The sequence below is a fragment of the Adiantum capillus-veneris genome, chromosome 18, assembly GCF_014529385.1.
Source record: "Adiantum capillus-veneris isolate H3 chromosome 18, ASM1452938v2, whole genome shotgun sequence".
NCBI lineage: Eukaryota > Viridiplantae > Streptophyta > Polypodiopsida > Polypodiales > Pteridaceae > Adiantum > Adiantum capillus-veneris.
The window spans coordinates 23,323,294-23,467,472 of NC_140948.1; positions in this window are offsets into that span (position 1 = coordinate 23,323,294).

Here is a 144,179-nt window from a genome sequence, read left to right on the forward strand (position 1 = left end):
TGGCAGTGTGAAGAGATTCCCTTCAATGACTTTTGAAAGGAACTTGGTTTGAAGAGTTGAAATGAAAGGGATGAGGGCAGGTTTGCCAGTTGTCTGCATATGCTTTTTTTTTTTTGGATAGAAGCAATGTGGTGGAGAGAGACGAAGGAAGAGAGAGAGTTGTAGCGTGTCTGTAGGGATATGGGCTCATGGTATTCTCTCTCTTTGTCTTGTTTGTGTGCAAGCTAGGCCATGGGTAGAGTGGCATCATCTCCATCTTTCTTTGGCTTTTGTGTAGGAAATAGACTGCATTGAGCAGGACTCTCTCTCTCTCTCTCTCTCTCTACACCGGCTGCATGTTGAGGGATTTTGGAGAGTGGAGAGACGAGAGGATGCACATAGACCGGGAAGCAATGGTGATGACAACTAGCAAGGTGGGAGGCCTTATGTAGGGACTTTAGGTAGGGGAGAGAGACCTTAGACTGGGGTGCATGCTTTAAAACCTATACTACTTTAAAACAAAAAATCCCTCTCAAAGGATCTGCGTCGATGCAGATCGTTAGAGGAAGGGTTTTTTTTTAGTTAAAAAAGTTAGAACTAAAGTGAAATTACCTTTCTTTGAGTAAAAAAAGAAAAGAGAGACCTTTCTTTGAGTAAAACGAAAAAAAGAGAGACCTTGAAAGAAAAGATAGAGAGTTTTAAAAGGAAAAAAACCCTCCCTCAAAGGATCCGCGTCCTTTGAGGGAGGTTTTTTTTCTTTTAAAACTCTCTATCTTTTCTTTCTACTCAAAGAAAGATTATTCACTTTTGTTTAAAGTTTTTTGACCTACTCGACCATCATGTGACCTTGCATGCACCCTCCTTGCCTACTTGCTCCATCAACACCTCTCATCCACATGACTATTGTGATCAGCATCAAGGCGTCGGACAAGTGTCCAAGCAAAAAGAAGGCCCCTCCTTGAGGAAGCACCATCCCCAATTGGTCTAGATCCAAACGAGACACAAAGAAGGAACTCAAACCTGCCGTCCACCCCCTCCCATGTCCCGTTGTGCACCCCCTCTAAGCCCCTTGCTTTTGCCTTTCTCTACATAATTTTTCATCCACCATTGCCATTGCCAATAGCAGGATTACGCAAGGTGGAGAGAGAGAGAGAGAGAGAGACCGAAGGCGCATTTGTCTACAACATGCGACTGTCTTGCCTGCGTGCACACACACGCACAGATATAGACACAGGCTATAGCTCTATTCTGCAATACATATGCAAAAAAAAACTCTCTCTCCTATGGCACGTCCTCATGCATGGAAATACTCTCTCTCTCTCTCTCTCTCTCTCTCACCTGGCAATTTTTCCTTTTCAAACCCATGCGTGCATCTTCGTTGATTCCCCTTAATCAGTTTGTTCAATAAAAAATGTTTGTCCAAGCTTTTCCTTTTACATTACTCAAAGTCTCTAGAGATGCCATTCAAGGTGTCACGCATTGGCAATGATTTTCAAAAATGTGAAGATAGACCTTGAACTCGGGCACCGCGAAAGAGCTTATTGCAAGCAACTGCCCTATCCACTCGGGCAAGTAGCCTTTCATGTGCGTAACATTTCCACTGTGCAAATAAATAAATAAATTATGTCATCTTCCCCTCAGTCCACATGGCCCTATCTGCTTCTCCTATCTGGCTGCCCCGCACCCAAGCAAAGGTCTTCCCTGCTACGTACCTTACCCTCTTGCATTTCCCTTTCTTTGCTACTCCTTTTCCCCTCCAAGGCATGAAGGAATTTTCCTTAGATTGTCTCGACCTGCTATTGGTGTTGCCAAAGCCTCATGAATCTCATGAGTGTAGTTTATTTAACAAGTCTAGCAACTTATTTATGTTCTAACTTAGGTAGCTACCAAGAAACAACGAATATTCTTGTGAGCATTTGAGAAGAATCAATTTCATAAACATACAAAACTCTAGTTAGGATATATTTAAAGAGGAATTTTTTTAAAATGACCGGCATATTTTCCCAAATTTTTCAAGTGGATTTTCTCCTTCCCCCCCTCACTTCAACCAGTTTTTTTGAATTTTCAATCGGCTCAAGGGTTAGCTAAGGTACACTTTTCTCGAACACTAGTTCTTATGACTAAACTTTGGGGAAGCATTTGTGTGAATTTTTTTTAAAGAAAAATGCTCCATACAAATAGTGAGTGGAGAAGGTATTGGTAATCCAAAAAATTACAAGAGCAACCCTGCTCGACCCAATCTAGGGTAGCTGTAGATCCACATCATGAGAGACCCTAACTGAGAAAAGACTGGTTGATATGGTACACAACAAAAAGAAAAGCTGAGCAAACGATGCTATTGAGCTAAGAATGTTGCCACCCCACCCTAGAATGTTCGTTGATTGGCAGCAACAGGCAGCAACAGATAATGCCGAGAACATCATAAGTCACCAAAAGGGACAAAAAGAAAACTGACACACATCCTTACACCTATCTAGAAGACACACATGAGGGCTATTAGTAGATCCAAAACCCTCCATAAAATACCATGTGTGAGAAACTAGCCATAGGGGCCTTCTACCGGATTTCTCAGGCCCTACACCCTGTGGAGAACTTCGCCCATGGCCGATGTGTAGATGCACATTGAAGATGATTCTCATTTGAGAGGGTTGGGGTGTGGCTAGACAAATTCCCCCTTGTAATAAGCTCCCCATGGAAATTGCTTGCACCATTCCATCTCTTCCACCCATGCACTAGAGCATGCCTAGCTCTCTGCACATTAGCTCACCACAAGACGTGTAAGGTTTTCCTCCCAAGCAACCTTGGTTCCCAATAAAAAGGATCTACCAATGAAGAGGCACAATGGACATTATATTGAAAATAGTTTTTATTTTGAAACCCATGAAAACACTATATTGAAAACATTCTTGGCTCTAGAATTCATGAAAATATAATATTGAAAATATTCTTGGTCCCCTTTTTAATTTTCTTTCCTTTTGGCTTTCACCCACTAAGCTTTCAAAAGAATCTTTGTAGATTTTGGCTCAAATTGAACGGGTTCAACCCTACTCACTTTTTACATCTACTACAAAAAGTGAATAGAACTTTCTTGAGTAAAGAGAGAGAGAGAGAGAGAGAGAGAGAGAGAGAGAGCTCCAAGTGACAAACAGGGTTTTCTCTTGCAGACTCATCCTTGGTGTTGATGAGGATAGGACCCTTATGATGCTGATTAGAGAAGTTGCTCAACTCAAACTTCTACATACAGGACAACATGGACTCATGCTGTATAAAATATTTGCTCGAATTTTGATTCGCTCTGAAAAATGTCGCTCGATGTATGATAAAACTATTAGTGTTTTAATGTGTGCATATTGTTAGTACATGGATGTTATACATATTTTAAATATAATATGATAAGTGTGTGTGTGTTTTGGTTTAATTATATTACTTATACCAAAAAAAAAAAACTTTTACATGTTCAAAAGATAGATGACTCTCAACCTCAAGATAATGAGTACCAAAAGTCTTTTGTATTTCAAGATTTTGTAGTTCAAACTAAGAACGGAGGTGCATCTCAACTTTCCTATATAGTAAGAACTTAAACGGAGGTGCATCTCAACTTTCCTATATAGTAAGAACTTAAAATTAGATGTCATTGATCTTCATGTCAGACACATGTTACCATAAGTGCATTAAAAAAATGATAAAACTCTAGCCTGCATGGCATGTAAACAAAACAATCAAGCAACAACTAGTTTTGAATACGTGCACATGTGTCACTAACATATTAGCTATTATCCATGTCAAACTTTAAAACACCTAAACTAACTACTATTCTAAGTGGTATAATTTTTTTTGATATTAAGTATTAGGTATAGAGAATAAGATTTTTATTATAAGCCATCAAGAGGTAGTGACTCCCTGCTAATGGACATGTTGAGATTCCAATTTTTTTTTTTAAATTGGCATTGTATCCTTTGTTTTGTCATATAGAACCCCAAAAATTTATTGTCATAGTAAGAAGCTAAACATATTTTCTTGTGAAAACCTACAACACTTATATTCTTGTTTAAGAAAAACATAGTCTTTTTGTCAAAACCTTTTAATTTAGAATTCTTCAAGTCAAATGATACGTATGTATGTATGTATGCAATTATGTTTGCGTGTGTTTTGGTGTGTACTCCATGGGTGCTACACGAATGTTATACATATCTATGACAATGTGTGTGTGTGTGTGTGTGTGCATGCATGCGCACATGCGAGTGCATGCACATGCTTGCATGTGCATGCGTACACATGTGCCCATCCTTTTTCAAGCACCATACTCAATGAAATAATAAGCCTATTGAGTATGGAACCACTACCTCATCAAATATGATGAGTATCTTGATGTCAATGCTTATTTCTCATTAGGGTTGCTATTTCTAATAACAACCCTAATGAGAATGCTACTTTGTTTCTTGTAATACATACTTAAAAACAAAAAAATTATGTGAACATTGTTCTCCATTTTGAGTAATGACAAACTCACAAAAACATATTGCAACAATAAGAAAGCTAGACTTATCCGCTTGTCAAAATCCACAACATTCATATTCTTATCTTTAAAAGAACATAATTCTTTTTTTCAAAATGTTTTAGTTCAAAATTCTTCAAGTTCAATGATACACATGTATGTATGACATTATGTTTTGCATGTGTTTTTGTGTGTTCATGCCATTACTCTATGGGTGTTGCATTAATGTTAAAGGTGTGTGTGTGTCACCCATGCACATTTTTATGTGTTTTTGTGTATTCATGTCATTACTCCATGGGTGTTGCATTAATGTTAAATGTGTATGTGTGTGTGTGGGTGTGTTCCCACGCATGCACACTTGCACATGCATGTCCACTCTTTTCTTAGCACCATACACAGTGAGATAGTAGGACCATTGAGTATAGCGAGTATATGCTCAAAGAGAGAAAGAGACCTAATGTACACTCAAAATGATAACTAGATTATGCATGAATCTCATCAATATCATGAGTATGTTAGCAAAGCTTAATGTCAAGTTAGTGGTTATCTCTAATAATAACTTTGGTGAGAGTGTTGCTTAGTTTCTCTTGAAAGCTGTATAAGAACAAACAATGGTTCTGCTAACATTGTACTCCAATAAGAGTTTCAAGGCTTTGTGATCTAGTGCCAGACAATGTTCTTGTGAACATTATACTCCAGTAGTATTTTTAAGTCTTTGTGATCCAATATTAGGCAACGTTTCTATGAACATTGTACTCCAATAGAAGTTTTAAGGCTTTGTGAGCCACTATTCTAGTACATGTTGTGTTATTAATGTTTTCAATTAGGAAAAAAACTTCTTGAGTGAAAGGAAAACTGGTAAATCCTACACCTTAGAACTAGTCATGTCAAAAGATAATAATAATCATGTGTAGGAATCCCAACACAAACAGATTCCATACTACCTACCTCCTCAGAGGTTTTACTAACAGTGGGGGATATCTCTCTATGATAAAGTGTACCTTCATGAGTCATTTTTTTGGCTAACTCAAGAAATGTAAGCTATCTATGTGTCTATATGTGTGTGTTTTTAATATAGTTATATTACTATTAGATCAAGGTGGGTACATGCGTGTAGCATTCATGGTGTATGTCCATATGCTCAAAGAGAGAAAGAGACTCAATGTACACTCAAAATGATAAATAGATTATGCATGAACTTGAAAATGTGTACAATGCCTTTTATATAGGCATACAATAGATGACCTTATGGGTGACATCATCAGATAATACTTCATCCATTGTGTCAATAGTCCTAGATGGATATGCTACCACGTGGGATACACATGCCCAATTCCACGTAGGCATCCTAGTAGACTAGAGAAGATTCACACAAAGAAGCAAAAATGTAGGCCAAAGCCCATAAATCCCAGTAACCCTCCCCTTGGGTTTTGGGCTATGATAGATGGCACAATACAACTCGTAACACTCCAATTTAGGAGCACAATAATCTAAGGTTCTTACTCCAAGAGATACACTCCAATCCAAGAGACCATCCCCAATCCAGGAGACAAATTGTCTCTCATCCAAGAACATTGCCAACCTCCCCTTGAACAGATGTATAAAGACGAAGACAAAGCTAATCCAAGTTATCTCAAAATAAAATACACTGAGAGGTAAATGCAAAAAAGATCTACAAATACACCACTTACAAAAAGTCTTCTCAACGTAGCCTAAATTCCAAGGGCAGAAGAAGCAGGGATGATGCTGTCTGGCATGATTATACTTCTTCATTAAAAATCTCTTTCCCAGTGTTCAAAGGAGGAAAGAAAGATGACCCAGATGTTCATATTCAAGCTTTTGAACAGTATACTGAGTTGAAGAATATTGATGAAGATGACTGAGGGGAATATTTTCCTCAGACACTCAAAGATGCAAGAAGAAAATGGTACTACCATTACCCAACCTGCCAAATCAGATCATACAACAAATTAATCAAAGCTTTCAGATTGGAGTATTCAAATAATAGGGGTGTAACATTTGATGGCCTAGTAACTTGTGTGTAGCGGAAAATAGCATGAACAGAGTGATCATTTCAATAGAATAGATTCCTAATGAGATTAACAAGAGTGATTGGATAGAGAGAGCAACAAAAATCATAACTGTTAAAGAATATGATGTTAAAGAATATGTCCATTGTGCTATGGGTGGCCGGACACTGACTATACTATGTTGTAAATATACTTTGGATAATAGTTAAAAAGAGAAGAAGAGAAGAGGAGCTCGTTGAATGGCTGCTGCAGGGTAATGATTGTGTGTGTGTGTCTCGATGTGTGTTGGTGTGTATGCGTAGTCTTCTTTTCTACCTTCTCCATCACCTGCGCACTCTACGAAGTGGTATCAGAGCTCAGTTTGAGGAGCTACAGTCAATACACAGGTTTCCGCAGCTCTGGAAAATAGTAAAAAAGAGAGGTTTTTTGGTCATAACTCCCTCACCCGAACTCGGAATACAATGATCCAGGAGTCTATCTTTATGTTTTTGGGCGTTTCGGACGCATTGGCATACTCAGATTTGCCAAAATCTATAATTTTCTGCAGCAAACAGCCAGTTCACACAAGCATAGGAGATGTCCAGTTTTGCACTCGGCAGTAGATTTACAGGTTACAGGTGAAGAATTCAGCATTTACACAGGTTTTGGAGAGCGACCTAGAGCTTTTGCATCATGATATTGTGTTATCGAAGATTATGTTTGGTTGTTGTGGGTCCGTTATGGACAACCGCCTATGTAAGAAAGGTTGTGGGAAGAAGTTGAGGCGGTTATATTGTCAGATTGAGAACTTTGTGGTTATGTATGGATATGCGGTCAATGTATTTTGGAAAACTACAGCCTTTGTGAGGGTCGAGTGAGGTTTTTTGAAGCCTTGCCTTGGGAGCTTTGGTACCTTGGCAAGGTGGATTAGGTACTGGAGCGAACCCCCGACTAGCCCCGCGAAAGACCTCATATGTCGTTTACGACTATGGGAAGAAGGTGGATGTATGGATATGTGGTACAGGACAACGTATGGATTGCATTTGCATACAGGTCCATGTGGACATTGTTTTAGAGTATTTATGCATAGTACAGAGTCATTCTGTGGCAAAGTGAGTCAGTGGATTTTTCCTTGGCAATGAGAGATTTTTTGTCAGTGTTTATGAGCACTTTGGTTGAGATTGTCACTTGAGATATTGTCCAAATACAAACGAAACTCTGCCGAAATTTTATCAAAATCCTTTGGAAGAAATTGAGAGAGTGAAGATGACAGAAAGTTCAACTCAAGTCACACAGATTGTTGGAGAGAAGCTGACCAGAGAGAACTACAACATATGGTCTTACAGGATGGAGAACTTTATCATGGGCAAAGGTTTATGGGATTATATTACAGGTGAACAAGAGTGTCCCGAGGTTGGTTTGGAACCAAATAGAGAGAATGTTGAAGCACATAAAACATGGCAAGCAAGAGTAGAAGCTTATAAGAAGTGGATTGAGAATTCAAGGAAAGTGATGCATTGGATTTCACTATGCATTACTGACTTCTTTATACCACATGTGAAGAAGGCTCAATCTCCAAAGGAAGCATGGGAGATACTAGCAAGAATGAACAGCTCCAATACAGAACCACGAAAATTTTACTTGAAGCAAAGGTTGCATTGTGTATGGCGAGGAAATAGATCCATATCAGATTATGTGATAGAGATAAAGCAAATATAGGAAGATCTTGCGAGCATTAATGTTGAAGTTCCAGATGATGACTTAGTTTCAGTGACATTGAATAGTTTGGGACCAGAATACAAGTCATTGGATACATCTATATCTGTTCGAGGACACATGCCTGATTTTGAAGAGTTAGTAAACCTTTGTTTGCAAGAAGAGGTGAAGTTAGGCAAGTCAGGTCCTTCTACATCAAATAACAATTCCAGAGATCAGGTTTTTTACTCTAGAGGTTGTGGAAACAATAGAGGTGGAAGAGGAAACTATGGTCGTGGAAACAATGTTGGAAGAGGTCAATGGCAAAACCAACAAAGTCAAAGTTACAACGATTATAGCCAAAGAGGCAGGGGGAGAGCCCGAACTCGTGGACGTGGAGGTGGACGATTTGTACATCCTCAAAGAGATGGATATTGTAACAGATGTGGCATTTATGGTCACTTTGAAAGAGAATGTTACACAAGGCTAAATCAAAATCGTGATCGTGGTGGAAGAGGCCGAGGTTATGGCAGACATGGAGGAAACTTTGTTGGATACAATCCTCATGATCAAAATATATATGACAATAGGTCGAGTGGACATTTATTTCCTATGGAGCATGTTGTTGGAAGCATGGTGGAGCCACATCATACAGATGATTGGTATTTAGATAGTGGTGCCACAAATCATATGACATATCATGGTGAATGGTTTGACAGAAAAGAGAAATTAGAAGAGGATGAGTTTGTCACTACAGGTGATGATACTATGCATCGGATTACACATGTTGGTTCAGTTCCATTGCTAGAAAAAGACGGGACATACAACACATTGGGAGATGTTCTATATGTACCTTCGATCACAAAGAATTTAGCATCAATTGGACAAATGACAGATCAAGGGTTGCAAGTTTGTTTTAATCGTTATGGCTGCTTCATAGAGGAGTTTCACAAAGGCAGACCAGGCAAGATATTGGCACGTGGAAGAAAGAAAGGTCGCTTGTTCTCATTGGAAGCTGGAGATCCATGTTTACACAGTGGTATGTATGCAAACAAATCAGGCACTCAAGATGATTGGGCAAATTTATGGCATAAGAGAATTGGTCATGTCAATTTTAGAAGACTAAAGCATATGCAATCAAATCAAATTGTACGTGGATTACCAAAGTTTGGCAGATTGAATTTTGATCATGTTTGTGAAGCTTGTCAATTTGGAAAGCAATCTCGTTTACCATTTCCAAAGAGGGGGAGAATTAGCCAAAGTCCTTTGGAAATTGTTCATTCAGATATTTGGGGACCTTGTGATCATGCTACGCCAAATGGTTGTCGATATTTTATCACATTTACGGATGATTACAGCAGAATGACATGGGTTAAACTTTCTAAAGGCAAAGTCAGAGGCATTTGAGGTATTTTTGGAGTTCAAAGTTATGGTTGAGAAAGAGAATGGTTGTCAAATTAAATGCCTATGTACAGATGGAGGGGGAGAGTACATGTCACACAGTTTTGATGATTACTTACGTGAACAAGGCATAAGAAGACAGATTACTTGCAGATACACACCACAACAAAATGGAGTTGCTGAGAGAAAGAATAGAGTCATAGCAGAGATTGCAAGAGCCATGATGAATGAGATGAATATGCCATTAACATATTGGGCTAAAGCAGTTCATACAGCAGTACACATTATGAATCGAACACCAACAGCTGCCATTCATGAAATTTCACCTTATGAGAGACTTTATGGGATCAAGCCAACAGTTTCCTACATGAAAGTTTTTGGATGTGTTTGCTATGTTCATGTGCCAAATGAATCAAGAAAGAAGATGGAGCCAAAGGCAGTGAAGTGTATATTCTTGGGCTACCCAGTTGAAAGAAAGGTTACAAGTGCTATGATCCTACGACAAGACAAGTTTATGTTAGTAGAGATGTCAGATTTTGTGAGCATGAACCATGGTATAAACCAAAGCCAGTGATGATAGAAGATGAGTATGAAGAGCAAGAGAATGTGCATCATGTTGTTGATAAGCCAGGACCATCAACAAGAACTATTTCAGGACCACATATGGCAGAGGAGAGTACAGGAAGTGTCAACCCATGGAGCAGTCGTTTGCGAGATAAGAAGCAAAACGAGAAAGGCAAGAAGAAAGTGGTTGAAGAGAGTTCTGGAGATGAAAGCCTCGATGAAGAGCCAGGTTTACCACATTTGAGGACACCTGGCAGTAAGCATATTGAGAAATATGTACCCCCATATGCAAGAGTTGAAGAGAAGAGTGCACCACAGTTGACAAGATCAGAAAGGGTGCGTTATTCAGTTGATAGATTGACATACAACGGTTACATGCGTACACATTATGCATACATGGTTTCACGTGTGCGACATAAAGAGCCTACATGTTTTCAAGAGGCAATTGGAAAATCAGAATGGGAGTCAGCTATGGATGATGAGATGGATGCTCTTGTGAAGAATGACACTTGGGATTTGGTTCGCTTGCCAAGTGGAAAGAAAGAAATTGGTTCAAAATGGGTATACAAAGTCAAGTGCAAGTCAGAGGGTAGTGTGGAAAGATACAAAGTGAGGCTTGTTGCTAAGTAAAACACTTATCAAATACAACATCAATTCCCTCATGGTCTCAGACCCAAGACCTCACACACCTTCGAAGATGGTGAGAGCTAGCGGGGTATGAGACTAGATTGAGAGGAAGAAGGAGTATTCTTACGAGAAAGATGTACATCTCCTCACATAATCACCCATATTAGCATAGCTTATCTTAGTAATTATCATGGTAGAGAAGATGAGCATGCATTGAAGCTTGGCTCTTGGTTGGATTTGCATCACAAAGCCAAGAGTTGTTGGTGTAGGCCTCCCTTCTCACAAGATTGGAGTAGGTGCTAAGCTTTCCATTAAAGCTTGAGAAGGAGAGAGAGTATTCTTTGCTTCACACATGAGATTTTGTGAGTGTGTGTGTGTTAATGCCTTGCAAAAGTCAACCCCCTCTCTCTCTTGGTCGACCTCCCTTGCTAATTACTCATGCTACAGCCCTATTGTACCTCCCCAGCCTCAGCCAATGGAAATTAAGCAGCATAAGTGATAGCCTTCTGACATGTGTCCTCCTTTCCCCTTTTGTGAGAGCTTTAGGTAATTAATAAATGCAACTAAACTCTCATTGGACCCCTTTGCCTCCTGGACAATAAGAATCAGGCAAGACATTGGGCTGCTGAATGCTCATTGGTCCCCTTGGGAGACTGTCCAATAGTCTTCTAGAGAGTTTAATTCTTATTGGTTCTTTTATTAAGTGTTTTTAAATTAATTAAACTAGATTTACTCTAGCATAATTCTTATTGGTCCACCTCCATGGCCATACAATAGGATTTGAGTACACCTTGTGGGCATCTGGCCTAGGGAGCTGACATGTGTCCCTCTTTCCCCTTGTGTACAAATGAAGCTTGTGAGTGTGTGTGGGTGTTTCTCTCTCATCCCCTACTTCTTGGGCTCTCCCCCTCCTATGTAGGTCTTGACAAAGACTTTTTGGGACACACTCAAAGCATCCAATTCCCCTAATCTTTGACCTTTGGACACAACCTTTGAATTTTGGAACCTTAGCATTTTGGAAGTCTTAATGGGCTGAACCTTAGGGTCTTTTGAGCCCATTGTTGCACATAGATCTTTTGCAGATGGCCCCCCCTTTGGATCCCTACTATGGCCGGTCTGCTAGCTTAACCAATATTCTAGATTTTTCTCCCCTGGAACTTCCCCATATTAAATGATCAGTTTAACATGAGAAAATCATTTAGGAGAATTAGATATTGATTATTATGACAAGGGGTGATGAGGACATCCTCTGTGAGCTAGATAAGATTAGACAAGGGAAGCTGTCAGTGAAGAGTGATGTAGAAAAGATCAAGGAGTTAACCAGGCAGTTGCAGGAGCCACCATCAGAAAAGAGGCTACACGCATGGTTTCTAAATGGGTTTTGTAGTAAGAAGCTCAGAGAACAAGGGGTACTTGCACCAAAAAATAAATTCAATGATTTGGTGGAGAGAGCTTTAAACCTTGAGCAACAAGCTGAAAAGAAGAGAAGCCACAAGAAGAGGAGGTCCAGTAGCAACAGTTCTTCTTCTGAGAATTTTGATTCTAGTGCAAATTCCTATAGCTCTGATAGCAGCTCAGATGAGAAAAGTAAGGACAAGTTTGAGAAGGGGTCTTGGTCCAGAAAAATTGATGAAATGGCTCGGCAAATTGCCAAAATTAGCCAAACCAGACAACCAGTTAGGAGAATGGAAACTTGGTGCTCAAGGTGAAAATCTAAAGAATATGTTTCCAATGAATGTCCACAATGTACCTATTGAAAAGCATATGGTCATTTATGGAACAATTGTGGCATTCGCATTCATCACTTCAAGAAGGGAAAGGATTTGTCAGTAGTAGCATTTACCAATGCTGAACCAGTCAGAGTAGAGACAACCAGTGTGCCCCAAGAAGAGAAACCAGGTACCAGTGGTACAAGTACTGGGCATGACAAGTACCAAGGAGATACTGGCCGGGGATGGGGTTGTGGTAGCTTTCAAAACCAAAGTATGAATTGTTACACTTGTGGCATGTATGGGCACTTTGCGACTCAATGTCCAGAGGCACCCACTAGTGCTGCTACTGAGGTGAAAGTCCCATAGCCAGTTCCAGTGAGAGCAGTCACATGCAGTAAAGGGGTAGTCATTGAGGAAATCCTAGATGAGTAGGTAAAACCAGTCAGTACTAAAACTAGCAAATGGACTTAGCAAAGAGAGGTATGGAAGGCAAAGGGCAAAGAGAAGGTAGTCGACAAATGGCAGGAGTAAAGAGAACTAGCAGCTAAGATAACAGAAGATCTAGCCAAGAAGCTACCAGAGCAACCAAAAAGTTCTGAGGCTCGAGTCATTCAGAAGATACCACCCAGTCTGCTAAGAATAGACAGTCATATCAATTAGGATCTCGACTTTATGAGACCATGCTGGCTGCAGTTCAGGGACTGGTGGAGGATCTAGAGAATGTAAAATCAGATCTAACTGGAATAAGAAACAATGTAGAAGATAAAGATGAGACCAGAACAGAGGATTCGCACTGTGCAGATGGTTCAGTTTCCTCAAGTTTTGAGGATAACTCTGATAGAGAGAGAGAGAGGAAATATATGTAAAAATATGTGAGAGAATTCAGAAACTGACAGTTGAATTAGAAGACATAAGAAAAACTTTACCTAAAGCAGCAAAATTCATCAAACAGCGAAGGAAAGCTAAAGATGATGCTAGAGCAGTTGACCTTGCGGTTGTCAAGGATGATGAAGTGTCGGTGATCCAGGTAGACTACAAAGTCAAAAAATAATGGGAATCACTATCCGATGTCATACTAGATGGAGGGGCAACTGTCAACATCTTGGGGGCACATCTTCAACAAAGAATATAAATCACAAACTTGAAACCAACACCATTCAAGATTCAGATGGCCGATCACAGAGTTGTGCAAGCAATGGGAATGATAAAAAATATGCAGATAAAAGTGGGAAAAGAAAAGTTCAAGACCAATTTCTTAGTTTTGGATGTGCAAGGCGCATATGGGATGCTACTGGGATGTCCATGGCTATGAACGACACAGGCTGTCCATGATTACGCCAATCAAAATCTGACAATTCATGGTTCTAGTAGAAGAATTCAGGTCCAAACAAACAACACCAGAAGCTAGAGGAAGGCATTGCGACCAAAAGAGCTTTGTCAAAAATATGGGGTAAAGAAAATTGAGAGAATGATGGTGGTAATGAATATTGTTTCATTGGCAAAATAGATATGAATGCAATATTATTTGACAAGGACCAGGCTGAAAAGCAGAGGAAGCAATTTCTAGATCAGTTCACTGAACTAAATCCTAGAGAAAGACCAGTTCAGCTAACTCGGCGGCCAGAGAACCTAGTCAAATCCAAATAAGAATTGACATATTACAGTACACCAGCGGCCACTGAAGAAATGCACTCTGAAGAAGTTTTTGAAGCTCGGAATGACAGTTCAAAACAAGGACCGTCTTGGAATTATGGTGAGGAGTCAACCAAAACGAAGGAAGGAGGGCCTAAGTGGTGCTTCCAAATGATCAAGAAATCGAAGAGTGGAATCTGGGTTCTGATGAAAATCCTCGACTGATCAAGGTAAACAAGCATCTGAACCCAGGAATGAAAGAAAAAGCTCGACACATGTTCCAAAAGTATAAAGACGTATTTGCATGGGAACATACTGATTTAAAAGGTGTAGATCCAGAGGTCTGTCAACATAGAATACCGCTGAAGCCAGGTGCCAGACCAGTGCGTCTGCAATAGTATAGAATGAATCCAAATTACACCAAAAAGGTCAACGAAGAAATTGACAACCTTCTGAAGGCGGGATTCATCATAGAGATAGCCGGTTGTGGCTGGTTGTTTCCTATTGTGGTTGTGCCCAAGAAGAATTGAAAGCTAAGGGTTTGTGTGGATTATCAAAATTTGAATGCTCAAACAATCAAGGATCCTTTTCCATTACCTTTTACAGATATGCTTCTTGACGAAATTGCAGGCCATGAGATGTATAGCTTCATGGATGGCTATAGTGGTTATAATCAGCTAAAGATTGCTCTTGAAGATCGGAGTAGAACCACTTTTATTACTGAATGGGGTGAATTCATGTATTTGGTCATGCCATTCGGTCTTTGCAATGCTCCACCAACGTTCCAATGGTGTATGATGGAAATATTCAGTGAATTATTGCACCGATTTCTAGCCATACTTATGGATGATTTAATTGTATTTTCAACAGAGGAGAAGCATTTATTATTTTTGAAAATGGTCTTTAAAAGATGTAAGGAAAAGAGAATCTATTTGAACCCATTCAAATCTGTTTTTATGGTATGGAAGGGACAGCTAATGGGACATATAGTGTCTAGGAATGGCATAGAGATGGCCAATGATAAGATCCAGAGTGTCCAACAGGCCAAGGCACCCCATAGAGCATCAAAGTTAAGTTAATTCTTGGGATATATCAATTTCTATAGAAGACTTATTCATATGTTTTCTTCTAAGGCATTACCCTTGTATGAGCTCACAAAGAAAACCAACAAGTTCATTTGGACTACTAAATGTGATGAGAGTTTTCAATGAAGAATGCCATTATCAATAAGCCAATAGTCCGACAACCTGATTGGAAAGTGATTTCCATGTGCATGTTGATGCATCAGGACTGGCAATGGGAGCAGTCTCGACTCAGCTAAAAGGGAGGATTGACTATCCAGTGTATTTTGCCAGTCGGAGATTCAGTCAGGCTGAACAAGGATACACTACTATAGAGAGAGAAGCTTTAGTAATGGTTTTCTGTGCCACTAAGTTTTGACATTATTTGCTGGGAAAGCTATTTCATTTTTATGTGGATTATCACGCATTATTATTTTTTATCAACAAAGTTATTATTCAAGGCCGATTGATTAGATGGATGATGTTCCTGATGGAATTTGAATTCCGAATATCTCATAAGCTCAGTAAATCCCATTGTGGAGCTGATTTCCTGTGCAGAAGCACTGATGGTTATTTCAGAAGTATCCTTGAGAGATGAGCCAGTGGTAGTTGTTCCAGATAACAGCTGAGGAAAACACAGATCCAAAATGATCTGATGTATATCAGTTCCTTTCCAAAGGAGGAATCCCAGAAGATTAGACTCAAAATCAGAAGAAGGCTTTGATTATTAAGAGTCTGAAGTTCACCATCATTGGAGGTTTGCTCTATAGACTAGGAATAGATGGGGTTCTTTGAAGGTGTGTGCCGATGGAAGGAAGGATGCAAGTTATTTTTGAAGCACACGATGGGGATTCTGGAGGACATTTCTCCATTGATATCACTTACAAGAAGGTTTTACGGGCTGGATTGTGGTGGCAAACTCTGATATATAATGCTAGAAGTTTTTGTAAAACATTCGATATATGTCAGAGGATGGGCAGACCAACAACAATAGATATGACTCCACTTACTCCAGCTCAACTACTGGGAGTATTTATGAAATGGGGTCTGGAATTCATGGGTCCATTTAAGAAGATTACTTCAAGGAAGAACCGGTATATATTGATGGCCACTTGTTATGTTACCAAATGGGTAGAGGCCAAGGCTCTTCCAGATAACACCACAAGGTCCACTGATGTATTCTAATTTGAAAATATTATCTGTCGTTATGGATGCCCTGTGGATATTGTGTCTGATCAAGGGACACACCTTATTAATGATACTATGGATATTCTGATGGAAATGCTTTCAGTGAAACACAGGAATCAACACCATATTATGCCAGGTGTAATGGGAAATTTGAAAGCAGTAACAAAACCATCAAGAACATTCTCACCAAGATTGTGCAGAAGGAGCCACACCAGTGGGATCTTAAGCTCCAGACTGCTCTCTGGGCCTACAGGACAGCTTATAAAGTCACCAACAGACTGACACCGTTCAGAAAGGTATATGGTACTGAACCTATAGTGCCTATGGAATTCATAATTCCCAGTCTCAGGATGGTGATTGAATATGGATTGGATTTTAATCACAATCTTAAACAGAGACTAGAGGAACTAACACATTTGGATGAGTTAAGACAACGAGCTATGCTAGAACAAGAGATTGTCCAACAAAGAAGGAAGCACTGCCATGATAGTAGAATCAAAGTTCCGGAGTTCCAAAAGAGCAACTTGGTTTTACTCTGTCAATCCAAACTGGGCCCAAAGAAGCCAAACTTAAAGATAGCTTGGGCTGGTCTGTATGAAGTGGATTGGGTGTTTTCCAATGGCATAGTAAGGTTGAAGGATTTATCCGGACTACTGCTGCCAGGTGTCTATAATGGGGCCAAGATCAAGCTATTTTACTCTAATGAGAAAAAAATTTCCCAAGAAGATGACACTGGCATTCTGGGTACTGATGGTCATGAATTCCCAGAACCAGCCATTCTGAACCTCTTCCATATACAACCTATACCAGAGCTAGTCAAGGTATCAGAAAAGTCTCAGCATGAAAAACAGTGCCTGTGGTAGAGTCACTAAAGTGTCAGAGTCAGTTCCAATTTTTATGGGGAAAAGGGCCAATGATAATCATTAATGAGTACATGGGAAGTATAAGCCAATGCATGTATGACATGTCATTGACGATGCACAAAACTCTAGGAACAATAAGTAGTGGAGATTTTATGGTGAAAACATGTATAATAGTAAGGAGGGTGGGTATTCTTCCTCATAAATCTCATGCACGATGTCTCCTTGCTGTTACACATTTGCCATCGCCGATCTCTGACGAGTCTTCACTGCAACCGCAAACTTCATTGTCAACAGACTCTATCGATCACTACCTATCTCTACCCGACACACCTGGCTATGGCTTTGACTATCCAAGTAAGTCTTCTTACTCTACAGACTTACCGTCCTCATAGTGCATGGGTAGGAAGAAAAATGTCGGAGAAGATGCAGGATACCATAGATGAAACCTCGGCAGTCATCACTTCTCTTAAATCTTCCCTACCAATTGTTCCACATAGCCAGATACAAAGGTATGTATTCACTGAGCAGGCTAAAGCACTGCTACGAGTATGGGACTTGCATATGGTGGTACATGACACAAGAATAGATTTTGACTCGTCTATAATCAAGTAGGTACTTGATTCCTTTAATGCCGAGGAGGGTACTGCTATTGTCAACGGTGTTAGAGTCACAAAAACTTTTGATGACATTGCATATGCTTTCAAGATGCCTAATGAGCCAAAGCCGACCACAACCTCTGCGGAACGGATAAGCATGGCACTGAAAGAGGATGAAGCAGCTAGGAAGAAATGCGAAGCCAGTGCACAAGGCGTTCCAGTAGTAGGATTGGATGCCCCTTTAGTTTACAGGTTTTTTGCTATTCCTTGCATCCATCTAGCATCTTCAAAAGGATAATGTTTGAACTTAGTAAGACACCGTCGGATAATCTTACCATAGCTTCAGGTTGTAGCACCTCTTTTTGGTCTTTGATTTCGGGAGGGTCTTCAATAATTGGTTCACTTGGTGGATCTCCTTTGTAGGGCCAATGGTTGATAATCCATCTCATTGATGGGCTTCAAGATTTGGAAAGGACCATAGTATCTTTTTGCTAGCTTAGCATAATACTTTTGATGGCCCGTAGGATTTTTTCCCATCGTTTGCCTCAATCGAGACTTGGATTTTTGCCCGTCGTTTTCTTTGAACGTTAAGGCCCTTCTATGATTGTCTGTAATAACAGCTTTTGCCTTTGTTGAGAGATGGATATAGCCTCCTTAATCTTTTGAAATGATTCGTGTAGGTCACGGCTATACTCATCGGCAGTGAAGATCTTCCCATGTACCTTAATTAATAAGGGTCATTTAGTTCTTCCCTCAATGATTTTGAAAGGTTCTTTTCTTGTAGAAGTATGTACAATATTATTTTATGCATACTCTACAAGAGGTAAGTACTTTTTCCATTGTGAACATTGATCTACTTTGGCAACATAAGTCTTTAGTAGATCAAGTATCGTAAGATTGGCTATCTCACTTTGGCCATCCGTTTGTGGATGATAGGCCGAAGATAAATTCAATCTTGTACCTAGATTTTCAAAGAGACCTTTCCAAAAATTACTGGTCATTTTAGGATCTCTATCTGACACAATGGATGTTGGCAATCCATGGTGTTTGAAAATTTGTGATATGAAGAGAGATGCCATTTGGTGTGCCTTAATAGTCTTTTTGACAGGAATAAAGTGTACTTGCTTGCTGAACCTATTGGCTATCGTCCATATTCCCATATCCCATGGATTGACTTGGGTAATCCAAAGATAAAATCCATGGATATACTCTTCCATGGTGAATTTGGGATAGGCAACGGATAGAGTAATCCATGTTGCTTCACTCTATCATACTTGGTCTTTTGGCATACTACACATTTTGAGACATACTCTTGCATGTCCACTTTCATGGTAGGCTGATAAAGTAGGTTTCTACTCCTTGAAGAGTAGGTTGAATGCCTCTATACCCCGCATAGGGAGGAGCATGGGATTCATACATGACTTTGTTACGAAGGGAGTGGGTAACACATAGCCTATTACCGTGGAGAAGATAACCATCCTACAAGATGAATGATTCCTCTTTCTTTCCCAAACCAAGGGCTGCCATTATGTCTCTATAGTCAGGGTTAGTAGCATACTCATCTATCATAGATGATACATCATTGTGAGTAGCTATAGACACCACATTAACTTTTGGTTTTCGTGAAAGTGCATTGGCCACTTGATTGTGCTTACCAACAACATGAGCAATATGGAAATTAAATTGCGAAAGAAAATTTTCCCAGCTCATTTGTTCGTCGAAAAGCTTGGTTTGTGTCATGAAGTACTTGAGAATTTGGTGGTCAGTTCGTAGGATATAAAATGGAGTCCCCAATAGATAGGGCTTCCATGTGTCTAGGGCATGTAAAACAGCTAAAATCTCTTTCTCATAAATACCTAAGACCCGTTCATCCGTATTGAGCCTTTGGCTCTCATATGCTATGATAGCCCTTCTTGAAGCAAGACTGCTCCAAAGCATTCACCACAAGCATCACATTGGACCTCAAATGGCTTTGAGAGATCCGAAAGAAGCATGAGGACTGGTTGGGAGGTAAGCTTCTTTTTAAGCTTGTCAAAAGCATTTTGCCCCTTAGCAGTTCATAAATACTTAACGGTCTTCTTAGTTAAGTCATGTAATGGTCCTGCTATTTGAGAAAATTTTGCTATGAAGCATCTATAGTATGCACACATACCAATAAAGCTTCTTAGCTCAATGTGTAGATTCCTTGAATTAGGCAATGCTTTTATTACCTCTAACTTTGATGGATCCATACGGATACCATCTTGAGAGATAATACGACCTAAGTATTGAATCTCTTGAAGGAAAAATTTTCTTTTCTTTTGGTTGAGAAAAAGCTTGCTCTCCCTCAATGCTTGAAAAATCACTTGGAGATGCTTCTTATGTTCCTTCAAGGACTTGGCGTAGATGATGATATCATCAAAGAACACTCCTGTGAATTTGCGGTGTAGTCTAAAGATTTTCTCCATTAGACAATTGAACATGGCTGGTGCATTAGTCAAGCCAAAAGGCATGACTAGATATTCATAAGGACCAAACGTTGTATGAAACGTGGTCTTTAGGATATCTTCATCCAGTATCCTTAATTGATGATAGACACTTTTAAGGTCAATCTTCTACCCAAGGCACGGGAAATCTATTTTTGATAGTGATATGATTTAGTGCTCGATAGTCCACACACATATGGTAGGTATAGCCTTGTACCTTATCAAACAGATCTTCTACCCGAGGCACGGGAAATCTGTTTTTGATAGTGATATGATTTAGTGCTTGATAGTCCACACACATACGATATGTACCATCTTTCTTTTGCACTAAGAAGACTGGAGAAAAAAAGGGAGAGGAGCTAAGCCTCACCACCCCTTTGTCTACCAACTCCTATACTTGCCTCATGATCTCCTCTTGTTGAGCTTGGGAAACTCAACAAGAAGCCTTATTAGGCGGTGAGCTTCTTGGTAGGAGCTCAATTCGATGGTCATCATCCCCTCGTTTTTTAGGTAAGTCCATAGGAATATCATCGCGATGAACACATCTTGGAATCCTTTTAGAAAATTAGACAAGTCTAACTCTTCTTGATTCCTACCATTTACATTTGATGAAACATAGGACCTTTTAGGGACTCTTTGATAAAAATTATGTAAGAAAAAACTGAGCTTTTCATTGATTTATCAAAATTAGGAGGATTTACAAGTGGTACAGTACGACCAAACTCACTAGCATCTATATACATGTTCTTTCCACTTTAGGTGGAGTAGATCCTCCCTTCAGGGAACTTCATGTTGGCAGCCATGCGGTTCAACCATGGTGCCCTTAGGATAGCATCTTCATGCTGGAGAGGAGAGATGAAAAATTCTTCTTTGTCAACATAGCTTTGGACATGAAGCCTCAACTTCCCAATCAAGGGAGTAACGGAGGCTCGTTGTCCCTTGAAAGCACTGTTGATCGTTACAGCATCTCCCATCTCAAAAGCTTGAATGCCCAACTTGGTGGCCAACTCCATTGGTATGAAGTTGTGAGTAGAGCCAGGGTCAAACAAGATGAAGGCATCATGCTCCCTTACCTTCTCCCAAGCATAGGAAATAGGGGAACCTTTGCAATGAGCATCCTCTTTTGGAGCTTCGATGGTGGAATCTCTAGGAGTCTCATTGCGAGCATTTCTCTTGGGACAAGAACAATAGCCATGTCCTTGCTCCCCACACTTAAAACACTTATGGTCCTTGCAAAAAGGTTCAAGCTCTTCAAGAGAGATTTTGTTTTTATCTTTGTAAACTCCCTTCTCCTTGGATCAATGATTGTTGTTATTGTTGCTGGAATTGCCTTGGGAAGAGTTTTGGGCATTGGTTTTCCCCTTTGCATCATTTTTGTCTTTGTTTCCAATGGGCTTGACATTTTGTCCAGCCCCTTGTTAGAAATTGATGTGCAAAGCAACCATGGTGTGGTGGATTACTTCTGTGATAGAACCAGGCCATTGAGAGTTGACATACTCGGCCATCTATTCAGGTAATCCCACACAAAACCATTGTTTTTTCTCAGCAAACTCTATCTTTTGGAAGACAGTAGCCTTGAGATGTAAGTCCCAAAACTTATCTACGTATTTGTGGATAGACTCATGAGAGAGAAGCTTCAAACTGTGACACTCGATGAGCACTTTGTCCTTCGCATCGCTTGCAAGGAATTGCTTCATGATGGAAACTTGTAGAGTTTTCCATGTCTTTGGGGCTTCACCATTGCCATGAAGGCTGGCCCACCATTGACAAGCCAATTTTTGGAAGTGCATAGCTACATGGTGTAGCTTGGAGGACTTCGTGAAGCCCTTGTCTCCAAAGGCCACATCAAATTGTTGGATGAAGGCCAATATTTGTCAGTGTGGCCCCAAAGGTGAGAAAAGAGATACTCTTTCCTCCCTCTTTGAACTTCTTGAGCTTTTGTGACCTGTGCCAAATGTAGGGTATGATTTGCGATGTCCTCCCCTCTTGTATTCTCTAGGAGAATAGCCATAGCTTTGATCACAAGAGGAGGAAGGTGAAGAAGAAGGAGAAGAGGGTGACCTCTTTCCTGCCCTTTTCTTCCTTTGTTTCCTCTCTTCCCTTTTGGAGTGATGAGGAGAAGGACTGTCGGTTGAATTTTTCCTCTTGGGAGGAGTTGGCAATCATCTAGACCGTCGTCTTCGTGGAGCCACAACTTCAGAGGAACTTAAAGTTTCATTTTCTTGCTCTTTGGATTCCTCCTCTCGTATGGGAGAGAGTCTTCTTTTGGGGGTCTCTTCAAGAGGCCTCCTAAGCTCTCTCTCCTCTAGGAGAGGAAGGGAAATCCCATAAGCGCGAAGTTGTTGAGTAACTTCGGCTTGCAAAGCAGGGTTGCCCATAGCTTGCTGCAACGTAGTAACAAGATAATTGACAAACATGGGGGCATCATCTTTAGCACCTTCATGTGCAAAATCAAAGTTATCAATGTTCATTCTACTCTCTTGGTTATTGTCAACCATGTTAACAAAATTTGTGTACTTACATAGTGTGTGCTTTGGAAATTCAAAACCTTAGTTGCTACTCCTCTTAGCCTTTGAAAATTGGCACTTAAGTATCTACACCCACGGATCGAATTGGCTAATTAGAAAGAGTAGTGGAGTGGGTCTAATATTGCAAAATTGCCAAGGGATAGCTCCTTTCGGACTTCTTATGGCTCAATAATGGTAAAGCCGTCCCAAAAATTTACTCTATATATAAAATGGGACGTCACCTGCAAGCGGACAACTTTGATAAAACCCCTTTATACGACTCATATTAGAAAATATGACCGACCCTTTCTACACTTATATGAAAATCTATAAAGAAAACTATCATACCCCTATCTTAAATATAAAATTTATGTCTCACATGATCTAACTAAGTAAAACTAGTCAAAGAGTGTCCATCATAGTGACCGGCAATATACTAAGGAACCATTTTTGTTGATAACTAGATGTACCCTCAATGTGTCTTAGTTTGAATTTCTAACTATGTACCCAATCAACCTGCACTCTCGCTACTTGTTCAATTCTGACCCATCTAAAGATGGTGTAAATCAACCCTTGACCTACTCCGAATCAGCTCTTATGTATGACTTGCTTGATGCAAAATTTAATGTGTGACCTGATTAATACTTCCCCAAAATTCATCGGAGTTTATTGCACATTGGTAACCAATCATTACGACTAATCAACCCGAGATAGTCCCCCCCCCCCCCCTCCCAAATAGGATACCCCCCTCCCTTATTTTAAAGCTTGGGAGATAGATTATTGGGGTTCTACCCCTAACTTACATGCTTATGTAACTTGTTAAGAAAACCCCTCCCCTACACTTACGTGGTGCGGTAAGTTTTCCATGGTGAATCCCCCGAGAAAGCCAAAGGCAAGTCTAAAAAGACTCCATTATTAAAACCAAAGCTCCAGAGGTGTGCACCATATGCCACAAGTGCACTCAACAAAATTGATAATAGATCCTAGTCCCACTTACCCTAATATAATTAAAAAAATCAACCATTTATAGGCTACTTAAAGACCTCTCTTCTTAAGCAAGAAAAGAGAAACCAAATGCTCTAATACCAATATAATGGAAATGGCATATTAAATTTGAGTGGAAATTAGAAGAAGCACTTTTGTGGAATTACTTTGTGAGCATAGAGGGTGAACTTAATTGATGGTAGCAAAATAACATGGCATGAACAATACTTTTGCAAGAGAGAGAGAGTTTAGAGAACATGACAACGGGAGGACCGGATTTATGTGGAGCCGGTCCTCCCTCCAATAGGCATTTGTATTATAGTTTCTCCCATCAAGAGAGACTTGGTACAATACAATCTTTTGTGTTCCTTGTGACCTAGGTGATGCAATGAAGATGGAAAGCTTCATGCATCATGAGCATAACATAAAATTTGTGGAAAGCATTAACTATCCCAAGCCTCTGTCCCAATGCCTCAAACACCTTTGAAGGCAGAGAGAGCTAGGGGCATTGAGGGTAGGGAAGAGGGAGAAGAAACATTTCATAGGAGAAGAATTAGTTCCTCACTTATCATCACTCTTCTTGATAGTATACATACTAGCATAGTAATGAAGATGGAGAAGATGGCAAGCTTAAGCATTGAAGCATGGACCTTGGTTGGATTTTCATTCCATAGCCAAGAGTGTTGGGTAGGCTCTCAACTTCTCTACTGGCTTGGAGAAGGAGATGGAGCTCTTTCACTTTGCACTTCACACAATGAGAGTGTGTGTGAGTGTGTGTGGGAGAGTATACCCTTCAAGTGACCCCCTAGCTTGCTTCGCTCAGCACCCCCTTGTAACGCATGATTGAAGATCATTGGACCTCTCCAGGCCTAGCCAATCACATGCAGGGACATATCAAGCAACAAGGGTAGCCTTGGGACAAGTGTCCCCCTTTTATCTTTGAGAGAGAGGACTTGATAAATGCTAAAAAAATTAATTAAGTTAACTAATTTTTCATTGGACTCCTTGGGAGGCTAATCAATAGGCTTTAGGCACACCATGAGGGTAGCATTAGGAGGAACTTGACAAGTTTCCTATATGATTTCTTTGAACCAAGCTTACCTTGTGTGAGGGTGTGTGTGTCCTCTCTCTATCCCCCTCTTGTAGGGCTCGCCCCCTCCTTGTAGGGATAGTTGTTGACTTTTGTACACCTTACCTTGTTTGATGGACACAACGGGCTGACACGTAAAAGGCGGGACCAAACCTTGTTGTACTCGCTCATTTTTCCAAAAGAAGCGATGTAATTCTACTAATGAGGATTCTCAATTGTGATATATTTTGTCATGCCCTCTTAGCCTCTCTGATTCTACACACCTTGTAAATGGATGAATGACTGTGGGAAAGTCCCCTTAGCTCTTAAGTCAAAACCCTTAGTTTTGAAAGAACACATAATCATTAGCTTGAAGAAGTATTGGACATCGACTGTGAGAGATTTTTGCTGCTACAACTTGTAATCCACTTTTTTCCTTCTCTGGTAATCAGAATTCAATTCCGAATAGCACATTGTGTTCCTTGTCTCTGGCTCTACAATCTAAGTGTAATCATTCTAATTTTGTTGTGGTTCATGATGTCTTGTTTGTGAGCTAAATGCATTGACTTGAGGTCTTAAATGGTTGTTTTTTGATGTTTTGACCTTGGATAAGTGTTTCTTTGCCTAAGGAGGACCTTTCAGTGTAGTTCTGTTTCAATTTTTTTGCACATTTTTTGTGATGGATCGTGATTTATGTACCTTCCCAGATGATTGCATAAGTTGATAGGATTGTACCCTTAGGTGTTGTAATACCTCTCCTTAACTTTTGTTGCATTCCAAATTTGTTTGGATGCCGAAAAGGCGTGATAACCTAGAGCGGTGAGATCCGACATAGATTGATTTTTTGACTAGGAATTGGTTGATTTGCTTTTGTTGTAGTATGAATAGTCCTCCGAGTTCACTTTGGTGATATTGACACTCTCATTAAGTCTTTGTGCCCCTTCCCGAGTCGCTTCCTTGCATATTGACATTATGTTAGTACAAAAAGCTATGTTACAGACGTTCGTCGCCGACCTGCTAACATTGGCGCTGTTGCCAAGAAATCAATCCTTAGGTGGTGAGTGAATCAGTTGTACAAAAGATCCCATCCAAAGCTTTTGACACCCATTTTGTTTACACATAGACAGTAAAGCAACTAGACGTGGTTTAGTGCTTAGTAGAGACTGGAGTCCAAGAGTAGCCAGTGCTACTCCTTATGAGCAAAGAAAGCAGTGAGTGAAGTACAAAAGAGTGTTTCATTCTTTGATTTTCCAATGCTTGAAAATTACTATTTCACCATACACTTTGTTGTCATTTTTATATTGTTAAATTCATTTATGTTTGTGCATCTATTTCAGTTCATAGGAGTAGGTTAAGTAACAATTTCCACCATCAATTGGGGACAAAAGGATTACGGTAAAAACTGTCGAAAACCTTATTTTGGTGCCAAAGACCATAACTCTGAAAAGTTGAAATTGATGGTCAGAGTTTCAAAGTTGGACTAAACCCAACAAAAGTTGCAAAAAGGGGATATACAAGCTTGCTAGAGACAGACTGTGTAGAATTCTTCTAGCTTGCCTATCCAACATGGATCGTGATCCATGTACCTTTCAGGCCAAGTAAGCCAAAATTATTTCCTTTTCTTAGAACAGACTCTCAGACATCAGAATCTCGAGTTTGGCAAAAAATAGAGTGCTAAAAGAATATCCAAATCAAGAAACTGGGTTAAATAGAGCAAAACCTTGAAAGTTGTGAAAATCTAGGGAAAACTCAAACTTATTTGTCCAAATTCAAAAAGGGGTGAGAATTAGGTTCAACTAAAAGCAGGGAACCACTAGGACAAAAAATCATGACCAGATGCTGCCAAACATGGATTGCGATCCATGTTCCTGGTAGGCATTTATAAGGGACATTTGACCAGTGCACTCCTGAGAACTAAGGAAAGAACTTTTCCGAAAGAGCCACAACAAAAAAGTGAAAAAAAACCCTAATCAAAATACCAAAAAAAGAGTTGTTTGCAAAAAACCGCAAGCAGACACAAAATCTTGCTTTTGACCTGGGAAAAGTGGGTGAAATCCAAAAAGATTTGGGGAAAAGCATCTTCACAACCTCTGTCACAAGCTCACCAAAGGTCATGCCAAAATCTTGCCAAACATGGATCACGATCCATGTACCTTTATGGAATTTTGAGCTGACAATTGACAGTTTGAAAAGTGATAACGTTTTGAAGTACTTTCTCCTAAACCACTTTATCAAAAAATGTCAAAAGGTGGGACAAAAGTGAATAAAATAGATTAAGAGGGGAACCACTAAAACAGACCCTAAAATTGACTTTTGGTCAAGTTTTAGTACATTCTGGCACTGAGGTACATGGATCACGATCCATGTTCCTCTGACACAATTTGATACAAAACTTACACCATTTCTAGAGGATATTACAAGGAGTCTAGTGGTCTTTTTAAAATTGAATTTGGAGACCAAAAACCAAACCAAAAGCTCAAAACTGCCAAGTACTCTGGTAAAGGGTCAGAATTGACTTAATTTTCAATCGAGAGGTCCATTTCCAAAACTTTTGATACCATAGGACCTACTAACCATGCTGAATGTGATGGTACCAAGAAAAGTCAATTTGGCCTCCCAACATGGATCGCGATCCATGTTCCTCTGAGTCAGCATAAGAGCACAATTTGACCATAAAGAGATAGGTAGTCCCCAGGGATCTGGTGACCTTTTTAAAATTGAAATTGGACCTGAATTGTTGATGTTGTGAGTAAAATTGTGTGCTATTGAAAAACCTAGTTAAATTTTGTTGATTAAAAACTAGAACTAACAGGAATGGCTATAAACTCACAGCTATCAAGCTTGACAGGTTGCAAGTGCTAGAGAATACTACCCAATAAGTAAGATCAAAATGTGGAATTCAAGTTAGCTAATGAAGTAGCCTGGGTTGGATTTTGCAATATCAATTCTTCATGTATTTACAATTAGGAAGATTGTACAAGAATAGGAATCCCAGCATCATAGACCAAGTGAGCAATCATTCAACTCAAGGTAGTGTGAATCAAAGACCGCTGCATCCTTTAGAAGCCATTGTAGAGGAAAGCTTTTCTGACACATTGTCAAAAAGATCATACACCCTAATGACTGAGGAGTCCAACAAGTTGAACCCGAAGGAAACAACTTGCATGGGGGCAGGTCCATCTCAACCTGCATCTGACGTGAAATTGTTGTATTTAAAGTTTCAATTTGAAAATGTGCTTAAGGCCAAAATCTATAAGGATGGAATGAACCGCTACTGTGTTAAGTTGGAAAATAAGCCAAGCAAGTTCAAGGACCTTGTAGATGTGGTTTATGACGGAGATAGATACTTTAATAGAGAGGGAATGATGTACCTAGAGGTTCACAATTCCTTTATTGTGAAAAATGGGGGATGACTGGCACCAAGGACAAGGTAGATGAAGAGCTAGCACATGAACCACCCAAAATGGATAAGCAAAACATGGTGCTCAAATGCACCAATGAGACAAAGTGTCTTAATACATACAACACTTACGTGCGGCTATATAAATTTAATAATGGAGAAAAAACACTCTATTATAGATGTGATGAACCCCACATCAAGGAACTGACTGACCACAAAAAATCTATATGTTTTTACTTACACAGAGGAGAGAAGTATTTAGGTGGTCATAATGGATCAGTATGGTAAAAAATACTCTCCTATGGACCATAGAAGCTAGAACAATATACATATTTTGGGGGACCACTCCACCAACACTATTTAAATTCAAAAGAAGTGAAAACCATGACTACCTCCAGGAACAAGACAAACCAATGGGGTCTCCACAAGCTTCTCTACCACCTGTAGGACCATGCTATGAATGCGGCGGCGATCATTGGGCAAGGAGTTGTCCACACAAAGGAGAACGAATCAAACTTTTTGTGTTCTATGGGGGGTGTACAAATGACCATCTCATTCCACATTGTCCAAAAAACCTTGATAACAAAGGGAAAGCAACTATGAACAAAATTGGAATCGTGCCAAGCTCAAGTGGATCAAAAATAGAACCAACCATTCCAATAAACGCAGTAATGAGAGCCCAAGCACATGAGACTTCCAGGAACACCCCAGCCAGCTAAACCAAGATAGAAAATTTGTCTGTCAGAATCCCTAGGAAATCTTGGAAGACAAAACAAGAGAAGATAAAATCCAAAAGAGAGAAAGAAAAAAGGGCTTTGGAGACCAAATAACTGCAAACAAAGGAACATTTAAGGATGGAAAGAGACCTTAAGAAAAAAAGCGATATAGAAAAACCATGAGCAATACCGTCGGGAGGATTTGTCTTGGTGGACAAGGTCTTTGAACCCTTGGACACGATCTTAAAAGCTTACGATGTTAGGTTAAAGCCTAACCCAACCCAGGAGGATAGGTGGCTAACGTACCCTCACCCAGGTATGAAAAAGAGAGGTTAAAGATGTGCAAGGAGCTCATCCAAGCCGCTCAAGCACTTATGGAACCACCAGTTTTGACTGCTCCAAAAATTGATGTGTTAATCCACAAAAAAATTCAAAGAGTTAAAGGAGAGAGGGATTGAAGACGGTTGGAAACACCCTTGGATACGAGGGTGGTAGCCAATACAAGAAATGGAATGTATTTGCAAGCACCTATGCCAATTCCTGAGGTGGAAGAACAATGGCCACAGGAATTGTGGGAACATATCCAAAACAAAAAAGATGGAAGTGAAACACTTTAGTCAGCACCTATCATGGAGATTCACCTCGAGCATGAGCTCCACCCAAATGATATCCGATCACTGTATAGTGATGCAGGTATGGAGATAGCGGGAGACATCAAACCTCAGTCGTTGAATATGTTACCTTCATTTATTGGCAACCATGAAACCAGCTCAGAGGTAAAGAATGTACCATCTCAATGGAAGGCTAATCCTAAGATGATGGATACCAAAATTCTTCATGAACTGATGCCATCCCCTATCCGCTATACGCTAAATCTATTAGAGTCACTACATATAAGACCTCATCTTTTGGGAGAGGTGAATTTTCTTTTGGAGAAAATAGGGCTAGTGATTCCACCACCAAATGCTTCTCCAAAAACACTGAATACCCAAACCTCAAAACAAACTAAACATGAGCCAGTACTAGTGAACAAGGTAGGAGACTATTGTGAAGGTGAGGAAGGAGATACAACCTTGCCTGTGGAGTACAAAGACGTAAAATTGATAGAAATATTGGATAGTGGAGCCGGGCTTGCCATAGCCACCAAAGCAATGTGGGAAAATGTGGGAAGCCTGTTCTCCGAAAAACTAGAATGAAACTAGCGGATGGGTACCTAGAGAGACCTATTGGCATTTTGGAGCAGATCATAGTAACCTCTTTCAAAATTGCATATGAACACACATTTGCTATTATGAATTTCGATGAGAGAAAAAATTGTGATATCATATTGGGTAGACCATTTATGTGTTAGCTCAAAATGGTACAAGATTGGGGTTACGACTATATCTACCTAAGAAACAAGGATGTCACTATAAAACTTAGTGTCGTTGACCATAGTTATAGAGATGTGGAACAAACCCCAGGGGAGGAACTAAACTCCACAACTGACCAAGAATGAGAAATACTAGCTTGGCTACCAAACAAAGCTCACAATTGGACAGGTGAAGCTTCTGAGGGTGGTAGTTTGAAAAAAGAGGAATGCATTCATGATAGGTCAATACAAGAGGAGGCATATGTACCAGAGCCATTTCTAGAAGAGAGGTTTGAAACTTTTGGATGGCAGCAGATACTGGCCACTCTTGATGTCTGCGTGAATGAGTTGACCCTGACCAAATTCTCTAATGAGGAGGGATATGATATGATTCCATTCCAGATGATGAGTGTCAACCTAAATTCAAAATCAAAATTGGAAGTCCCTGATAGGGAAGGGTTTGCACATTGCCGACGCATAGTGGATGAGATCTTAGTATAGGACCTTGACCAAAATTGATGAGGAAACATTCCAGGACTCCACGGATAAGCTTCTAGAGGACAACTTAGACGATGATCTTTCTAGTAGTTCATATCAGGACATCAAACGGAATGATCGACAAGTAATCTACTATGATTTTTCAAACCAAAATCCTCGAAGACAACGTAGATATCGGAATAAACGCATGAACAAATGAAACAAAATGAAAGAATATTCAGTACCTCTGTTAATCGACAAGACGCAGTACTTAAGGTTGGTTGAAGCAACTGATTGCCTTAAAGATGGAATATTGAAGGGTACATGAAACCCGACTCAATCAAAAAAAAATTAAAAAAGATGAACAAACAAAAACCATAGACGGGAAGTATTTCTAAAAAAGCAACGAAGTTGTCCAAAACCAAGGGCAAAAACAAGTACAATGATTTGAAACTAGCTTTGAAAGAGATTTGGCCAACAGAGTTGGAAACTGATGATGAATCAAATGATGATAAGTTTGATGCACCATCCCACTACAAAAAGTACACTATTCAAGATAGAAAAATTGTGGTGCAAAAACCCAAACAAAACCCAAAAGAGCTTGGAACTTCATATGATGGGCCTAAAAAATCCAAATGCATAAACTTAGCAGAACCAGGTGAGGAACCTAAACTGGCATACATTGCCACAAACCTCAAGAAAGAAGAAGAGTGACTTTTGATCACAGTATAAAGATGTGTTTGCTTAGTCATGCAAAGAACTGAAGGGGATAGAACTCGAGATCTGTCTGCACATGATACCCCCTTAAAAGTGATGCCACACTACGCAGATAGCGTCCTTATACATACAATGAGACTTTTGCAAAGAAAATCAAGGAGGAGATAGAAAAATTGAAGGATGCTAAGTTTATCTACGATATTGAACACACCAATTGGGTGTCCCCGATTGTGGTAGTACCCAAAAAGAATGGCAAATTGCATTTTTGTGTGAACTTGAGACAGGTAAATTCTGCCACCATCATAGATAACTATCTACTACCAATAACATATCATGTTATTGAGAGAGTTGCGGAGAAGGAGGCCTATACTTTTATAGATGGGTTCTTAGGCTACAACCAGTTAACCATCAAAGAAGAAGATCAGCATAAGACAGCTTTTGCAACATAGTGGGGCATATTTGCATATAGGGTAAAGCCTCTCAGCCTGACCAATGCACCTGCCACTTTTTAAAGACTAATGAGTCATGCATTCAAGGAATATCTCAGACAATTTTTGAAGATATACATGGATGATCTTTGTGTTCATTCTCACTTGAGAAGTGATCACATAATGCATCTAGAGAAAGTCTTTGAAAAGTGAAGAACTTATTGTATTTTCTTAAACCCTGAAAAATGTGTCTTCATGGTAAGACAAGGTAAAATTTTGGGCCACATTGTGTCCAAAAATGGGATTTTCATTGATCAAGAAAAGATACAAGTAATTGCCGCACTACCGAGACCAATTAAAAGGAAAGAAGTGTAGGTATTTACGGGACATTGTGGGTACTACAGCCGCTTCATATACATGTATGCTGTAATAGCTAAGCCGTTGTATGCCTCATTGCTAAATTTGAATGAATAGAAGAATGCGAGCAGGCTTTTCACAAATTGAAGCAGCAATTAATTTTTGCTCCAATTTTGCAAGCCCCTAACTAGAGCAAGATCTTTCACGTTCATGTTGATGCATCATTCTATGCCATAGGATGCATATTAGCCCAGCCAAGAGAGAAGAAAATTGATTTTCCCATTTGCTACTCTAGTCGGCGGTTGAACAACGCGGAGAAAAATTATACCACCACGGAAAGAGAAGGTCCAGGAATGAAATATGCAGTCAAAAAATTTAGAGACTACCTTCTTGCAGACAAGTTTGTTTTCTTCGTAGATCACCAAGCACTGTTATATCTGGTAAACAAACCTTGCAACACTGGAAGGATTGTTTGCTCGTTTATACTATTGGTTGAGTTTGACTTCAAAGTAGTCATAAAAAAGGGAACTACACACACACAAGCAGATCATCTTTTGAGATTGTTCCATGGGGAAGCACCTGAAGGTATTGATGATGCTCTTCCAAATTTGTACTTGTTTAACTTTGAAATGGTTCCGACGTGGAGTGAAGAGGTCATCCCTATACTCACAATTGGATCATTACAGGAGGAAAGACAACCATCAGTAATACATTGAACAAGAAATCTCCAGCTTTCAGTAGGACGAATGTATAAGCACGAAAAGGATGGGATTTTGAGACTATGTGTACAACCGGATGAATATGAATACTACCTCAAACATGCTCATATACAAAATATGGGGTTTCAAAATGGAGAAATGCAAATCTACCAAAGACTAAAGAGACTAGGATTCTACTGACAAAACATGGAAAACAATGTCCATACTTATGTAAAATCATGTGGTATCTGTACAAAGAAGCCTCCACTGGAACACGCCACCTTGTTTTGGGTAGTACCAGCACCCAAATGAAGTAGTCACATAACTAAGTACTTAAAAAATATTGCAAACCGATTGTATAGGCGGGGAAAGGATGAACAACTACGGTTGTATGCTACGAAAAGAGATTATTTTTTTATCCTAGAACAAGTGCACTCGGGCCAACCAGGGGGACATTTTTCTACTAATAAAACAACAAAGCTAGTACTTCACTCAGGCATATGGTGGCCAACCTTGATTATAGATGCAGAGGCCTATGTCAAATGATGTGATGAATGCCAACCCACAAAACCCCCCCACGGAGAGATGAAATGCCATTAAGGCCCATGATGGCATTATCCCTACCAGAACATTTGTGTATGCTCCACACTGCACCAACATTACTAAAACAACATATCAAAGCAGATCAAAGTCACAAAATTTGCAAGTTGTCAAGGCCAATGGGGGAGTTCAAAACTTACCCAAACCCAAACCTTTTCATCTCAGCAGACCCCTGGTAACAGGCAGAGTCAGTGGGTACAAAAACAATCGCAAAAAGTGGTGGAACATGTATCACGATCCATGTTTCTCAAACCCTAAAATTAGAGAAGTTTACACAGTAGCATCCCCATATGCCCAGGAACAACCTCCACTAGTTGGAATTTCAAAATGCTTCCCAACATGGATCGCTATCCATGTACCTTGATGACAAAATCAGAGTAGGAGTTGTTCACTAGCTGGGGGATGCAAAAGTATCACAAAAAGAGGTTTTAAAATCATCAAATCCTGATGGTTTGTTACCTTCAGTCTACAAATGGTCATTTGGCAATAATCGAAGGAAAAATGGTTAGTTTCCACCAAAAACATTATGGAGTTGGGTTAGGCGAAGAATATGAAGTGACCCCACTCGCCAGAGAAGCAAATGAAACAACTTGGGGCTTTATTTCAAAGACATCTGAAACAAAAGGGAGTCCGAAAGAGGGAGAAATAGAAGCATCAAGGAGATGTAACATTAAAGGTCTAATTATGGTCAAAGAAAAGCAAAAGAGTACCTGCAAATTTGTGCAGATTGCTTGGATCAATTTCCCCCTTCAGATGGATCCAGAAACTGATGAAAGTAGGTGGGGAGATAGGCAAAGCCGCGATTAGTATCAGATGTTAGTCAAGGAAGTACCCAAAAGTGGTTCCAAAAAACGAATATGGTCAAAGATGGGAAAAACATGGCCTTAAATTGGAAAATTGAATAAACACAGGAAAAACATGCCCAAATTTGAAAATATTTCACCAGTGTGCTAGGAAGACCTATAGGAACATGTGTGCAAAAGTGTATACCAAAATCATTCCCAACATGGATAGGGATCCATGTACCTTTTTGCCCAACCAGAGAAAAATTCGTATCATCTGGCTCAAAGTATCCTAGCCATGAAGTTTCAAGTCATTTGGATTCCAAAATCCACATCAACATGCCAAATTTCTCTAAGTCTGAGGATGATTTCCTAAAATTGACCTAAGTACCAAACCAATGATCCAAATCCCAAAATGTTTGGACCAAGGCACCATCTTGATGATCCCTACGAGCAGGTATCATCAGATCTTCAATATGTTTCCCAACATGGATCGCGATCCATGTTCCTCAAATCCTAAAACCAGAGAAATTTGCACAGTAGGATCCCCATAAGCCCAAAAGCAACCTCCACTAGTTGAAATTGCAAGATGCTTTCCAACATGGATCGTGATCCATGTACCTTTTTGCTAGAATTCATTTGTTACCTTATGCCGTTGTGCCTATAGTAATCCTAGATGCACTAGTGAAATTTGGTCAAATTGGGGCAGTTTTGACAAAGTTATGCTCATTTATCATTTTATGGTCAAAGTTTGCGTTTTCTTCTACTTTTGACAGTTTTGGTCAATTGCTAAATCCTATTTTCAATCTGAAAATGACCTCAGGACGCCTCAAAGAAAAGCATAAAGGGAGTGGGGAGCAGCTCCATATGAGATCACAAATATATCCTCAAATGAGAAGGCCCATATCAGAAAACAGGTGCTCAAAGAAATACCTATCAATATCTTCATCGGAAGATTTCAAGCAGCAGACAAGGAGATAGTAAAGACCACCATTTTTCCAAGGGAATTGTGGACACTACACCAGAAGTCCGAAGTGTTGGGCCAGGTGTCTACAATTGGACATCTTTCTATGACTATCGCCATGGGGAAAAACTTTCATAAGAACTCATGAACTCATAATCTCAATTTAGTAAATGGGGAAGCCACCTTTACGGACAAGGATGGAGCGACGGTCAAAGTTAAAAGCACTGCAAAAATAATCAATGAAGCTCTCCATCTGTAGCAAGGAACACACAATCTCTTGCAAAAAACAAAAGAAATAGATAATGACAAAGCCTTTCTGAAGCAAAGAGGACACAAAATTACATATCAAGATTTGATCTACTCGGAGATAGAATTACCGTTACGCCTCATATGCAACACTTCAAAGTACAAAAGCCACCAAGATACACTAAACGACTTTGGCAACTACCTCCTCAACAACATAGTGGAAGCAAATCTTAAGGGTAGCCAAAAGAGCAAGACCTACATAAACTTTGGACCATCACTGACACGAATCTCCTACAAAGAACTGGGAATGATTGATGATCTACCACCAGCAGAAGAACAACTAGATTTGATACAAAAATCTAGAAGAGTAGTAAAGCCGGTAGCAGGACCATCCACAAGGCCAAAACCAGAGGTCAAACAAACAAGGCAGAGCTCAACAAGAGCTGAAACTGACAGTGAGAAGACTAGTCGGATGCACCAAATAGCGAGGAAGCAAGGTCAAAAGAAAGAGATACTCCTTTTGAATACCAATCTTTAGACGAGGAACATGGGAGTGAGTTTTCAATTAGATACAAAAGACTAAAGAGGAGAAAAACTCAGGCGACAGAGGCCATCCCAGTAACCCAAGCTAGAAGAACAATGAAAGAAGCACAGGTGCAAAGAGAGAAAATCCACCAATAGAAACACGAGGAAGAAAGAAGAAAGGGAATAGAAGCGGATGATGAAAAACAACAACAACAAGAAGAAGATGTACCTTTACAGTGCAAAAAATCAGTAGCCCTAGAACGGATCAAGCAACACAAAAGACAAGAAGTGGAGGAGAATCCGAACATTGCCGGCAATATGAGAGAATGGATTCAGAATGAGCTCAAACAAAAAATGAAGCAAAGAGAAAGAGAGGATGTAAAGCAGCCACGCGTCGATGATCTCAAATCATCCGACAAATCTACCAAGGCCAAGGGAAAAGATGAAAACCAAGAAGAGAAGGGTGAGCAGGACACACTTGACTATCAAGAGTATGATTTTGAATCCCCAAAAGACAAAGAGTTACCTTCAAAGGCTAGAACAAAGAAAAAAGAAGAAACTTTAGATCTTCCAAAACAAGTGGCAGACAAAGTGCTGTCACACAAAAGAAGACAGATCAAGAAAAAGAGACAACACCGCTAGAAACCACTACAGCTCCAACAGTTGTTGAAGTATTGAAAACAAAGGAAAGAACAACGGATGAGGTTGGAACCTTGGATGGGGTCTAAACAAGTTAGAAAAAACCAAGATCTCCTTGTTCGCAAGCAGTGATAGAGGAAGAGCCAAAATGATCCTGTCATTCAACATTGATACATATTTAGACCATGTTAACCCTCACGGCTCACAGACACACCATCACCTACGACGGACGTGTATTATGTATTTGGTAGAGTCAGGTACGGGGCTTGTCGGACCAATAGGAAAAGGGTAAGAGTGATCGCCGATGAGAGGCGCACTCTAACTGGGACATTCAAGGGATTAGTTGGCTAAGCATGGGCGCCCAAGTGTGAATGGGGTGAGCTCATATAAAATCCAACTAAACCTAAAATTCAATTATTCTCTCATTTGTGCAATAGAAGAGTGCTCTTGCTCCATCTCCATCTCCATCTTCTTCTTCTTCACCTCCTTGTGTGTGTGTGTGTATGTGAGAGAGAGAGAGAGAGAGAGAGAGAGAGAGAGAGAGAGAGAGAGAGAGAGAGAGAGAGAGAGAGAGAGAGAGAGAGAGAGAGAGAGAGAGAGTGCGATCAAGCATTGCGACGACGGCAGCGAAGCGGTTTAGCGCGACGAAGCGGCGGCTCCTTCTTCTTCGTGGCGAGGAATCCTCCACGAAGCAAGCGTAGAGCGGTGAGTGACACAACATCACTTTCTTTGAGCTTACTAGTTAAGCTAGTTGTGTGCTTGGAGCCGTCTGTGGCTCGCACACAGTGTTAGGCAAGTCCCTTTCTTCGACAGTGCGGCAAGGAGCACACATTTTTGGCGCCGCTGCCAAGGAAATTCCCTACACTAAGCTCGGTTAAGCACCTTACGCTTTCTTGTGATGCAATTTCAATTGAAGGATTTGTGAAGAAGGAAGGTGTGTGGTTGTGTGGAGAAGATTTTTGTTACACTGTACTGTCTTTTTTGTTTTCTGTAAAGAAGGAGTTACAATTTTTTTGCAATGTACTGTTAGAATTAAGGTATTAGCTATGGAATGTTAGTTCTGTAAGGTTCAATGTTAGTTCTGTAAGGTTAGTTTTGTAGATCTATTAGCTACTATAGTACTGTGTAAACAGTGTTAGAGTGTGTGTGGCAGTATCTCTATTAGCTGTAAGTAGATAAGTTAGGTGTAGGTTAAGTGTGTGTGTGTGTGCGCGCATGCGCGACGACTTTTTCAGGAAAAAAAAAATCTAAAAAAATAAAAATAAAAAAAGGATTGGACTAGGGATCATTCCCCAAGCCCAAGCTCAAACCCAGACCTCAGTCCTCAGTTTTAAAATATAGTTTATACACCTTTTTATATTTAAAAACTATTTTTAGGATTTCGAGGACTATAAATACTATTTTTAGGATTTCGAGGGCTTCACGTAGCCGAATAGGGAGCTGTAAAGCACGGCACGTTTTTTTTGCCAAAACGCTCATCTTGAGCTATTACACGCCATATTTTGTGGCTTGGTTACAAAAAATAACCAAGAATAACGAAAAACTTGGGTTATAAAAAAAAAAACTAAGTGAGCGGCCTTCACGGGCACTCACCAACGCGTTTAGAGTGTGGAGGTCACATGTACCTACGCTCTGGACGAGTGTTAGAGCACGAGCATATTGGTAGTGCCTCCATTTACGCGGGCACCCATTATTCCTCCACCCTAGGTTCTGGACCTTCGGCCGGGACTCAAGGTAGCGCGAACCAAGATCCTCATATCGCGTCTAGTGATTCTTCCTCTGACTACGAAGTCATGGAGGGGTATCCTACACCAAACCCTGATAGTTCAAGTCAAGACATGCATGCCATGGGCCCACGGCCCGGGTCCAGTGTGTTTAGCCGCTTAAAAGAGACCCTTAGTAGAGCTACTCGCTCCGAACATGCGGTTAATGAAATAAATGAAGGGAGTGGGGAAGTAAATTCGTCATTCATGCCTAAAATAGACCCTATGCTTCTTGAGAGTGTGCATGTGAATGTTCCATCCACTGCACCTCCTAATCCTTTAGGACTATCTCCATCTGAGGTTCTACTCAACGATGGTAGGAGTCTTGCCGAAGTGCAAGAGATCGAACGCTATATGCAAGCAACAAGGGAGAGGGAAATTGAGAACCTACGAAGGCTAGAACAAAGTCGAGCCCTGAAAGCAAAGGCTCCTATGACAACAATCATGCTAGCCGAGCAACCGAGTGCTCCCAAGGTAGCAGTCACGGAGGGGCAAGCGATGGGGAGCAATAATGCTTCCACCTTGAGGGAAACCTCCAGCACGCCAGGCCTAGATGGGATATTCCTAAACAAAAATTGGGAGTATGACCTACAAGCGGAAGCTTTAACTGATCGGTACACAGGACACACCTATCATGTGGGTTGGTTAGATGTTCTACAATCCACATTGGGTGCTACTAACATATATGAGCAACAACAGAAAGTTTGTGATGTCCTCCATAGGATTGTCGAGCTAGAAAGACAGAACACAGGGATCAACATGCCTTCAACAGGCCTAATGAGATTCTTGGATACGGGAAAGGCCAACCAAACAACCCTATCACAAATGGAGACTCCCTCAGTGAGCCCCATTGATCCTCCATATGTTGTTTCGCCAGGAGCCTCAGTACAATCTGAGCCCACAAGTGGCAGCTTTACCTTCCCAGATCTAACTCATCTTTCTCTTAATGACACTACGGCTACCATGCATATACCAGTGGTGAGCATGACAAGAAGTACACCATGGAGCTCATTTGTTAATACTGCGCCGATGCCTAGTAGCACAATGCCCCCAACTATACCTACATGTATGTATCAATCATGTGCACCTGTAGTACCTCAGCCTCATGCAGCTCCTACACCTTCGATTATTCCAAGAGCTTACAATCCACAATGGCATTATCCAAGCTCTTATACAAGTGGAGCCATGCCATTTAATAATAACATGCCATATCAGGCACCCCCTATGCCTAGGGCCACGCCTGTAAACTTTGGACCACCGTCTGGTACGCCACCATATGAAATATGGGACCCAAGAGCCGCGCGTATGCCAAGGCCAAGGCCAACTCCCATCTCACATGTGGTTCCAGGAGCACATACACCCATTATACGTGCTCAAATAGGAGATTTGGCAGCATTTGCTCAAACTATCGGTCGCTCTATTGCGGAAAACATGCGTAGTGCGCCTGATAGAGAGCCTAGGAGCAAGGCAGTTCAAGTAGCTAAGCTCACACAGAAATTCAGTGGAGACGGAGATGCTAGAAAGCATATGGAAGTCTTTGAACATGTGTACGATTCGTTGGAAGAGCACAATGAGCTACATAAGTGTAAGGCTTTGAGTTTGACCCTAAGTGGAAAGGCTAGAGATTGGTATAGAACCTTAAGAGTAGAAGAGAAAACGATCTACTCTACTCTTAGGAGATTGTTCTTGAAAGAGCACATACGAGAGGGAGTACTTTGGGGTGTAGCCTCTCAGCTCCAGAAAGCCCAACGAGAAGAAGGTGAATCTGTGAGAGACTTCATTAGTCGCCTAAAGAATTTGAATTCTCGATGCAATCCAAACGAGCGATTCAACAACAACAATTGCTTGATAGATTCATTAGGGGACTACGACATGAAAGTATCTATAATGGCCTAGTCATTAGAGGTATCACTACTTGGGAAGCAGTCACCATGAATGCAATCCAATTGGAGGATAATTTAATGATTGCAGGAGAAAGAGTTTCTGCCGAGCCGAAGTCTAGTAGCTCGCAAGCGTCAGGGCATGAGCCAATGAAGATAAAGCCAATCGTGAAAAAGAAAACGATATCTGAGATGACTTTGGCAGATATTACCAAGGCCATCCAAGAAAGCCTTAGGGGTAATCGTGCTCCACAAAACACTCATATGTATCCAAGAAGGGAGCAACAATGGTGCTCAATTTTCTTGGGCCCACATACTACGAGTGAATGCCCTACTTTCAGAGTAAAGTTTAACGGGACTGTAACGCATGTGGTAGGTATGGCCATCAAGCGAAGGATTGCCTAATGCTTAAACACATCATGGAAAATAGACCGCCTATAGCTTGGGTAGACTCACCTCGAGTTCCTGCATTGATGCCTACCCCACCCATGGAGCAACGGTTGCCATTACAACACATGGTCCCTAGAACCCAAAATGTGGTGCAAACCACACCGTTGCCACCTCCAGTGCTAGGACCGCAACCCCCTCATCCAAGAGTTACACCTATGAACCAAATAGGTTGCGAGTAATCTAGTACTTATGTAGATTGCGAAGAGGACATAGACTCTAGTATCACCTATGGAGTCGACATGCTTGAGGAGTGTCCCATGTACTATATGGAAGACCATTGGGGACAAATCAAACCGGTATATCAAGCTACTGCGCTAGCAGCAAGAGGCCAAAACATTAATAGTTTTACGCGGAGACCACCTCTTCAGTGCTACGAATGTGGTGGACCACATCGAGTAGCTGAGTGCCCCATTAGAATGCAAAAGAATGCCGCACTAATGCAAACAAGTCAAGGGAGTGCATTGGCAATGCCAATACTCACTTGTAATCGTTGTGGCATAGATCATTTGTTCGCACAGTGTCCTAACAATCCAAACGCACCAAAAATCACACCATTGAACATAATAGAGATTGTTGATGGGACACCACCAACTATAAACATAGCACCAGTGAATGCACTCACACGGTCGATGCTCCAAAAGCAAAATTACATCCTCGAAGAGAGAGATGCTGCATCCATTGGCCGAGCGAGAAAGAAGAAAACAGGAAGAAAGAAATCCCTTAATGCTTCTAGCTCAAAACCTAGTTCAAAGACTAACATAGGGACAGGAGAGGATCCCGTGTATATGAATGACCCTGAGGATGACTCAGATTCGATAGAGACCACGGAGACCAAAACTGTTACTACAAAGGAAAAAGCCAGTGAGGAGGATCACGAGAGGGAATTACGATGAACACCAAAAGAGTATTCAAAGTTAAACCACCCAGTTGCGAACCCCCAAGAGAAGCCACGAGAGACAAAAAATGAGGATTGCAAGAGAAATATTGGAACCTATCCAAACCCAACAGTGGAAATTGAACGAGTCCAACAACTGAGGGGTTTGGTGGAAGAAACTCAACGAAAATTAGAACCTGAACCCAAACATATCCAGATGTCGGACACAGTGTTTCCCACACAAGTTCAACCTCACAAGAACTACAGGCCGTTAGCTATACCCAGTATCATTCGGGAAGAGAGTGAGGGTAGGACATCTGAAAGTGGACACACACCTTTCCTACTAGAGAGAATGTTCAATGAGGGAATGCCCGACCCCCTTGAGGAAGTGGAGATTCCATCTTCACCATCTCTTGTCAAGGTCCTACGTCCCACAAGATGCCATTAAATGTTGCCAAGCTGATGGATTTCATGTCCTCAGAAACACGTACGACTATCATATCTAAGTTATATGGAGATCCAGAATTATTCCTAGCACTGCGAGCGCTTCTCAATGGAGAATTATAGGCCGGATTACCACAGTTTGCACATATGAACAAACCTGACTCGGTGATGAATGATGAGGAACATTTAGCACCACCATCTGACCTAGCGGGACATGAATCTGTAATTGAAATACCCGTTAACAAGTTGGGGCAATACTTTGAAGGTGAAGAATCTAATGCTACTCTACCAATCACTACTAAAGGATTAACTGTAAAGGGGGTCCTTGACGGTGGTGCGGGAGTCATCATGGTGACAAAGAGTTGTTGGGAGTCTATGGGGAGACCTCACCTTGAAGCCACAAGCGTAGTGGTAAAAATGGATAATGGATCTATTGTTACGCCTATTGGAATGCTAAAGGATCTCAGGATCAAGGTCTTGGGACACAAGGTAAGGCAGACTTTCATTATTATGGATTTTTCCAAGCATCCTATGTCATTTGAGATGATCTTAGGGCGTCCATTCGTGAGGGAAGCAAAAATGGTGCATGACTGGTCCAAAAACCACATCTACTTACAGTTCCAAGACTCTGTCATTCGAGTTGATCTTTTAAGTGGTCGAACGCATCCTCTAGGAAATGAATTCATCATTGATAATCGATCAGACACAACAATTCACTCAGCTCCATTACAGTATTGTTACACATGTAACGAAGACACGGATATTGGGGATAACTCTCCTTATATGGATATCCTACCCGAAATGGCTGAGTCAGACAATGTCGATTGGGTGCACCTAGCGGCAACTATAGATACATGGGGAGCTAGAGGAACAACTTGGGTAACACCAGATGGGGAAGAGATACCACACATTGCACCAGTAAACATGTTAGGTGTAGTGCATGTAACATCCGATGATAAGAAAGAGGCACACCTACCTGAGAGTGAAACTGATGATTCCTCAAAGGCTTCAGGCCAATACACATCGGAAACGGAATCTCACGAAGAAATGGATTCAGAACCTGAGGAAACATCGAGTGAACCAAGTATAGAAAATAAATACTCAAGGCCTAGTATGACCGTCTATGGTAATTTATATGAGAGTGAAGAAGATACAAGCGAAGACCTATCAGGCGAGTCGAGTTCAAACATTTACCAAAATCAAAACCTTAACAAGAAACAAAGGTCATATAAGAGACGACGATATCGAGAAAATGTGAGAGCTAGGATAAACAAGGAAAGATCTACTGCAGAATGGCTTAGCTATCTAGGGGCATGTGATGCTCATCGAAAGCTAGTAGACAATTGGGGTGAACATCTCCAAAGTGTCATGTGGTGCATCCCGCGACCCATTGACCTCGCTCAATTGGAGGTTACAGAGCCGAAGTTGAGTCGAACTATAAGAAGACGTCAAAACCGAGAGTTAGCTCAACAACAAAAGGAGGCAGAAATAAAAGAAAGGTCTTTGTCAGGACAAGAGCCTACTGACTTACATATGGCTCCTGAACATTTTAAATCTTATACCACGGGGGAGCGAAAGTTTGTGTATGCCAAAGCCCAAAGAATACCTACCAATGGAAGCAGGGGAGTCTATGATGGTCCAGCGGTAGTTAAAGAGATAGAATTAGCAGAACCAGGTGAGGAGTCTAAACCAGTCTATATTGCTCAAGACCTTACCAAAACTGAAGAGGCTGTAATTAAGGAGCTCCTCAAGGAATACAAGGATATCTTTGCTTGGACATATCATGACATGAAGGGCGTTCCACCTTCTGTGGTGCAACATACAATTCCCATGATCAACACTGCTAAACCCGTCCAGCAACGACCCTATCCAATGAATCCTAAGTACGCCAAAATTGTACAAGAGGAGATTGAAAAACTTATCCAATGTGGATTCATATACCCTATTGAGCACTCAGAATGGGTTTCTCCAATAGTCATTGTGCCAAAAAAGAATGGGAAACTAAGAGTGTGCGTGGACCTCAAGAAAGTTAATGCAGCCACTAGGAGAGATCATTATCCCTTGCCATATTCAAAACATGTGCTTGAAAGAGTTGCGTGCAAGGAAGCTTATAGCTTTTTAGATGGGTACTTTGGTTACAATCAAATCACAATTGCATTAGAGGACCAAGCTAAAACTGCTTTTATCACAGAGTTTGGAGTGTTTGCATTTCGTGTTATGGCTTTTGGCTTAACAAATGCCCCTGCTACATTCCAACGATTAATAAACACTGCGTTTAAAGAATTTCTAAGGGAGTTTTGTGAAGCTTTCCTAGACGACCTTTGTGTTTATTCTTCTTGGAAGAAGCATTTGTTATATCTACGAAAAATATTTGAAAGGTGCAGATTTTATCGCATCTCATTGAACCCTTTCAAATGCCAATTTTGGGTTAAGCATGGAGTCATTCTAGGGCATATAGTGTCCAAGAATGGGATATCCACAGATGAGAGTAAGATTTAAGCCATTGCCGATTTGCCACCACCTACGAACTATAAAGGAGTTCAAAGATTTATGGGCCATGTTGGTTATTATCGAAGGTTTATTTTAAACTTTGCCGAGATAGCGCGTCCATTGTACAAGCTTCTTATCGAGTTTCACTGGACGGAAGAATGTCATCAATCTTATGAGTTATTAAAGAAGGCCCTAACAAGTTCTCCAATCCTACGAACACCTGATTGGAATGTACCTTTTCATGTGCATATTGATGCATCAAACTTTGCTATTGGGTGTGTTCTAACTCAACCAGGAGAACATAAATTGGACTACCCTATTCGCTTTGCAAGTCGCCAATTAAATGATGCCGAGATGAACTACACTACTACAGAGCGCGAAAGTCTAGCTATGATTTACGCAGTAAAGAAATTTTGCTATTACCTTCTTGCTACCAAGTTTGTGTTTTATGTGGATCATCAAGCATTGCTATATTTGGTAAACAAGCCGTGTTCCACAGGTCGAATTACACGATGGTTGTTAATTCTTCTTGAGTTTGACTTCACCGTTGTTGTGAGGCCTGGGAGAAAACATGTAATGGAGGATCATTTATCTCGTATCCCTAATGGCGAAGCTCCTACGGGGGTTGATGATGAATTGCCTGATACTCCTTTGTTCATTGTTGAGACAATGCCTAAATGGAGTGAAAAGATTGTTAACTTCTTAGTTAATGGTTTTCCACCCAAAGAGCTGCGAAAAGATATAGCTCGAAAATTAATCAAGGAATACGAACCCTATTGCTTACTGGCGGGAACTCTCTATAAGAGAGGAAAAGATGATGTTCTTAGACACTGTGCCCGCGAGGATGAGTATTTATATATTCTACAAGAGGCACACATGGGCGTAGCTGGTGGTCACTTTTGAGGAAAGTTGACTGCCCGAAAGATCTTACAGTCAGGCTATTGGTGGCCCACTCCGTTTAAGGATGCATCACTTTTTGCAAAGGGATGTGATGAATGCCAACGCTTCAAGAAGCCACAAAGAAGTGATAGGATGCCTCTACATCCCATCAAGGTAACTCAACCATTTGAAAAGTGGGGCTTAGACTTTGTAGGACCGATTAGTCCGGCTGCACGTAACATGCAATCACGATATATCATTGTGGCTACCGACTATGTAACCAAATGGGCTGAAGCAAAAGCAACACGAAAGGCAGATGCAAAAACAATAGCTAAGTTCCTCTTTGAGAACATTTTCACACATTTTGGATGCCCCTTTGAACTTGTGAGTGTCAATGGAACTCATTTTATAAATGAAGTAATAAAAGAACTCACATCAAACTTCATGATATCTCACCACAAGTCTACACCCTATTATCCCCGAGCAAATGGCCAAGCTGAGAGTACCAACAAAACTCTCATCTCCATTTTGACAAAGACAGTTGAGGCTCATCGCACTGATTGGGACCTAAAGCTTACATCAACTTTATGGGCTTATTGTACTGCGTATAAAGTTACTATTAATTGCACACCGTTTAAGATGGTGTATGGCCAAGAAGCAGTTATGCCATGGGAGTTTGTCATTCCTAGTCTTCAAGTAGCTTCTCAAGAAGGTTGGGATGGTAACCCCTTAGTTGAGCGATTATATATCCTGGAAAGGCTAGATGAAGAGAGGCAATTAGCTGTGCGAAATGCTCTAGTGGAGAAGGATAGGAGAAAGAAGTGGTTTGATAGCCATTTAAAGGATAAAGACATCAAGGTTGGTGATAAAGTTCTTATATACGGGGTACGTAATGAAAAGAAGAAATTGAAATAAGCTGGTAAGGGACCATATCGAGTGTGTGAAATTACCCCGCAAGGTACCATTCGTGTGGAGACTCTAGATGGAGTTGAAACCATTGGATTCCTTAATGGGGGTAAATTCAAAAGATATTATGATCCTCTAAGCCAGGAAGAGTTGCAAGCTATCCATCAAAAGAAGGTTGCCAAGGAACAAGCAGAGCTTAGAAAAATCCAAGCAAGAGTTGAGTCTCGAGAACGACAACAACGTCTTAGACGCCAACGAGAGGCTAATCTGGGAATCACGCAAGCATTTTTCGAGGACACATATGACGACTCATTAGAATCTGAGCCACCGCTACGATACCCAATTGAGCTAAATAGCCCGTATGGGAAAGTACTATACAATGCCTTATTAGATACGGGAGCTAAACACAATTTGTTATCCTATGGAGTTTGGTGTCAATTAGGGAAAGCGACCCTATCCCCGAGTACGATGCAAGTCAAGGGCATTAATAAAAAGAAAATTGCCATTCTTGGAGTCCTTCAGACCCCTGTTTTCTATGACAATGGAAGCATAGTGCAGAGGTTTCTAGTCATGCCCGCAGGAGCTATGGAAGGCAACGTAAACCTGGGACGCACGTGGATGGTTGCAACCAAATGCACTATTGATTGGGATACTGGTAGTGTCACAACGCGACCACCGACTCTTACCCCTATCATTCAAGCAAAGTCACCTATGTTGCAAACTCTAGCAAAGTTGAAGGATAGCCAACATTCACAAGCCAAGGTGGTTAACTCGTCTTTGCCGGCTACCCATGAACCTAGCACTTCAACACTTGTAGTTGCAGCAAGCAGTAATATTGCAAGTACTCAACCTGCACGACCTAAGAGTACATATCAATGGGTCCCCAAGGCCTTACTTCCAACTACCTCAACCCTCCCATCCATTTCAAGAAAAAATTTCCCTGGAGAACCAAGAGCGCGCTCTAGGAGAGTCAAGACCAAATCACGATGGATTCCAAAACGACTATTAGAAGCCCAAGGCTACTATGATGAAAATGAGAAAATTTGGGTACCTAAATGTAAAATGTGTCCTTCCCTATCGACAACAAACCCATATGAGTCAAACAGTGTAACGCTAAAGCCAATGGCAGACCGTGGGAAGGAAAAGATCACAGAATGCTACACACCTAGTCCAGAGCTAGTTTGGGCTCCAAGGCAAAACCAATTTATTCCACCTAGCTCAGGAAGGGGGGAGTTCCATGAAGCTTCTAGCTCCTCATGTAATACATCCATAGAGGTAAAAGCTTCTACACAGCCTCCATCTATAGTAGTGGACCTCCATGAAGCTACAAAAGAATCCACACCTCCCAGTGTTGAGGAATCACTTGATGAACCGCTTCAAGTTCGATCCTGGGAGAGTACCTTACCACCCTTGCAACTTGACGAGGCACCTAGGGTAATAGAAAACTACTGGCAAAAATCCTCACCTATTACCAACTGGAACAATTGGTTTCAAAGGGTGACGACATCATTTCAAACGGTATGATCTACCCAAGGGAGGGGGGAGTGTTTGTTGACATCCATTATTCACTTGCTTCCCTCTCAACCTTTCTCCCTGACCTCTTAATCTCCAATCTTAGGGAATGTATATATAAAGCCTTATACTCACAAAAACAAGATAAAAAAGTAAAAGAGCAAGAGCCATAACACAAAATCATAAAAACAAATTATGCACAAGAACACGACCCTTGTAATATTTACACTCTAACCATCATCTATTTGCGTGTACAGATATGGCTAGTACACTAGAGTCATCCACTCCTGCCTTGGGTGAGAGGTACCCTCGTTACTTTTCACAAATATTTCACATGGTCTTTCCAGTGCTTGCATGTGAATGGGATTTGATAGGTACGCTAGCATGTGAGAGGAATTTTGAGGAGTTAGAATGGCTGGTACGTCTCTTGACCACGTCTGATCCATACTTAGTAGAGAGAGTTTCTCCCATTGCACAAGCCTACCCTTTTGACCAAGATGACTATAGGCGTCTAGTGACCTTCTTAGTAAACATGGGCACCTATGATGAAGAAGAAAATTTTTCAGGACTACACAGATGGCACATATGGTCTCATGGATGATGACTTTGTTTATCTCGATGACGAGGATAGGGGTTTAGCCTTAGGGTTTCCCCCCAACCTCTACAATATCCTATTCCCTTGACTCTCTAGGGGGAGTGCAACTAATTAGGTTAGGGTTCCGTATGTTTTTTGTTGTGTTCAATAAGTGTTGGTACCTTTTCCCACTAATGTGCCTCCTGGAGGTATTCCTTTTGTTTCCTAGTGTGTACAGGAGCATGTTTCTATTGATAGGATTTGGACCTTCATGGAACCTTTCTCTTGTTCACACTTCAGATCAAGCGCCACCATCAACACAAACAGGTGTTTCTTGTCCATTAGCATTGTCCCTTATCTTTTTTGCATCTATGATTGTCTGCTTTGATTGTGATTGGTAGCATAATATCCAGCACATTTGCTTAGTATCAAACATTTAATTCAATGTCTTTTTTGTCATAATCCCTTGTCTAGGTTTAAACATCAAGCAAGTCCGACTAAGCTAGTTTGACCAAGTTAGGTGTTAGAGATCTTCTCTTAATACCATGGGGAATGCCTTACTAATAATTAATGGTTACTTAGGTTCTTAATCCGATTTAGGCAGCATTGTGTGAAATGTACTAGGGCTTTCTAGTGGGCTTGACCCTATTGATCTTTAGCTTAAGTATTATAAAGGGCGTTTACTAGTGTGATGAGCATGGGGAGGTGTATCAGTGTTATATGACCCCCCAAAGTTACAAAATTAAAATGATGAAAATGAACAAACAAAAAATCAAAGTGCCACATTGTAAAATCTTAAGGTGGAAGAGAAATCTCAGCTTGATTGGGTACTTCACTCACATGTATCGCCTATGGTACTAGAGCCCTAGAGGTTCCCAGTATGGGCGCTTTTTCTTGAAAAGCAAAAAACCCAAGGCATACAAAATAAGCACACACATCAAAATTGAATCACTGTGAAAAGAATTTGGGGAGTCAAAGAAAAAGTAATCAGTCAGGCGATGATTTCATGAGAAATTCCTTTTATGGTAGCTTAACTACAAGGTCTTCTAGATATAGCCTCTAGTCAGCCCTCGAACATGAATACTTGGCTCTCGCGATTAAACAACTTAATTGACCACAGAAAATTAAGAAGCTTACCCATGGTATTAATATTCGATCTCTAGTGCCTTTCGACCGTCAAATTAGCGACCCCAGACTTGTTTAATTTTTTACCTTTACATCTGTTTATGCATTTGATTACATTGCAATTTAATGTTCATTGCTGACAAATTGTTTGAAATTCTTTGACCAATCAATTTGTCTACCTAAAACTGCATATGATTTTTAATCACTTATGAGAATGCAATTACTGTGCCAATGTTGTTTGATTTTGCAGTGACTGAAGAAGGCTAAGGACATTCATCTCAAATGCTCTTCCACCTCGACGAACGAGCTTCAACTCAATAGCTTCCGAGGACGGAATCTACCTCAGGAAGGGGGGCATGTTAACCCTCACGGCTGACGGACACCCCATCACCTACGACGGACGTGTATTATGTATTTGGTAGAGTCAGGTACCGGGCTTGTCGGACCAATAGGAAAAGGGTAAGAGTGATCGCCGATGAGAGGCGCACTCTAACTGGGACATTCAAGGGATTAGTTGGCTAAGCATGGGCGCCCAAGTGTGAATGGGGTGAGCTCATATAAAATCCAACTAAACCTAAAATTCAATTATTCTCTCATTTGTGCAATAGAAGAGTGCTCTTGCTCCATCTCCATCTCCATCTTCTTCTTCTTCACCTCCTTGTGTGTGTGTGTGTGTATGTGAGAGAGAGAGAGAGAGAGAGAGAGAGAGAGAGAGAGAGAGAGAGAGAGAGAGAGAGAGAGAGAGAGTGCGATCGAGCATTGCGACGATGGCACGGCGCGGCAAAGCGGTTGAGCGTGGCGAAGCGGCGGCTCCTTCTTCTTCACGGCGAGGAATCCTCCACGAAGCAAGCGTAGAGCGGTGAGTGACACACCATCGCTTTCTTTGAGCTTACTAGTTAAGCTAATTGTGTGCTTGGAGACGTCTGTGGCTCGCACACAGTGTTAGGCAAGTCCCTTGCTTCGACAGTGCGGCAAGGAGCGCACAGACCAAATCAAGATCTAGTTCCAATGCCAAAGATCTCTCTGCAACTTGCAAGAACTAGATATGGAGGACACTAAGAAAGAGGCAGCAAAAGCAATTGAAAACACACTACAACTACAAAACAAAATAGAGGAGTTGCAACAAGTCCAGCTGCAACGCCAATCGGAGTAACAAAGGGAACAAGAGAACGCTGCCTATTGCTACAAGGAGGTCCAATAGTTTAATGAGGCGAACACTACTCTATAGGTTGAGCAACAACAACTAGAGGAAGACCTAGTCAAGGAAAGAGAGCAGAGTGAAAAGCTGCAAGAGTCCTATGCAGTGATCAACAAGACTCTGACCCAGCTTTTAGCCTTGCGGGAGACGTCGAGCTCTTCAAGCGTGACAGCTAGACCAAGCTCGCTGAACAAAGAGGTCCAAGATCTAAAGGAGGCCCTTGCTCAAGAGAAATATGACAGACAAATCATGACAGCAGGGCATAGAGCATTGTAGAAAGCCAAAGATGAAGAGATTGAAAATTTGAAAAAGCAGCTAACCTAGGCACAGGGAGATTTGGATGCTCTAAGGTCAACACAAGCAAAGCCCAAACAAACAATCCCAGTGGAGTTTGCAAACAAGAGGAATTGAGCATTTCACTTTCAAAGCTCACCAAACGGATATGCCAGGTACAAGCACATGAAAAGCAACACAGGAATATGAAGATCTAACCACGAGATCCATTCCGGATACGGGAAATGAAGAAATTCAATGCTGGATCTAAGAAGTCAAAGACCCTTCACACAAGGAGTATCTGCAATATGAGCTCAAAGTGTTGGAGTCAGCAACTCTACTCATGATCACTCCAGATGAAGTGGTGAAGAACCTCGGACATAAGATGACCGCCCTACCACTAATGAGACAGGAGGCCCTATTATGGAAACAAAAAACCTGCCCTTGAGAAAAACAAAAGAGGGGATTATAGGGATGTTCTTGTCACTGTGCTACAAATTCAGACTATTATTGACACTCAACCCCTCTTTCAAAAGAAATGGTTTGAGCAACGACCAACAGAAGAAACATACTATAGAAATGCTCCGCAGCATCTCAGGATTGACCCAACTTAATGTCCCATCAGTAGACGGTGATCTTGGGAAATCTTTTACTCATGGCAAAGCAAAAGACCGACGGTGTTGAATTACCTGGTCATAACAAAGCAAAGCAATAACAATCCCTCATCAGAAAAGTATATGGTTCAGACGCTTAAGGGGGTCATCAACATGACGAAGGAGATACCAGATCTCGCATACCAGATGCTCGTGAAAATTGCAAAAATGCTAATCACCTGCATAACGGCATTTAATGATATAGAGGTAGCGGAGCATCCCTAGCAGGTTCTTGCAGAAGGCACAAGAGGGCTCTGCTGGAATATGGAGATAGAAATCCCAAGCAAAAATGTCATCATGGGATTATATCCGAGAGTCATGTTCCTGCCCTCCCACTAAATGTCGACCTTTGAGGAGGCATTCATGATAGGATTCTTTGAAGTATACTTCTCTATATTTAATCCCATCACCAAAGATCTGCCAGCCCGACACATAGCCTATCAGAGCACTCTCAGCAATAATCCTTTCAGAGAGCTGGTGACAAAAGTGGAGATCAAGGCAAGGGCACAAAAGTTCAGGCACCTCACTGGGATGCTACAAAAGGGACTGATCAATTACTAGAAGACAGTCAAAGACAGATTGCACAAGGATGCGCAATGAATAGGAAGGGGGGAGTGTTTGGTGGACATAGTGGACTGACACATAAAAACAGATTACAAGTTGCTGCTACAACTTGTAATCCACTTTTCTCCTTGTCTGGTAATCAAAACTCAATTTTGAATAGCACATTGTGTTCCTTGTCTCTTGCTCTACAATCTAAGTGTAATCAATCTCGATTCTGATGTGGTTTGCAACGTCTTGTTTGTGAGCTAAATGCACTAATTTGAGGTCTTAAATGTTTGTTTTTTCTATCCTTAAGGAGAACCTTTTTGTGTAGTTCTGCTTCAGTTTTCTACACATTTTTTGTGATGGATCATGATTTATGTACCTTCCTAGATGATTGCATAACTTGGTAGGATTGTACCCTTAGGTGTTGTGATACCTCTCCTTAAGTTTTGTTGCATTCCAAATTTGTTTGGATGCCAAAAATGCGTGATGACCTAGAGCGCTGAGATCAGACATAGACTGATTTTCCGACTAAGAAGTGGTTGATTTGCTTTTGCCGTAGTATGAATAGCCCTTTGAGTTCACTTTGATGAGATTGACACTCTCATTAATTTTCCATGCCCCATCCCGAGCCTCTTCCTTGCATATTGACATTATGTTAGTCTCTCTCTCTCTCTCTCTCTCTCTCTCTCTCTCTCTCTCTCTCTCTCTCTCTCTCTCTCTACTCTACTCTATAATCTCTCATGTGAAAAATTATCTCTCTCCATTAAGTAAAGTACTCTAATACCTACTTAGCTACGTCCTATTTCATAACAGTTGGTATCAAAGCAAGGTTTTCTTGTAGCTAAAGTTTCTCAAGGAAAGGATTCCTTGAATTAAGTGGGAGTAATGGCTGAGGAAGGGAAGCTCAAGATCAAGAAGTTCAACATCAAGAACTATCAACATTGGAAGATGCAGATTGAAGACTATATCTACCAGAAGGATCTCTATTTTCCACTACGCGTTCTTGCAAAGAAGCCCGCAATGATGGTTGATGAAGCATGGATTGTCCTTGACCAAAAGGCACTAGGGACAATCCGGTTAATCTTGGCATCAATGGTGGCCTTCAATGTTTCAAAGGTGAAGACCATGAAGGACTTGATGAAGTCACTTGAAAGCCTCTACGAGATACCATCATCATCCATCAATTTATTTCTTATAAAGTGCTTGTTTAATCTAAAGATGACAAAGAATGGTTCAGATGAAGAACATCTAAATGAATTTAACACGAACATAGGTCAACTTCAATCGGTGAAAGTTAATTTTGATGACAAAGTGTAAGCTGTCCTTATACTATCATCTCTATCGAATAGTTGGGACAACCTTGTGATGGCTGTAAGTAGCTCTATCTCTGGCAAAAATACTCTTAAGTTTGATGATGTTGTGGGTGTTCTCCTAAGCAAGTAAATGTGAACAAGAAGCAGAGGTGAAGCATCAAGAGCTGCACTGTATCAGTGGAAAGAAGAGGAAGGCCTAAGGAGAGGTTCAAAACCCAAAAAGATTGTGATTTTTCAAGGCGGAGCAAGTCATACACAAAGTCAATTCTTGAATGTTGGAATTGTGGCAAGAAGGGCCACGTCAAGAAGATTGCTGGTCCAAGAGGAAGAAGGAGTCAGAGTCTCAAGACAAAAGGCCAATATTAGAGGCCAATGTGGCAAGTAAAGTAGAGCAAGACGCTCTACTTCTCTCATTAGACAATATATATAATTCCTAGATAGTAGATTCCGAGGCTTCATTCCATGAGACACCGCACAAGCAGCATTTCCAAGATTACACCAAAGGTAATTTTGGGTATGTATACTTGGGAGATGATGAAGCTTGTGAAATTGTTGGCAAAGGTATAGTATATGTCAAAACTGCTAACAAAAATGAATGGAAGCTTAAAGATGTTAGGCATGTTCCTTCTCTTTGCAAAAAATTGATCTCTATAAGACAATTGGACAATGAAGGTCACAACATTGCTTTTGAAAACAAATGTTGGAAGATCTCAAAGGGATCTTTGGTGGTTTCCAAAGGAGAAAAGGTTAGTACACTTTACTTGTGTATTGTTAGCATGCAACCTTCAACTTGTGCAACAGCTATAGAAATCGATAGTAGTGTGGCAATATCGGCTTGGGCATATGCATGCCAAAGGAATGCAAATCCTTCAATCAAAAAAGCTTCTACCAGGTTTGAAAGAAGTGGACTTGGATTTTTGTGAAGTTTGTTTTTATGGTAAACAAAAGAGGGTAAAATTTCAAAAATCAAAAAATGAAAGAAAAAATATAACCTTGAATTGGTTCATTTTGATGTTTGGGGTCCTGCAAGTACACCATCACTTGGTAGCTCATTGTACTATGTAACATTCATAGACGACCCAACTAGGAAAACATGGGTTTATGTAATGAAGAATAAGTTCGATGTGTTTTCCATATTTCAAAGGTGCAAAGCCTTTGTGGAAGCAGGTACTAAGGTTAAATTCCTTAGATCCAACAATGGAGGCAAATATTACAGCCAAGCTTTTGAAAGCTTTTGTGTTAGCAATGGCATTTGGAGGCAAAGGAAAACCCCAAGGACACCTCAACAAAATGGATTTTTAAAAAGGATGAACAGAAAAATCATGGAGCGAGCATGAAGCATGCGGCTAGGTGCAGACCTACCGCTTCAGTTTTGGGCAGAAGCAGTAAGTACGTCTATGTAATTGATCAACCGGTTACCCTCAACGACATTGGATGGGGGGAGTTCTTAAAGAGGCATGGACATGTAAATCAATGAATTATGGCTTTCATGCACATAAATAGAAGCCTAAGGACAAAGCTAGATGCAAAGTCCAAAAAGTGTTTATTCATTGGCTATGGAGAGGCTGACTTTGGGTATCGCCTATGGAATCCTAAAGATGGTAATATTTAGAAGTAGGGATGTAATTTTGAACAAACAAAATATGTACAAAGATTACTTGGAAAGAAAACAACAAAAGAAATAAGTGTTGAGTGCATGGGGCTTAAGGACGGTGAAGACTTAAGGAGTGAAAATGGTGACAAACATGCAACAACGTCAACCAAATGAGGAGCCTCAACCTATTCTCCAAAAATCTACAAGAGCAAGTAAACTTACAGAATGGTTTGTTCTTTCCTTCAACTATCTCTTGATCTCAAATTCTAGAGATCCAAAATCATACAAAGAAGCTATGCAACACGAATTCGAAGAAGAATGGATGAAGCGCATGCAAGTGGAGATGGACTCATTACATCGCAACCAAACATGGGATTTGGTTGAGTTACCTAAAGGTAAGCACGCACTGCAAAACAAATGGGTATATAAGTTGAAGGAAGAAGAATGTAGGAAGAAAAGGTACAAGTCCAAGCTTGTGGTAGAAGGGTTTTTTCAAAAGAAAAGTATTGACTTCAATGATATATTTTCTCTTGTTGTAAAAATGAACTCAATTAGACTTGTCTTAAGTCTTGTGGCTACTCATGATATAAATATTGAGCAAATGGATGTAAGTACAACATTCCCTCACCGTGACTTAGAAGATAAAATTTACATGCTTCAACCAAAGGGATATGAAGGAAAAGGTAAGGAGAAAATGGTTTGCATATTAAATAAGAGCTTGTATGGTTTAAAGTAAGCATCAAGATAGTGGTACTTGAAATTCGATGGATGGATGTTGGATCACAGATTCAAAAGATGCAACTCAGATCATTGTGTCACAAAGAGTTTTGGAGATGGGAAGCTTATCATCCTATTGTTGTACGTTGATGACATGTTGATTGCAAGTACTAACATGCAAGACATCAAAGACCTAAAAGAGGAGCTGTCTAAATCATTTTCAATGAAATATTTAGGTGTTGCAAAGAGGACACTTGGTATGAAGATATCAAGGGACAGGACAAAGAAGACATTAAAGCTATCTCAAGAGGATTACATCAAGAAGGTACTAGAAAGGTTTGCAATGCAAGATACAAAATCAATTTCTACACCTTTAGCTAGTCACTTTAAACTAATCAAGGATATGTGTCCAGAGACACAAGAGGAGATAGCCTATAAGTCTAAAGTTCCATACACTACAGTGATAGGTTCTCTAATGTATGCTATGGTATAGGCAAGGCCAGACATTGCACATGGAGTGAGTGTTGTAAGTAGACTCATGGACAATCGAGGTAAAGAGATTTGACAAGCTGAGAAGTGGATACTTAGGTATCTAAAAGGGACAACAACATATGCTTTGTATTTTGGAGGCATTGATATTCTCTTGCAAGGGTATGTTACTGCAGATATGGCACGTGACAAAGATACTCGAAGGAGCACTATTGGCTACGTCTTCACGATTGGAGACACAACAATAAGTTGGGATTCAAAGCTGCAAAAAGTGGTCTCGCTTTTTAACATAGAAGAAAAATATTTAGCAACGACAGAGGCAAGCAAAGAGATTCTGTGGCTTCAAAGATTCTTGGAGGAGCTTGTATACAAGCAAGACAATTGTGTCTTGTACAGTGACAGTCAAAGTGCCATTCATCTTGCAAAGAATTCAACCTTTCACTCAAGGAAAAATAATGTTGAGGTGGGATATCACTTCATACACACTCTTTTGGAAGAGGGAGAGATAAAGCTAGGAAAGGTGCACACAAGTGAAAATCCTACCCAATTTTAAAGTAGGAAACCATGCTTCTTCTTCAAAGGTTCTTACTTTAACACTGAGTACTATGATCCCACAAAGTATCAAAATGGAAAATTCTAGCACACTACATCATGTCACCCTCTATTTCTTTCCTTGCAAAACTCTCTTTCTCTCCCACTCTATAAAGCAAGACAAACATAGTGAGTAGACAAACTCTAAGTGAGGGAAAAAAATCCCTCACCTTTAATTAGAAAGGGGTAGTAAGTCAAGTCCTCCTCTTCCTTTCACGGCCATTGTTGAGTAGGTTAGGTCACAAGGGTACTCCCATCAGCTTCCAAATGTATATGTAGTAGGCAGAGAATTAATGTTGCCAGCTAGGTATTGGTTAGTTTTGAAAGTGAAAACCACATTAAGATGGGAGGACATTGTTGAGAAAGAAAAAATCTATAGAGAACATTCATATGGAATTAGGAAAAGGGGAAAGGAGCAAAAGGTAAATACCTTTACATTCGTGCACAAGGTAATAGAAAATGATGAGAAAAGGTAGTCGGAGGACCCAAACTTCAGTTTTGCTTCAGTGAGCCAAAATAAGCGAGAGGATGTCCATGCATTAGGCTAGTAGTTCAGCTAAGCAAGAAAGCAAAAACCACCATTTGGAGACAAGAATTATCCATCGCTTCTCCATTTTGGTATGCACCTATGGCCCTTAGCTAGTGTGTTGGGGGTATTCAAGCAGAGAGACCATCAGCGGGTGATGTAAGTTTCCACCATAGGGGGAGGTGAGCATTTAACGCTACAATATACCGGTAGTGTAGAAAAAATTAGGGGGTGAAATAGGTTGTAGACCATCATCGCGAAGAGGGCAGAGCATAAGAAACTCTGTAGAAGATTCAGGACAATTCTCACCAAGATGAAAGACAAATGGGAGCCTCCCATCAATTTAGTGAGAGCTTCATTAAGGGGTTAATACCACTAGCCAAGCACCCCTAGAGGTTCAAGTGTGAAGCTAGAAGACACATTAAAAATATCATAACTAGAAGTTCCCATTGAACAAGCACCCTTCAAGGGTTAGAGTACAAAAAGCATCTAGGTGATGGGTTTTTGTAGAGGGAGGATGATACAATTCAAATTATAAATAGTATTATGCAAGTTCAATTAAGAGGAATCTGCTATGTAGTCCTATATTTGGTGGGGAGAAATTAGCAGAGCACAAGGATCATGATAATTTTAGTAAGCACAAACTATATGTGTGTGTGTGTGTTGTATTAAACTTAATACATATACACAAAAGAACATGACATTCAAAAGACAACTGGCTTTAGATAGCTAGACATAGATTTGTACAAAAATGACTCAGTCTTAGATTCATTTTTGTACAATACAATAATAATGAGGCATCATTCCAGTGATCCAATACAAAATCTATAGAGTTGTGGACCTCCACCAGGGTAGAGGAAGCCCGGTTCTTCAGTGACGCCAGCTTAGCAAAAAAAATTCCTAAGTAAAGATAGAATTCTCAGCTACATCCATAGAAACAAGACAATAGATTCATTAGCCTCAAATACATGTTAAAGGTAACAAATGCATCAGTTTTTATCCATGTCCTACTTAAAATTTTTTTAACTTAAACCTACCATCCTTTAAATAAATTAAAGTGTCACATAGTGCCAAGTATCAATACCCTACAAAAGTTAGTGGTTTAAAACCTAAAATCCATATTTTTCCAAGTGGTTTTAATTAAGATCAAAAGGCCATCACCACTTTTGATACAAGTGTTAGGAAAAAAAACTTTTGTTATCTTTATTCATTTTTTCAATTCTTATCTAAAATGTGAAGTAACCCAATAATGTGTCTTTAAAAGTAAACCTGCCATTTTTTATTTATCCTTTCAAAAGTAAGTGGTTAAGATAAATATTTCCAAATGTTTTTATTGTGATCAAAAGGCCATCATCCTCTTGATCCAAGTGTTGACCCATGCAAATGTTTTGAACATATATTTAGCATAAGTAGTCAATTTATAATTTTGTACATGCAACCCTATTAATTGAGCTAGTCAAACTCGTCATCCAACTCTGAAGCAACCACATCAGTCCACAATCCAAATTGTTTAGAGAAATTAACCAATTACCCAAATAACTATTATCTTGGGACAAGCAAAGCATTAACACTAGGTTGGTGGGCCTAATAGGACATAAAAGTGTCCTTTCAGGGTTTTGAAGAAAACCTCCAAAACCATAGTAGATCCACTCATTTTGTAAAATCCGTTCATGAGGTTATAGTTCAAGGCCTGCTACACATGGAAAAAATAAGAAACTTGTAAAATTTCTCATCTTTTGGTCACACCAAGCCTCCAAAGTTGATGGACCAGTACATTTTCATCAAAACAGTCATTTCTTACGTTTTGTTGCATAAAAATAAGATTAGGGATTTTTGTAGGACTTGAGATAAATTCCCTAGTTAACTTCAATGCATTGGTGATCAAAACATATGATTGCTTCTCACTCACTATTTTTTGTTTTGCCAAAAGAAATAGGTACAAAAAAGTTGAATTTTTACAATTCTGCAAACCTATCATCAAAGTTTCTATAGCCACGCTCAATACAAATAATATATGCATGTTTTCTTAGTTCCCTATTTTCCTTTAGGTTCATAAGGAGCCATGGAGCATGTCAAAAGAATAATAAATCTCTTACCAAGGGGAATCTTGGGGACAAAGATGAAGTGCTAAATACAACAAATATGAAAAAATTGGGTTCAACATTATGAGTTGTAGAATTCCATAGAAACTATTCAATATCTAGCCAAATTTGATCCTTATGACTATATATGGTTACTACCTACAAAATGCATGTAGTTGTCACAAGAAACTAACAATATTGAAAAAGCTATACTTGATATACTAGAATGTTTTGTTTTCTTCTATAATTGAAAAAGTCAACCATCGTTGTCTACTATGAAAAATAGGGTATTAGGTGCCCCAAAACTCAAGGAATATTAGCTTTATGTTACAATATGCGACATAGAAAATCAAAACTGCATTTGGATATCATGGAAGCCACCAAAAAAATCATAGAAGAGCTAAAATTGGCTAAAAAACAGGATTTAACAATTTTTGTAATTTGGTCATAACTTACAACTTTAACATTTATTTCTCCCTAGAAGCATCATGACATGTTGAGGACTAATACAGATAGTTCTCTAGCATTATAGACCTCACAAACATGAATTCTAGAGTGGTATAGTTACAAAAATTTGAAAAAAGCCAAAAACAGGACCCGTTTTTTCACACAGTTTAGGTTGTGAAATGTTGTGCAAGGACAAGGTTAAATATGGAATTGATATTCCAAAAAAATGTCGAGTTTTTTTCAGCTCATGAGACAACTTTCTAGACAGATAGCACCTCAAAATCCATTTTGAAACTCTTGACATAATGCAAGGAAAATGGTCACTTAACAGGACATAAAAGTGTCCCATTACCAACCTAGTGTTAAGTACCCAAACAGATGTTGGAAATTTTTATGAGTAAAATCTTAATGTTCAGTCTAACTCAAGGGACAATTCAAAGTTAGCTAAAAGTGCCACACAACCAAAAATTTAAAAAGTCTAAGAGCCCATATGATCCGACATTTTTATAAGCTACCAATATAAATTAGGATAAAGATTTATCTTAACTTGTTACAAACTTAGACTAGCCAGGGTCCCCAATATCTATCTCTAAAGTGAGCTCAAATCCCAGGTAGCAGTTAAAAGGTTTATCAGTAGGAAATCCAACCATCCAAATACTATCCCCCATGGGAGTAAGTCTCCCCACAAAGGGGGATATTTTTTGGTGAGCATTTTCAAGCCACTACTTTTCTGGGATCCGGTGAGAAAATTCCAAAAAATTTCTTTTCCTCTCTTCTCAAATTCCAAAAAGATTCGTTTCCTCTCTTTCTTGATCCTCTCTCTCTCTCTCTCTCAGATTTTTTCTCTCTCTCTCTCTCTCTGATTTTTTCCCTTGGCAAACACACCTCAATCCTACTTCATTGTCACCATCTCTTTTGCTCCTTTTTTCACTCTTGATCCTCTGTCAACCTCTCTCTCTCTCTCTCTTCATCTTCTCTCTTGATCCTCTTGATCCTTTGTCAACCTCAGCCTTAGCCTCTCTCTCTATCTCTCTCTCTCTCTCTAGCACACACTTTAGAAGATGCACAAAATCTTATGGTTGTCCTTGAGAACTTTTGTTTGCATAGTGGGCTAATTGTGAATGAATCCAAAACAAAGGTTATGCTTGTGAAAACCAACCATTAGGAGAAGCCAAGAATTGTGTACAACAATGAGACACTTCAAGTTGTTGAGAGCTGAGTTTTTGACCAATCACAAGTGGCATGAATGTGCTATGCATCATTTGGAAGCGGATAGAGAGCATACTATGCATTTGAGAACATGTGTTAATGCAAGAAACCTCAAGTGTTGGGTTCTCAAGAAGTACCTTATTGACATATTGGTGACACCGGTTCTCCTTTATGGAGTTGAAGTGTGGAGTGGGAGCATCTCAAAATCTACTTGGAAAGAGTTTGAGAATTTCCAAAAGAGTTTTCTTACAAGCTTTCTCCAAGTTAAGACACAAACACCATATATGCTCCTACTTCTTGAATCGGGATATCTTCCAATTGAGGTTATTGGCATGGAAAGGGTTGTGGAGTACATAATAAAGATGCATCAAAACGGGCCCTCACATCGACTTCCTACGATTGTCGCATAAAAACAAGATCTTGAGCACGGGATGGATGCAAGACATAAAGAAGTGGTTTGCAAAATGGGATGCATTACACTTGCTACGTGATGCCTCAATTGACTCGCAAGTGAATGAAGCTTTTCTACAACACCAATGTATTACAGCTTGGGAGGAATCTCTTTGGGTAACACTTCATACATTACACCACCCATATTGCCCCCAACTACAAAACCATGTTCTTCGCTATAGGGGAAACCATACTCACTCTTATATGCTTGAGCCTATCTGCCTCCTTCAATGGGTTCAGTCACGTCGATGACCATCCATACAAAAAACAAGTGTAATGATCCTCTTATCGATCTCTTTGGATCTGTGGTTGGTAGCCACATCCCATCAGGTTGGATTGATGTACATGTTGTGCCATACAATCACTTGTTGACTTGCATCCCCCTTTGTCGTCTTTTGGCCAACTCTGCCATTAGCATGAATGGTGATTGTGTGGTAGAAATAACAACCTCTATAGCCGAAAGAGGTTACCAACCCATGATGGCTCCCTTCCTTGTGTTGGAAGATTTTCTCGGACAAGATCTTATACCATTCGATAGGTGTGGCACTTATGGGAGAGAGTTAGTGATGTCAACCACATCTGATGACCTGATTATAGATATTCTAGATCTCTCTCACATGGAGGAGAAAATGTTCTTTGTATGGGATGGCAACCATTAACTTCATGCGTGGAAAAGCTGGGCATTACGGGAGTGGCTGGATGGATTCTCTTCACCAAAGGTTGAGTGCATGATTGTGAAGTGTGACCCTGCGAAGATGGTGGAAATTCTATTGATGCTCAGCATGATCAACAAGTCAGTTTCTTCACACTTCTATTGGTGCACTTGAGTTACTAATTGTTAATATAATGTTACATAAAAAATAGGGTGACATGAGTCCATGTGACTCACACCCCTGCGCACGACATATTTATGATGCAAAAATTAATGCTTGCCAACCCACATTCCTTACAAATTCAATGAAGAAGATAAGGTGAAAGCTAAGAGGGCACTTTGTGTGACGGCAATGAACCATTTAAAATGGCTTAGAGTACCTATGTCTTTGCTAGTGCAACTACTATGAAAAGTAATTCTAAATGTAACACATACATTAGGTAAGTACATGAAGTTTTTCTTAGAAATCACTTTGATTTGGCAATATTTATTGCAAGAAGAGTTTGATGCAATGTATCAATTGAAAACACAAAATTTGCCAGCCAAGGAGAGTAGAGAGTACCACATGCACAAAAGACACCAAGAAAGTTTTTGTGTGAAAGGGACTAGAGATGGTACTCATAGCCAATCCTGAGAATGGAAGATTTTTTCCAAAAATGCATCTCTTTTGTGGGTTAGGGATTTCCTTCAGAGTCTCCAAGGTTGCACGTGCATGCATTAGTGCTCCGGAGAAGGTACTATCTACTTTTGAAAGCATTATTTGTTCTCCTTAATTTATTAAAAATTTTATCCAATGGTAAATTTAAAAAAAATTGCTTGATCAATATATTGGAAAAGGGCCATGTGCCGTTGGTGGAGTCATCTATTTTGATGCAGCAAAATCCCTTCTCGCAATGGTTGAGAATGCACGTATATTGGTGGAAGCTTGAAAGGTGAGAGTAATAACATTAGAGTACGGGGTGTTATCTAGTATTTCCACATTACTAATACTTAAAGTGCAAGGGTGTATTGAGTGTGGTGGAGAAGATGGAGGCCAAGAACTCCACGTTGAAGAAGCTACATGCACGCGCCGCTCATGATTGTGCCATGTCTCTTGGAAAGGCACCCTAGGCTTTTCAACAAAAACACTTTGGCAAGGTTTTTGTGCGGTGGAAGCAAGCCATACAAGCCACACACAACACATAGGAGCAACCGCATTTCGCATGTACTATTCAATGCTTGCTGTACATGTATTGAACTATACAATTTTATTAGGATGTTATATTAAAATCGTGTGTTTTGAATGATGGAGTTATTCCTCTCGTTACTTGTAGATGGTGGTTGGGTGCCCTTAAGATAGGTCTCCGCAGTCCATACCCCGAGCATCCCAGCGAGGCATGGGTGGAGTCTAAGAGAGAGGAGAGCAATCTCTATCCCGATGATTGGATAGAGAAGCTCCATGGTAAGGAAACGTTGAGAGACCATCCATGGTTTTTGGACTATGTAGATGGCAAGTTTCTCAAAGACAAAGCCAAAGTACATAATGATAAGTAATTTTTTTCTTGTTCAACTAATGCAGTGTTTGGTTTTCTATTGTGTCCTCACTTTTTTTGGACCTGCAGCATTGCACAAGAAGGTTAAGGGAAATGGCAAAAGTGAAAGTGTCACCATCAATCAGCCTCCCACCGATGCCATTTCCCCTAGCACAACCAAAGGCAACATTGCTAGTGCACCCCTCTCTCAAGGTAGCCCCCCCCCCCCCCCCTTTCTAGTACAAAGGAAAACACCCTATTTGTAAAGTTTTTACTAGTGGATGGCACAATAGTCATGCCAAGCAAACCACTTGGCACTCATCAGTGAGGAGGTCCGCTTGTGCAATGTTTTCCATCTTTGCACCATTTTACTCCGGATGGTGTCACGCACATACGCTGTGATAGATGACTTCATAGATCCAGTAAGTTCTCAACCATTTTCCACCAATTTCATGGTTGGTAGGCAATGGTGTATTTTTGGCTTAAATATTAGTAACCATAATGCAGGCCGAGACATTGCTGCTGGTCATGTTCATTCGTAAAATTGAAGGCCTCCCAGTGATTCCATTATATGATTGTCAGGTAGGAGATGTGGTAGCTGACAATGATGGATTTGAGTTTGATAGTGACATGATTAAAGAGCTACTACAAGACTTGCCATGGATGCTAGATGCCCATCATTTTGGTCTCGAGTGGAGAAGAGAAAGTTCTTTGCTTGGTAAGTCAAGAAGGGCACCTCTATGATCGATTTTGGTCATTAAAAAGTCTACTAATATACCATTGAAATGTTTGCTAATGTTTGTCCTATCATGAACAGGTGGTTATTGGTCATATTATTGAGGCATAGGGGAGTGGAAATAATAACTAAATTAACCATTAAAGCATTACATCATCATCCCACAGAATCAAAATAGTTTCAATATTTAAACAGGTTCAGACCAGAATCAGGGAGTTGAAGGAAAACTGAAGACTGAATACATAGAGAATCATAGAGTGTTAATGCCCATAGCCTTGCATTCATCACCCTTCTTCCATATAACGCACTACCATCAGGTGCGAGGATAACTACTTAGGAAGAATGAAGAGGTACATAGCCCTTCCCCAATTACAAACTGAAAGTAAAACTACTAAGGTTCAAGAACACTTTACTGAAAGAATATGCAAGGCTAAGACCTGGCAGAGCCCGGTGGCAAAAAGTTTTTGAAAACCAAAAAATAACTTTTGACTAGTTTCCCATCAATCCCTTGTTAATCAAAATCTAGTGCTCACAAGATAAAGTAAAAGAAAGAGTAGTGCCTGGAACCAAATCCAAGGTACACAAATGTATTACTATATCCAATGAAACCCCACCCTTTCCCACTTAGTGTTGAAAAACACTATTGTTCATTTAAACATCAGTTTCCCCTGGTAACTCCCTATTGAGCTCCTCCAAGGTAACTCCCACTTGATTCAATTCTATAGAAACTCTTGTATCTGCAATGCCTTCTTCCACTTTTTTCTGATCATCAAGCATTGCCTCCTCTTTGTTGAGACCTGGAAATTCCTCAATGAATTCTTTTGTGCTCATGATCTCCCCCACAATTTCTGACATTACACCTGTCTCAGTTTGTTCAGATCCCAAATTCTAAAATGAATCATTTTTATCCTCAGGTACAGTATCTCCTACATCCATTGCCTCATGGGTTTCCACAGCACTAACCAAAGTGTGAAAATCAGTACTGGATTCAGGATCAACTTCATGACCTGTACCATATTTCCTTTATTGCCTTGTTTAGTTTTATATCCCTGAGTAAACCCTGAACTCTGATGCATCCTCAACTGCTCAAAATCTTCCTTCAAGTCATCAAATTGCTTTTGTAAAAGAACATAATCTTCATTCTGCTCCTCCTTTGCATAGCTTTGATAGGGAGGAACATTTTTCTTCTCAATTCTAACCACAACTGGTCACCCTGCTTTTTGACTTCATTCTTCAAAAGTTCTACATCATGTGGTAAGAGATATCAACCATTCAATTCAAGGTCCTCCTCAGACATATCCGTGATCTTTGCTTCAAGCTCTTGACAAGCCTTGACTCTACTCAAGAGTACACTATTCTCTGACTGCAGTTTAGAATAGTCTTGAGCTATGACTTTCATTTGAGTATTCAAACAAGACATACATTGCTCTTTCCAAATCTGAATCTGTTCTGAAGACTTCTCCTTTCTCTCCAACTGTGATATGTAAAAGTCAACAGAGTTTTTAGCAGTAGGTAACTCATCTCCGAGTTCATGAGTGATGCCCTCCTGTTCCTCAATCAACTTGCTGTCTTCTTCATTTCTTTTTGAAACATTTTTTAACTGAACTACCTGAGTTTGTAACTGAAATTTTTCCCTCTGCAGTACTGAACTATTCAGTTGTGATTGAGATGCAAAATTCCTCACCAGTTCAAGAGCCTTATAAACATCAGAGATTGCAATTTGTTCACCAAAATTTACCAAATTGTATTCCCTCCTGCAAATCTGTTTTGACCTCTGCTACTATGTTACTGAACTTCTCTCTTTTGAGTTTCAAAGAAGATTTAGGGGAAAACATTGTAGTAGCCTCAACTTTCAATGCAGGCTTGGGAGTTTCAATAAAAGACTCTAGATCAGTTTCAAACTGATCACCCAAATTTCTCCATAGGTCTTCCTCCTCCTGTTCTATTGGGTTAGATTTCCTGTCCTTCTCCTGAGGATCTGCTACCTTCTTTCTTCTGTTCTCTGCCTGAGAATTGCCTGCTTCATTATCTTTGTTTCTCTCAAGATGAACTCCAAAAACAAAAACTTTTGGGAAAATTGTACCTAAGGTTGTCATACTCATTGCATGGATTTGTAAAGCAATCATGAATGCTCCAATCTTGGCAGACCTATCCTGCCTCTTTTTCTTCTGAAAAATTTCTGAACTCAGCCTTTGAAAAAGTAGATTTGCCCAACCAATTGTTCTGCCACACTCTGCAACATGCAAGAGTGCAAAATTCTCCTTTGAAATATATTCCAGCTTGACAAGAACACATACCTTCTCTAAAAAGCATTTCAGTTGTTGAAATCTAAAAGGATTCTGAAGTTTGCTGATGGGATAATATCATCTTTCACCCTAAGCTGGACCAAATTCTTTGTTCATCAGGGCCTGAAGCTCTGCCAACTGAATTATCTTCCTCCAATTGAAGATAAAAAACTGCAGAGATCAGTTCAGGGCTCAGCCAGTAATTACCAAAGATATTCCCCTTTGTGTCCTTATCATGACTGAGCAAGGTCATAAGGGAATCATTGTTCCTCTAGTGTTTCCATGGAAGTCTTGCAAACTGAAGAAGGTTGATCTTCTGTTACCACTCCTGATGTGCCAACACAGACAAGTCAAGCTCTTGTCTCATCTCCAAAAAGGTGTAGGTAACTGGACCAGTCTCCACTGCCAACGGAGATGCTTCCAAAGGAGTTGAAAGTTCTTCATCAATTTCAACGTCCTCAGCCGCAATAGCCCGAGCTTTGTGTAAAGCTTTCCTTGCTAACCGCCACGTCCCTAGACCAGTGTGCTCTTCAGATTCTTGACTAGGGATAGCAAAGGGGATATCAACTGTAAGTGACTTCTTCAACATGGCTAGGAAGTTTAAGAAAATGCAGCAGAGGAGGTGCAAAAAATGCGCGTAGGAGAAAGAGTTTGTGTGTTGCCAAATGTAAACGTCTTGGTAAAGTTTAAAAGTGAATTTTGAACTCACCCGACATGACATTCCAACATCTATGTCAACAATCTCTACGAAAAATATTCCATGTGCTAAACCATGATTATTTTTATTCTCTAAGAGATGATTCACACCCACAAAGGGTTTTAGCCTAAAGCCATTAACTACCTTTGGGAAAATTCTTCCCTGCTCATCTGCCAGCAAAAATGTTGAATCTCCTATTTCTTCTGCTATCTGAAAAGGCCCCAAGTACCTTAACTTGAGTTTACCAGGTCTTTTACCAAGTCTATTTTTGTACATAAGTACCCAATCACCTTCTGCAAAGGATTTGTACTTAATGTTCCTGTCCACCCAAGCTTGTCTTCTTCTTTGAATTGCTTCAGTGATATATGTTGCCTGAATTCTGCTCCTCTAATTTCAGTAATTGTTCTTGCCTGTAAATTGAAGACTCATCTTCTGACAATTTATAGTGAAGTGCAATCTTCAAACTTGGAACAACAAATTCCATAGGGACTATGGCTTCCAAACCATACACCATCTTAAGTGGTGTCATCCCTGTGCTAACTTTAAATGCTGTTCTGAATGCCCACAATGCTGAATCTAGTTTGGTATCCCAATTCTTCTTGTTTTCTGAAACAATTCTCCTCAAGATCCTCACTAGAGTTTTGTTGGTATACTCTACCTGACCATTAGCTTGTGGATAGTAAACTGTGGACTTCTTGTGGATAATTAGGTGATATGCAGTAAGGTTCCTGATTACTTTATTAATGAAATGGCCACCCTGATCTGAAACTAATTCAACTGGACATCCAAATCTGGTCATTATATTCTTGTAGAGGAACTTGGACACACTCTCTGCCTTGTTATACTTCAGTGCCTGTGCTTCTACCCACTTGGTACAGTAATCTGTTGCCACAAGAATATACTTATTACCTGTAAATTTTGTTGTTGGCTTCACAGGGCCCACAAAGTCTAATCCCCACTTCTGAAAAGGTTCAAGTGGTAGAATAGGCTGTAAAGGCATCCTATCAGCGTTAAGAGGTCTATCATCCCTCTGACAAGTTAAATAGGACTTCACAAACTCATGGGAATCCTTAAAATCTGAAGGCCACCACAAACCTACTTGTATTTCTTTGCGATAATCTCTCTTGAAAAGTGACCACCTGCATCACCTGAATGGGCTTCATTTAAAACTACATGTTGTTCAAACTGCTCAACACATCTTCAGAGTATCTGATCAATTCCCTTCTTGTACAAGACTCCCATAATTACTGTGAAGGACCTGCTTTTCCATGCAAGTTTCTTCCTCTGGGTAACCACCATCTGTCTTGGTAAAACACCATCAAGAAGAAAGTATAACATATCTGCATACCATGAATCTTTGTCTTGAATGACCTGAACTGGAAACAGGTTTTCATCAGGTAATTTGTCAATTTCCTGAGTGGGAACTTCACATGTAGCCAATCTTCTTAGGTAATCTGCAATAACCTATTCTTGGCCTGGTTTATGAATGATTGAATAATCAAATTCTTGCATCAACAATACCCATCTTGCCAGTCTCCCTGATAAATGAGGTTTATTTACCAAGTAAACCAAAGCTTGATGATCTACATGAATTGTCACCTGATTAGCTAACAAATAATGCATGAACTTCTGTAGTCCAAAGATCATCCCAAGGCATTCCCTTTCAGTTACTGAATAGTCCTCTCTCCAGAAGATAAAACCCTTCTTGCATAATAGATTGGTTAACCAACCCTTCTCAGCTTCTTGCACCAATAGCTGAATGAGAGGCATCCACAAACAAGTGCAATGGTTTTTTCCAGTCAGGAGGAATCAAGATGGGGGCAATTACTAGCATTTTCTTCAACAATGTAAAAGCCCTTTCCTACTCTTCTTTCCATGCAAACTCCACATTCTTTTTTGTTAAGTGTGTCAAGGGTAAACACACATGAGCCAGATATCTGAGAAACCTAGTGTGCCATTTAATCTGTCCAATGAACCTCATCAGTTGTTTAACAATTTTAGGAGCATGTGCTTTTAAAATAGCTTCCACTTTCTTGGGATCAATGGCAATGCCCTCTTTACTGATGATGTGTCCCAACAAAATACCCCTTTTCACTGCAAATGCACATTTTGTAGGGTTGAGTGACATCATGGCCTCCCTGCATTTCTAAAAACATAATCTCAAATGATGCAAATGTTCATTCTTACTTCTTGACACATTGAAATCATCCAAAAAAACCTTCATAAATGTTGTCAAGTAAGGAGCAAAAAATTCCATCACCCATTTCTGAAATGTTGGTGGTGCATTTTTAAGGCCAAAGCTCATAACTGTGGAAGCATAGACTCCCCATTCTGTTATGGAATGTTGTTTTATCCCCATATTATAAAGCCATACCAACCTGATTGTATCCACTAAATCCATCCAAAAAGATGTAAATCTCTTCCCCTGCAAATGCATCCAACATTGTGTCACAGTAAGGTAATGGGAATGGATCAGTAATGGTGGCAGCATTCAGTTTCCTATAATCCACACAAATTCTGATCTTGCCATTCTTTTTTGGTACCACCACAATGGGTGACAACCAGGTTACTTTATCTACTGGATAAATGAAACCTACTTCTAGAAGTTTATCAATCTCCTCCTTCACCTGTTTTGCATAATTGGGGTTCATTCTATACCTCTGTTGCTTAACTGGAACTGCATCGGTTTTCAAATTGATACTATGCTGGCACACTACTGGGTCTGCTCCCTTCATATTAGTGTAAGACCAAGCAAAAACATCTTTAAACTCCTTTACAAGGTTTTTAATGATTCTTTGAAGCTTAGATCCAACTCAGTGGATACTTTAACTATTCTGGGATCTCTGTCCTCTCCCAGGTTCATGTCTTCCAAATCATCTTCCCTAACTCTTAAGCTCTTTATCGTTTGCTCATCAAAGATCTATTTTGCATGTTTAATTTCTTCTAATGCTTCCTACTCCTCTTGGGAATTTTTGTTGGAAGCTAAAATCCCTGAAACATTTCGTATGTTTATCAGTTTTGGATTAGGTGACTGGTCCTGATTCTGAACTGTGTCTGCAATTTTTTGAACATCAACCTCAAAAATAGGAATAACTTTCTGATTCCTTTGAAGAAACTCTTCTTCCTCATCTTCTTCAACTACCTCCCCCATATTAATACCCTCTGCATACAAAGGTCTAAAACCGGGTGGGATTGTTTTCCTGGGTATCATCTGCATCCTAACCTTTTTCTTACCCTGTTTGATCACAATGGTGTCTGCACCCCAAAGTTGCTTGACTTTAGATGCTCTTAACCATGGTCTTCCTAGAATCATTGGGTAGGAGCAGGTTGTTTCTTCAAATCTGAGAATTACAAAGTTTACCACGAAAATTAATCCTGCAACACTGATGGTTTGATTCCTAAGAATCCCCAAAGGTTGTACTCTCCTCTGATCTGCCATTTTCACTTGAAATGGTGCAGGCGCCGAATTGGTTAATTTCAGTTTCTTACACACTGATTTAGGAAGAATGTTAACCTCCATCCACTAACACATCTGACAAGTACACCTTCCCAATGGAAATGTTGATCACTGGAACTTTGTAGTCTACATCCACTGGTGCTACATCTCCATAATCAATATGTGCTAGATGCATATGTCCCATTTCTTGCTATGGTAATGTCTTTCCTTTAGTTTCATCTGTCAATTTCCTGAGGAACACATGACTGAAGTCAGGGACCAGTTTTAGGAGTTGTCCCACTTTGACTGAAATTGGGGCATCCATAAGAGCTTCAAAAAGGTCATCAGACAATCCTTTAGTAGAAGTTTGCACTAAATTGTCTGGCATCAAGGAATTTGGCAGTGATGTAGAATCTGACTGCTTACTGTCCATCTTCTCCCAGATTTTCTGGACTGAATCTGTGGGCCAAAAATTTGCTTCTTTGTCAAGTTTTTTATTATATTGGACCTCTTGTAAGACTCCTCTCCTGATCTTTTCCTGAGCTTTCCAATTAATAAGGTCCTCAACATCTTTTCCTTGCTCCTTTTCCTACAGTGGTAACTTTTCCTTGGATCGTGTGATGGCTAAAGTTTGTACTTCCTGTGGTTTGTCAAACACTTCCTCAATTTGAATACAATGAGAGCAATCACACTGAGAAGTGTGTATAGAATGAGTATATGGTTTTGGTAACTTTCCTTCCGTTTCCTCAGTAGACAGTCTGTTGTTAGGTTCTAATAATTGATTGCCCTGTTTATCATCTAAAATGTCCATCTCTTCCAAAAACACTGCATTTACCTGAGCTGGTGACTTCATTCTAGCATCATTGGAAGAACTAGCGCCAGCATTTGGAGAATTAAAATTCACAATTGGAATACCTCTCTCATTCCTATGCTTACACCACAGCTCACATGGAGGTCCTTGCATGTGTCCCATTGTACCACAATAGGTACATGGTTGCATTGGATTGGTAGTTTGCTGAAACCTTGGCCCATTTTGTCAACCCCCTTGCTGGAATTGCCTTGTTGATTTTTCTGAAATCTACCCTTGAAGGGTTGTGGTGCAACACATTAGCACCTGATTCCATCTTTTCTAAAATGTGTGATGGCCTTTTGCCTCTAAAATTGGGATTATAATAGCAATTATCATACTCATGCCCCGGTCTTTGGCATACCTGACAGAATGGTGATCTGGCAGGGCTAGAAAATGATTGTGGTTGCATCTCCTTTAATTTATCCAAAATTTGTTTACTGATATCATTGGGTTCCTTAGATTCACACTTACCATGCTTGGCTTTGCCTTTGCTTTTGTGTTTCTTGGACTTCTTCTTCTTCTTCTCGGCACTCCATGTGTCCTTTTCCTCATCCTTAGAATCTGTGTCGTGATCGGAATTTGAATCTATTTCTTCATCACCATCTGAATCTGAATCTGAATCCTCATTTTATGAATCAGAGTCCTGTTGGGACTTCTTCTTCTCACTCTTCTTTTGTTCACTGGTGCCATATCTTCTTTCAGCTCTCATTGCTGCATCCACAATGTTTCCAAAATCTTGAGATTGGGTAAGAGGACCATGACCTGCAATGGCACTCTTCAATTGTTCCCTCAAACCTCTACATAAATAGTCACCCAATTGTTCCCCAGAGGGTCTTTGATTGGCTTGCAACCTGTTCATCAAGTTCCTAAATTGTTGGGCATAATCTTCCACCAGCAAATCCTTTTGCTTTATATTTCTGATTTTTCTCAGAACATCTTCAAGGGTTTTCTCTACCCTGAACTTGGCCAGAAATATGATCTTTAAGTTATCATAATCAAGGAATGCAGCAGTACCATACTGCATGAACCAAGACATGGCTTTTCCCTATAATTTTGCTGCAAAATGCTCTTTTTTGATAGCATCATTATAAAGGACATCATACCCACTAGCAGACCATCTTGTCTCAAACTTTCCTACATGACTGTCAACATCCTAGGAGTCTTTCCCACTGAATTTGATTGTCCCTACTTTGGGGTTGAGTGGTAGTTGTGCCATAATGGGTACTTGCTGAATTGGTGGACCCCCCAAAGGGTTGAAGTTCAAAAATGGTAAAAGTGGTGGTTTAGGAAATTGCAGTTGCCTCCTTGCCCTCAAAAACTGCTAGACTGCCTGAATGCCAACTAACTGATGGATGACTCTTTCAGGAGTTGGGTTGCTTCCCAGCACTATTGGCTTAGGTGAAGATGTTTCCCCTTCCTCCTGTTGTTGGTCTCCACTTATGTTGCTGGTCTCTTCAGGTCCTATTCCTTTAGGAATTGGTGGCAAACCTGTAACTGTTCCTACTTCGGGAATTTCCTCTTCTACATGACCCCATGATCTTTGAAGTTGAGATTCCAGCCAGGATTCATATCTTCTTCTTTGGAACCTGGTGCCATAGGAGAGTTTTGGTGGTTCATCCCCTGAATCACTCATACATGTCTCCTTCTACTTGTGATTTTGAGGAAAATTCTGAGTTGTCTACTGGTGCAGTTAACCAAACTGATTGGACCATTCACCAACCCAAAAGGCAAAAACTGCAAAAACTTGGAAACAACTTGAAGCTTTAAATCACCAAGCAATTTGGGAAGATACTCTTGAAGGAAAATCAGGTTGTAATCTTCTTGTTCCTCCTCCTCTGACTTCCAGTTAGAGAATGCATGCAGGAAATTGTCAGGTTCACAACCCCATATGCCCCAAATAGACCCCATTGCCCATTAAGGCCTTGATCAAAGTTTGCTCCACAATCAACAAGATCGCCAAGTGTTATTGAGGAATAGGGAAGTGGAAATAATAACTAAATTAATCATTAAAGAATTACATCATCATCCCATGGAATCAAAACAGTTTCAGTATTTAAACAGGTTCAGAACAGAATCAGGGAATTGAAGGAAAACTGAAGACTGAATACACAGAGAAGCATAGAGTCTTAATGGCCATAGCCTTGCATTCATCACCCTTCTTCCATACAACACGCTACCATCAGGTGCAAGGATAACTACTTAGGAAGAATGAAGAGGTACATAGCCCTTCCCTAATTACAAACTGAAAGTAAAACTACTAAGGTTCAAGAAAACTTTACTGAAAGCATATGCAAGGCTAACAGGTCACAAAGGTTGGGGATGCAGGTTTGGATTGTCTTGTAGGTTGTTTTGGCTTGTCTTTGGAGTGCGAGCGTATACAACGACATTGCATCAGCATTGATCGAGATCGCAAATTTTTTTTGACACGTGTTCAATCGCAGGAGCGAATTCCTAGTGGTCTAGGATCGACTCTTCATGTGCGCAAGATATCACATCTAGCACAGCCACAACCAACTCCGTCTCCTGTATGACGTCACCAAGAGTGGAGTGTGTTATATGCTCCTCCTCTGAGTAGACCTCCATCTATACTTCCAGGTTGTCCAAGTCATGTTCAACCGCTCTATTGGCCACTATTTCTTACACTTCCCATGGGACCCCCACCTGGACACGCCCCAATAGTGTAATCGCCATAGAATTTGCGGCCATTGGGAATCTAAATCCCGATTTGCATTGATTACTCCATATGAACTTATTCTCTATGTAATGGCACACCAAAACTTATTGGCTAGTCATATTATGTTTTAATTTTCAATAGCATCATGTTCTATGTGCTTGCCACTATGTTTTGTGTTTTGTAACTATGTTTAATTTTTATAGGCAAGTCAATCGAAGGTGGTTAATCTATTAGTTAGATTTTTTTCCGCTTTATTCTATGTGAAAGTATTACGGAGGACATGGTGCGAATGATCTTTGAAGTAAAGACTCTTGGGGTTCTTATAAATAGCCAAAAAAACACTAGTTTAATTCATTCGTTCATTCACAAGTTTCTCTAAGTATTGATTTTCAAGAGTATTCCTTTAGTTTTCTCTCATTCACATATTGTCCATGCCTAGGGGAAATCACAGACAACACAATCAGCATGTCCAACCACCCCTTCGTGTTGACCCCATCAACAATGTGCATGCTAATTACATTCTCAACAATGTATATGCTATGAATGATGTATGCACAGTAAAGAGTGCACACAACTACATGGATGGTCTTCGTGTAGTCCACAAGGCCACAAGTGCCATATTTAATGTCGTGCAAGACCTTGATTTCAATGCACATCCGATGGAAGGGGATATCAAGCAAGTTGCCACTCTAGACGATAATGAAATCATGATTTGTGGGGAACATGGTTTTCACACCCCACATGAGTGTGCAGTCTTCGAACGACATGTGGAGGCTTGGGTAGAAGTGTAGATAACATACATTGTTGCACAAGGACAGGCCAATGGAGCCAACAACAATGTCATAAAATATAATATCTAACTTTACCAAATGATTTTCTCATATTAAACTGATCATTTAATGTGGGAGAATAAACAAGAACAAGAGTTAGAATAGAGACATGTGCTTCTAGACCTATCTTAACACGGGACTAAAAGGAGAGATGGTTGCATCTCAATAGGGGTCCAAAAGGAGATGGTCTATCAAAGAGCAATGTGCAATAAGTGCTTCTAGACTTATCTCAGCAGGGGACCAAGAGGAGAGATGGTTACATCTCAATAAGGGTCCAAAAGGAGGTAGTCTATCAAAGTGCAATGTGAATCTAATGGAGCTTAAAAGACCTTAATGTTTGCTTCATTAAAGACCTCCAATGGTTAGTGTTAAAAGTCATGTGACCTTAGGCAAGCTAGGGCTGAGCTTGAGGTGGGAACCCGCCCTAAACTTGCCTTTGATCTTAGGCAAGCTAGGGCTGAGCTTGAGGTGGGAACCAGACCTAAAATTGCCTTTGACCTTAGGCAAGCTAGGGCTGAGCTTGAGGTGGGAACTCCTGCTAAGGTGATTGTCATGCTTGATGACTAAGGTACTTGAGGTGCTTGTCATATGTAATGAGGAAGGTGCTTGAGAAGCTTCCTATGAATGGGGGGTAAGGTGCTTGAGTCAAAAAGAGACCCTGCAAACTTAATGAGGAAGTTGCTTGAGAAGCTTCCTATGCATGGGGGTTAAGGTGCTTGAGTCAAAAAGAGACCCTACAAACTTAATGAGGAAGGTTCTTGAGAAGCTTCCTATGCATGAAAGTCTCAAAGTTAGGGGAATCTTTGACTTAACCTTCCACTCACCCAAAGGGCACATGGGACACATGCTTAACCACATGGTGTGCTTGAATGCTATTAGTTGGGCTAAAGAGGGGTCCAATGAGCTTCTACTTCTACCCAACAAATATCTAGATATTTCCAAGAGCTCTCTCTCTCAGGGGTAAGGAGGACACTTGTCCAAAGACTACCCATGTACTTGAATGCAGGTTGCATGTGATTGGCTAGGGGGGAGAGGGGTCCAATGAGCTTGAAACATGTGTAAAAGCTACAACTCACCCCAAGCAAGGAAGGGGGGTGCTAGGGGGATATACACCACACACACACACACACACACACACACACTCATTTTGTGGATTCATTCTCACTTGGTGAAAGTAGAGGAACTCCACCTCCTTCTCCAAGTTTAGGGTAGCCACCTAGTTTCAGCTTATAGCCACTCAAACCACTTACCTCCTTTCCACTAAATGAGAAGAACAACCATAAATCAATGGTTTTTTTTTAAAGTATGGTGGTGCTTAACATTTGATTAAATTTTGTGTTTGACATAGTTTCATCTCACTTTGATTCAAAAATGATAGAAATTATAAGTGTTGGAGTACTCCCAGTACATCTCGTAGTACTTGCTAATATATAACATCTATGGAAGGATCTCATGGATCCAAAAAACTCTTATAAGTGAGTTTATGACACTATGGTATCTATTTTCAATTTTGAACTAGAGAAGCACTCGATCAATCTTCTTTTGCATGGTATTGTGTAATGCAAAAGCCTTTCTGTGATCCAACATTTGATGAGGTCTCCCTCACACTCCGAAAAGTTGGAGCATGATCAACGGCTTGGAAGGGTACGACTTGTGTGGGAAGACCTTCCCACACACTGCAATCTTAATGTCGGCATTGGTGACATACCTCAATGGAATGTATTCTCTACCAAGCTCGTTGCCAATGTGTTCACCCTAGTTGTAGAGTTTTTACTATCAAATGCCACGGTAGTCATGGCATGCCAAGGAGACCACTTGGCACTCATCACTGAGGAGGTCTGCTTGTGCAATTCTTTCCATCTTTGCACCATTTTACTCCGGATGGTGTCACACACATATGATGTGATAGATGACTTCACAGATCCAGTAAGTTCTCAACCATTTCTCCACAAATTTCATGGTTGGTAGACATTGGTTTATTTTTGTTTTAAGCAGTAATCATATTGCAGGTCGAGACATTGCTACTAGTTATGTTCGTACGTAAAATTGAAGGCCTCCCAGTGATTTCAATATATGATCGTCAGACGGGAGATGCAACAACTGACAACAATGATGGATTTGAGTTTGATAGTGACATGATTAGAGAGCCACTACTACAAGACTTGCCATGGAGGCTAGATGCCCTTGGAGCACCATTTCGGCCTAGAGTGGAGAAGACCAAGTTCTTTTCTCAGCAAGTCAAGGAGGGCACCTCTAGCTAATGGAGCCAGCAACAACAATGAAGCCAACAATGACACTAGCAATGAGGACAACTAGATTTCACCTTTCCTAGATGATGTTAGAGAAATAAGGCCTTGACACCATATTGGCATATTGTAAAGTTTTGTTTTGGTCCATAACTATCGTATTGTAGTTCTTATTTTAAGTTTTGTACTTTAAACCCTTTTAATATTAGTTTGCGGTTTTGTTATTGCAGTCTTTAAATGCTATTCAATGTTGTTCGAAATCCAATTTGATTATTATGGAGTGTTATTCATTGAATTATCTCACTATAAACATTTTTTGTGTTGTATCATTGTCCAGTTGATGGGGCTAATCTGTTACACAGTGTATATCATGATGTTTGAAAAGAGTCTATGCCCTGCTATGGGTATATTTTTTGTGATTGTATACACAGGCATGATTGTGTATGAGTTCACGCGTGTTACAAAATAGAAGGACATTTCTCATGTTGGTGTTTAACCTTGTTGCACAACATATATCACAACATTTGAGAAGACTATGTGCTTGTATGAGTGCACGTGAGAGAGAGAGAGAGAGAGAGAGAGAGAGAGAGAGAGAGAGAGAGAGAGAGAGAGAGAGAGAGAGATTTATAAATGATGAATGTTTGATTGAGGAGTGTTTTCCAATGTGTGTATGTGTGTGTGTAGCTATGTAACTTATATAATAAGACATAAATGATTCTTTTACATTCAAAAGACAGCTGACTTTAGAGAAAAGGAAATAACTAGTACAAAAAAATACACATTAGAGATGAGCATGGTAAGCCCATGGGAATGTGCTGGCTTTTATTAAAGCACTATCCTCCGAAGAGAATAGAGAAGTTATCAAGTACCCAAGATATTTTTTTAAATAGTTTTTCATCACTGAAGTGTAGGAAATGAGAAGATTGTGTTTTTTTAATCCATCTAGGTTTTTTGGAGAGAGAAATGTAGAAGAAACCATTCTTCCTAGCATTATTGAAGGCAAGCTTAATCATCTGAGATAGAACATCTTTCAGTCCTAATTCTCCTTCCAAAGGTATATTCTCATAGCAATGAGTAATATTTGTTGTGAAGAAATGGAAAATTTGTTTAGGGAGGTTAAGAGTAACCTCAGTGGAGTTGTTTACTAACCAGAAAGGGTTATAGTGTATTTGGAGAAAGCTAGAGCAGATTTTTGTTTAGAGACACAAATATATTCAAATTCTGAAAGAACAAGGTCAAGGTAGAGGGTGAGATCTTTGGTAATGTTAGAAAAAATACCATTCGAGGCATCAGATATCCATCTAAACTTATGCTTAAGTAGCTTATGAGTGGGAAAAAGTAATGAAAGTTTGGTATCTTGAAGAAAATACCCCATATTTTCTAGATGTTTTGAAATATTATTGGGGACCTCATACAGAGATGTATGAAATGGTGTGAATTCCTTCCCAGAAATCCAAGAGTGATCTGCATTCCATGCCGCGTTTTTGCATATAAGAGTGGGAAAATTGGAGCTTTTATCAAGTCCTACAACAAATCAATTGTGGGATGCATGTCTAAGCTCACCATCCTATCTTATTGCAGTATTAGCGAGAACCACGATTAATTTGTCAAACCATGGGACGAAGCTGACTCACTAGCTCATAGAGGCTACAAGAGGTTGTCAATCTTTCGGAAAACAACTAACAACTCGCATCTAACTCAAGCTGCACTCAAGTGACTGAAATCACAAAAAGCCAATTGCTCATCGGCAAACAAATCACATCCATTACAGCATCAAATGACATCCAAACGTAACGAAACTTATGGGATAATAACTAAGCACACATGCTTATGGTCTCATACCCCACATCAGGTCAAGTTCCAAAATCGCGATTATTAAGAGCAGTGGATTTTTGACCTAGTCGTTTTCGACCCAGAATGCATCTAAATGCTTAGCAATGATGCCCCAATATCCCACCTATGCTTAGTTTCTGATTTAAAAGTATAAATTCCTAGTTATGATGAAATTAATCCGTGGGTCGACGACGCCAAAAGCTACAAAATACTGTGAACTACTTACGTCAATGCGTAGAGCTCTTACCTGCGGTTGCAATGCAACAAACACGACTACAATGTGACAACCGGGGAGGGAGTAGGAAGCGAGAGAAGGAGAGGAGTGAGCACCTTTAGCTCATGCTATGTATTTCTTATCCAAAAACTTATAAAAAACTTACAAAAACTCGCTTTTATACCTTAGCCAAGGTTTTTGGGTGGTCAAAACTAATAATCTGGAGTTCTACCAAAGCTTGGAAATCACTCACTGATACAATCTGGAAGCTTGTAGCCCCAGCTCATTAATTACAGAGTTTATCAGAGAAAATAGGAGTTACAATATTCCCAATTTATCAAAATAATAAATGGTTTACAAAGAGAACTCCAAAAAATGGTGTCCGTGTTAGCTTGCTGCTAACATTCCCCCTCCTCGCATGTGTCGTCCCTTGACACAGCTTTATGGGCTGAAATAGTCTTCGGGTTGACGGCTGGCAAGGCAGACTTTAAGCGCATCCAGTGCCTTCTGGTATCTTATTTTTCTTTCTTTGTCTGGTACTTGCAGAAATTGCATGGTCACTCTATTCTTCAGCTCCACCGCTAAGTAGCCTACAAATCTGGATGTGAGGTCGCTGATCACTGGCGCAAAGATCTTCGTTCGCCAAGTGAAGAATACTATGTAGAAAGCTTCCTCAAATGCCAACATATTGCTTGATGGTAAAAACATACATCTGGCATAGAATCCATAAAGGACTTCTTCCGAAGGTTGCCCACTCAAGCCTTTGTTACCTTCTAAAAATGACATCCATGGGGCTCCTGCTTGCTCAGGCTCATTAAAAACTTGGATGCATGTGAGCAACATTCTGCGAATTTTAAATAACATTGTGCAGGAGAGATCCGATAGACTCTTGAAGAAAGACATGGCGCCCGTTAGGATTTTCACCATGTATTCCTCTATTGCTTGTCCTCTTTCTGAAGCTGGCAGTCTGGGGTAGTTCAGCCAGGTTCGCCACTTCTTTGTCAGTGCCTCATGCTCTTGCCATGTCCTTACTCTGGGTACAAGACAAAATGTGGGATCTCTTTGCAGGGCTGCAGGTGCTCTTGTGAACAGAATCAGATATCTCGGATTCTTGTTCAACCAGCTTAACCTCCACTTTGAGTGGTCTTTATCTGCACCATCTTCTTGCATGTCTTTGTAGAGCTTCTCTTTTACCTGTAGTAGTTCCACTTTGATGAGAGAGTATGGCAGGGATTGTTGATGCCATTGTGCATTGATCTGATTGGGAGTGAGTTAAGTGACGTTGACAGAGTGCGATGGACCATAGGCACTGTGTCTGCATCTATGATGTTAATCTGAAAATCCTCTTCACCACTCGGCTCTACTATGGACTGTGTCTCAAACTCTCAAATAAGATGGAGGGTATGTCTATCTACAGCGGATTTGAAGTGCCTGCCTCATCCTATGTTTTTGGATTTCCATCAGTCTTGCATACTTCATCAGTCCCTTTGATCGAGGCCACGGCTGGATTTTCTCTGTTTTGCCGTAGGAAGATTGCTTGATCATTGATTCGCTGTTCAGAGTACTGTAAAGAGGTATTTGCAACATCCAATTGCACTTGAATTTTTTGAGTTGACAGGGATGTCGTAAGAATTTCATTCGTAACTTCTGTCAGTTGATTGTCTTTCGCTTTGCAAGCATCGGATAACTTGGTGAGCAGATCACCTAACTCCTCCATTTCTTTCTGATGTCTATCTCTAGCTAGTTGATGCTGTTCAGCTTTGGCTTTCATCTCCTGTACTTGCCTCTGAAGATTGGTGATGACATTCATCCTGTCTTCTAACTCTCCTTGGAGAGCGTCAATCACCATCTCAAGCTCTTTGGCCTTTTTGCTGCGGCTAAGTGCTGTTGAACGGAGTCTCTCCTTCATGTCTTGCATCTCCCTTGCATATTTTTTTACTTGCAGTATAACCTCCTCATTTGACTGACAATCCTCCTGTCTTGCCAGCTGAGTGGATGTCCCTGTAGCCTCATGCGTGTCTTTCTGCTGCATCGTAGCTGATGGTTCTTCTTGGGTGGAGGTAGAGGGTTGGTCTTTTTCTTTGTCATCCTGAGGCCTTGTTGCCTCTGTGGTTTCTGGCTGAGTTGAAGTAGTGGGTGATGGCCCAGACTATGTAGTCTCTTCAAGTGCAGGGCTCACTTCTCTCTCTGGCTCCGATTCTTTCTGTTGTTGTTGCTCTTGTGTAGGAGTGGCCTCTTGTGCAGATTCACTTGCCTTTTGCTCTTCAGGCCTTTGAGTAGCTTTGGCGGCTTTTTCTTGTTCCGGCTCTTCTTCTTTATCTTTTTGCTTCTCGTGCTGGTTAGCCTCTTGTGTGGAATCTGTTTCTTTGGTGGACTAAGATTCTGTCTCTTTCTCAAGCTTCGCTTCTTTATTGTTGTCTTTGCCCGCAGGTGATGGTGGTGGGCTTGGCATTGGATGGTCCTGTTGTTCTGTAGGCGGTGAGGTGGGTTTGGGAGACTCGTAACCTTGTTCTTGTGCTTCTTCTCTAGCCATCTCCTTGGCTCGTTTTTGTTCCTCCACCTTTTTAGCTTTCCTTGCCGCTTCTTTTGCTTCCTTCAGCTTGAGGGATTCGACTTCTTTGTACATTTTTTCCAAACTCTCTATCGGATCTTCAACCTCTTTCTTGTATGATGCTTCATCCTTGGGCCTTTAAGTCCATTAGGCACCCATTTCTCTGGGTCCTTCCCTTGTGCTTGTCTACTACGTTGGTAGGCCTATTTCTCCCTTTCAAAGTGAGCTTGTTTTTGTGCGGGCTCTTCTTGGTGAGAGGCCACAACTTTTCTTTTCATTTCTTCTCTACGAGCTTTCTTTTCCCCGTTATCAGAGCTCTCGTTGTTGTGCCTTTCAGGCGAGCTGTCAGCTTATTCTTCATCGGATTTATAAGATCTCTTTCCTGACCTTGTAGCTCTTGGAGAGGGTTGTGCTGTCAATATCCATGTATTTTAATCAGAAGCAGGTGGTAAATTGTCAGCCATGCCAATGGCATGGTATGATATCCTCTTCAAGACTTCTGACGCACCCAAGTAAGCGATTTTTCCTTTTGTCTTGGTGCCCTTCAAGGTGGTCAGGACATACTGGGCGTGATCCATTGGTTGCCTAGTTGTTGACTTTAGAACTTGGGTAAATATGGTGCCAACCGCATGATTTGGCGTGGTGTATCATGGTGGCCTTTTTGCCAAGAAGTGGAAGTGCTGATGGTACAATCTGGCTGGCTCTTCCACCTGTTTGTGAATCAAATCTGCGAAGGTAGCCGCGGCTGTCTCTTTGGTAAAGGTTCCTGTTGTTTTCCTATCTCTTGCTCTCATGGTCATTCCTTCTGTAGGAAGTCTGAGTGCCTCTGCCACTATATCTTTAGTGATGACCACTTCAACCTTGTTGCCCTGAGTGTCAGATATCTATGCGGTTCCATCTTCTTTAATTGTGGATAGAAGCTCGTAAGCTTTCTAAAAATCCACTCTGCAAGGCTCCTGTTCGTAGAAGTCTCTGAGTCCAAGCTTGCGGTTGGCTTCTTTGGTCTCTGGCTTGGTGGCAACATCATATACTTCTTTGGGTAGGAATTGCAACTCCACCTGATGCCCCTCTTCACTCTTGAATCTGCCGGTGAAGACTGTAGTATGCTGCTCTTCTAGTTGTTCTTTAGAGAGGTATGTTGCCTTAGCCGTCTGACTGAATCATGGTCTAGTTGATATGCAAGCAGTTTCTGCAACTTCTCCTTTTGGCTGAGCTTATTCTTGGACCTCTCTACTACTTGCATGGCTCCTGTTCAGTGAATAGAGTGCAAAACTAGCATATTTGTCAGAATTTTCTCTGCAATGTCCTTTAGTCTGAAATGATGACAATTTTGGTCCAATTTGCTTCAAATCAATTTTTGAACAAGCATAGATGCATAAAAACATGCAAGGAACAAAACTGTGAAGGCAAAACAAATTTTTGCAACCAAAGTAAATAATCGCGATTATTTGCATCTGAGCAAATTTTTCAACTTCTATGCAAACTGGGCTTCATAGGCTTGAAGTATACACCAAATACATGCTCTGAGTGAAATATGGGCTCATTTGGATGCATAGGGTGAAAATGGTACCAGATTTTGACTTTAGGTCTCTGAAACAGTAGATATAGAGGAAATTTGATATTTTGAGCTCCAAATTGGTTCAAACTTGGCTAGTGGGCTTAACAATCATGTACTTTGGATGTATGATGGCAAAATATCCAAACTTCCCAATTTTGCTTAGAAAGTAAATAATCGCGATTATTAACTTTTCTTCCAAAATTAACATTTTTCTCTACAAACTGGTTCTAGGCATTATATAGACCCTGTCTAGGAGATGTAACGTGATTTGGATCAAGCAATGTGGTCCATAACCAAGAAATTGGCTTGCAAAGACTTCTTTGCGTTTTTTGACAATTTTTCAAGTAATGGGTGGTCATTTTGGCTCATACTTGATTTTTGGCATGCATTAGGTGTATACACATGATAGGTGAGGAGATGTGTTAATTTCCAAGCAAAAATGATGCAAAAGTAAATAATCATAATTATTCACAACCGCGATAAATTTTTGCAAAACTTTCAAATTTTGACCTAGACATATTCTATACACCTAAAATAAGTCCTGAATTGAATTTGGTCAAGTTTGGTCAAGCCGGCATCACTTTATGCTTTGTCGACTCTGAAATCATCGTTTTCTATGATTACACTGCCTGTTGGGTTGGTCAGTCAACTTTGAGGCTTTGGACTTGTCCGCAACATAGTCGTGAAGTAACCTGTCCAATTCTGGCTCATTTTGAGTCAGTTTGACCCCGTATATCGAATTTGATGCTTTGTAACCTTCAATCCGTTTTCTGCTTTTCAAGGGCTTTGCTTGATGGATTTCACCAAACCAATCATATACACTATATATGGACCTCATAAGCAAGCCATCTGTGGAGTCAGATCGGAATTCTGGCATTTGCCAAAAACCTAGCTTTTCTACTGGGGACCCCTCGACCCCTACCGAATGGTCAACTGATGATATAAAAAGGTTCTATTATGTTAGGGGATGCTATGGTTCAAATCCTATCTGATTTGGTTGAGCTGGCAAGCCGCTATGGTCAGTTTTTGGTCGTAGGTCTTCGTGCACTGCTCGGTTTTTAGGGTTTTTCTAGGGCTTTAGACTAGCTACCGGCTGTACAAAATGAATCATTGACGAATAAAGAACTTACCCCTCATGTCTTGTGTGAGACGGCACTGAAAATGATCAATTGTGGGCTCTAAAAAAGTCGCCGCGAAAGAGGTCGAAATCTCTCTCTACAAAGGCTGCAAGTGGAAATGAGGTGGTTTTAGCTTACCTTGGATATCTACACCCGGACTTCCCAAACCAATTTTCCTAGATTCCTCCGTTAGTCCTACTAGGCTGTGAAATCTATGTTAGACTCAAAAATTTCCCTAATCGGAGTCCTGTAGTTCATTCTGCAAGAATTTTGCAAAAGAAGGCGTGGCCGCCTAATTTAGGCTTCCCGCTCCATCTTCTGATTTTATTGAAAATTTTTGTGCTTGTCTGCCTTGTCTTTCTGATCACCATCGTGTATTTTGTTTTTCCATCTAAGCTTCCCTGATAGTTATTATTAATTTTTGACCTGTTTATTTGAAAAATAAAAGAAAATAGCAAAATGCTCTAAAAAAGTAAAGTAAAAATTTAATAATTAAGAAAATCCATTGAAAAACATAGCTTTATTGTTTTTTGTTGGATTTTTCTATTTTTAAGCCTCATTATCAATAAAAATGATGAAAAATACCTTAAAAAGGACTATTTTTTATGATTTTCTGATAGTATATACACTATTTACACTCATCGAGAATATATTATCCGTGAATTTTCCCTTGATGATGAATTATAAGGGCATTATTAGGTAATTTTGCAAAAAACACACGTTAACATCGAACGTTTTTCCTCCCTCTTCAAACATTGCCCTTAATTACTTAGTACTTAGTACCCTTCCACCCCTTCTAGATGGCGTACTCCGGGACGACTGTGTGCATGGGTTGAACACTTGTGTCTATGCATAGCCATGGTTGGCTCTACCATGCTATGAAGATCAATGCAATTCAAACCATATGTTGTGCAAGAGCTGGGTCTTGAGTAATTAACTCAAGGGTTTCCGTTGTCGAGGTTTGTTGTTGATGTCTTCCAAAGAGCAAATCTTGTAGCTTGTGTGCTCTCTGTTTAATTGTATCATGAGGATGCTTTAGCACACTGATTGCTTGCGATAGTGGTGGCACTTTTTTTTGTTTTCGAGCTTTTTCTCGCCATTGGTAGCTTGGTCTGCTTGGTGTTGTATGGTTTGGTGGAGTCTTTTGAGACTTAGCTCGCCATTGCTTGATTGGTTTTACAGTTTGTGGAGAAGATAAGTGCTCCTTTTTCTTCCAAACCATTTCCATGTTAGGTTCCTTGCTCTGAAATGCTCGTCTCTATGTTTTAACCCTTGGAACCTTCTTTTGTTTTATCGGTGAAGCCTTAAGCATCCAGATCTGAATCGGTTTATCCTTAAGCTGTGCTTTTGGTACCCAAATTTTCTTGACTCCTTGCATGCTAATTGTAGCATTTGATTGTCGAGGGGATGGAGAAGATTGACTACTTCGTGGTTTGGTCTGTTGATTGCTTCTTTTCCATTCCTCCTTGCTTGGTGCAATTGGAACAACGAGTTGCCCGCCTTTAGGTGATAGCTTTAGCTGATTTGTATCCCAATCTGGTATTGCTTTGTATGTTCGCATCCAAGGAATTCCAAGAAGAGCAATATCCCGTCTCGATTTCTTTTGTATAGCCTACCAGCTAGTAATTGATACATAGCCGATTGCTCGATTAATTTGATCATGATAGAAAGTGGTATTTGTGAATCCACTTGAGCTATTGTCATCAATGACACAATGTTTTCCGACCATCGAAGTATCATTTCCACAGAGAACAAATAGGCATCTGGTAGATCATCGTCTATCCCTTTAGGTGATTCCCCTGAAACAATCCTTGACAAATGATCTGCTCGTTGATGTATAGTGCCTTTTTTAACAACCACAGTGAAATCAAATTCCAGAAGAATGATGAACCATCTCACTATTCTCCCTGTGCTGCATGGCTTGTTGACCAAGTACAACAAAGCTTGGTGGTCCACAAAGAACACAAACTTGTTGGCGAATAGGTATTGTCTATACTTTTTAATAGCATAGATCATTCCTAATCCTTCCCTTTCAGTGGTGGTGTAATTCTTTTCTGCCATGTTTAATTTTCGGCTAGCATAAGAAATAGGAAAGTCAATTTTCCCATCTCCTGGTTGAGCTAGTATACAACCGATAACAAAATTTGAAGCATCTATATGTACGTGGAATACCTTATTCCAATCTGATGCTTTCAATATTGGAGCTGAGGAGAGAGCTTGCTTAAGCTTCATGAAGTATTGTTCACATGCATCGGTCCATTCAAAATGCGTAATCAAGCTATACATGGGTTTTGCAATTATAGCGTACATATAGATGAACCGTCGGTAATATCCACGATGCCCCATGAAGGCTTGTACCCCCTTTACAGTTTTTCATCTAGGAAAATCATCAATGACATGGATCTTCTCAATAACAATAGCTATGCCATTTTTAGACACTATATATCCAAGAATTTTTCCTTGTCTTCCCATGAATGTGCACTTTTCAAGATTTAAGCAAATCCTATAAAGTCTACATTTTTTGAATACCTTTTTGAGGTGTTCAAAATGATCAGCCCGGATTGATGAATGTACACATAGATCATCCATATATACTTATAAGAATTTCCTAAGATATTCTTTGAAAGCATGGCTCATCCACCTTTGAAATGTGGCTGGAGCATTAGTTAACCCAAACAGCTTTAACCCGATAGGCAAATAAACCCCATTCTGTTGCAAAAGCAGTTTTATGCTGATCTTTTGAATCAATCAAAAGTTGATTGTATCCTGAAAAGCCATCTAAGAAGCTATAAGCTTCTTTTCTTGCAACTCGTTCTAAAACATGCTTAGTTATTAGAAGAGGAAAGTTGTCTCTAACGGTAGCTGCATTCACCTTTTTGAGATTAACACACACTCGTATTTTTCCATTCTTCTTGGGTACTACTATAATTGGAGACACCCAATATGTGTGTTCAATTTCGTAATTGAATTCGTCTTCCTTTAGTTTTTCAATCTCTTCTTTTACCTTCCTGCCAAAGGTTTCATTATTCGTGTATGGTCTCTGTCTACTTGGTTTTGCATCATCTCTAATGGGTATGGTATGTTGACAGATTTCTAGATCAACACCCTTGAGATCCTTGTAAGACCAAGCGAAGATATCTCGGTATTCCTTTAACAAGCTTAGAAAAAGCTTTTCTTCTTCTTCTGTTAGGTCATTTGCAATGTAAGCAAGTCTAGAATCTTCTCATGGGTCAGCCAAGTCTATCCTTTTAGTGTTTTCAGGTCCTTCGTAAGACTCACCCTGTTTCTGTAGTTCCCTAATAGGTTGTTCGACTATGATTTTCCGATCTTGGAGAGTATACTTTTTGTAATGGGATGGAACAGACATTACATCCTTACCATCCTCTTTCGTGGTTTCCATTTTGGTTGTGTATATCTCCTTTAGATCTGTTTTCAACTCTTGATATTTCTTTTTCCGCTCAACTCGTGTCATGATTGGTTTCTTATCCTGTGGGTTTGCTTCAGTATCCTTCCTTGTTTTTCTTGATGTTTGAGATATTTCTAAGTTTTTGTTTGAAGCATAGGTCGTGTTTTTCACGTTTTTGGTGTCTCTTTTTTGTCTATACCATTTTTGTTTTCTCGATTTTTGGTTTGGAAAGTCAAAAAAAAATCCTCCCCTTCTTTTAATAGTAGCTTAGCTCTTATATGCTCTTTTTCTGACCCCGAACCTTCTCAGGCAGCTGAGTGTTCATCTAACTCATGAGTTGCATCGTAATAGAGGTCCGAAAAAACTTGTTGAGCTTTCATTAAGTCCTTGGGTTCCTCATATTCATTTTCAATGTTGAGGACTGAAATCATTTGGATGGGAATTATGTCGTAGCCATCCTCATTGCAAAATTGAGTAGGCATAGACGTATTCACACATACATCCATTGTCGCTAAAATTTGAGTCCATTCAAATGGCTCAAAGAAATTCTTTGGAAAGGGTTCAGGTACATAGGCTTCGTCTTCACAGTCCCTTTCTAGGATACATTCTTCTCATCTTATGTTTCCATTTTTAAAAGCTCCACACATCCAAATAGGAGTGTCTTTGTTTAACCAAGATGGGAGAGTTTAGTTTCAGCCGAAGAGACTGAATCAAAATCTTGGATGGTTGTTTTCAAGACATCTCTATAAGTGTGATCTTTTAGATTTACTCTTGTTATATATCCCACTTGCTTCAAGTACAGATAATTGTTTCCCCAATCTTGGATAAGTTGTACCTGTCGCATGAAAGGTCTTCCCAATATGATTTCATAGTTGAGTTTTTTTCCAAAGTCTACTTTGGCAAAAGTGTGTTGATATTCAGTTCCAGAAGAATTGACGATCACTTTTTCAAGCAGCCCTAATGGTCTTTCAATGTATCCGTCAGCCAATTGCAATTTCATCGAGTTTGTCTAATGGCTGGCTGTCCCCAAGATTCCCGTACTGCTTTAGTGGCTATGGCTATGCCTGCTCCACTATCCAATATTGCCATGGTTTCAATCTCATTATATTTCCCGGGAAGGGTGGTGTTTTCTTCTTCTCCTTCATAATATTCTCCAACTTTGTTCATGGGAACATATCGAATCTCTTTGTTGTCCATTTCATTTTTCAATTTTCCCAAATTTTTTGAGATTATCCCTGTTATCCCAATTTCTCTAGGGTTTTCTGTAAATCGTTCCATAAGTATGGTCTGATTTTTAATAATTCTCCCAAGGTAAGACTGCATTGGATGGGTGTAGACATGATTGAATGAATGTTGTCTACTTCTAGGGTCTGTTCAGCTCTTTTTACTTGAGTGGTCTTACACACGATGGATTCATGTTCGTTATCTCCCAAGTAAGAAGGAAATGTTTTCAAGGTCAATGGTTTCGACATTATTGAAACTTCAGTTTTGCAATCCCCATACAAGGATTGTACATCCACGTTCATATCAGAAGGTAGATTATCCAACCAGACTTCCTCTATAAGAGTTGACTTTAGAGTTAGGCTCCCATTATTGATCTGTCTCACTTTTTCCCATAAGTGTCTTGGCCAGTCTTCCTCTACGAATGGAATTCCATCTAAGGCATCTTCACTGTCAAGCACTATAAGCTCTGGTTCTTTTGTCTCAAGGTGGGGTTCTGCCACCACATTGGATTTTTCTTTAGTGTCTCTCACCACAAGCTCTTCAGGTTTTGCAATATTTTCAAGCTTGGGTTTTTGTTTTTCCAGCATTTCTTGCATGATTCTTACGAAATTTTGATAAGCTTCCAGCTTTGCTGCTTCCATGTCTAGAGAAGGATAGTTTTTCCATTTGTTTTTCATGTTTTGTGCTGCTTTAAGTCCCGCTTGGTAGGCTTCCAAGGTGGCATTAATAGGCTCAAAAATTTTATCAACCAGAATGGATCCTCCAGATTTCACGGTTGTTTCCTTGAATTCACTTCCAATTTCTGTCAACTTTTCCTAGAATAGCTTCTTTGCTTTCTCCTCCATTTCTTCCTATTGTTTTTGTTTTCTCATCTCATATCTTTTGCTTTTGCTCCTTTTGATTCTTTGAGAAGAAACTTTCATATTTTTCAAATCATCAGAGGAGTTGTGTTTCTTTTTCTTGGTATGGGCTCTAGTGATTACCTAGATTGGAACAATTGGTTCACTCTCTAATGAGCTCTCTGATGACATTCATTTTTCCAATGATCATCAGCACCACAGTTATGACAGTTTCTTGTTCTTGGCTTCATCATGGGTCTTACCATGGGAGGTCTAACACCTTGATTAGCTACATAATACATTGGTGCAAACTCTGGTGGATCATAAGTCACGGTTTCTTCCATTGGTGGTGGATGTGAATTATATCAATCTCCTTCTACCATTACTGTAGATGGACTAGGCTCTGCGTAGGGTGTAACAGGCACTAATGCTTGTTCATCTATGACTCCTTCAGAGTGCATGTACTTTACAGTCACTGCATTATGTACTGGATACGGAGGTTGTTGTCCCAGCACAAGTTGATGTCTTTCCATACCCATTGGTGGTCTTTGAGCTTGGGCCATATTAGGTTGATATCTATACATGGGTTGTCCTTGTGGCCTCATGGGCACGTACTGAACATTCCCATCATACTTTGGTCTGAAGTAGCACTTGTGGGTCTCATGGTTGGTCCATTTACTCTCGATTGCACACCATTTTTGTGGCCTAATTGGTTGTCCCTATGGAGGTATCCCTTGTCCTGGTCCCCTCATAGGTGCTTTTTGCATGTTGTTCATCATGTCGTTCATCCTTTTAAGCATATCTTCTATGGCTGAGAGTGGTGCTACAGCAGCCGTTCCCACTTGTGCTGATTTAGTGGATGTTGTTTTCTCACTTTGGTTATCCTTAGGGACATTTTCTTCGTTGAAAATTTCACAATTGTCTCCTAAGTCAATAGCATCTGACACACACGCTTCTAGGGTTGTATGCTTTTTACTATAGAGTATAGCATGAAGTTATTTGTTTAGTAGTCCCTCCAGGAACAAAGATACAAGTCGTTCTTCTGCATGTATCTCTAGCTCTGGGCATCTGGAAATGTATTGTTTCATTCGAGTTGCACAATCCCTAACAGACTCACCATGTTTCTACTTAAAGCTGTAGATTTGAGCTACCGTATTATGTTTGATCTCTGTTTTGGAACGAGCAGCTACAAATCCTTGAGCTAATGTGTTCAAGTCCATGATTGACCTTGGTGGAATGTTTTGAAACCATGTCAATGCTTTTCCTTCTAATGTCATTCCAAAACCCTCGAATTGAGTATGGAAATCGAATATACGCTCTGCTCTTGGCACTTGCTTAAAGCTTGCTAAGTGGTCGTATGGATCTCCTCATCCACTATAATTTTTGACCTATTTCTGAAGTTGGTCCTGTTACGAGTCCATCAAGCCAGTCTGTTGGAAATAGTGACTCGTGTAGCCCTGTACTGACCTAAGTGTCACCCGGTTTTCTACGTGATGAGGTGGTTTCTGGTTTCTTCACATTATTCTCAGATGATCTCTCATGGTGTTCATCTCTTGGAATTGTCTCTGGTCCTTGTCCCAATATCCAATCCCGTATGGAATACCCTTGGTATTTGGTTTGTTCTACCTCCTCAGGAGTCATTATAACAAATTTGTTGTTATAAAAATCCCTAAACAAGTAAGTTGGTAGGTCCGCTAATCCCTTATCTTTGATCTTGAAGATATAGATGATCTTCATGGGCGTTAGTTGTGCTGGTTTGGCATGAGAAGTCCAGATAAGATCTTTTATGTTTCTATCTTCCCAACAATAGACTCCGATCCTAAGATTATCTGTACTAAGCTGTTTCAAAGGCTTCAAATCTACTTGATCGTATCCCTTGAATTCTAAAGGTGGTGGTCCTTCTTTTGTTGACATATATGGGATTATGGTGTTTACTTCTAGCCCCCATTTGTCTATCACATCAGAGTTTTTGACTTGTAAATACTAAGTTCCGTTTCTGTCCATGTACATTTTTGCTTGTTTCTTTGTCCTAATCTCTTCTTGAACTCAATACCATGGTCATCAATGCGAATAGCATACTCCTTGTTAGGGTCCAAGTAAACCTGGGCTCCATGATGGTTAGTCTTGTAAAAGGATAGTATATGCTTATAACGCACTATCATTTTGTTTCTTAGTGAGTCAAGTAAGAAGACATTTTGGATGTTGAATCTAAAAAAGTGTCTGAGACTTCTTCAAGAATTGTATGCAAGGAATTGCCTTGATTCACGCTTTCTTCAGTGGATACTCTACTGGAGGTTTCTCCAAGTGTGCTCTGATTTCCTAGTACATGACCAGATCTAAGGTTCATATAGACTTATGAAGCCCTGGATAGAGTACTCACCTTATTGACTTGTCATCAATTTCCACTTGATTCGATTGCGACTTTTCGTCAAGCCATTGATTCCTCGTCTCCAACCTGATTCCTATACAAATTTGATCAAGTTAGCTATTCTTCTATAAAGACAGTAGGGTTTTTGATACTCTCGTCATAGGTCTATATGTGTCACTTCAAATCGAGCTGTGGGAGTCAAAATTTGACTTTCAAATTCAACTTAGCAAAAAATCAAAGGTTTGATCTGCAACCTGGAAACTAAGTGTACATGTACCAATTTTGATCCGATTGAACCCAAAATTGCCCGGTGGCTTTATATTATATTGGTCTAACACTGTATAAGTTCAAAAGTCAAAATTGATGTCTGTGGATAGCATAAGTAAATAATTACGATTATTTACTTTTGTCAATTTTTTGCACTTTTTTGATTGGTTTGGCAAGTATACAACTTTTTAAAGTCCCTAGACAAGTTTTAACAAGTTTGGACAAAATCTTATCAAGTTTATCAACTGTTTTGTGTCCATAGACTCAGATTTTGAGAATCTGGCTTAAGTCTCACTTTTGGGATCCAAATTTCACCAAAATTGGTTTGTGAGGTCTACTTGATGTGCTTGATCTTGTGGTACACTCAAACTTGCAAATTTCTCAAGTTTTAAACCATATATAAATAATCGCGATTATTTACTTCAGCTATATTTTTGCAACTTTTTGCCCCAACTTTGACACAGATATGTTAAGCACCTTAAGTTAAAGTCACTAGCCAAGTTTCATCAAGTTTGGACATTTTTTGGTCAAATGGTCATCAATTATCTGCTCGCAGTAGTCACAATTTTCAATCCAGTGATTCAAATCTTATCAAATTTGGTTTGTGGGCTTATTACAACATGGTAAAACTAGTGGTATTCTGACTTGGTCAAAAAAGTTGAAAAATGGGACAGATGTAAATAATCACGATTATTTACTACTAACAAATTTTTGAATCTTTTTGGTCAAATGAGCATGTACACATGTTTATCACATCAATATAAGCCTATGAATCAATTTTCAACAAGTTTGGACAAATTTTCCCCAATTTACACTCAAGATTCAAAAAGTCAGTACAAACTTTAGTTTTTACCCAGTTTGTTGCCAGTTTAGTGATTGAAATCTCTTGGGCCTTTACAAAAGTTGTTTGTACACATGCAATGAGTCAATGGTATCAACCTTGGTCGATTTAGAGCAGAAAGTTAATACTTTCAGGCTTGAAATGAACACTTTTTTACAATTTTTTCAAAGACAGTCTTTACATGAGCTATTTTAAGTCTATGAATCAAGTCAAAACTTAATTTGGCCTAAAATGTCAAGAAAAAGTAAATAATCTGAGTTTTGGCCAACTCTTAAAAATTTTACCTCGAAGTGTCTTTGAGCTTACCAACTCGTTCAGACAACTCTTAAGCTTACTCTCCAGTCGGATTGAGTGGTTTCGAGTCTTTTCAAGCTATTTCTAGCCGTAGATCTGAATTTCTGCAAGTTCCAATAACAACTTACACTTGATTTTTTCAGAGAGAGCAATGTTCTGAAATCCACCTCGGATCCTACTTACCCTACTCCTAGATTCTCATGCAATGGGGTTGTGGAAAGTGTTCACAAACACTCGTTTTCTTGTTTTTTATGTTTTTCTGAGCACTGGTCTTAAGACTTGTCTTGTCTACCAATCATTCTCAGATCCTTACTCTATTTCTACAATCCTACAATCCTAAAGGCACTCAACAAGTACGATTACTTCCAAGCTACCTCTACACAGCAAAAGACAACAATTTTAAGCTATGGGGTTTCTAAAAGAAAGTTTTGAACTCTAGGTGTGAACTCTAAGCGAACCTATAGGAAGTTAAAGGATAACTTCACAAGATGCTCATGTTTTTTCCTAGTTTAGATCTCTTCGATCCCCGACAACGGCGCCAAATGTGGGATGCATGTCTAACCTCACCATCCTATCTTATTGTAGTATTAGCGAGAACCACGATCAATTTGTCAAACCATGGGACAAAGCTGACTCGACTAGTGCATAGAAACTACAAGAGGTTGTCAATCTCTCGGAAAACAACTAACAACTCGCATCTAACTCAAGCTACACTCAAGTGACTGAAATCACCAAAAGCCAATCACTCATCGGCAAACAAATCACATCCGTTACAACATCAAATGACATCCAAACGTAACGAAACCTCTAGGACATATTTATAAAACCTAAGCACACATGCTTATGGTCTCAAACCCCAACCCACCCCACTTTAGGTCAAGCTCCAAAATTGCGATTATTAATAGTAGTGGATTTTTGACCTAGTCGGTTTTGACCCAGAATGCATTTAAATGCTTAGCAATGATGCCCCAATACCCCGCCTATACTTAGTTTTTGATTAAAAGTGTAAATTCCTAGTTATGATGAAATTAGGCCACGAGTCGATGATGCCAAAAGCTACGAAATACTGTGAACTACTTACGTCAATGCGTAGAGCTCTTACCTGTGCTTGCAATGCAACAAACACAACTACAATGTGACAATCGGGGAGGGAGTAGGAAGGGAGAGAAGGAGAGAAGTGAGCGTCGTTAGCTCACTTGTGTACTTTTTATCCACCAACTTATAAAAAACTTACAAAAATTGGCTTTTATACCTTAGCCAATGTTTTTGGGTGGTCAAAACTAATAATTTGGAGTTCTACCAAAGCTGGGAAATAATTGGCTGATACAATCTAGAATCTTGTAGCCCCGGCTCATTAATTATAGAGTTTATCCGAGAAAATAAGAGTTACAATATTCTCAATTTATCAAAATAATAAATGTTTTACAAAGAGAACTCTGAAAAATGGTGTCCGTGTTAGCTTGCTGCTAACATCAATCATGTGAAAGTTTTTGAAATTCAACAGCTAGTTGTGGTGTGATCCAAGAGCTTTCAGTAGATAGCCAATGAAAAGGTATAAGTGAGCTTTAAAAAAAAAAACATTGTTCAATCAATTTAGCTAAATCCAGTAAAATTGTCTTCTCCAATCGGAGAGAATTGACAAGGTTAGTTAAAAAGCTAACTAAAGCTGCTAAAGCTAGATATGGGTTTTTAGGAAAAGTGTGAATGTGATTAACTCCCTTAGCAAGGATTTTTTGGACTGTGGTATTTTTAATAAGATCCAAATTACAAGTGCAGACATGCAAGCAATAAGTATCAAAATCTTTGCAGTATGGGATAAATTTATCACAAGCACAATCAGGCATAGTTTTGTGTTGTAAAAAATCATTACTGCAGACCAAATTCTTAATAGGTTGTTGATACTTCCATCCAATAAGAACATTATCAAGTAACCATGGTTTTCAAACAGTAAGTCAAAATATTCACAAAAAAGTGTTTTAGGGTGTACCCAATCCAGAAGTACATTTTGAAAAAGACAATGTTTGTAAATATAATCTTTGCAAGATGTCTTTTTAGTGAGATGCAAACTTCCACAAGAGCCAACAAGAAGTTGCACAACCGTAAGTGATCATAAGTCAAGAAGGTGATGGATAGGGGTGTTCCTTCCTCTTCCCCTAGTGAAGCTACGAGGTTTTCCTCTAGTAAAATTAGAGGAGGAACTAGGTGTTAGAAATGAGGTGAATGAATTGGGGGTGGCAAGAGAGTTAGGTCTTTTACGCGAGGGGGAGTCATCATCATCAATACATGGCTTGAGAAGACTGATGATAATCTTAGCACCTTTGTAGTTTTCATAGGTAGTTAAATATGTCCCACGTTCATCGGCTTTCAATTCTTTGAGGATATCTAGCATAAGCCCACAAAAAATGTTGAAAGCAATTAAAAGCAATTACTAATTGTTTAGCCTAGCTATCTGGCCAAGAGCAGATGAGGGATAGATGAAAATCCCTCGGCTTTTCAAGAAAGAGCTGGTCCAAATAATTGAGGATAAACCAGATAGCATGGTCAAACCACATAATGTTGGATCTTCATAAAGCTTTAGGGTCAATAAATTTACAAGAACATTTAACATATGGTCGAAAAACTTTCCAAATGAATTCTATGTAGAATCAGGATTACTTTTAGCAAACTCCATATTCCCTTTTGTACATATGTATAGACCTGTATTAGAAGAGCACTTTGAGTGGTCAATAAGGTGAAGATTGAAGGGGGCTTCAATGAGTTCTCCTTTGTCTAAGAACTACCTGTCTTTCAGAATTTTGAGTCTACAATCCTCAATTGTGGCAGTAGGAAGATTAGCCAAATACACCAGGTTTCACTAAGAATTGGTGCCAGAAAGGTTTTGTTAGGCAGAACCCAAAGCTGATGGTCCACACCAAAGGATTCAATTTCAATTGGTCTAACCGGTAAGAAAGGAAAAACTTTGGATAATTTGGGTACCATTTCTAAAAGATTAGAGTCACTTAGGGAGCAAAGATTGTTTTGGAATTCCTTGACAGCCTCAAATGTTGCACTATCTCTGCAAAATATGAGGAACAATTGGGACAACAGGGGTATTGATAAAAGATGCATTGAGTCCACATAATTTTTTCAACAAGTTAGATAAATATGCCCCACAAGGAGAAAATAAGGCTAGCTCTTGCTAATATTGTATAGAAAGTATAGGCAATTGGGCTATGTACTAGGAAATCATATTCACCCTATCTTTGGAGTCCTTGTCCAAGGTAGCCAGAATCTTGACCCAATCATTGAAGGACAGCATGTGTAAGATAGATATCTTTTTATGTGAGGTTAGAGCCGAATCATATATTAAATTGAGAAGCATCCAAACTGCCAATACATCTGAGGACAAGAGAGGTAGCCACAGAGAGGGGCTCATAAGATAGTTCCAAGCCTTGTGAAAGAGCAAGGGTCTGCAAAAGAAAAAAATTATTAGTACTTCATGGATTACTTGTGGTAATACATAACACAAAAATTGGCCCGTCTAGCCAAAAAAGGTCTAGTTCTAACATCTAGGGATTTTTTTGGAGACTGATCCTTTAGGTAAAATCTAATTTGCTCTAAAATCCTCGTATGTTTCTCCCGGTCCTGTTTTACCCTCATGCGAGCTGTCAACTTAAAATGTTTGTGATCCTGAAAGAAAGTGTATACATAATTTAGTCCAAAAGGTTGGGCCTGCAATCCTTAAACCGGCAAAGTCAGAGACTATGATAGTTGTGAGCGGGAAACCAGAACCTTATCCTATGAAGGACCACCTAATACCAGCCAACTAATCAAGGATTTATAGGCAGTGGGTCCAACATACAATTAGGATTCAAGATAGTTTCTAAAGCCAGTGGCCTGGTTTTTCCAAAAAGCTTTGAAAAAACCTTATGTATAGGACGTGTGTGTAGTTGTTTTAACTTATATAATAAGACATAAATGAACTTTTACATTCAAAAGACATCTCGCTATAGAAAAGGAAATAATTAGAACAAAAACAACTCAGCCTTAGAATTATCTTTGTACATGGCATATGAGAATGAAGCCTCTCTTCTAGTATACAACGATAGTGACCCAAAAAGAAGTACTTCCCAAGTAGCAGGAGCAAGTGTAATCTCAGATAGACAATAGCTTTAAGCCAAAAAAGTTCCAAGAAAAGATAGAGTCCTCACCTGCATCCATCCAAACAAGACAACAAATACATTAGCTTTGGATGTGTTTTACAGGTGTCAATGGACTGTATCTGTTGTTATCCATGTCCACCTTACAACTTTTTAGAACTTAAACCTACTGTCCAAAGTGTTAATGTATTCTCAATTTTTTTGTCAAAAAGTTTTAGTGTCTAGATATACTTATAAGTAAGGTTTCTAACAACCCTAATTCTATATTTAGACTTTAAATAGATAATAAGATTTATTTTAACAATAAGGCATCCACCAAGTATCTAAATCCTTAGAACTACTCATCATATTACTTTGTCAATTTTGTCAAGATTCGAGTCTTCTAGCTTTTCTTAAGTACCATGAATCCATAAAGTAACCTAAATCAAAAAATCTTTAGATAAGACTTAAAAAATTTCAATAGTTTGTTTAAGGGTGCCAAAATTGGTAAAGTTTTTAAGCAAAAACTAAGTTATACACGCCCCCATGGGCTTACTGAATCTATCCTTCATCAGTTTGTATAGAAGAAAACTACATTTAACTTGGTTTTAACAAAGTTTAAATACTTGTTGTGCCTCAATGATTTAGCCAAAAAAAGTGGCACTCTTTACATATGTCGATACCTGCCAGAGTGAAGGATACTCCAAAGTCGTAATCAGTCCAAACAAATGTATAACGACTAGTCGCCCCTTGGGGCTAAACTTATACAATGAACTAATTTCCATTAGGAAAAATATGAACCCTCTAGAGGCCCTTTGGGATTAAAGTTAATTAGAGGCCAGCCAATAGGAAGAGGGTGGTGGACACACTCTATAAAAAGTAGGGGTACAAGGTAGCATTACACCTTCTTACCTAGTGAGAAGGTAAGGGAGGTGGCTAGGGGAAAGGGGGGGGAGGGGGACCCACTTTGACCTTTTTTCTCTCACTTTTTGGTCCAGATTTGAAAATACACTAAAAAATTCAAATTTTCAAAAAATTTCAAATTTTAAGTTTTCCCTCTTTAAAAGGTCCCCAAACTTATTTCATGGTCAAAAGAGTATTTTTGACCTCCAAAAGTAAACAACATGCACTAAAAAATACAAAAAATTGAATTTTTTCAAAAAAAGTTCAAAACATCATTTTCCACCCTCCTAAGTCTTTCCAAACCTATTCTATAGCTAAAAAGTGATTTTCTCTCGCTACAAACTCTTTTCTAAACTCTCCATTGCTGCAACAACCACATACACCCCCATAGTCCAACACTATCTCTCTGCTAGCTTTCTCCCACCTCCATTGTAGCACCAAGCAAGCTCCTCCCCCGTCTCTTCCCCTTGGCCACCACATAGTTTCACACCAAGCTATCTCCTCTTCCTTCTCTCACCTCCATTACACTATGAAACAAGATTCTACTACTTCTAATTTTATTCACTCACACTACATGGAAACCTCTACTCCCGAACATGGAAAAATATGAGCTCACATGACTTGAATACCACAACAATAGGAGGTGTGAATAGTGTGTGGGCTTTGCAAGGGTTCATCTCCAACATAAAGATAAAATGGTAAGAAAACTACCCTTGTAGCTTACATTCAGAGATTAACATCATCTCCATCTTTAAGTTCATCATGCTGGAGAGAATAAACCTCTTTATGGCTTTCAATGTTTAGGCTTCATACCTCATAACACTAGGTGGTGCTATTTTGTTGATGGCTTTGGCGGGCTATCTATAGTTGTGTAGCATGTGATTGAGTCTCACAATGCAAGTAAGTTGTGTTATCTATGGAGAGTCATCAAATATTTTTCTTATAATTTATTCTTTGTATAGTTGTCATTAGATTATTATTTTCTACTTTATAACTTTGTGCTCACATAATCTGTTGTTTACTTACAGAGTCAACTTCTTTTCAGAGGACATGAGCAAGCAACCATGTGCAGAGATGGAAATCACTCTATTTTTGTTCCATGAGGAACCTTTCACTACGATGTTAAAGGATTTTGATAAGAATAGTAGAATTTTTGTAAAATCTTGAACCAATAGGTACTCTCTAGGAGCTCTTAGGAAAGCCATCCATATAGTACTACTATCTTCCCTAGTGTCATAGACACACAAATACTCAAGTGTATATGAATCTCTAGATGAGGAAGACAAATACTTGTAGAGAAGCCTAATAACGACAACATTGTCTTTGTTTGTAATTATTTTTATGAGGCTGGATTCCTCTATAAATGCAATATAAATGTGTTTTTTTGTTAAATGGTGTCGCATTGAGTGAGAGTATTTAATTTAGATTACTGGAGTTTCATACAGATTTGAGAATTATTGTTGAACTTCATGGATATTTTTATTTGCCTATAAGATGTTTCAAGTCTCAAGTCTTAATCAGAAATTCAAGCAATATTTTGATTTCAGTTTAATCATTAATGGTTATTCTTATTAAAGTGGATCATAACCTTTGTCAAGATGTCCTCATTTGGGGATGCTAAATATATGTCATTAACAACGTTTCACAAGTTGAGAAAGCTAAATTCTTGTTTTCCAACATGTTATTGTTTCCATACTATGCCTATGCCAAGCTTGACTTAGAGAAATGACAACTTGATCAGATGAAGGTGTCGATGTATAAGGGTGACTTATTATTGACTCATGTTTCATCATACATATATTGTAAAGCCTTTGAGTTTCCACCTTTTTGAGTAGTGTTGACAAGTTTTTGGTATCAAATCTTCTTAAATATCCATATTCATGAGCTATTGGTAGCTATTTCTTTGGTATTGCTAAAGATGATACCAATAGCTATTACCTTGTGAACTTAACTGTTAAATTACGAATTTGATTTTTACTATGTAGCTCATTTGGATAGAGAAAGTGTAACATAAATTATAGATACATGCATTGTTAACATAGAAGATATGTACCAATCGAGCCTATGTAAACTGCTAATCAAGAAACCTTTGGTTGGATACTATAACAATAGGGGTCACATGTGGTTTCAAATACCAAAGAAATGGCTTAACCAAAACATTCCCAAGAACACGAGGTGGACACGAGGAAGTAAAAATTGGCTCCTTGTTTGGTCAATTTCTAATGTGAATGTTTAGTGCAGAGGATTTGTGAGGCCTTTGACCTGGGGAGTTCACTAAAGTATATGTAACATAGCATACGTGTTCAACATAAGGGATTTTGTATTCTTGTAAAGTTACAGAAACATGTGTAGATAAGGTCTATAAGGGATACTTTTAATCCATTCTGGTGAACGCACATGATATAGAAAAATTTTACATAGTGAATGTTCCAGACCTTGAACACATAGTAAAAGGGACCAGGGGGGGGGGGGGTGCTCTGATTACATCAAACGCTACACCTCTATCTCATGGCCATGCATTAAAAAAGGCCCTATTTGTCATTATAAGACCCCAAGGGGGGAGCTCTTGCTCTCTGTACATCTAGCTTACATCCTTTTCTCATACTTACATAATAGTGTTACAAAATTTTTCCATGTAAACGCTCCCAGGGCCCTCAACAAGAGTGGCCACAAGGACGCGCAAAATGGCCATCCAAAAGTCCCGGATGTCCATTTCGCGCGCCCTTGCGACCTTTTTTTTAATTTTAGACCGTGATGCAAAAAAAATCATTTTTTGCTCGGATTCTCCAAAAATCAACGTGTAAGTTGGCAATTTCTTTTAAAATGATATAAAACAGACATTTCTTACTTTTTCCTTAATTTACGGGCTCCAACGAGCATTTAAACCATGGAATCTAAAAATACTCAAAGAACTAATGGTTTTTATTGTGTTAAGGACTGTATTTCCTACATACAAAAATTTCCCAAAATCTTGCTTTAACACCTTCAAAGGCCCCAAGGGGTGAGCTCTTGCTCTTTGTACATGTAACTTACAACCTTATCTCATACTTATACACAATAATTTTACAAATTTTTGCCATGTAAAAGCTTCCAGGGCCCTCAACAAGAGTGGCCACAAGGGCGCGCAAAATGGCCATCCAAAAGTCCCGGACGGCCATTTCGGACACCCTTGCGGCCACTTTTTTTTTTTAATGTTGAACTTGTAGATTTTGATGCAAAAAAAAACATATCTTGCTCGGATTCTCCAAAAAACAACGTGCAAATTGGCAATCTCTTAAAAAATAATGTAAAACAGACATTTCTTACTTTTTTCTTAATCTGCGGGCTCCAACAAGCATTAAAACCATGGAATCTGAAAATACTCAAAGAACCAATGTTTTTTACTGTGTTAAGAACTGTATTTCCTACATACAAAACTTTCCCAAAATCCCGCCCTAACACCTTCAAAAGTGGCTTCCAAGGAGTGCCCTCGGTCAAAATTTGAAACTAAAGGAAAATAATCAGAATGAACTCCTAAACTGTGTACAAACTTTAAAATAACCAAAATTTCTTTCAAAAAAAGTTATTACTAAAAAATTAAAAATAGACTTCCCTTGGACTTCCCACGACGATAGAAATCAAAGGGTTTAAAGAGAGATGTGGCATCGAGGTTTATTCCGTCAAGATCTCTTCTACTTTATCATGTCTTCTCATGTACAATCTTACCAAACAAAAACCAATTTACACTTTAAATGACTACAAATCTTATTTAATTTATCAAACAATCTAAAATATGGTAGACATAGAGTTCTCTTACACATTAACAAACAAAAAAGTCTAAATTTCTTCTCATTAACTTCGATAAACATACATTTGTGAAAAACTTCCAAGGAGTAGTGCGGTCATAGTTCTTACATCCATTCCATGATATGGCATGGTAAGGGTTGACCTATCACATAAAAATATCTTTGGTAGGAGTGCCCTCATGTTAGGAAAGGGTGTGTTATTGCTGATGAAAAGATGTTGCATTGTCCTACTAGGGATCTCTCCATGTTAGCATAATGATTTTTGGTGTAGTGGGAGCCACATTGCCGTTGAGCAGAGCTTTGTGCCACCGTAAAAGCTTCATGTTATGCCAGTTCCTTGAGCCATTCTTGCAAACAAAACCACTCAACTAGCATAGTAAGAGGTCACCTTGTAACAAAAACATGTATGAATTCAACATTTGCAAGCTGTATAATAAAGACACTTGTTAAGTATAAGTTGTAAAAATTTGCAAGTATTTTCATCCAATGGGAATAAAAAATCCTAAAATATACATTATGATGAGATTACCCACCTCTAATAATCATGGATTTGAAGCACCTACCTGCAAGATGTAATAAAGAAGACTGTTTTAGAGGAAAAGTGGTGACACTTGGCCTCTCTAACCTGCGGCCTTTCACTATTTGTGCACAAAAGCAACCTTTGTGCCAAGCACTACAAAACAAGTAGAGGCAACACCTTATACTTCAAAATTTATGATAAGAAGAACACAACCAAAAGAAAGAAGTATATTGTTATCTTGCACAAAGGGGTGTTTTATTCAAATATGTGATGGTATTGACAAGATATTGAAGAACCGTCAACATTCATCTCACCGACGGTACGACGTTCTTGGGATGAGCTCGTCTCACCCTCAAGTGTGGCCTTCGGTGCAAACGCCACGGACAAGAAAACATGTATGCATACGATTTTTGATGTATGTGAGCACCATGGCAGCTGTTGCGTGAGGAAGCAAAAGATGAAAAGAGAGAAGGGGGAGGGAGAGGGAGGAACATGGGAGGAGAGAAGGGGGCAGTGGAAGAGAGGGAGAGAGAGGGGAGGAGAAGGAGAGAAGGGGGCAGGGAGGGAGAGGGAGGAACATGGGAGAAGAGAAGGGGGCAGTGGGGGAGAGGGGGAGAGAGAGGGGAGGAGGGGGAGAGAAGGGAGCAGGGAGGGAGAGGAGAGGGAGAAAGGAGGCAGGAGGAAGAAAGAACAAAGTTTTTTTTTTTTTGGGAGGGGGGCTTTTTTTTTTGAAAATTTGGACTTTTAGTGCTTGTAGGTTTTAAAAAAGGTCAAAAAATGATTTTTTGATATGTATATATATTGGGGGGAAGTTTTAAGTAAAAAAGAAGTAAAAATATTTTTTTTGAAAAAAAGTCAAATTTTAGCTCTTAAGTGACCCACGTTTTTGCTGATGTGGCCACAACTCTTTACTCCCTTCACTTTCAAAAAGCTAGAGAGAGAATGTGACCTCATAGGTCCACATCCTACATGTGTCTAAAAAAAAGGCTAGAAAAGCCTACTCAAAACTAGCTTCTTGAATGCCCTTGTCCCCTTAACCCTACACAACATTAGCCTTAATCCCTAAAAATTAGGATTCCTTACAAGACCCATGCAAAGTCCATATTTCTCCTAATGCTTAATTGTAAGTGCCAAGAGTATAAAGTAACATCCCATCATTTCTCCGAAAACCATTTATGTGCAGTTTTTAATGCTTTTGGATGAGTTTTATGAGACACATGGTAATACCCAGTAAGACAAAATGCCACAGTTATTGTTCGAGTACAGGTTTATTACCATATCCTATTTGGGCAACACTCTCATAACACATCAAACCAAGGACCAATACCTATCAAGAGAACCCATATCTTACTAACCACAATATAAACTTCCCAATAGGGTGATCAATTTCGAAAGAGCTGGTTTATAGTACTTCTATGCTTATCTATATCAAGCTAGAGGAAAACTCTCACCATGCAGATATAAGTTGTTACTAGTAGTACCATTAACCTAAACCTTGATTATCAATCATTCCTATGCACAGTACACAGTCGCGGTAGGATACCCACCCATTTTTTGTAAAACCCGTGTCAAGCCAGGCGGTAGCTTCTTTTTAAAAAAAACATTAAACGAATAATTTTCTAAAATGTAATGTAACGTTTATATAGCAGAAAACAAACATAAACAGTCATAGTATCAGGATGCTTTCTCTCATGCATTAAGTATAAAATCTTTACAATATGTCATCAAGGTACCATTAGCAAGGAGATCACCGACATGAGACGGTAGTTCAATCACCTCCATGACTGCACAGTGTCAAAGCCCTCACAACTTACTTTGAAAAACACATGCAAAGAGAAATATACCCACATACTAAGTGAGGGACCAAAGAACCCTCACCTTTTATAGTCTATTCAGCTTGCTCAGAATGAGAAGACGCCCCACGATCAAAGTATTCAATGGCTACAGTTTCCCAAGGAGCCGCACAGCCGCCCCTCCTCGAATATTGGGGGTTGAGAGGGAGCAAGAGTGAGTTAGAACTAGCACTAGGCTACGGTGAGCTCTAGTACAGACAAGGGGGACAGAGAGAGTGAGAGCGTGAAGGGTAGGGTAGATATCAAAGAAATGAATGCCATGATCTATACATATTACCTTAGGGGTGGGTACCCATGGGAAGAAAAGGAAGAGGGTTGCCCCCCACTTTTTTATAAAAACCGACCCAAATGATGGTTTAGGGTAAACCTAGGGGTTTTAATCAAGGTATAAAGGTAACCTTGCATAAAATTCAGTTATATTTATATGGTTTAACTGTTGGATAAATAAGTACTCATGTGTGTGTGTGTGTGTGTGTGTGTGTGTGTGTGTGTGTGTGTGTGTGTGTGTGTGTGTGTGTGAGAGAGAGAGAGAGAGAGAGAGAGAGAGAGAGAGAGAGAGAGAAGCAGTTTATGATGAACAAGAAGAAGCAGATTAATCAAACATTGTAGGAAACTATCCCAAGAGACCTTGGGACAAGGAGAGTTGAACTCAAGACAGGTTATTCAAGATGGAAATACCTTAAACCCATCTACCAAGCTTGGGTGGTAAAATGGTTGAACCATTTTCCCCTTTTTTTTAACACACATACAACCACGAGCAAAGCACATACACCTGAGAGAGAGAGTGAGAGAGAGAGAGAGAGAGAGAGAGTATTTTTGGAATCTGCTCGCCAAAATATTATTTCCTCAAAAAAAATAGAACCTAAACAACCTCAAGGTAGAGCATATCAAAAATTTATAGACATACTCCAATAGTATATTGCAAAAATATCATATCCAATTAGTAACCAACAAGCTCATCAATTGGTTGTTAGAGACACATCAAGAAAATATTATTACACTTTCGATGATATCTATACCCCATCAAATTGGGGATGTAAAAGCAACATCAACAAAGCTGTACGGATCATCAGAACTAGCAAAGGGCTAGTATACTACATGAGAACCATGTCCTCAAGTATCAGTAGAACCAGCAAAATGCTAGTACCCTGTATGAGCAATTTATCAAAAGTAAATTAGTAACCAAGTGGTATCAAAATAATATTAGAAAAGTTTCCACACGGTTAATGTTGATATGTAGCAACCCATTAGATAAGTGAGAGTCAACCATCATAATCCTAGCTAGGAAGAGACTTATCAGAAGAGATACAAGAGAGGTCACTATAATATCGATAATCCCAACATCAGGCATCAGGCATTGCCCCTTTCTTTTTATTACCAAAAAACTGGTTTGAGTAATTTTCCACAGTAAGTATCACACAGAGATAGATTCAAACACTTTTGTTTTAGAAAATAAGTCAATAATCTAGATTTCTGATCAGTGTATTAACCAACTAACAATCGACAAGCAATTAGGCACCTACTTGAGAGGCAACATGTTGTATAGGTTATTTACTCACTCAATCATCAAAAAGTAATTATAGAAGAGTGTTTCAAGTATATACCAACCAATGGTAGAATTAAATAGATTCAAAGCCATGACAAAAGAGCACCTGAGACAAAGCAGGTTAATTCATAATATCCATGATGCATATATCAGCAGGTGGTATCACCACGACCCTCAACTCTCTTTCAAACAAACACAACTACCTAATGCAAGGCTAAGTGAGGGAGTAAAACCCTCACCTAATTAAATAGGAGGTGAGCCTACAGATGAAATGAGAACATCCCTCCTCGTTATGTGTAGAGCATTCAACCATGTACGGCTACAAAATCCCACCAGATCTTGGTATAAAGTCTTCACATGCTTATTAGGCGAGGACCCATATATTCACAATAGGCCTCAGAGGGAACAATGTTGGATATACTTCAAAGGGTAGCATAGTAGACCAAGCCTCAGGAGTCAGGTCAACAAAGGGATGAAGTGAGAGGAGAGGAGAGTCATGGTATATAATACCAAGATGAGGCAAATCAGAGGGTCCGGTACCTGCATCAGAAGTAGCTACATCCATTTTAGTGCAACGCAGGGCGGGGGGGGGGGGGGGGGGGGGGGGGGGGGGGGATTATGGCATCAAATGGTGAGTAGAAGATTGTAAGCATCAGATAGCAGAGAGCGGCATCAAGGGAGGAGGGGCAGGGGATGGACGGGCTCTTCAAAGAACTCAAATCATGATGTCAACGGTAACTAATGCAGGTGTGAAAACCCACAAAGAAGCCCACTTATGTTAGGTGGTGAGGGTTATTCCCACTAGGAATGAGAATAGGGTAGATTTTCACATTCATAACCAGCTAAAAATCGTATTCTACGGGTCAGGATTATATTTGAGAGGGCAATTAGACACTAAAAAATTTGGAATAGCAATAGGTTTTAGCAAAAAGACTATATTTAGTAAGATATAGCAAATCAAGGCTATATTGACAATATTCTCACTTATTGCCATGTTTACTCGCTCACAGTAGAACATTATGAAAATCTCCAAGTGTTTACCACACTATTTTACCGCGTTTTGTAGAGAGAAGGTGCAAATTCAAATAGAGAAACAAGAGAGAGGAGGGCGGGGGGTTTTTTGTGTTTAAAATATTACCGTGACTATTTTCGCTATTATTACCGCATATATCACCATTATTATTACCACGTATATTATCGTTGTTATATCCGACAGCCTAATTTAGCGCCTAAACTTTCAAATTTTGGCTTACCCTCCCCTTCAAATTTTGGCTTACCCTCCTCTCAATAAAAATTAAAGAATATTGTATATGATTTTCAATTTAAAAAAGAAGAGAAAGAGAGAGAGAGAGAGAGAGAGAGAGAGAGAGAGAGAGAGAGGAGAAGGAGGCGGGGGTTATAAGATTACACTTGGTTACAACTTAAATAATCATTGTCAATTGATTAACATAATTGAGCATATTCTCAAATCTAAAAAAAGGAAGAAGGGGGGGAGAGAGATGAATGGATTACACAACCAAAAAAATTCATAACTGCAAAATGTTTATGAATCATCTTCCAAAAGATCTCTACATGAAGCACCATCCAATTCTAAGCCCATGGCTCCTAAATCAATAAAGAGATAAATGAAATTGTCGTTTGTGGATGCATTGCCTTCATCATCTTTGAGTTTTTCATCCTCCATCTCATCATCTTCATCATCATGACAATCACCCTCGCTAAAACTTGCTGCCGCCGGACTTGATTATTGACCTCCCTCTCCTTTGTTTCCACCTTATCCAAAGTCGGAGGTGGAAGAGGGTCAAAGATAGTCTCCACTTCATTAGTGGAAAAAATGGTTCTCCCTCGAGGTGTTAGGGAAATTACAAACCAAAGTTTGGTTAGTGGATTGTTGGGATATAGATGACCTATAAAATAGAATCTCAAAGCGAGTAACATTGGTATAACTAACGTTACAAGCAAATAAGAATAAAAAAGGTACATGTCACTCACTTGCTCACCATTGCGCGGTAAAACTAAATTGTCATACCTCCATGTGTGATGCACACTAGAGTCCACCATGTAGAGGCCATTCTCATGTCGTCTAGACACATTTGCAAACCACTTGCACTTGAAGATGAAGGTATGAAAGGTTCTAAAATTAAAATTTAGTATCCTTTCAATAATTCCGCAGTAATCATTTGTGTCAAAGTTGCCCATGATGGCACAATCCATGGTGGTTCTACACTCGTCAATGTGGCGCGTATGAAAGTGACGACCCTTTGACCACATAGAGTTAAAGGAAAGGCACTACAAAATAGAAAAATATATTAATTTATCAAATACATATTAAAGGTAATTTCAAGAAATAGTGTTACAATATGGTTTAGGTATATGAGTACTCTACCTTTGGTACGCAACCTCGTGCATACTCCCATTCTTTGCTGGTGATGTCTTCTCCGTACGCTTTTGCCTCGGTCATTCTCTCATGAATCCACTCTACACTAATGAGATCTGGGAAACATGCAAGGTGTCTAGGCACTGGGGGTGCCCTCCTTCCTCCATGTGCTTGTTTCCATGCTTCCCTCTCTTGAAAATGCCTTGCCTTTGCCACTATCCACAAGTCCACCTACTTGGTCATAATCTTTGCATTGAGACTGCAAAAGTTATCGACCACTCGGGATAGATTCATATCCATGTTAAGTAGTTTCCCCTTTCCACTTGGAAAGCGTGAATTCATCCTTGCATCTTCCTCGTTTGACCATATGCCAGGCATTGAAGGATCAACTTGTGCCAAATACTCTGATATGTAAACAAATGCCTCTTGAACGATCCAGCCTTCAGCCATACATGCCTCTGGTTGAGACCGTAGCCGCACAAAATCTTTGAGAGTCTTTAAAAAACTCTCTAAGAAGAGTATCCATCGTACGTGCACTACTCCACATATAGCGATCTCCTCCACCACGTGAACCAAGAGGTGAATTTGACTAAGAAGGACCAATCAAGGAAATGCATCTTCAATGGCACACACAGTTTCTGTTGCAAGTGTTTGAGCAACAGGGATAGCATCTATTTCGATTTCCTTGGAGCTCACAAATCTGCAAGAAAACACACAAAGATACACTTGAAATTATTGTGTACATAAAAAAGGTGTAGTTGAGTGGAGTCTTGCGGTGTATCTTACTAGCTCTCCTAGTTTCAAAATAGCGGCCCTGACTTTCTTGTCCCGACATATACACATACTCACCGGCAAAATGAACTACAATGTAAATCAGGGAAAGGGAAAGTGAGCGATAGTCATACACACAAACTATAGATAGAATAGGGAGTATGAAGATTACCTGAAGCATCTTGTGCCAATCATGGGACTTCAACCCATACAATTGAACGCTTCCACCCTTCTTCGCTTTTGTGAAAGCTCCCTTTAACGACCTCATGTATCCTGTTCCTGTTGGTGTGCAAATATAGGCAATGATGCCCTTCACCTTGTATAATTCTTCTTTGGCTAGTATCCATGGTGCTTTAGGAAGCACAATCTTTCCATTTGGGGCACGCTGTGGAGTAGCAGAGGTGGGGAGACGTTTTAAAAGCCTCAAATCCTCCCTCGCACCCAAAGAATCCTTCTTGCCAATAATGTGGTCCCATAGTGTTTGGGCTACATTTTTGAATATGTGCATGGGATCCAAGAGGTGTTGTATTTTTAAGTCCTTCCAATATGTAAGCCTTAAAAATATGGAATACCTTGACATACCTTTTGGTGGAGGACACGTAGCCGGATTGTTGTTGTTGTGTTCCTCCCAAATGGTTGCCCAATCTACCATCGTGAGCTTTAGAGGAGTCTTCCCATTTGTTGGAGCCTTGTGCTTGTTATGCCCTTGGGGTAAGAAACAACGATTGTTTGGATAGATTACCTTGCGCAAGGAATCGGGCCTCTCCGTCACCAACGATGGCCCGCAAGTAGGACATGCATTTTGCCCCAATGTGGACAACCCTACATACATATCATATGGTTAGAGAGATGAGTGAACTAAAGTGAACTAAAGGGAGAGAGGGAAAGAGGGAAAGAGAGATAGAGGAAAGGAGGTTACCAGAAATCTCTCCAAGCCCAGGATAGTCGTGCATAGTCCACATAACGATTCCCCTCACAATGGCCTCTCTCCCCCCCTTTGCAAGTGAGACATTGACAATAGGAATGCCTCTCCATAACTCTTCCAACTCCTCGATGAGGGGCTCAAGGTAAATATCAATATTTGACACTTTGTACTTACCTAGCACAAGCAAGGAAAGAAGTATATTGCCCTTCTTAGTTGTCTCCCATGGTGGAATATTGTAGTTGACGATCACCACAAGCCAAGTGCTTCATGAAGTAGACTTAGTGCCGAAGGGGTTGTCAGCATCACTTGCTAACCCAAGCCTCAACTGTCGAGGCTCCAACCCAAACTCTGTGTGAGGTTCCCACCCCGCCGTTTCCAATGGCGGATCTAATGGTGAACCCGGTGGCCACTAGATCTATTGCGGAAGCAAACAAAATGGTTCAAGGTTCGACTAGAGGACGATCTCTCATCACAAAGTGAGTCGAGTTCGAGCCTACTAGTAGGGAGATCTAGCTCCACCTCGCAAGGGAAGCGTACTTGAACTATCTAGCGATCCTAAGACCCACCTTCCAAGAGGAGAGAAACCCCAAGCGCCTTTTTTCCCATGTTTTAGAGGCACGTACACTCGAGATTTCACCGCTCTAGGGGCAATGAGTATTACTAATATCGAAGTAAGCACAATGGGGACAGAGAGTTCCCGACCAATCGAGACCACCCATCTCGTAGGCATTGGCAACTTGAGCCAAGCCCCCACTTTCCACCCCCACACTCACACTTCCTTGTGTGACCTAATTACTACCACAAAGGTTGTTCAACATAAAGATTCCTTGTTTAATTCTAAATCACATTGTTCGTTAATACAGCCCTTCAACCAGTATTGCAAACAGCACCAAGACAGAATTCTAGTAAAAATTCTACTCAAACTTATTCATAAAGTTCCAATGTTCTGGAGGTACAACATCCCCCCTCCAACGAGAGTTCACTCCTCATGTTGTCGCCTAGCTGCCCATACAACTAGGTATGTCCACCGCATAGAAAGCATGTCATGGACACTCCCACCGCATAGAAAGCAAGATGTGGGTTCCCACCGCATAGAAAGCAAGTCGTGGGTATCCACCGCATAGAAAGAAAGTCGTGGATTCAAGATCCCTTAATGAGGAACTCTGTCCCCTGTGATCAATAGGGGGGTCAGGACTGATTCAACATTGGAAATAAAATGAACTAGGAATAAAATGAGAGAATTACGACTAGGAATAAGCATAATAGACGAGAAATTTAGATGGTAATGAAAAGGATTTGCAGAAAGCATTAATTAAACTGTGGTTACCATGATTAAGGTCTGATAATCCTCTTGATTCTCTAATCTAATTGAGCTTCTTGAGGCGAGAATTCGACAGCACCTCCCTCCTTGCTTCTCCTTCAAAAGGTGTGTGTTCCGGCAGCACCTTCCCAGAGTGTGTGTAGGTGTGTGTGTGTGTGTGTGTGTGCTGTGTGTGTGTGTGAGCATATGTGTGTGTGTGTGTGTGTGTGTGTGTGCAGGTCTTTAAATAGGCTCCTACAAGCTGAAAATTGATTTGTGCTGCTATAAGCATCTGAGTGACCACTCAGTCTCTGCATTGGCATGTTCAGTTCCCCTACCCACCAAGAGTCAGGTTGGCTTGGTTAACTGACTGTGAGACTTAGTTACTGGCTTGGAAACTCTCCCAGGACTCCCACAAAGCAAGAGGGCGCCCCCTAGCTGCTAAAGCTGATCTGGAGTGGGCTGGAATCTGTTCCCACACAGCCCAGGGCCCCCGGTACCTCCCCGGGCAATTTTGAGAAAATTTGATTCTAGGCTAAAACGGGTCATGCGAGTCGGATTTTGATGCCGAAAATTGCTATAGCAAGCTCTAACTAAGGCGTACTGGCCTGAGTACCTACCATATTTAGTAGCCCCCGGGGTCCGAAAATGCATTTTTTTGAAATTCGGGGTACGGGTGCAGTTTTTCGAGACGATCAAAACTAGACGGGTCGGGTGACCAAAACCTTACTATTTTTGGATTTTTTTTACAAAAATTATCTTAATTCACATTTCGGAGCTTTAAAACATTCTAAACATTATGGCACTGACAGAATCTGGAAAACTGCTAAAAATAGTAACTTATTCCATTATTTTCATTTCAAGGTACAATGGTGTTCTTTTTTGATCGGGGTCAGAGACCTTACAACCTCCCCAACGTGAAAAATTTGAGATGTCCTCATCTCAAGAGTGTGTTTGGGTAATCCTTTATGAGCGTTGGTTCGTCCTCCCAAGTTGCATCTTCTTCAGGGTAATCCTTCCACTTTACCAGATGCTCTGTGATAGTTCTGTTGCGTAACTTCCTTTCCCATGTTTCTAGTACGTAGTTAGGTTGGAGCTCGAGAACTCCTTGTGCTGGCATGACTATCTGATCCGAGTCCAAGAATTGATCAGGGTTAGGAATATAGGGTTTGAGTAAGCGGACGTGGAATATATCATGAACCTTCAAGTTTGCAGGTAACTTTAGCTTGTTAGCTTGGTCACTCACAACCTTAATGATCTCGAATGGTCCACGATACCTTGGGCTTAGCTTCTTATATCTGCCTAGAGATAAGTCGCTTTTCTTTGGTTGGACTCGCAAAAAAACCTTATCTCCTTCTTTGAAAGTTCTTTCCGAACGGTTCTTATCTGCATAGTGCTTCTGTCTATCCTGAGCGGCCTGAATGTCCTGGCGAATAGCTCTAGTCTGTGCTTCCATATCCTCTAACATCTTTCTAGAGGCTTCTACCCTGATGGTTGGATCTGAGAAGTTCAGTGGTGCTAAAGAGTCCTGTCCATAAAGAGCTTTGAAAGGTGACATTCCAATGCTTCTGTTTTCGGAAGAGTTGTAAGCATACTCCACCAAAGGTAGATATTATAACCACTTCTTTGGCTCTTGCGAACAATAGGCTCTGAGAATGTCCTGGATGACTTGATTAACTCTCTCAGTTTGCCCATCTGTCTGTGGATGATACGTTGTATTGAAGGCTAATTGTGACCCAATAGATTGGAAAAGAGAAGTCCGAAATTTTGATGTAAACTTGGCATCTCTATCACTGACGATACGCTTGGGTAGACCATGTAACCTAAAAATCTCCTTGATGAATACCCGACTAACATCTGGAGCAGTAAAGGTTGTCTTTACGGGTATTAGATGAGCCACTTTTGTGAGCATATCAACAACCACGAAAACAGAATCATAACCTCCTGTAGAAGGTAATCCTGTAACAAAATCCATATTGATGCATTTCCATTTCATCTGGGGTATGTCAAGAGGTTGAAGTTGCCCTGGTAACTTGATTCTTTCGGCCTTTATCCGCTGACAAGAAAGACATTGCCTCACATAGCGAAGTATGTCCCCTTTCATTCCAGACCAAAAATAACTCCTCTTGACAGCATGAAGAGTCTTTGCATAGCCTGGATGTCCGGATGTAGGGCTATTGTGCACTTCATATAAAATGGCCTTCTTTAAGGCTGGATCTCTGGGTACACAGAGTCTATGTCTGTAGTAAAGACATCCTCCCATAAGAGAGTAATCTTTAGCTTCAGGCATCTTATTCTGCTGGACTAGAGATACTATACGTTGGTACTCTGGATCTACCAAAGATGTTTCTTTGATTCTATCCCAGATAGGGTTATTTGGAATGGAGATAGCTCCCAGAAAGGATTTTCGGCTAAGACCATCTACAACTACATTTTCCTTTCCTGGTCTATACTTTATGTCAAGGTCATATTCATGTAATAGCTCTATCCATCGTCGTTGTCGCATATTGAGAATAGGTTGAGTAAAAATCCATTTTAAGCTCTTGTGGTCTGTAACTAGCTGAAACTTGCGCCCAAGAAGATAATGTCTCCATAACTTCAGCGCATGAATAACTGCTAAAAGTTCCAAATCATGAGTAGGATAATTCTTCTCATGATCCCTCAGCTTTCGCGAAGTATACGCCACTGGTCTTCCTTCTTGAGTAAGAACTCCGCCTAGAGCAAATTTGCTAGCGTCGGTCGCTACTTCAAATTCCTTGCTGAAATCTGGAAGCTTTAAAATAGGAGCCGAGACTAAGAACTCTTTTAGCTTAGCAAAGCTAGACTCGTGCTCGGTCTTCCATTCGATCCTCATTCCTTTCTTCAGGAGTTCCGTCAAAGGTGCAACAATACGTGCATAATCCTTGACAAAAATCATGTATCATCCTATTATTCCAAGAAATCCTCTTACTTCGCTGACGGTAGATGGTTGAGGCCAATCAAAGATGTCCTTAAACTTTTCTGGGTCCACTAAAATCCCCTCAGCCGATATGACAAATCCAAGATAGTTGACTTTTGGTGAGCAAAAAGTGCACTTGCTCTCTTTAGCGTAAAGTTGGTGTTCCCGAAGAAGATCAATTACTTTGCGAACATGTTCTTCGTGATCTGCCTCGTTCTTAGAATAGATCAGAATGTCATCAAAGAAAACCAAGACAAAATCATCCAGGTAAGGTCTGAAAATATCCTGCATAAGTCGATTGAAGCTTGCAGGAGCGTTTGTTAGACCAAAAGATATTACTGTGAACTCGTATTGCCCATACCTAGTATTGAAAGCTGTCTTTGGAATATCTGGTGCCTTGATCCTGATTTGGTAATATCCTGACCTTAGATCTATCTTTGTAAATATTTTGGCGCCGTGGAGTTTGTCCAAAAGTTCGTCAATCCTTGGAATTGGATACTTGTTCTTGACAGTTACCTGGTTCAGTCCCCGGTAGTCTATGCATAGCCTTAAGGTCCCATCCTTCTTCTTCCGAAAAAGAATTGGAGCACCCCAAGGAGAAGTACTGGGTTGAATGAATCCTTGCTCAATGAGTTACCTAAGCTGTTCTTTGAGTTCGATGGCCTCTAGAAGTTACATTTTATAAGGTCTTTTTGAGATAGGTTCACATCCAGGAATAGTCTCAATCTCATGATCTACCTCTCTGTGTGGCGGAAGATTCGTAAGGTCTTCTGGGAACACATCGTCATATTCCCTCAACCAGTTTGGTCGAAGTGAGGTATCTGATTGGTCCACTTTGTTGAGTTTAACCGCATAAATTTGCTGACCCTTCCTTAGTCCCTTCAAAAGTCTGCTGGCCTTAACTAGAGTAGCCTTAGGTCTCCCATTTCCCCCCTGGATTACGGCTTCATAACCCAAGTTATCTGTAAAAGTAAAGTTCCCTTGTGCACAATGTATGTGGGCCCTATTTTGCTTTAGCCAGTCCATCCTAGTATCCCATCAAAGAATCCTAAGGGTAGGGTTCGAAATTGGGCAGAAGTTGGGTGTCCCCCTAAATCAAAGTCGATTTTTCCTGCAGAATGTTGAGATACTACTTCCTTGCCGTTTGCTAACTCTACAACTAGCTTGCTTGTTGGATACCTATCTAGCTGTAGCTTCCTCATGCGTCGGGGTGAAAGAAATGAAAGAGTACTACCACAATCTATAAGGAAGTTAACTCGTTCACCTCTGAGAGATCCTGGCGTATGAATGACAAAGTATTGCTCGCAACCATTGGGATTTTCAATTGCAGCATGTAGGGTTGCTCTCTCCACCGCTTCGTCACCCACAGTTGGTTGTACCACTGCGGCATTCACTCTAGCGGTAGCTCCACGCCCTCGCCCTCTATTCATCCTTCCTTGTCCTCCTCTTCCATTAGCTTGGACACGCCCACGGGTATTCAAGGGTATGGCATTGGCGTTGGTTGCCTAAATGTTCCTGGGGCAATTGGATCTGTAATGTCCATGCTCACCGCAACCATAGCATCAAACATCGGGGAACTCCATGGTTGTGGTGGTAGCCACAATAGGGCGCTGGTTATACGCTTGGTTGGCTGGTCTGTTATCCCAAGCAGTGGTCCTTGCCCTCTTTGCCCAATGATTCCTTTTGTTCTAATTATCCTTTTGTACTTCGAGAGCTAGAGGTTTGGCCCTCAACAAGGCATCCTGTAGCGTCGTCGGCCTGAGGGCTTCCAACCGAGTATTCTGGGGATTGATTATTCCTTGGCAGAACCTTGCCACCTATTGTTCCAAGGTCATCTTAGCAGCATATCTCCGAAGAGTGACCAATCTTGCATAGTATTCTTCGACAGATGAATTCAGATGCCGAAGTGAAAAGAATTCATTCATCCTCAAGGTTCTATAGGCAGGCAGTAAATAACGCCCCATTATCGCAGCTTTAATGTCTTCCCAGGATTGGGAATATCCCTTAATATCCATGTCCTTGCAATGTTGCTTCCACCATATCTTGGCATCGCCAGTCAAGCAGAACATCGCAAGCATGGTCTGATTTACGGGTTGGGTCCCCGCAGCTTCAAAGTAGTCATCCATGGCTTCCATCCATACTTTCGCATCTCTCTCCACATTTACCCCCTTGCCCTTAAAGATCGGAGGTTGGGCTTGCTTAAGGAGAAGCTTCTTCTCTTGCGCTGCCGAGTACAGAGCAACAGGCAGTACCTACATGGATTATACGAATTCTTGATACATTACTTGGATTTCAAAATAGACACGAGACTTTAAATAAAATTCAAGATTCTACTTTACCAAGAGACAGAGATTCAGAGACAAAAAGCACTTTATTGATGAAAATTTATTACAATTGAAACCCCTCAAGGTTTAGGATAACTGATGATCAACTTATTACATGGCTTTATGGATTGCGTATAAAATACGCCTAGGAGATGGTATTCACATGATGCACTACTTCATTTGTGTAATAGTTCCTATACTCATTCTTGAGTGGATAATAAACTAAGATATCAAGCCGGAGTTCCTCTTTCAGTAATCCAAAGGTTTTGACTCGGTTCGCTAGGATCACGTTGGTGACCTTCTCCAAGAGCCAGTCATTGATGGTTTGATTGGAGTTGTCTAAAACAGTCTGGTCCAATCGTGTAGGCATCAAGTAGAATATCTCTATTACTCTCAACTCTTCTCCCCAACGTATCTTCTTCAAGTCGGTAGCCAGGCATCCTAGCTTCCGAGCGTTGATGTAGTAAACCCCTCCTGAAAATGTCCAATCAAGTTTCCATCCTCTATCAATGCGAGTGGAGTGTGGCATATAAGCCTTCAACAGTATCTCCATGACATCTCGCCTGAACTGGTAAGTTGGGGATCTTTGAGCTTGCTCATAAATAAGCTCAAACACTTGGAACTTCTGATATTCGAGCACGGGGTCTTCTTGCAACACCAATGCAAGGAATTCGGATCAACTACCTATATACTTTCAGTTCCTTTTAAATGTTCAAACAATACGACTTTATTTCCCAGCCTAACCTAGGCTCTGATACCAGGTGTGAGGTCCCCACCCCGCCGTTTCCAATGGTGGATCTGATGGTGAACCCGGTGGCCACTAGATCTATTGCGGAAGCAAACAAAATGGTTCAGGGTTCGACTAGAGGACGATCTCTCATCACAAAGTGAGTCGAGTTCGAGCCTACTAGCAGAGAGATCTAGCTCCACCTCGCAGGGGAAGCGTACTTGAACTATCTAGCGATCCTAAGACCCACCTTCCAAGAGGAGAGAAATCCCAAGCGCCTTTTTCCCCATGTTTTAGAGGTACGTACACTCGAGATTTCACCGCTCTAGGGGCAATGAGTATTACTAATATCGAAGTAAGCACAATGGGGACAGAGAGTTCCCGACCAATCAGGACCACCCATCTCGTAAGCATTGGCAACTTGAGCCAAGCCCCCACTTTCCACCCCCACACTCACACTTCCTTGTGTGACCTAATTACTACCACAAAGGTTGTTCAACATAAAGATTCCTTGTTTAATTCTGAATCACATTGTTTGTTAATACAGCCCTTCAACCAGTATTGCAAACAGCACCAAGACAGAATTCTAGTAAAAATTCTACTCAAACTTATTCATAAAAGTTCCAATGTTCTGGAGGTACAACATCCCCCCTCCACCGAGAGTTCACTCCTCCCGTTGTCGCCTAGCTGCCCATACAACTAGGTATGTCCACCGCATAGAAAGCATGTCATGGACACTCCCACCGCATAGAAAGCAAGACGTGGGTTCCCACCGCATAGAAAGCAAGTCCTGGGTATCTACCGCATAGAAAGCAAGTCGTGGATTCAAGAGCCCTTAACGAGGAGCTCTGCCCCCTGTGATCAGTAGGGGGGTCAGGACTGATTCAACATTGGAAATAAAATGAACATGTTGAGCTAAATTTTCCATAGCAGACATTCTTTCCTAATTGCAACCAGCATACCCATCAATCATTTCCTTCCTACTTTAGAACTTAATGTACAATGAATTCAATGCTGAGGTTTCCGTCGGATTTCTCCAACATGTTTGGGGATATTTTCATTCCTAACTAAACGTGTGCAATGTTAAATTAAACAACTTGAATGAAATTATGATCTACCTCTTCCATTTCTTCGTCGATGGCCCGTGAGATGGCCGGTATTTGTTCCTCCATGGGAGCTTTTCCCTTCCCGTTCACCTTGATCGTTCCTGCCTCGTGGTCGTGGGCTCCACCAAAGCGATTCCTCTTAACCGGGGCCATTTTAAACTCACTACTTTAAGTAATTAACTTGGGGAAAAGAGCTAATGTCCGTAAGCGTCATAACAAGCCAAATGATAGATTAGCAACATCAAACAATGCCTGCCACATGAGAGGTTTAGATTTTTCCATATAGCAATCATTATGGATGACACATAATCCTATGGGAACCGGCTCTAAAGGATAATTACTTGGCTTACATGATTAAGAATAATAGGATTTCACTAATGGAATTACCAGAGAGATGAATTAAGCACGATTAATCTCTTTCCTAGCAATTAGAGGGTGCAGAATCACCGCATGCATAGGTGTGAGAAAAACCACCTCTTAGAGACTTAATGACATATTAATCTTACCTTAATTATATCTTAATGCATAACAGATATGGATCTAAATCAGCTACAATATTAATGCGTGATAGAAAGAGTGATTCTCATCAATCTACACAATTACCAGCTTACCGATTAATTTCTATGCTACCTAGAGAGAGAAAATTTTAATAATCGTGCACTAATCATTAATTAAGAGTGATGAATGGCTGATAATTCAGCTATGGGATGATGGTTACATAATAGAATATGGTTAAGGAGAATTTAGAGAGAATTACGACTAGGAATAAGCATAGTAGACGAGAAATTTAGATTGTAATGAAAAGGATTTGCAGAAAGCATTAATTAAACCGTGGTTACCGTGATTAAGGGCTGATAATAATCTCGATTCTCTAATCTAATTGAGCTTCTTGAGGCGAGAATTCGACAGCACCTCCCTCCTTGCTTCTCCTTCAAAAGGTGTGTGTTCCGGCAGCACCTTCCCAGAGTGTGTGTAGGTGTGTGTGTGTGTGTGTGTGTGTGTGTGTGCAGGTCTTTAAATAGGCTCCTACAAGCTGAAAATCGATTTGTGCTGCTATAAGCATCTGAGTGAGCACTCAGTCTCTGCATTGGCAAGTTCAGTTCCCCTACCCACCAAGTGTCAGGTTGGCTTGGTTAACTAACTCTGAGACATAGTTACTGGCTTGGAAACTCTCCCAGGACTCCCACAAAGCAAGAGGGCGCCCCCTAGCTGCTAAAGCTGATCTAGAGTGGGCTAGAACCTGTTCCCACACAGTCCCGGGCCCCCGGTACCTCCCCGGGCAATTTTGAGAAAATTTGATTCTAGGCTAAAACGGGTCATACGAGTCGGATTTTGATGCCAAAAATTGCTATAGCAAGCTCTAACTAAGGCGTACTGGCCCGAGTACCTACCGTATTTAGCAGCCCCCGGGGTCCGAAAATGCATTTTTTTGAAATTCGGGGTACGGGTGCAGTTTTTCGAGACGATCAAAACTGAACGGGTCGGGTGACCAAAAACTTACTATTTTTGGATTTTTTTTACAAAATTATTTTAATTCACATTTCGGAGCTTTAAAACATTCTAAACATTATGGCACTGACAGAATCTGGAAAACTGCTAAAAATAGTAACTTATTCCATTATTTTCATTTCAAGGTACAATTGTGTTCTCTTTTTATCGGGGTCAGAGACCTTACAACCTCCCCAACGTGAAAAATTTGAGATGTCCTCATCTCAAGAGTGTGTTTGGGTAATCCTTTATGAGCGTTGGTTCGTCCTCCCAAGTTGCATCTTCTTCAGGGTAATCCTTCCACTTTACCAGATGCTCTGTGATAGTTCTGTTGCGTAACTTCCTTTCCCTTGTTTCTAGTACGTAGTCAGGTTGGAGCTCGAGAACTCCTTGTGCTGGCATGACTATCTGATCTGAGTCCAAGAATTGATCAGGGTTAGGAATATAGGGTTTGAGTAAGCTGACGTGGAATATATCATGAACCTTCAAGTTTGCAGGTAACTTTAGCTTGTAAGCTTGGTCACTCACAACCTTAATGTTCTCGACTGGTCCACAATACCTTGGGCTTAGCTTCTTATATCTGCCTAGAGATAAGTCGCTTTTCTTTGGTTGGACTCGCAAAAAAACCTTATCTCCTTCTTTGAAACTTCTTTCCGAACGGTTCTTATCTGCATAGTGCTTTTGTCTATCCTGAGCGGCCTAAATGTCCTGGCGAATAGCTCTAGTCTGTGCTTCCATATCCTCTAACATCTTTCTAGAGGCTTCTACCCTGATGGTTGGATCTGAGAAGTTCAGTGGTGCTAAACAATCCTGTCCATCAAGAGCTTTGAAAGGTGACATTCCAATGCTTCTGTTTTCGGAAGAGTTGTAAGCATACTCCACCAAAGGTAGATATTGTAACCACTTCTTTGGCTCTTGCGAACAATAGGCTCAGAGAATGTCCTCGATGACTTGATTAACTCTCTCAGTTTGCCCATCTGTCTGTGGATGATACGTTGTATGGAAGGCTAATTGTGACCCAATAGATTGGAAAAGAGAAGTCCAAAATTTTGATGTAAACTTGGCATCTCTATCACTGACGATACGCTTGGGTAGACCATGTAACCTAAAAATCTCCTTGATGAATACCCGACTAACATCTGGAGCAGTAAAGGTTGTCTTTACGGGTATTAGATGAGCCACTTTTGTGAGCATATCAACAACCACGAAAACAGAATCATAACCTCCTGTAGAAGGTAATCCTGTAACAAAATCCATATTGATGCATTTCCATTTCATCTGGGGTATGTCAAGAGGTTGAAGTTGCCCTGGTAACTTGATTCTTTCGGCCTTTATCCGCTGACAAGAAAGACATTGCCTCACATAGCGAAGTATGTCCCCTTTCATTCCAGACCAAAAATAACTCCTCCTGATAGCATGAAGAGTCTTAGCATAGCCTGGATGTCCGGATGTAGGGCTATCGTGCACTTCATATAAAATGGACTTCTTTAAGGCTGGATCTCTGGGTACACAGAGTCTATGTCTGTAGTAAAGACATCCTCCCATAAGAGATTAATCTTTAGCTTCAGGCATCTTATTATGCTGGACTAGAGATACTATACGTTGGTACTCTGGATCTACCAAATATGCTTCTTTGATTCTATCCTAGATAGGCTTATTTAGAATGGAGATAGCTCCGAGAAAGGATTTTCGGCTAAGACCATCTGCAACTGCATTTTCCTTTCCTAGTCTATACTTTATGTCAAGGTCATATTCCTGTAATAGCTCTATCCATCGTCGTTGTCGCATATTGAGAATAGGTTGAGTAAAAATCCATTTTAAGCTCTTGTGGTCTGTAACCAGCTAAAACTTGCGACCAAGAAGATAATGTCTCCATAACTTCAGCGCATGAATAACTGCTAAAAGTTCCAAATCATGAGTAGGATAATTCTTCTCATGATCCCTCAGCTTTCACGAAGTATACGCCACTGGTCTTCTTTCTTGAGTAAGAACTCCGCCTAGAGAAAATTTGCTAGCGTCGGTTGCTACTTCAACTTCCTTGCTGAAATCTGGAAGCTTTAAAATAGGAGCCGAGACCAAGAACTCTTTTAGCTTAGCAAAGCTAGACTCGTGCTCGGTCTTCCATTCGATCCTCATTCCTTTCTTCAGGAGTTCCGTCAAAGGTGCAGCAATACGTGCATAATCCTTGACAAAAATCCTGTACCATCCCGTTATTCCAAGAAATCCTCTTACTTCGCTGACGGTGGATGGTTGAGTCCAATCAAAGATGTCGTTGACCTTTTCTGGGTCCACTGAAATCCCCTCAGCCGATATGACAAATCCAAGATAGTTGACTTTTGGTGAGCAAAAAGTGCACTTGCTCTCTTTAGCGTAAAGTTGGTGTTCCCGAAGAAGATCAATTACTTTGCGAACATGTTCTTCGTGATCTGCCTCGTTCTTAGAATAGATCAGAATGTCATCAAAGAAAACCAAGACAAAATCATCCAGGTAAGGTCTGAAAATATCTTGCATAAGTCGATTGAAGCTTGCAGGAGCGTTTGTTAGACCAAAAGACATTACTGTGAACTCGTAGTGCCCATACCTAGTATTGAAAGCTGTCTTTGGAATATCTAATTCCTTGATCCTGATTTGGTAATATCCTGACCTTAGATCTATCTTTGTAAATATTTTGGCACCATGGAGTCTGTCCAAAAGTTCGTCAATCCTTGGAATTGGATACTTGTACTTGACAGTTACTTGGTTCAGTCCCCGGTAGTCTATGCATAGCCTTAAGGTCCCATCCTTCTTCTTCTGAAAAAGAACTGGAGCACCCCAAGGAGAAGTACTGGATCGAATGAATCCTTGCTCAATGAGCTGCCTAAGCTGTTCTTTGAGTTCGATGGCCTCTGGAAGTGACATTTTATAAGGTCTTTTTGAGATAGGTTCACATCCAGGAATAGTCTCAATCTCATGATCTACCTCTCTGTGTGGCGTAAGATTCGTAAGGTCTTCTGGGAACACATCGTCATATTCCCTCAACCAGTTTGGTCGAAGTGAGGTATCTGTTTGGTCCACTTTGTTGAGTTTAACCGCATAAATTTGATGACCCTTCCTTAGTCCCTTCAAAAGTCTGCTGGCCTTAACTAGAGTAGCCTTAGGTGTGCCCCGCTCACTATTGTCTTGTATCGTGCCTCCCTGTACACGAGAAAGGAGGTAGCATGTGCGTGCTCATTGCGGTATAGCATGCAATCGTTGATGCACACATGGATGCGCGCATGCTCCATTCCAAGTGCAATGACATACAATCTAGCTCGTCAACAATCTGGAGGCATATGGTGATCTTCTGGCAACATTTTGTCCATCAAACTACAACAAACATGCGTATTAGTATAATTACTAGAGGATGGCACCATAAAGCGAGTGATGAGTATATAAAATCCACATTCCATACAGAAGTAGTGCATCGACACTTGCATTACTCCAACCGAATTTTGCTTCCAAGTTGAGGACTTCCAACGATGCTCGGAGCACCGAGTACCGTGCATTGTCGTAAAGAGGTATTCGGGCACTTGTCATCAATCAATCCTCCGTTTGGCAGCCTGTTTAGTGCAGGTGTGGGACGCATGTCTAACCTCACCATCCTATCTTATTGTAGTATTAGTGAGAACCACGATTAATTTGTCAATCCATGGGATGAAGTTGACTCAACTAGTGCATGGAGGCTACAAGAGGTAGTCAATCTCTCGAAAAACAACTAACAACTCGCATCTAACTCAAGCTACACTCAAGTGACTGAAATCACCAAAAGCCAATTGCTCATCGGCAAACAAATCACATCCGTTACAGCATCAAATGACATCCAAACGTAACGAAACTTCTAGGACAAGTTTATAAGACCTAAGCACACATGCTTATGGTCCCAAACCCCGCTTTAGGTCAAGTTCCAAAATCACAATTATTAACAGTAGTGGATTTTTGACCTAGTAGTTTCCGACCCAAAATGCATCTAAATGCTTAGCAATGATGCCCCAATACCCCTCCTATGCTTAGTTTTTTATTTGAAAGTGTAAATTTATAGTTATGATGAAATTAGGCTGTGGGTCGGTGACGCCAAAAGCTACGAAATACTATGAACTGCTTATGTCAATGCGTAGAGCTCTTACCTGCGGTTACAATGCAATAAACGCGACTGCAATGTGACAATTGGGGAGGAAGTAGGAAGCGTGACAAGGAGAGGAATGAGTGTCGTTAGCTCACGCTGTGTATTTCTTATCCAAAAGTTTATAAAAAACTTACAAAAATTGGCTTTTATACCTTAGCCAAGGTTTTTAGGTGGTCAAAACTAATAATCTAGAGTTCTATCAAAGCTGGGAAGTGACTGGCTGATACAATCTGGAAGCTTGTAGCCTTGGCTCATTAATTACAGAGATTATCCGAGAAAATAGGAGTTACAATATTCCTGATTTATCAAAATAATAAATGTTTTACAAAGAGAACTCTGAAAAATGGTATCCGTGTTAGCTTGCTGCTAACATTCCCCCCCTCTTTGCTTGTGTCGTCCCTTGACATAGCTTTATGGGCTGAAATAGTCTTCGGATTGACGGCTAGCGAGGCGGTCTTTAAGCGCATCCAGTGCCTTCTGGTGTCTGATTTTTATTTCTTTGTCTGGAACTTGCAAAAATTTCATGGTCACTCTGTTCTTCAGCTCCACCGCTGAGTAGCCTACAAATCTGGATGTGAGGTTGCTGATCACTCATGCAAAGATCTTTGTTCTCCAAGTGAAGAATCTAGTGTAAAAAGCTTCCTCGTACGCCAACATATTATGCAATGGCAAGAACATACACTGGGCGTAGAAGCCATAGAGTACTTCTTTGGAAGGCTGACTACTTAGATCATAGCATCACCCCTTATTTCCCTCGAGGAATGACATCCATGGGGTGCCTGCTTGCTCTGGCTCATGAAATACTTCAATACAAGTGAGCAGCATTCGGCATAATTTATATAACATGGCACATGAGAGGTCTGGTAGACTCTTGAAGAAAGACATGACACTTGTTAGGGTTTTCACCATGTACTCGTATGTTTCTTGTTCTTTCTGTGGAGCTGGCAGTCTTGGGTAGTTTAGCCAGGTTGGCCTCTTCTTTGTCAGTGCCTCATGCTCTTGCCATGCCCTTACTCTGGGTACAAAACAAAATGTTGGATCTCTTTGAAGGGCTGTAGGTGCTCTTGTGAACAGAATAAAATACCTCAGATTCTTGTTCAGCCAATTTAACCTCCACTTTGGGTGGTCTTTATCTACGCCATCTTCTTGCATATCTTTATACAGCCTCTCTTTTACATGTAGTAATTCCACTTTTATGAGAGGGTATGGCAGGGATTGCTGATGCCATTGCGCGTTGATCTAATTGGGAGTGAGTTGAGTGATGTTGATAGAGTGTAGAACTCTCAACTCCCAATCCATTACAACTTTCCACTGCTCATCCACCTCTTGGGTGATCTTCTCTTTCAGTGCGTCTTCTTCAGCTTTTGACAGCTAGACCATAGGCACTGTGTCTGCATCTGTAACATTTATCTGAAAATCTTCTTCATCACTCGGCTCTGCTGTGGACTGTGTCTCCAACTTAGCAAATGAGATCGAGGGTATATCTATCTGCGGTGGCTCTGAAGTGCCTGCCCCATCCTCCATGTCTGGCTTTCCATCTCTTAGGAGTTGGTTAACTCTCTTGAGCTCTTCTATTTCTTTTGGGAGCTCTTCTTCTCTCTGGACCCGCATCAATGCCAGGTCCCTGCGTTGTGATTGCTCTAGCTTCAATCCTAACTCAAGGTCCTTGTTCTTCTTTTCTAGTGCCTTGTATACTTCATCAGTCCCTTTGATCGAGGCCATGGATGGATTTTCTCTGACTTGCCTTAAGAAGATTGCCTGATCATTGATTTGTTGTTCATAGTATTGTAAAGAAGCATTTGCAACATCCAATTGCACTTGAATTTTTTGAACTGACAGGGATGTCGTAAGAAGTCCATTTGTAACTTCTGTCATTTGTTTGTCTTTTGCCTTGCAAGCATTGGATAACTTGGTAAGCAGATCACCTAACTCCTCCATTTCTTTGTGCTGTCTATCTCTAGCTAGCTGATGCTATTCATCTTCGGCTTTCATCTCCTGCACTTGCCTCTAAAGATCGGTGATGACAATCATCCTATCTTCTAACTCTCCTTCACCATCTCGAGCTCTTTAGCCTTGGTACTGCAACTAAGTGCTAATGATCGGAGTCTCTCCTTCATATCTTGCATCTGCCTTGCATATTCATTTACTTGCAATATGACCTCGTCATTTGACTGTCAATCCTCCTGTCTTGCCAGCTGAGTAGATGTGCCTACAGCCTCATGTGTGTCTTTCTGCTGCAGCGTAGTTGCTGGTTATTCTTGCGTGGAGGTAGAGGGTTGGTCTTTTTCTTTGTTGTCATGAGGCCTTGTGGATGCCTCGGTTGTTTCTTACTGTGTGGAAGTAGAGGGTGCTGGCTCAGACTGTGTAGTCTCTTCAGGTGCAGGGCTCACTTCTTTATCTGGCTCAGGTTCTTTATGTTGTTGTTGCTCTTGTGTAGCAGTGGCCTCTTCTGCAGTGGTAGCCTCTTGTTCTGGCTCTGCTTCTTAATATTTTTCTTCTCTTCGCGGTCCGCCTCTTGTGCAGATTCTGTTTCTTTGGTGGACTCATAATCTTTGGCTTTCTCTTTCTCAGGTGATGGTGGTGGGTTTGGCATAGGATGGTCCTGTTGTTCGGTAGGCAGTGAGGTGGGTCGGGGAGACTCATAACCTTGTTCTTGTGCTTCTTCTCTAGCCGTTTCCTCCGTTTGTCTTTGTTCCTCCACCTCTTTGGCTTTTCTAGCCGCTTCTACAGCTTTCTTCAGCTTTAGGGCTTCAGCTTCTTGGTACATTTTTTCCAATGTCTCAGTGGGGTCTTCAGTCTCTTTTCTTGTGTGATGCTTCGTTCTTGGGCCTTTAAGTCTGCTCGGCACCCATTTCTCTAATTCCTTCCCTTGTGCTTGTCGCCTGCACTGGTAGGCGTGTTTTTCTCTTTCGAAGCGAGCTTGTTTTTGTGCGGTCTCTTCTTGGTGGGTGGTCACAAGTTTTCTCTTCATTTCTTCCCTTCTCGCTCTCTTCTCCTCGTTATCAGAGCTCTTGCTGATGTGACTTTCCGGTGAGCTCTTAGCTGATTCTTCATCGGATTTATAAGATCTTTTTCTTGACCTTATAGCTCTCGTAGATGGTTGTGTTGCCAATATCCAAGTGTTTTGGTCAGGGACAGTTGGTAGATTGTCGGCCATGCCAATGGCATGGTATGCTATCCTTGTCAAAACTTTTGGCGCACCCAAGTAAGTGATCTTGCCTTCCTTCTTGGTGCCCTTCAAGGTGGTCAGGACATACTAAGCATGGTCCACTGGTTGCGTGATTGTCGACTTTAGAACTTGGGTAAATGTGGTGGCAACCGCGTGATTTGGTTTAGTGTACCTTGGTGGCCTTTTTGCCAAAAAATGGAAGTGCTAATGGTATAATCTGGCTGGCTCTTCCACCTGTTTGTGAATCAAATCTGCAAAGGTAGTCGCGGCAGTCTCTTTGGTAAAAGTCCCTAGTGTTTTCCTATCCCTTGCTTTCATGGTCATTCCCTCTGTAGGCAATCTAAGTGCCTCTGCCACTATATCTTTGGTTATGACCACCTCGACCTTGTTTCCCTGATTGTCAGATATTTGGGCCGTTCCATCTTCTTTGATTGTGGATGAAAGCTCGTAAGCTTTCTAAAAATCCACTCCGCAAGGCTCTTGTTCGTAGAAGTCTCTAAATCCACTCCGCAATAGCAACATCATATCCTTCCTTAGGTAGGAGTTGCAACTCCACCTGATGCCCCTCTTCACTCTTCAATCTGCTGGTGAAGACTGTAGTGTGATGCTCTTCTAGCTGTTCTCTGGAGAGGTATGCTGCTTTGGCTACTTTGACTGAATCAAGGTCTAGTTGATAAGCGGGCAGTTACTGCAACTTCTCCTTCTGGTTGAGCTTTTTCTTGGCCCTCTCTGCTGCTTGCATGGCTCTTGTTCAGTGAATAGAGTGAAAAGTTAGCAGATTTGTCGGAATTCTCTTTGAAATGTCCTTTAGTCTGAAATGTTGACAATTTTGGTCCAATTTGCTTCAAATCAATTTTTGAACAAGCATAGATGCATAAAAACATGAAAGGAACAAAACTGTGAAGTCAAAACAATTTTTTGCAACCAAAGTAAATAATTGCGATTATTTACAGCTGAGAAAATTTTTTAACTTTTTGCAAACTTGGTTCATAGGCTTGAAGTATATACCAAATATATGCTCTGAGTGAAATATGGGCTCATTTGGATGCATAGGGTGAAAATGGTACCAAATTTTGGCTTTAGGTCTCTGAAACGGTAGATATAAAAGAAATTTGAGATTTTGAGCTCCAAATTGGTTCAAACTTGGCTATTGGGCTTAACACATTATGTACTTTGGATGTATGATGACAAAATATCCAAACTCCCCAATTTTGGCTAGAAAGTAAATAATCACAATTATTAACTTTTCTTCCAAAATTAACATTTTTCTGTACAAATTGGTTCTAGGAATTGTATAGACCCTGTATATGAGATATACGGTGATTTGGATCAAGAAATGTTGTCCATAACCAAGAAATTGGCTTGCAAAGACTTCTTTGCGTTTTTTGACAATTTTCCAAGTAATGGGTAGTCATTTTGGCTCATAGTTGATTTTTGGCATGTAATAGGTGTGTACACATGATAGATGAGGTGAGGTGACAATTTCCAAGCAAAAGTGATGCAAAAGTAAATAATCGCGATTATTTACAACAGTGACAAATTCTTTGCAAAACTTACAACTTTTGACCTAGACATATTCTATACACCTAAAACAAGTCCTAAATTGAATTTGGCCAAGTTTGGTCATGCCGGCATCACTTTGTGCTTATTCGACTCTGAAATCACCATTTTCTATGACTACACTGCCTGTTGGGTTGGTCGGTCAACTTCGAGGGTTTGCACACACACATACACACATAGACATCTACACACACACACACAACCTCTCTCTCTCTCTCTCTCTCTCTCTCTCTCTCTCTCTCTCTCTCTCTCTCTCTCTCTCTGTACTAAAGGCGCACGAAGACAGCCACCTCCCGTTTGGATGTCTCTTTGCGCGCCTTTAGTATTGTGCAAATGCAAGTAGAACGAGTGAGAGAGATGGAGTTTATCCACGAGCGTGTGTGTGTGTGTGTGTGTGTGTGTGTGTGTGTGTGTGTATGTGTGTGTGTTATAGAGAGAGGAAGAAAAAGTGTAGAGACTGGGGAAGGCGGGAGATAGATAGATAGATAGACAGATAGAGAGAGAGAGAGTGTCTTTCTGTACCCTTATACTAACGGCGCGCGGAGGTGTATTTTGGGGTCAAAATATGTTTCACGCGCGCCGTTAGTAATGGGATAAGTTTTGGTGTGTGTGTGTGTGTGTGTGTGTGTGTGTGTGTGTGAGAGAGAGAGAGAGAGAGAGAGAGAGAGAGAGACTCCTCTATTGTTATACAGTGAAATGGCTAGAACAAAGGCCACTGCAAGGAAGGCAGGCAAGGGACCAAGATTAGCAGCTAAGGCAAGTAGCAGATCTGTAACCCAAAGAAGAGACCTGGAAAACCAAATAAAATTCTGAAAGGTCCAAGGGTGAAGAAGTTACAGAGCTGCATGGGACTTTTCAAAGAAATCAAGAAGGCACAAAAATGTGTAGATTTTTGCATCCCAAAGCTGCCCTTTCAGAGGATGGTGAGGTCCATATGTGAAGAAGCTACTTGGGGCACTAAAAGGTGGAAAGTGGCGACATTGATGGCTCTACAAGAAGCAGCAGAGGACTTCCTGCTTGAGTACTTTAGTGACATGACCATTGTAGCAGCCCATGCCCACACGGTGACTGTAATGGACAAAGATAGTGAGACACTAAAAAGGATAAGGTGGAGGTATGACAAACTGTTGGTCCCCAATGTCTGCAGGGATAAGAAAATGAGGGAAATTTTTCTATACCCCCCTGAGCTATTGCCACAACTCACAGTTGTAGATGTCACACATGATGTCAATACAAGGGCAAGGGTAGAGACGGTTGCTCGCCAAACAGAGGACATGAGGGAAGCAAAGCTTAAGGAGAAATCAAAAGTAGCAGTGGAGTCCCAGAGGCAAACAGAATGCAATGTGACCTTGTCCATAGAGGCAAGCAACAAAGAAACTCTAATTTCAATGAAGGATGGTTTGCTTGCAGAGATACCATTTATAGATGGAGCCAGAAAGCTGGCTCTGGAAAAAGTGGACATTAATTTATTGTTGAATCCAGATGCTCAGATCTCAGACACAATTATCTATGCTTGTCTTAAGTAAGTGTTACTATCTTGCTAACTTTGAAAACTCAGATCATAGGTATACTAACTCAGGTACACTCTCTGCAGCTTGATCAAAAGTCAACTTCCACCGCACACCCACACGGAGGTGTTTCTTCTTCATCCACAAATGTTAGTGATTATTAGACAGAAGAACAATCCATCTGACACATTTGAGAGTTGGTTTCTCCACTTTGCTATGCTGGAAGTAACTGGCATCATCTTTCCATATGAGAACAACCATCACTGGAGTCTCATATGCCTTGATGTTGACCAACCAGCAGTGTGGGTGTTCAATTCAATAAAAAGAACCCTCCCTGAAATTAGGCTATAAGTGTTATGTATCAAAAAGTGTTTCTTATAGATATCCATGTAAATTTGAAGCCTCAAGCTAACATCTTGATACCACTTTGTGCAGTTGTATAAAGAGGTTGTTGCTTGCTTATGGCAAGCTATGTGGAAGGTATGAACTATACAAGGCCCCAATCAAAGATGTACCTGTCCCAAATCAAACCGATGGAAATTCTTGCGGCTGGAGATGTCTTCTCCATGCAGAATATGTCCTTCAAAGCTACTTTGCATTAAAACCTTTCATGACTAAGGTAACCATTTGGCAATGCATTCAGTCAGTTTTGGTTTTCTTTATACAAGACTTCTCACCATGTGGTCTTTCAATTTTGTAGAGTGCTTTAAAAAACTACACATATAATTATTTGCAAAGATATCGGGTAAGTCTAATACAACACCTTCTTACTATGTCGAGCCCCAGAGAACCTGAAGATAGCGGCTTGGATGACCGCACAATTGATATGACAATACATGACGTGCCACCACAACAAACCCCTGCATCAGATACAGTGGAATCACAACGGTCTGAGGGGGTCATATCAGCCGAAGATGAAAGAGTCGAGGATGAAGAAAGGTCAAATGAGCATAAGGAAGGTGCTAGTGTACAACCAGAGAAGCTTATGGAGGAGACAATGAAAGAGCCAAGTAAGCTAGTGGAGGAGCTAAAAGAGCCCATGGATAAAACCCTGGATGAGGAAAGCAAGCCTACGGATGAGCAAAAGGATATGGATGAGGAAAGAAGGCCTAGGGATGAGCAAAGTGATATGGATGAGGCAAGGATGGATGAGGAAAGCCGGCATACGGATGTGCAAAAGGATATGGATGATGCAAGCCGGCCAACACAGGCAGAGGAAAAGACCTTGGAGGAAAACCTGAATGAGGCAGAAAGAGCCATGGGGGAGACCCTTGATGAAGATGTGTGTAAGGTCTCTGACCCGATCACAAGAGCACCCTTGTACCACGAATTGAATACAATGGAATAAGTTACTATTTTTAGCAGTTTTTCAGATTCTGTCAGTGCCATGATGTTTAGAATGTTATAAAGCTTCAAAATGTGAATTAAAATAATTTTTGTGAAAATTTTCCAAAAATAGTAAGTTTTTGGTCACCCGACCCGTCCAGTCTCGACCGTCTCGAAAATCTGCACCCGTACCCCGAATTTGAAAAAAATGCATTTTTGGACCCCGGGGGCTGCTAAATATGGCAGGTACTCGGGCCAGTACGCCTTAGTTAGAGCTTCGTATGGCAATTTACGGCATCAAAATCCGATTCGTACGACCCGTTTTAGCCTAGAACCAAAATTCCTAAAAATTGTCCGGGGAGGCACCGGGGGCCCGGGACTGTGTGGGAACAGGTCCCAGGCCACTCCAGATCATCTTTAGCAGCTAGGGGGCGCCCTCTTGCTTTGTGGGAGTCTTGGCAAAGCTGCCAAGCTTGCAACTCAGTCTCAGAACCAGTTAACCAAGCCAACCTGACACTTGGTGGACAGTGAACTGGACTTGCCATGCTTAACTGGAGAAGCTCCCAGATGCATTTAGCAACCCAGATCGATTTTCAGCTTGTAAGAGCCTATTTAAAGACCTGCATACACACACACACACACACACACACACACAGTGCATACACACACACCCACATACATTGGGGAGGTGCTGCCGAATCACACAACTATTGAAGAAGAAGCTAGGAGGGAGGTGCTGCCGAATTTTCATCTCAAGAGGCTCGATTAGTTCATAAAATCGAGAAGATTACCAGCTCTTAATCACGGTAACGACAGTTTAATTAATGCCATCTGAAAATCTCTTTCTCTACCATCTAAATTCCTTGTCTATTATGCCTATTCCTAGTCGAAAATCTCTATGACTACTCCCTAAATTCTCCTTATTCGTACTCTATTATGTAATCATCATTCCATAGCTGAATTATCAGCCATTCTTCACTCTCGATTAATGATTAGAGCATAATTATCAGAATCTTCTCTCTCTAGATAGTATAGTAATTAATCGGTAAGCTAGTATTTGTGCAGATTGAAGAGAATCACTATTGTAATCACTCATTAACATTGCAGCTTAATTAAATTCATTTTTTTCTTGTGCATTAAGACGTAATTAAGGAGAAATTAATCCGTCATTAAGTCTCTAAGAATTGGTTTTTCCTCACACATATGCATAGGGTAAATCTGCATCATCTAATTGCTAGGAAATAGTTTAATCATACTTAATCCAATTCTCTGGTAATCCTAATAATGAAATCTTAATTATTCTTGATCATGCAAGCCGAATAATTATCTTAGAACCGGTTCCCATAGGATTATGTGCCATCCTCAATAATTGCTTATGAAAGAAATCTAGACTCTCATATAGGAGGGATTAATTGATGTCACTAATCTACCCATTGGACTGTTATGATGCTGGTGAATCTTAGCTCTTTCTCCAAGCTAATCATTTAAAGTAGTGAGAAATGGCCCCGGTTAAGAGGACGCGCTTCGGTGGTGCCCATGATCGCGAAGCACGAACGAGCAATGTCAACGGAAAGGGGAAGGCTCCCATGGACGAGCAAATACCGGCCATCTCACGGGCCATCGATGAAGAAGTGGAAGAGGTAGATCATATTTTTATTCAAGTTGTTTAAATTAACATTGCATACGCTAGTTAGGAATGCTCATATCCCCAAACATGTTGGAGAAATCCGACGGAAACCTCGGCATTGAAATCATTGTACATTAAGTTCTAAAGTAGGAAGGTAATGTCTGATGGGTATGTTGTTTGCAAGAGGAAAGAATGTTTGCTAGGGAAAATTTAGCTCGACATGTTCATTTTATTTCCAATGTTGAATCAGTCCTGACCCCCCTACTGATCACAGGGGGCAGAGTTCCTCGTTAGGACTCTTGAATCCACGACATGCTTTCTATGCGGTGGATACCCACGACTTGCTTTCTATGCGGTGGGAACCCACGTCTTGCTTTCTATGCGGTGGGAGTGTCCATGACGTGCTTTCTATGCTGTGGACATACCTAGTTGTATGGGCAGCTAGGCGACAACGGGAGGAGTGAACTCTCACTAGAGGGGGGATGTTGTACCTCCAGAACATTGGAATTTTTATGAATAAGTTTGAGTAGAATTTTTACTAGAATTCTGTGTTGGTGTTGTTTGTAATACTGGTTGAAGGGCTGTTTTAACGAACCATGTGATTCGGAATTAAACAAGGAATATTTATGTTGAACAACCTTTGTGGTAGTAATTAGGTCACACGATGAAGTGTGAGTGTGGGGGTGGAAAGTGGGAGCTTGGCTCAGGTTGCCAATGCCTACGAGATGGGTGGTCCCGATTGGTCGGGAACTCTCTGTCCCCATAGTGCTTACTCGATATTAGTAACGCTCATTGGCCCTAGAGCGGGGAATTCTCGAGAGTACGTGCCTCTGAAACATGGGGAAAAAGGCACTCGAGGCTTCTCTCCTCTTGGAAGGTGGGTCATAGGATCGCTAGATAGTTTAAGTACGCTTCCCCTGCGAGGTGGAGCTAGATCTCCTTGCTAGTAGGCTCGAACTCGGCTCACTTTGTGATGAGAGATCGTCCGCTAGTCGAACCATGAACCATTTTGTTTTCTTCCGCTATAGATCTAGTGGCCACCAGGTTTACCATCAGATCCGTTGTTTGATACGACGGGGTGGGGACCTCACAATGTGAATGATGACTATGAAGATGTGAATGATGAAGCTAAAGCAGAGGATAGCAACAACGACAGCAACACTATAGAGACCCAGTATGGACCCTTGCTACCTGTAGATACGGTTGTTCCGGTAATGTCTATTCAAGTATGGCAAAATATGTTCAGCTTCTAACTACTTATATGTACTTGTCAACTTTTACAGAGGTTGATTATCTTGGACCTCAATGGATTGTTGCTAATGCGCGGGCCTTTGGATATAGCAGACCCCTTTGAGGATTTGCAAACATTTCGGATGGCAACTTGCCAAGTCGTGGTTCATCCAGGAACCAAAGAATTTATTTAGTTTCTTCTTCCGTGCTTCAAAGTTGTCGTATGGTCTTCAATGCAAAGGCAAAACTTGTCGCCACTAGTTACAATAGTTTGCGGTGTATGCGGCACTCACACGTCAGATTTTTCCTTTTTGTATGATCAAAGAAAATGTGCTACTGTGAGGGCCACTACCACCCTAAAAAACCACATGTACCTCTTTTGTACAAACCGTTTAGCCAAATCGATGTACCCTTTGATGCAAATAATACACTACTGATTGATGATACTCCTGAAAAGGGAGAACTAAATCCACCAGGAACAACTATCTCACCACCCTCTTTCGAGGGGCATTCCTTTGATTTTTACCTTGAAGACATTTTGATTCCATACTTACAGAAATTGTATCTCAGTCCATTGTTCATGGACGAGTTTGTACTTTCTAATGAATTAAGATGACTCTTCTATCATGTCTTTGTCTTGCCTAACATTGAGAGAGAGAGAGAGAGAGAGGGGGGGGGGGGAGAGGGAGAGAGATTTGACATGCTAAAGAAATGTATTTCAAGAACACTTATATTCACAGAGCACAATTGACAAATGAGCTCAAAAAACTTCATGTATTGAAAGTCATTCGTATACACTTGGGTTCACAAGAATCTCTGTTACATTGACACTATTTCAACCCGACCATCCAACTCTTTGCACAAAATATCTTTTTCCCTACGCCGCATCAGCTTATGGCCAGCTAGGAAAAAGGAAAAATCTGAAAGCTCCCTGTCCATTGACTCTTCAATTATGTCGTGCTGCAACTACAGAAGACTGCATAGCTCCCTTATTGTAACCACCAACATTAGGCCATGCTCTTTATTAATGACTTCCACATCCACGACAGGATTATCTTCCAAACCTGCAGAAACCTGGTCCATAGGAATGTACTTACCTCTGAGCATTTGTGATCGCATATACCAAAAGGACACTAACAATGATTGGATTGCAATCATGTACTTGACAACTAGAGTGTCAAGCGCGACCTCGCACCGTATGCCAATCTCTTCCTTTACATACCATCCTCTGTCAAGCCTCTGTCAAGAAGTTTATCACAGGATGACTGCTGAAATGACTTGCACATGAACATAGTTTTCGTAATACATATATTGTAGTTATGAAACAACTCTATGAACAGTGCATCAGGACAAAAGTTTGCAATTCTAACCAGTTTGGTGGGAATAGAGCTATGTAGAGACCTCTGTATATCCTTGTAGAGCTTACTTCTCATTGCCTCCACCATTGTTTCCCTAGGAACTGGCCAGTCCACAGTGTTCCAATCGGTTGGTAGAGGCACTTTCACCAACATGCCATTCTTATTGCCTGGGCTGAGTTGGTAGAAGTGGTCATAGAAAAATCAGCCAAGCTTTTGCTGCTTCTCCCTGAATACTGTAGAGAACCAATGTGGACATGAACAACAAGGAAGAGGCCTATTATGCACTCCACAGGCTCCCATTGCTCATAAGAAGAGGGATAAACATCTACAAAATATATAACAAGAGTTAAACTAAGAGTATCAATAATTCAAAATGACAAATCTAATGTAGTTGAGATGTGAAGAATGGAGACATTGCTCATAATAAGAGGGATAAACGTTGCAAAATATATAAGAAAGGTTATAATGAGAGTATCAATAAGTGAAATGAAAAATCAAATGCAGTTCAGATGTCAAGAATACTTACAATTACAACGTGGTTGATGTATATCTGACACATTTCCACCGTTTGCTATCACGTCTGGATGGGTAAACACATGCTGAACAAGAAATTCCTTTACAGACCTTTTGCCGATTTGAACTTTGAAATCCAACACTCTAGCCTTCCATGCTGAGTGGTAAACATTGATAGCACTAGAGCTCTTGGGTCTTCTTGGTTGCATGAGGACCCATGAACCTTTGTTTATCCTTTGTCCAACCCATTGGTTCTCTGCACCTATTCAAGTTGATATTGTAATTGAGGATATGCTACTACTTGGCCTTCTAGGCAAAGTGCAGCTGTTGGTAGTTGGTGTGAGAGACCATAAACATCTAGAGCTTCTTGGGCGAGAAGACGTGGAATCCATAGCTCTCAGAGAAAGCTTTAGTGGAGGGAGATTCACTTTGAAAGCATTCTAATGGAGGGAAAGTGTTTCAGAATTCCAATATCTTGTGCGGGATTAATGGTCACCCTCCAGTACATTAATGACCATAAGAGAATATCAGCAGTGGGACCACACATGCACCTAACAGCTCGGTAAAAGCAAGGAAGTTACGATGCCACAATCCTAGATTCTTGAAAGTTTTTAGGGTATTTTCCTATTTTTTGAGTCTTTCCACGTACTTTCCTACGTAACGTAGCCCTCTTGCTCATTAGACGCGCTCTATTTTTCTCTCTCCTTCATATGGCCCTCCAAATGACCTCCGAAATTTCCTAATGAGTTGGTATAAGATATACACCAACCGTAACCAAATTAGAGGATAAGGCTTTGGTGCCTATGCATGCATATTATGAAGATCCCAATGGATATGCAACAAATCCTGTCTATTATCCACCGGATGAACCCTCGACACCAGAACCATGGAGCATGATAGGAAGTACAGGACCATCAACAGCTGCACAGGCAGTAGGAGAAGGAAGATATAGCTTAGATGAACGAACATTGTTGTCCATAGCCAACGGAGGCATAGGCGGACAGAGACATGCATACCAACAAAGAGGAGCTCAAGGAGCACCTCAACAACCCAAGGGACCCTGCTACAAGTGTGGTGGAGACCATTGCCTAAGAGACTGTCCTCATGATGAAATCATTAGAGTCAACGTGTATTGAACCGAGTGTGGAGTTACTCATTTGATTCCCGATTGCCCTAAAAACCCGAGCAAAGGAGCAAAAACCACCTTGAACATGCTAGAAACACTACCTTCTGGTGGAGGGTCAGAAAATGAAACAATCATACCTATTCAGGCGGTAACACGAGCCCAAGCTCATAGAATGACGAACGAACCCATAGTTGAAGAGCCAAAAACCGATGCCCAAAGTTCAAAAACGAAAAATCAGAGAAGCACTTGGAAAGCTAGAAAAGCGCGTATGAAAGCCAAGAAAGAACGAGAGCAAACAGCTCTATCCGAGGAGTTGGAACATACAAGGGATAGATTAGAGAGGTTAGAGGATCTAGCTAGCTTAAGCTCACACACCATGGCAAACATAGTGTTAAGTATGGAGCCTGATTTACCCTTGTAATTTTATGTGGTAAAAGCGCACATTTGTAAGGCCCCCATTATGAGGAGAAGCCATCGTGCGTGAAGGAAAATCACTCATCGAAAACCAAAATTTTCACGGACAAGAATCAGGGGCAACTTTAAAGGCCTCGGGGGCCTCTGCCCCCGAGACTTTTTTTTCGCCGGAATATTCTTTTTCGCCGGAATATTATGGCCGGACGGCGGCCGGAAAGTGGTCGGAAAACAACCGGTCGGTTGGCCGGTAGTCAATGGCCGATGGCCGGTGGTCGAAAGTCAATGGCCGGTGGCCGGTGGTCGGAAGTCAATGGCCAGTGGCCGGTGGCCGAATTCAAAAGCGGACTTGTCTTCTCAAGGGCGGCCACACATGGGCGGATTGGAGGGTCGATTTGGACTTATTCGCACAAGGGCGGCTACACATGGCTGTCTCTCATAAGAGAGCGCAACCCTTTTGGCCTATAAAAGGAGGCCATTTCTACACACATTTGATAGTGTGTGAAGTTGATGTAACAAGGTGAGTGTGAGGTGGTGAGAGTGAAGCAAGGCGGGAGCTCCATTAAGGGTATAATCCCTTTGTAAACTACTTCTTGTTTTGAAGTACTAAAGCCATTGAGTGGCTGCTTTCCCGTGGACGTAGCCCACATTGGGTGAACCACGTATATCGTGTGTACTCTCTCTCTCTCTCTCTCTCTCTCTCTCTACTCTATAATCTCGTGTATATAAATCTGTCTCTCTCCATTAAGTAATCTACTCAATTATCTATTTAGCGACGTCTTATTTCCTAACAACTGGTATCAGAGCAAGGTTTGCTCGTAGCTAAATTATCTCAAGGAAAGGATTCCTTGAATTGAGTGGGAGTTATGGCGGAGGAAGGGAAGCTCAAGATTGAGAAGTTCAACGGCAAAAACTACCAACATTGGAAGATGCAGATTGAAGACTATCTCTACCAGAAGCACCTCTATTTGCCACTAGGCGGTCTTGCGAAGAAGCCCGCAACAATGGCAGATGAAGCATGGATTGTCCTTGATCGAAAGGCATTGGGAACAATCCGGTTAAGCTTGGTGTCAACGGTAGCCTTCAATGTTTCGGAGATGAAGACCACGGAGGACTTGATGAAGTCACTTGACGACTTCTACGAGAAACCATCGGCATCCAATAAGGTATTTCTTATGAAGCGCTTGTTCAATCTAAAGATGGCAGAGAATGGTTCAGTTGCAGAACACTTAAATGACTTTAACACAAACATAAGTCAACTTCGATCAGTGAAAATCAATTTCGATGACGAAGTGCGAGCTCTCCTTATACTATCATCTCTACCGGATAGTTGGGACAGCCTTGTGATGGCTGTAAGAAATTCTATCTCTGGCACAAATACTCTTAAGTTTGATGATGTTGTGGGTGTTCTTCTAAGCAAGGAAATGCGAAGGAGAAGCACAGGAGAATCATCAAGTGCTGCACTATCAGTGGAAACAAGAGGAAGGCCTAAGGAGAGGTTCAAAAACCAAAAGGGTAGTGATCGCTCAAGGCGGAGCAAGTCACGCACAAAGTCAGTTCTTGAATGTTGGAACTGCGGCAAGAAGGGCCACCTCAAGAAGGATTGCTGGTCCAAGAAGAAGAAGGAGATAGAGTCTCAAGACAACAAGCCAACATCGGAGGCCAATGTGGCAGGTAAAGTAGAGCAAGATGCTCTAATTCTCTCATTAGACAATGTGTCTAATTCCTGGATAGTAGATTCCGGGGCTTCATTCCATGCGACACCACACAAGCAACATTTCCAAGACTACACCAAAGGTAATTTTGGGTATGTATACTTGGGAGATGATGAAGCTTGTGAGATTGTCGGCAAAGGTACAGTTTCTGTCAAAACTGCTAACGGAAATGAATGGAAGCTTAAAGATGTTAGGCATGTTCCTTCTCTTCGCAAAAATTTGATCTCTACAGGACAATTGGACGATGAAGGTCACAACATTGCATTCGGAAACAAACGGTGGAAGATCTCAAAGGGATCTTTGGTGGTTGCCAAGGGTGAAAAAGTCGGTACACTTTACTTGTGTACTGTTAGCACGTAGCCTTTAGCTTGTGCAGCAACTACAGAAGTTGACAGTGCGGTGTGGCACTACCGACTTGGGCATATGAGTGCCAAAGGAATGCAAATCCTTCAAACAAAGAAGCTTCTACCAGGTTTGAAAAAAGTGGACTTAGAGTTCTGTGAAGATTGTGTTTATGGTAAACAAAAGAGGATAAAATTTCAAAAATCAGGAAATGAAAGAAAAAATAAAAAACTTGAGTTGGTTCATTCTAATGTTTGGGGTCCTGCAAGTACACCATCACTTGGTGGCTCATTGTACTATGTAACATTCATAGACGATGCGACTAGAAAAACATGGGTTTATGTCATGAAGAATAAATCCGATGTATTTTCCATATTTCAAAGGTGGAAAGCCTTTGTGGAGAATGAAACAGATACCAAGGTTAAATGCCTCAGATCCGACAATGGAGGTGAATATTGCAGCCAAGCTTTTGAAAGCTTTTGTGCTAGCAATGGCATTCGGAGGCAAAGGACAACCCCAAGGACACCTCAACAAAATGGGATTTCAGAAAGGATGAACAGGACAATCATGGAACGAGCACGAAGCATGCGGCTACATGCAGGCCTACCGCTTGAGCTTTGGGCAGAAGCTGTAAGTACGTCTGTGTACTTAATCAATCGGTCACCCTCAACGGCATTGGATGGGGGAGTTCCAGAAGAGGCATGGACAGGTAAACCGGTGAATTATGCATTTCTCAAAGTATTTGGGTGTGAGGCTTTCATGCACATAGATAGAAGCCTAAGATCAAAGTTAGATGCAAAGTCCAAAAAGTGTTTCTCCATTGGCTATGGAGAAGGAGACTTTGGGTATCGCCTATGGAATCCTGAAGATGGTAAAATCTTAAGGAGTAGGGATGTAATTTTTAACGAACGAAATATGTACAAAGATTACTTGGAAAAAAAACAAACAAAAGAAACAGGTGATGAGTACATGGAGCTTGAGGACGGTGAAGACTCAAGGACTGCAAACGGTGACAATGTGCAACAACATCAACCAAATGAGGAGCCTCAACCTATTCCCCGAAGATCTACAAGAGCAAGTAGACCTCCAGAAAGGTTTGTTCCTTCCTTCAACCATCTCTTGATCTCAGATTCTGGAGAGCCGGAATCATATGAAGAAGCTATGCAACATGAATCCAAAGAAGAATGGACGAAGAGCATGCAAGTGGAGATGGACTCACTACATCACAACCAAACATGGGAGTTGGTTGAGTTGCCTAAAGGTAAGCGGGCACTTCAAAACAAATGGGTGTACAAGATAAAGGAAGAAGAAGGTGGGAAGAAAAGGTACAAGTCTAGGCTTGTGGTAAAAGGTTTTTCTTAAAATAAAGGTATTGACTTCAATGAAATATTTTCTCCTGTTGTAAAAATGAACTCAATTAGGCTTGTCTTAAGCCTTGTGGATGCTCATGATCTAAATCTCGAGCAAATGGATGTAAATACGGCATTCCCTCACGGTGACTTAGAGGAGGAAATCTACATGCTTCAACCAAAGGGGTATGAAGTAAAAGGTAAGGAGAAAATGGTTTGCAGATTAAAGAAGAGCTTGTATGGTTTAAAGCAAGCATCAAGACAATGGTACTTGAAGTTTGATCGATGGATGTTGGATCATGGATTCACAAGATGCAACTCGGATCACTGCGTCTACATGAAGAATTTGGGAGATGGGAAATTCATCATCCTAATGTTGTATGTTGATGACATGTTGATTGCAAGTGCTAACATGCAGGACATCAAAGACCTAAAAGAGGAGCTGTCCAAATCTTTTTCAATGAAAGATTTAGGTGCTGCAAAGAGGATACTTGGTATGAAAATATTAAGGGACAGGACGAAGAAGACAATAAAGCTATCTCAAGAAGATTACATCAAGAAGGTACTAGAAAGGTTTGCAATGCAAAATGCAAAACCAGTTTCTACACCTTTGGCTGGTCATTTTAAACTAACGAAGGATATGTGTCCAAAGACACAAGAGGAGATAGCCTATATGTCTAAAGATCCATATGCTGCAGCGGTAGGTTCTCTAATGTATGCTATGGTCTGGACAAGGCCAGACATTGCACATGCAGTGGGAGTTGTGAGTAGGTTCATGGACAACCCAGGTAAAGAGCATTGGCAAGCTGTGAAGTGGATACTTAGGTATCTAAAAGAGACAACAACAAATGCTTTGTATTTTGGAGGAACTGATATTTTTCTAGAAGGGTATGCTGATGCAGATATGGCAGGTGACAAAGATACTCGAAGGAGCACTACTGGCTATGTGTTCACGGTTGGAGGCACAGCAGTAAGCTGGGCTTCAAAGCTGCAGAAAGTGGTTTCACTTTCTACCACGGAAGCAGAGTATGTAGCAATGACGGAGGCAAGCAAAGAAATTCTGTGGCTTCACAGATTCTTAGAAGAGCTTGGATTCAAACAAGACAATTGTGTCTTGTACAGTGATAGCCAAAGTGCTATCCATCTTGCGAAGAACTCAGCCTTTCATTCAAGGACAAAGCACATTGAGGTGAGATATCACTTCATACGCACTCTTTTGGAAGAGGGACAGCTAAAGCTAGGAAAGGTGCATACAAGTGAAAATCCTGCAGACATGTTTACAAAGGTGGTCAACAAGGAGAAGTTGAGCTTTTGCTCATCTTCAATCGGCATTCAAGGATAAGAAGCCAGAATGGAAAGCAGTCACAGGTTTGGTTTGGAGATCAGTCTCCAAGTGGGAGATTGTTAAGTATGGAGCCTGATTTACCCTTGTAATTTTCTGTGGTAAAAGCGCACATTTGTAAGGCCCCCATTATGAGGAGAAGCCATCCTGTGTGAAGGAAAATCACTCATCGAAAACCAAAATTTTCACGGACAAGAATCAGGGGCAACTTTAAAGGCCTCGAGGGCAGAGGCCCCCGAGACTTTTTTTTCGCCGGAATATTCTTTTTCGCCGGAATATTATGGCCGGACGGCGGCTGGAAAGTGGTAGGAAAACAACCGGTCGGTTGGCCGGTAGTCAATGGCCGATGGCCGGTGGTCGGAAGTCAATGGCCGGTGGCCGGTGGTCGGAAGTCAATGGCCGGTGGTCGGTGGCCGAATTCAATGGCCGGTGGCCGAATTCAAAAGCGGACTTGTCTTCTCAAGGGCGGCCACACATGGGCGGATTGGAGGGTCCGATTTGGACTTATTCGCACAAGGGCGGCTACACATGGCTGTCTCTCATAAGAGAGGGCAGCCCTTTTGGCCTATAAAAGGAGGCCATTTCTACACACATTTGATAGTGTGTGAAGTTGATGT